The following is a 119828-nucleotide window of genomic DNA, read 5'->3' as shown; positions in this document are numbered from 1 at the left end:
TTCTATGGACGGCACAAATACATATACTTTTTGTTTTTAATGACAGCATAATACATATACTGCAGCCTTCTCTACGTTCAACATATTTGTGCACAGTCACCCTCATAATCAACCACAGGAGAGTGCAAAGGACACCCACCATGTGGTCACATGGCGGGGAGGGTGTTATTTTTCTGTTGAATTTCGAGCAATTCATGGGAGGAACAATAGGATAACACAGGTCCTATGATATTTAAGCTAACTAATACTCTGAAATGCAATAATAGCTCACGCAATGATCGTGGATTATTTGCTGTTTGTATTTTTCTTTTTTTTATTAATTATTATGGATGATAAAACCTAGATGAAGCAAGAGACCTGATAAATTCAGAAAAAATAAAGATAATGTTTCTTAAAAGATCAAACAAAAGAACATTATTAGTCATTAAATAAAAAATAAATGTTTGCTTGATTACAGGCTTTTACCTTTCTAAGAGAATTATTCCCCTTGACGTATATAATAATAATAATAATAATAATAATAATAATGAGGACTTTGTATAGCGCCTAATCTTTAGTAGCTACTAGCTCTTTACAACATTAGACAACACCTATAAGATAAAAAACATATAATGATATTATCACAAAAACAAACACATATGAAATTAGAAAACATTAAAAAAACATGCTGAGAATATTTAAGGTAGGAAACATTATTAAGCCTTTAAGTTTGTTCTTGTAGTCGAAATAAGTGAGTTTTGAGAGCCCTCTTGACGGTGATCACTGTGTCTTTGTGTCTAAGTTCAGCGGGCAATTCATTCACGTTGCTGGGCCCTGGTATGCAAAAGAACGCTGGCCATATGACTTTGTTTTCATACTTGGAATAATGAGTATACGATTGTCAGAAGAGGAGCGTAATTATCTTGATGGTATGTACACATGGGTGAGGTCGGATATGTATGTTGGACTAGAGTCCGACAGTGAAACGTAGCACAGAGAACAAATTTTGTGTTTGATTTTGGATCGAATGGATAGCCAGTGTAGGGTACAGAGCAGCGGGGATGTGTGCTCAGATCGTGGTACTCTAAGTATGATCCGAGCAGCTGTGTTTTGAACTTTTTGAAGTTTCTGGAGCAGATATTGAAATGAAAAAGACAGAATTGAGTTACAATAATCCAGTCTTGAAAGTACTAATGAACACACAAGTGTTTTAGTGGCATCATCTGAAAGATATTTGCGAATTGAGCTGATACGTCTCAGCTCAAGATATGCAGCCTTGCATATGTTCATGACATGCTGGTGCAATGTGAGAGTACTGTCCATAGTAACACCTAGGTTTTGTACTGATTGTGTGAACTTAATGTTGGTGTTGCTGATATTTATTGTTTAATGTAAAGGATGTGAATGAGAAAGTCTTTGTGTTGTGATCAGAATGGCCTCAGTTTTATCATCATTCATCTGCAGCTTGTTACATGTCATCCATGATTTCACATCAGAAATGCACCTCTCTACACCTTGGATGGTAGCATCAACTTCAGTTGGGTGGCTAGATTTGTATATTTGGGTGTCATCAGCATACAATTGGTGAGACACTGGATGATGATCTATGACACTTGAGTGCGGCTGAGTGTACAGAATGAAGAGAACAGGTCCAAGAACAGACCCCTGTGGAACACCACAACATAGATCAACTGGGCTGGATTGTATTCCATTTGCAGATATAATTTATGTCCTGTTGACCAAGTAGGACTTGAACCACAGTAAGGCTGTATCATGAATATCAAATATATGCTGGAGACGGTGAAGTAAAATGTCATGGTCTATTGTGTTAAATGCTGCAGACAAATCAAGGAGGGTGCGAACTGTACTATTTCCGCTATCCAACGCAGAGAAAATGTCATTAACTACTTTTAGAAGAGTAGTTTCAGTACTCTGGCAAGGGCGATATGCAGATTGTACATTGCTTAAAAGACTGGTTGAATTTAGATGAGATACAAGCTGGGATAGAACAACCTTTTCTAAGTTTTTTTTATATGAATGGGAGATTAGAAACTGGGTGGTAGTTCTTTAAATCGTGTTGGTTTCTTCAGCAGAGGCTTTACAATGGCAATTTTGAAAAATGATGGGAATTCCCCGGATGAGAGAGAGGTATTAATAACATCAGTAGTGAAGGAAATACTGGATCTAAGCACTCAAGCAGCAGTGATGTTGGAATTGGATCACGTTTACATTACTTTGGTACACTCGTCATCAGGATTGTACGTACAAAATCCACAGAGACATGTTCAAATGCTGCTAATGGTTGCCGCTCTAATTCTGTATCCCAACTGTATGGTGACGATTGAGTCAACTGAAATTGTGGTGTCAACCTTATCTCTAATGGTTTGTACTTTGTCACTAAAGGAATTTGCAAACATGTCCGAAAGGTCGACTGGAGAGAAGGTAGTGGTAGTTGGAAGTGGTGTAGATTTGTTCCTTGACATTAGCTTGTTAGTAATCTCGAAGCGTTCTTTGCAGCTGGAACTGTTCATGATCTCAGTAGTATAGTGGGCTGATTTCACTGCATGTACTATATTTGTGATATTCTTCTTAGCGGCTTCATAGATTTGCTTATGAATAGTGAGTCTGGTGGAAAGCCAAAGCCTCTCAGCTTTACGGCGGTCTCTTTTAGTAGTGCGAAGCTGGTCCCTAACACTGCTATACCATGGAGAACACTTTTGAATTGATACTCTGCACTTGGTAGCTGGGGAATGTTTGCCAAGCAGTGAACGCAGGCAGTTATCAAGTTGTTCTGCTGCAGGAGGTAAGTAAGTTGCTAGGTTAGCTTGGATGTCGTGCATTAGTTTGGTTCTATTTATCATATGGAGATTTCTCTTAGTAGCAGATAAAGGTGGAGGGTTAGGGACTGATACATAAAGATGGCATATAATGCAGAGATGATCTGATGCAAGGTCATGGAATATCAGGGAGGACCGTAGAATGTTATCATAGGTCTATGAAGAATCCAGTCTAAAATGTGACCATGTTTCTGGGTTGGATGGTTAACTGATTGTTTGGGGTTGAAAACATTAATGGAATCAATGAGTTTTGATGTATTTGGGTTTCCGGGAAAGTCAAAGTGAAAGTTGAAATCTCCAAGAATAATCAGATTGCCACCTATCGACTTTCCATAGTCCAGGAGATTCGGAAACTGCTCCAAAAGGAGAGAGTCAGCCAGCTTGTTTTTTCTACTAGGAGGAGGGCGGAATAGACAGAAAAAAATGGACTGACCTTTGCTCCAGTGTGAGTAGTTCAAACGATGTGTGGTCGAAATTGAATGTTGTGGTGTGGTTAAGACGTGTTATCATGGAGTTCTTTGTGATGACAGAAATTCCACCTCCGCGAGAATTACGGGGGAACGACTTGATGGAGTAACCAGTTAGTGTTAGATCCACACGCTTGGGCTCATCGCCTGATGTTTTTAGCCATGTTTCTGTCAGGAAAAAGATGTCGATATTCTGGTCTTTGATAAAATGAACTATTTCTGTGCGCTTTTCCGGTGGTCCTACTGAATGGGCATTGAATAATGCAATACGCAGAGGTATCTCTTGGATAGTTGACGAAGTAATTGGGATTTGAATTAGGTTATCTAAATTAACGGTCGAACTTTTTCTAAATTGTTGAGCCGAAATAAGGGAGATAACTGGAATTCTTCTTCCTGTTCTACACCGGCCAGCTTTGAAAAAACATTTCTTTATCCGCTTCTGTTCACATTTAGGTAATGATGAATGTAATCCTAGTTAGTTTAGTCTAAAGCACAATGTAGTGTGGAGAGCCAAGGAGTGATTATGTAAAGCAATTAATGAGGGTCCATCGTCGCATAAACGGGTTGACTGGCGAGTATCACGTGATATCGGTTTGTTCAAAAACAGTGGAGTAAGACAGCTGAGAAAAAGTCTAATTGTTCTCATTTCCAAAACAAGGAGATGAAGAAACACATACGAATTAAACAGCCAATACATAATGAACACAATAACGTAGATGAAAATAGGCAATAAGCACATATTGTCAAAACGGCGCTACAAAACTGAACAGCAGCTTCAAGCCGGTTAAGCGATAGCGGCCATCTTGTCATATATATACTTGGACGAAGTTATAAAAACATTAAATTACTCTGTCTTATGATAGATTTGTACCCTAAACTAAGATACTTTTGTTTGCATTTCTTTGAAAATACTGATTTCGTTATAGTATTTGCAACACGATGTGGAAAAAATTATTCTCAACGGAGAAAGAAAGCTACAGAGTTATATCTTTCTTATTTCAGGTCATTGGCATTAAAATGGGAGGTAACTCCTAAGTTACTCTGACATGAAGACAAGAGTTATCTCCCTTAAATAATGCTAAAATCTTTTAGAGGCATCAGAAGAAGAAAACATTTATTCTTTCTCGCATATTTTGTGACTGGGAAAAAAGTGCACTAAATATATATATATTACAGAAATTTGGTACACTTTCAGCACTGACGATAGAAGCTTTAGAATGGATAAAATATATGTTCTATCTTGATAATTTACTCAACATAAAAAATATATTATGTTGTGTGAGTGGGGAAAGTGTCCTAATATTATATTATATAGCAATTTGGACACTTTCAACATCAAACGATAAAAGTCTCAGAATGACAAAATACTTATTCTATCTTAAGTATTTCAACAATGATTATGATGATACAAAAAAAGAAATTAAATAAATAGTAATATAATCGAGATAACTAGCCAATGAATTCTTGCCAAAGAGACAGTCTCCCTTCAACACTATTGAAATATTATTTTTTTGTTTATTTTTCTTTAAAAAGGCTGATTTAGTAATATTATCTGCGACATATTTTACAGAACGTTTTGAAATATTGAAATATTTACCAGCTGCATACATCAATGAATATACCATTTTTTCACCTGTCTCTATTATATATATATATATATATATATATATATATATATATATATATATATATATATATATATATATATATATATATATATATATATATATATATATATAAACAATTTGTCTTAATTATAATATGGATGAATTTGAGAAATTATATAAGTTTAAGCCTTCTAAAGATAAATTTAGTCTTGACAGAGTATCTCCTGTCTTACCGATAAAAGGTCTGGTTGATCCGACGAATAAAACTTTGATTAATAAAATTCATGGCGTCAAGAAAGAATTTAGCAAAGATGGCGCATCTCATGTGTGGTCAACGTTTAAAATCACACGCAACACCAAAGGTGTTGATGCTAAGATGAACGACAAACTAGCGGCAAAGATCATTAATTATCTCGTCAATCGAAAGTATATTTTTAAGGTAACAATTTTTGTATTAGCAAAAACAGACAATACTAAATGGATTAACCGTGACAAACATGATCCAGTCCTTCAAAATGAAAACATTGCCATACTGAGTAAAAATTCCAAACCAGGAATTGGACTGGTATTGACAAACCGTATTATGAACGAGCGTATCCTGTAACCGCGGGTATATACGCGTTATATCTGATAAATGATAAACCCAGCGTTAATAATTTAAAACCAATGAAATTTTCAAGGCTAAATTGCGTAGCTGAACGAGTAAAGGAACATTTTACTGTTTCGACTCGTGGAAACGGTCTAACGGATAAAAGACGTAAATTAATAGACAAATGGGGAGAAATAGTTAAGGATACCGGAGCGTCTGTCAAAGATGTCACTGAACTATGAAAGAAACTAAAATTTCCAATAATTGTAAAAAGGATGACCGGAGAGATTGTGTACGAATCAAAGTATAAATCAAAACGAGCTTCGATTGAAACTATTGATCATAATGCACATGCGTGGAATAATGTAGTAACAATATTTCCACGAGATCGAACTTTTAAATTTTACCAAGGAAATATATTCGATTGTATTAAAGAAATAAGTAAAAACGATCCTGTATCACTATGGTTATTTCAAAGTTCTGATGATGGAAACTATGATCAGTCTGTATGACCTAATGGCGTTATTTATCGCACAAAATCTCTCCACGAATAAATGTAAAAATCTTGCGATAAAATATACCGATGATGCTGAACAATGACTGAGTAATTGTTTTACAGTTCCGTCAGTTGCGCCTCATTTTGCTAGAGAGAAAAATTGGTGGAAACCAACTCAGTTTGATTTTCTCAATGATATAATATCGAGTTGAGTCGAATACAGGCACGGTGGATTGTGGAATAGTAAATACGATCATAAAGATGTTATCTCGGTTGATATGGTTGCATATTATCACAGAAGTTTTCTTAGAATGGGAGAATGTTCTGTATATTTTAAGAGATTTGGACATCCAACACACGAGAGGGCCAGAGTATCGATAAGCGGACAATTACTGGATTTTGACCTGACTGGTTTTGCTTGAATCGAGTCATTTAAGTTTGCCGAAGGTCTTCGTCAAATTTGCTATGTCTGGTTTGTCAAACATTTTTTAGAAAAAACATTGGGCTCCAACAGTATTGTTACGATATGTGCCTGATGTAAAAATAATGATATTTCTGACAGTAAGTGAAGCAATTATATCATATCGTCCGCAGAAAAAAGTTTGGTTACACATCAGTAGAAATATTCTGATGAAGAAAATCTTGATATAAACGATTTTGAGAATAAAATCGCAAAATATCTTGGCAGAAAAATAATCGGTAAATTTACCCAAGGAGGATCATATGATCATAAACGACATTGTACAAGATTGATTGTAGACGATGCTGAGTTAGATTTTATAATTGCTGATTCAACGAAATAAATACGTTTATAAGTCGAAGTAATGTTAACTTATCGGACGGAACTATATTAGATACAATTGTGGGTTATATTGATGGCGAGTCACCGCAGTTTACTCATTTAAGATCTTCAATGCTCGCGTACTTTTCGATAAATCTAGTATCGATGATAAATAGAGTTTCTAAGTTTGCTGTCAGAGTCGCTACGGATTCATTTTATATCAATAAAAAATATTCAGGATTGTTGGAAAAATTGAATATCAGCACTTATACATCATGGGGCGAATAGAGAATAAAACAAGAAACACACTCGATTATTCCGAATCTGCTGACGTTGAAATCAAAGATATTTATTTCAAAAATAATCAAATATCAAAATTGTCATCTGCACCGTCACTGTATGATCCCGTAGCTAGACATAAAACAGTTTATCTCAACGGACCTAGCGGTTCAGGTAAAACAACTCGTGTGATGAATTATTTCGGAATTTTGATTTAGTTGTTTTAACCTCTTCACACAGACTCGCAAGATAAATGAGAGAAAGAAATATTAAATCGTGTACTTATCACAAATTCTTTCGATGGAGAGGAGATAAATGGACTCCTGATCGAATGGGCCAAAAATACATTCCAGGGAGTATCGTTTGGAATGAGATATGCACAGCGTCATTAGAAACATTAAAAACATTTCTCGATTGGTTATTGACACAAAATACTGTTGTACTAATGTGCGGCGATCATGGTCAACCGCCACCTTTTGTTCAATTGTCTCCACACGAATAGTTGAAAAACTTTGTGGATTATTATGAAGAAATAACCGATGATCATAGAGCGCTTGATCCAAAATTAAGAGAGCTTGAGAAATTAATCAGACTATATCCGAATAAAGTTCAGTGTGAAATAATCCGTGATATAATTTCAGAAACTAATTTTAACAATTTTTGGATTTATGGAGACCAAATGAATTAATAGTTGCAAGTAGAAAAATAGTCAGAGATATACTTCAGCAAAACTTATTTCTGTTACATAAAGAAACAATTTCAGATCTACACGTACCATTGTGTTATCGACCAGCCGATACGCGACGACAAAATATTGACGTTGATATACCAGGACCCTTGACAAAGTCAAGGAGGAAACAAAATCTTGTGTTAAATGATATTGTTTTAGTTGATGCCAGTGTTGTTGAGAGTGCGTTAATGGACAAAACTCCATGGACGCTAGGATATGCAATGACGATTCATTCATGTCAAGGATTAACCATCTCTGATACAAATGGTTGGATCGTCAATGATTGTATCGAATGGTCGAATTTATTTTACCTAGAAGTGTCTAGAGTTAGGGAAATATCTCAAACATTCAACATGGCCAACACAGCATCCATCTTGACAATATTGTTCTCACCATTAGATTTCTTGTAATATCTTGTTCCTAAATTGAAATGGTGCTGATCTGATGTTAAGTATGGCCACCATGGTAGGCATCTTGCGAACCGTTTTGCTACCACATAATAGAAAGTTATATAGCCATCAGGTCTTACACGGAAAAATGTATGATGTCTAGTCTGTTCTAAACAAAACTGGTGTTGATCTGATGTCTAATATGGACACAATAGTGTTCCTTTGGTTCTATTCGTTTGATCTTCTTGGAAGAGATATCATGAATTTGTTACGATATGTGATCTGAAACTGTTTTAATGCAATATATTACATGTAAACAATTGAATGTTGATATTGTAGGAATAAAAAATAACTCTATCTGATTGTATGCTCTCCCCCTTATCTATCTCGTACAATTGTTATAGTTGTAAATCTCGTCATCAGTTCCTACCAGAAGTCATCAATTTTGAGGCAGAATATAATAAACACTCATATTATTGTTATTAGGACTTTCAGAATCTACTTGCCTGATGCCAGGAAGAAGTTCATATTAGTCTCTGGCATCATCCCGTGGGCAAGGCAAAAAAATAAGAGAGGTCGTGCACAGTTAGTAATTCTTTACGATTTACAATTTTCATACTTTGCGATCTCCCAAAAGTACATATATCATCACCTTTGTGTATGATTACATATATCGGATCTTCTTTTACATAAGGGTCCACAGTTTCTATAATCAGTCTATCTCTGTTAAAGTGCCTAATTTCCATTTTGTAGTCCGTGACATAACAAGAATATTTGAAGCATGTTTTGACAACAGGTACTATATATTTATATTTTATCCTGTCAGTTACATGCATACATACATACATACATATATATATATATATATATATATATATATATATATATATATATATATATATATATATATATATATATATATATATATATATATATATATATATATATATATGTATATATGTATATATATATAATGTATATATATATATATATATATATATATATATATATATATATATATATATATATATATATATATATATATATATATATATATATATATATATATATTAAAAATAACATGGCTTTTATAGTGTTCGTATAAAGCAATTTGATATACAAATACTGTTGGTATATCAGTAGTGAAGTGGGGCACTATAGGGTCTATGGGAATTAGCATTACAGACCCCCCCCCCCCGGGCCTGTATAGGGTCTATGTAAATTTAACATGGAGAAAAACCCTGGGCCTGTATAGGGTCTTCGGGAATTAGCCTTACAGACCTTCCTGGGCCGGTATAGGGTCTATGTAAATTTAACATTAACACCCTGGGCCTGTATAGGGTCTATGTAAATTTAACATGGAGAAAAATCGTGGGCCTGTTTAGCGTCAAGGGGAATTGAACATGGGGAATAAATCGTGGGTCTGTTTAGCGTCAAGGGGAATTGAACATGGGGAATAAATCGTGGGTCTGTTTAGCGTCAAGGGGAATTGAACATGGGGAAAAAATCGTGGGACTGTCTAGCTTCAAGGGGAATTTAACATATGGAAATTGAACATGGTGGGTCTGTATAGCGTCAAGGGGAATTGAACATGGTGGGATTGTCTAGGGACAATGATGGTAGAGGGTCAAACACAACAGAGACAGAGACATACATACACTATTACAAGCGTGAGATTTATATATAAAGCATTACCAAGACCTGAAATCTTGCTGGGGTGTTCAAAAATTTGCAGAATTGTAATGATGCTATAAATAGCTATAATCAAGGAAATGCTCAACGACAAAATGGATGTGACTAAAGGTAACGCTAAAATAACGAAATTGTCCCAGAATTTAAAGGAAAAAAAAAACATATCCCCGAAAATTAAGTTACAATGGTTTAGACTAAAATAGATAAAATTAGTAACTACTTACAATATCAACTTGTGTGACGATCGTGGATAAACACCCATGTATCTATTTATAGCTATAATCAGCTAAAATTCCTATGAAATCCCACTATCTATTTATACTACAACTTGTGGGTTATTCCTTTGGAAAACCCCACTATCTTTTTATAGCCTCAGCTTGAGTGACGTTCCTGTTTATGAACTCTAGTACATATGTATAGCTACAACCTGTGGAAATCCCCAAGTCCATATTTATAGTCTCGAAATTTCCAGCGTCAGTGACGTCACTGTACTGAACACTAGGGGATAAATGTCAACAGTGTTGCAAGTGGCTGACCTGAATACACGCTACTGCAGGTAGGTAGGTAGAGTGTATCTGATAGGGATAAAGTGAGTTTTATAGGGACAAACAGAGACCAATACACACACACACACACACAACGTACGCGCGCAGACATACGCACACACACACATACACACACACACACACACACACACACAGAGGGAAGAGGAAAAAACAAACCCCAAATATACTATCAACACAGAAGGGAGATAATACAAACCCCAAATAAACTATCCACACAAACGTCCGCGAACGCATACAAACCCCAAATATACTATCCACACAACGTCGCTAACGCATACAAACCCCAAATATACTATCCACACAAACGTACGCGAACGCATACAAACCCCAAATATACTATCCATACAAACGTACGCGAACGCATACAAACCCCAAATATACTATCCACACAGACGTACGTGAACGCATGCAAACCCCAAATATACTATTCATACAAACGTACGTGAACGCATGCAAACCCCAAATATACTATCCATACAAACGTACGCGAACGCAATACAAACCCCAAATATACTATCAACACAGAAGGGAGATAATACAAACCCCAAATATACCATCAACACAAACGTACGCAAACGCATACAAACCCCAAATATACTATCCATACAAACGTACCCGAACGCATACAAACCCCAAATATACTTTCCATACAAACGTACCCGAACGCATACAATTCCCAAATATACTATCCACACAACGTCGCTAACGCATACAAACCCCAAATATACTATCCACACAACGTCGCTAACACGTACAAACCCGAAATATACTATCCACACAAACGTACGCGAACGCATAAAAACCCCAAATATACTATCCACACAACGTCGCTAACGCATACAAACCCCAAATATACTATCCACACAACGTCGCTAACACGTACAAACCCGAAATATACTATCCACACAAACGTACGCGAACGCATAAAAACCCCAAATATACTATCCACACAACGTCGCTAACTCATACAAACCCCAAATATACTATCCACACAACGTCGCTAACTCATACAAACCCCAAATATACTATCCACACAACGTCGCTAACGCATACAAACCCCAAATATACTATCCACGCTCGGGAGGAAGAAGAAAAGAACAACCAAATATACGATCTACACAACGTACGCGAACACACACACACACACACACACACACACACACCACAGAGGGAAGAAGAAGAAAACCATTATACACTATCCACACGGAGTGAAGAAATAACCCTTTATATATATTGTCAACAGAGAGTGAAGAAAATAACCCATTTTTTGCTAATGGACAATAAAAAGTACCAATAATGTGGTAACCACCTGTGTAATTAGTTCAAATCTAACGAGTCTGTTAAATTTCCTACTTCCTAACATATCTGTCTAATATTAGCAACTTAGTGTACATAAAAATAGCCATACTGATTTTATTTAAATTATTATGTCTAAGCGACAGATACCAGTTTGGTCATTGTTAGGTTTAAAAAGTTAAGTTTGTTGCGGTGTTCCAATAGGTCAAGTTTGTTTCGAGAATAGTTTAGTCAAGGAGGGATACCAAGCCAAATATGGTTCCCTATTTAATAATAAGCAATCTTTTGGAGCCCTAAAAAAATCTGTTTTTTCTGTTAGAAGGTAACACGTCTCTCTTTTGCTTTCACGTTCTTTCCCGCACTCCTAGTCTCATGATTCTTGATATCAGGATAAGGTCTGCTTCTTCGGAAAGAGAAGAACTCTTTGGTGTCGATACAACTGTTGACAAAGCCTCTGTCAGGTTCATGCTGCTGCTGCTGCTGCTGTTGCTGCTCTCTCTGCTGTTTATGAAGTCTGCACTTCTCCGTCCATTCTTCTTTCTCCTTTTTGAATTCCTCCTTGAAGAGCTCTTCTTTCAGGTCTTCAGTGACTTTCAACATTATGATATTGTCTATCTCTTCAGGTCTCGGTATCAGACTTGTCATGGCCCTATGCAAATTCACATAGGCTTCGTTCAACTTGGCTAATCTTGAGCACATCTTCGTAGGAAGATGCGTCGACAATGGATGGGCAGACTGGAGACTGCCCCGTTTTTATTTTCAAAGCGCGGACGTGAAGGAAACCATTACTACACGGTTTTCGAGTCGAACCGTTCAAATAGTGTTATGGGAGGGATAGAGAGAAGTCAAAGAGCATGAATCAGGATACCTATAGTTAAACAAACCACAAAGGCATTTTTTTCTTCAAAACACAACATTTTTATTCAAAATTACTTAACACTAACAAACAACTCTAACATTTTTTAACAACAATCCAACAATATAACATCAAACATTTTTTTCTAATCACAAACATTTTTTTTCAACTCACACATTATTTTGGACAGGGCTGACAACGTTGTTAATGAAATTGTGATTTCCACTGTTGTAAATCATTAGGCCATTGATGGACACTACGTTTCCTAGCTTGAGACAAAGGATAAGCATAATGGTCACAAAACCATCGATCTACTTTCACATCGTTTCTAGAAGAATGACGAGGATCAAAATGAGTCACTAAATGTTCTAAAGAATAGTCCAGGCTGCAATGATGCAGAAAATACACACAGTACTGTCCACACACCAAGGAATATGTGCCTTGTTATTTCACATTATTGAATCGTGTGGTCTGAGCATTTCTTCTCATAAAGTCAATGATATCGTCTTCCAAAGGGGGCAATCCATACGAATCAAAATATTCCACACATCCTTCTTGAGGAAAGTAGACGGCTACCCAGTGGGTTCCTGGGAGATGACTGTCGTCCGTGTTGATCACGTAAGCTAGATGGTCTTGAGGTTTGCAATGAGGGAGTTCATCTTTAGCACAGACGACAGGATTCCAAGAAGCAGTGTACGAACTGTGGTTCAAAAGGTAATAAAGTTTCCAGGTATCCATTTTTTGTTTTTTTTTTTTCTTCTTCACGGGTAATGGTAAGTCATCAATTCGATTCTGACTTTTTGCTTGAAAATGTCTGACAAGTAACCGTTTCTTCGCCTTGTCTCCCAACTCTGATCCAAGAGAGCTTCGATGCGATGGATCTCTTGAGTTGTTAATGGAGGACAATAATGTTCACGCAAGCCTTTATATCACTGTTGTAACACGTCTTCTTCCGAGATGAGACTCCAAGCTTCGTCCAGATATTCGTCCAATTTTTCTTCTTGACTCAGCATCAGGCATTTATCGTGTTGAATTTAACTGGGATGATCGTTATGACATCCATAGCAATCTTTCTTGATCTATTCCTTAATTTTTTTCTGTCAAGACTATAGCATAACAGGAAACTAAATGTGATTCTTGTTCTGGCCATCTAGACTTCATCATGATGACTTCTTCGTCTTTATCTTGGGGTCTTCACATTCCATGTCCAAAGAATCCCTACTATATAAACATTGATAAAAGTCTTCCATGACTTCTAATAGTGTAGAATGACTTCTCTCAAACTGTTGGTTTATATCGTATTGTCAAATTCAGCATACAGGATGACGTTCACCGTATTATCTGCGAGTAGATTTTCTGCAAACTGAAATTCCACACGCATCTGGCCGGATTTTATAAGCTGAAAATGTCCCTCCTCGCTGTCTTGACTTACAATTCGTTAGAGAACCGTTTTCGAAAATGGAGTTTCACTGTAACTTTCCCTTTGGAGAATGAAATATTTTGTCCCAGATCTCCTTTTATAGCAATGTTGACAGTGTCTAAATACGACTTACTGACGGCAAATAGTGAGGATGTACAAATTCAGGGTGTACGTGATAGGCGTTTGCACCTTCCTGGTCATTGTTTGTGGTACTATCCACTTTGAAAGGAATGATACGCAGTAACGGCACAGATGTGTGTCCCACCACGTTGTACTCTACCACATCGGAATACACAAAGATCAAATTCAGTCCTTGGTTCAGTTCTACCGGGTTTCCAAAAGCTCTGTAAAAATCCATATTACTGTTGATCTTGGGGCTCAAATTGTTTCCGACCATTTCTGCAGGTCCACCCAAAATTTCAAACAAACTACCATTTAACCTGAGGGACAATGTGTCCGTATCTTGAAATTTGATCATGAGACGATGAGCCACTTTATGGTACTCAATCTTCACACTTTTTTGGGCTCTGTTCAGTGCTTTGCCAAAGGCTAAGTTGAACCTGTCCGCAATAGTGTCCACCAAAAGTTCACCACTAAAATAATAACCTGAAGGAATTTTCAAGGTGTAGATAATGAAGGCTGGATTGCTGGCTGGTCTTGTGTCCCCTAAAAACCCGATTTTATTGATTTCTTCCTCCAATTGGGCATTCAGGATTTCCACCTGGAAAGTGTTTTGCTTTTCGGTGATGTTTTTGATTTGTGTTGGGTGAATGATTTCCACTAAAGCCACTTCCCAATGGGCTTCGTGATCTAACTGGATGGTCTCAGGTAATTTGACCGTGTAACAGCACAACGTGTTCTTGGGAAACACCTCCATGGAACTGTCACTGGGTAAGGTTAAGTAAAATTGGTTGTTATTGCTCATAATTCCAGAGTTCTGTGGCTCTCCGATGTGTTACTGGAAGTCAGAGGAGTGTCTCCGCCCAAAATGGAGTTGTTGTTGGAGTGGTGGCTGGCACTGACACTGGACACAAGGTTCCCGTGGTTCCCGTTCGAGGAGAATTTCAGGGAGGGATTAGGAAGCAGGTAACCGATGCAGCTGCTCAATACAATGGTCCACAATTGTTTGTCTCCTTGTTCCAAACTCAAATTGGCGATGGCTGCACCGATGACACAATAGACCACGAAGGTTTGGCAGAAAAAGACGATTTGCGTTATAGGCACACGTTCTCTATACCTCACCCACAAGGGTTGTTTTTGTCAATCTTGCAGAGAAGAATCGGGTGAAGGAGTGATCGCAGTAGCTGAATCTGTGTGAAAGGGAATGATGGTCACTTCTTTTTATAGTCGATGACGTGCGAAGCGTCGATCCAAGAATGATAACTGGTCGGATATCCCTTCCAACGTACTTTGACTTCTTTGACACGTCGTTTGCCCACTTTACGGTTTCTGTGTTTGACAATGCCTTTGATGTCGTACACGTCGTCTTTTTTGGTGACACGACTTGATTTGAAATAAGTACGGGCTAGCGTTTTGGTGAGTACTTAACATCCATGGCTGTCTTGCTGAGCACCTTTTTCCTCCTTTACCACGCTCGGACAGAAAAATGAGTGTGTGGTGAGACAATTCCCACTCATGTTTAAAGCCTTTCAGTCAGGTTGTTAAGGACTAGTTAGTCCTACACCTGAGTGGCTAAATTTAAAAATAGTCTGTGAGTACATAAAAGCCTGGGGGATGAGGCTCTCTTTCCTTCCCCAGGAGTAATTAAAAATCACGCGGTGCGTTATTAAACCAGTGATACATGCTCCATTAGAGCGAAAATCACTTTAATTCAAGTAAGCAAGCAAGCAAGTTCGGGTACCGTCTCTAGCACTCTTGATAACACCAACTGTCTGGGTTATTTTCTTTCTTGCAAGCCCCTATGTTCCACTTCTGTTTGTGATAATAACTTGTGATACTTCACATTTTCTAAAGTGGAAATCTTTACAAGCCGTACAAAATGCAAAACTTATATGACTTTGGCTTTTGACACTTGCACAGACTCTTCACTTTATACACGCACACACTTGCAGCTTGACCAGAAATATGTACATCTTGTTTTGTGGATAAGTCACAGACAAGTCCAAACATATATAGGTGGTTATGAACGTTAGGAATATCCCCTCATTTTTTCAGAAATATCAAAGCTTGTATGTGCATTTTCCCTTTTCCACTCTATATTAGTGCTTAGATTTGTTCCAAAAAAAGAAAAAAGAAACGAAACAATTTTGAAGAAAAAAAACAACTGAATTTTGAATATAGGTTTCTCTCTGTTTATAATTTTTTTCAAGTTGATGGTGCATGACAGAGTACATTCGCCTACCTTTCCAAAGTGAGAGGCATTTCTTCACATGTCATTGCCTTTGTTAAAAATTCGGTTTCATTGGTTAGTTATCGTTAATCTTTAATTTTTTTGATGCATTTCTTTTTGATAGAAGATTTAAGGCTTTCTAGTGTTGTAACGGTATTTATGTTCTTTAGTCTGTTGATGAAATTATCTATAGCAAAGTGCTTAAGATTTTTCAGTTTTTTTATTATTTCAAGCCCTACAAAAGGAGACCAAGTTTGTCTTCAAAGACGATTGAAACTCTAAATTACACGGGCGTGAAGGAAAACATCGTTGTGTTTGATCTAATCATGCTTGCCGTATCTCTTTGTGTTTTAGAGGTCATATTTCTTCTTAAGTAAATATACGCATCAATAGACAGACAGATTGGGTCATCATCCTTGAGTTTCACTGTACTTTCGGTTCTTTACTTCATACAAACCCCAAATGTACTAGTTTGAAAACGAAAAGATAACATGCCCCTCAATACTGTAACACGTCTGTTCTGACTCTACCGATGTGAGTGTGAGTGTTTATGTTAAAATGTTTAAGTGAGATATAAAAAATGGTCAGCTTGAAAACGCGAACCAATACTGTGACCCTCAGTATTTTGATGTGGTAAGAAGAAATGGTACAACACACACAAAGAGAGCTTGTAAGTTCACATTTCAGTCTGTCTGCACTGTAATGGTAACAACGCAAGAACATAGGGATTATTATGCCACACAGTCCTAGAACAAAACAATGCATCACCCGTTGTAAGCCATTTCATTGGCTATACTTATTTTCTTACCGCGTTCACTTGGAATTGACTTGAGTAGCTATTCAGACAGTGACGAGAATGGCCATGCTTTACTGAGTCTATCCTATAGACGATTTATATAAAAAAATATTTAAAAAAATTAAACTAACGCACGAACAATCGTACTATGGGCGATCCCATGGAAATTGAGTCCGTCTTATTGCAAAGTACGTCAACATTTAATTTAACGGTGCAGATCGCTAGAACAAACCTCTAATAATACACATTTTGAAAAGTGTTGTGTGACACGGATCGCCATTGTCGCTTGGCGTCTGCTTTCTTGTTCGAAAAGAGATCGTTTCGTCTTGACTATAAAAATTTAATTTGACTAAGTTTTACGCACTACTTGAACTCATACATTTACGTTGTAGGTGTAAGTCGTCGTTCTCAGTTTTCTGGAAGTTCGTTTTTGCGTTTCTCAGATGTGATACTATATTTTACGGACTGAACGAAATTTCTTTTGGCGTGAAGCAGGACTCGTGGTTTTGTGGCATGTGTGGTGAACATTGATGAAAGCTCAGTTATGTCGTCTTCGAAATCGCTGACAGGGATTTGAGCTAACACTTCAGCTCTTGTGTGAGGCGACACGGCACGTCATTGCCTTTTACTTTATCAATGAAATCGTTTCATCTTATTGCAAAATTACATTTGACTAGGTTTTATACGCAGCAGGTCCCTGTACATAGGGAAAGTGTCTTAGCGTAAGAGTATTCATTCCACTCTCAAACGATCAAGAAGATGGAAGAGTCAGCACAGATCGACCTGCTGGTCAAATATTTGCTAAAAGTCATACGAAAGCATAATTCACAGGCGAAAGTGGCAACAAAACTTATTGTTTTGGTCGTTGATTTGATGAGAGTCATACGAAAGTGTGTAAGTGCTGATGAAGTTTGCTATATCTGCAAAGGTAAATGGGTATTTGTCTCCAGAATACCTGCTTCGTCTAAGAAAGAGAGACAAAAGTCAATATGCCTAATATCGCTGTCGGGAGAAAGGACACTGGGATTCAGAGTGCCCTACGAGTAAAGAGAAGAAACAGAAACAAAACGAAACAGAGAAGAGGGATTCAGAAGAAGAAGAAATTGAAGATGATGAAGAACTTGTGCCAGTAAAGACATGGAAATGGAAAAATTGACAATATGAGCCAATGCGTTGGCCCTGATGTGAAATTTCACACTACCTTCTAAAAGAGAATAGACCAGAAAGAAAACGTAAGTGTCTCTTAGTCTTGACATTCTATAATAAGGATGACGTGTTTTGTTTTTTACTCACACTTTATGAAATTGTGCACTTTCACCTATCTCTATCCCTCTGGAACATGTTTTAGTTAGAATTGAAATGAAAGGATGTTTTCCTTCACACACGCTCTTTAGGCATGCCAGTCGGTAAACAATAGTCAGTCTATTCATCCATCATTTTGTGTCTTGATGTTTCCTAAATCACACACTGATGCCATAAAATAACGGGTTAAATGGGTTTTGTAGTGTTGGGGGTGGGGGTGGGGTGTAGGTGTTTGGCAGAGTTGGTCATTGCAGGTGAGGGCTTAGGTGCTTTCAAAAAACTTTTTCTTCTTCACTCTGTGTTGATGGAATGTAATGGGTTATTTTCTTCACTCTCTGTTGATAGTATATATAAAGGGTTATTTCTTCACTCCGTGTGGATAGTGTATAATGGTTTTCTTCTTCTTCCCTCTGTGGTGTGCGTGTGTGTGTGTGTGTGTGTGTGTGTTCGCGTACGTTGTGTAGATCGTATATTTGGTTGTTTTTTTTCTTCTTCCTCCTGAGTGTGGATAGTATATTTGGGGTTTGTATGAGTTAGCGACGTTGTGTGGATAGTATATTTGAGGTTTTTATGCGTTCGCGTACGTTTGTGTGGATAGTATATTTCGGGTTTGTACGTGTTAGCGACGTTGTGTGGATAGTATATTTGGGGTTTGTATGCGTTAGCGACGTTGTGTGGATATTATATTTGGGAATTGTATGCGTTCGGGTACGTTTGTATGGAAAGTATATTTGGGGTTTGTATGCGTTCGGGTACGTTTGTATGGAAAGTATATTTGGGGCTTGTATGCGTTCGCGTACTTTTGTGTGGATAGTATATTTGGGGTTTGTATTATCTCCCTTCTATGTTGATAGTATATTTGGGGTTTGTATTGCGTTCGCGTACGTTTGTATGGATAGTATATTTGGGGTTTGAATGCGTTCACGTACGTTTCTGTGGATATTATATTTGGGGTTTGTATGCGTTCGCGTACGTTTGTATGGATAGTATATTTGGGGTTTGTATGCGTTCGCGTACGTTTATGTGGATAGTATATTTGGGGTTTGTATGCGTTAGCGACGTTGTGTGGATAGTATATTTGGGGTTTGTATGCGTTCGCGTACGTTTGTGTGGATAGTTTATTTGGGGTTTGTATTATCTCCCTTCTGTGTTGATAGTATATTTGGGGTTTGTTATTTCCTCTTCCCTGTGTGTGTGTATGTGTGTGTGTGCGTATGTCTGCGTGCGTACGTTGTGTGTGTGTATGTGTGTGTGTGTGTGTGTGTGTGTGTGTGTGTATTGGTCTCTGTTTGTCCCTATAAAACTCACTTTATCCCTATCAGATACACTCTACCTACCTACCTGCAGTAGCGTGTATTCAGGTCAGCCACTTGCAACACTGTTGACATTTATCCCCTAGTGTTCAGTACAGTGACGTCACTGACGCTGGAAATTTCGAGACTATAAATATGGACTTGGGGATTTCCACAGGTTGTAGCTATACATATGTACTAGAGTTCATAAACAGGAACGTCACTCAAGCTGAGGCTATAAAAAGATAGTGGGGTTTTCCAAAGGAATAACCCACAAGTTGTAGTATAAATAGATAGTGGGATTTCATAGGAATTTTAGCTGATTATAGCTATAAATAGATACATGGGTGTTTATCCACGATCGTCACACAAGTTGATATTGTAAGTAGTTACTAATTTTATCCATTTTAGTCTAAACCATTGTAACTTAATTTTCGGGAATATGTTTATTTTCCTTTAAATTCTGGGACAATTTCGTCATTTTAGCGTTACTTTTAGTCACATCCATTTTGTCGTTGAGCATTTCCTTGATTATAGCTATTTATAGCATCATTACAATTCTGCAAATTTTTGAACACCCAGCAAGATTTCAGGTCTTGGTAATGCTTTATATATAAATCTCACGCTTGTAATAGTGTATGTATGTCTCTGTCTCTGTTGTGTTTGACCCTCTACCATCATTGTCCCTAGACAATCCCACCATGTTCAATTCCCTTGACGCTATACAGACCCACCATGTTCAATTTCCATATGTTAAATTCCCCTTGACGCTAGACAGTCCCACGATTTATTCCCCATGTTCAATTCCACTTGACGCTAAACTGACCCACGATTTATTCCCCATGTTCAATTCCCCTTGACGCTAAACAGACCCACGATTTATTCCCCATGTTCAATTCCCCTTGACGCTAAACAGGCCCACGATTTTTCTCCATGTTAAATTTACATAGACCCTATACAGGCCCAGGGTGTTAATGTTAAATTTACATAGACCCTATACCGGCCCAGGAAGGTCTGTAATGCTAATTCCCCTAGACCCTATACGGGCCCAGGGTTTTTCTCCATGTTAAATTTACATAGACCCTATACAGGCCCGGGGGGGTCTGTAATGCTAATTCCCATAGACCCTATAGTGCCCCACTTCACTACTTATATCACTTTGTGATCCGCCCATGAAGCAATAATTACTATTAATCCCCATTTTCTAAATGAATACACAGTTTCATTGCAATCCTTTCTGTTTTCCGTACTCAGAACCCGGGAGTGATGGAGATAAAGAATTTGGGATGCATAAAAACATTGAAACTGAACTTAAGTAACATACACGAATATGGTTCGTTGTAACGGTGTGGGTGCACTTGCCTTGGAATTTATATAATCAAAGATAGAAAGTTACAAACCCTTTCGACATTATACGATAAATTTCCTGGTTACGTGGTACTAATACATGTACTATGATGTGTGTTTGTGATCTGAATTTTTAACGTAGCCTTAGGACGTTTTCCGTCATATTCCTACGATATATGCAGTGTGGCAGTTTATAGTGATGCTTGCACTAGAGAACCATGTTGCAGACATGTGGCAGGATGCACGATGTCCCCCGCCAGTCATATTATCCAGACGCCAAGCACACTAGTCCTAACACTAACCTCGTAATGATGAGCGCCTAGCGAGGCAGTAGTACCATTTTAAAAGTCTTTGGTATGATTCGGCCGGGGTTCGATCCCGCGACCTCCCACATCTGACGCGGACGCACTAAACACTAGTAGACCTGAGCGGTCCATACCGTTGTGTATATAAGGTTTAGTTGTTGTTTCTTAAATCTATTAAAATGTTCTAAAATCGATTATCATTAATTAAATATGAAAATGTCCACCCTCTCTCTCTCAAGGTATGGGCGAAAATCTATGAAAAGACGAGCTAGCAGAATGATTTTCGTTTGTATCATCCCAAGATGCCTCTGGACGTATAAATGATGGTAAAAGTTAATTCAAGCCGACCAGAGAGAGAGAGAGAGAGAGAGAGAGAGAGAGAGAGAGAGAGAGAGAGAGTATGGTCGCTAGTACTGTTATTAAAGCAGAATAACGATTTAGATCAACTGTAAATATATTAAAATATTTTAATTACCTCTTGTTTGTTCATCATTTCCCTTGGTCTCTATTCCACGCTTATTTCCATACCATGATCCGTGAAGGGCTGAGCGTTCATGTCAGTGATTGAGCTAATCATGTGTTTGTAGTACTATACTTTCTTCATTAATACCATCTTTCAATTTTAAATCATAAATGTGTCTTATATTGAATTTATTAATGTAAAAAGTAGAAACTCAAAAAGTAAACAATCAACCTATAAAATTGCGAAGTTGATTTTAAATAGCAACAAAAGGCACATACTGCATTTTGTAGTGGATACACTCGGTAGGGTTGCGAGTAGTGCATTCACTCGATCAAAACACAGCAGCCTGTCGACAAACTTAAACTCCACTCAAAGTGCAAACGCATGTATTTGCATGGAATATAAACACAAAATATGTACAGTATGTACGCTGTATCAGTTATAAACCACTCGTATAATTTTTTCATTTAAAGGATGTTCGACAAGCCTATTTTTCTTCTAATGAAAAATGTATGCATCTCGTGGTACGCGGACCTCAAGCCTTTACACAACCATGGAAAGATTGCGGGCTGCATTATATGCCTAGATTCCAGACCCTAAACAATCGGCTTCTCAAAAATTATTTTGATGCATGTCGCCTATTTTAAAGTAATTAGGTAATAATTGTACATGTTAATAATGTAACTCGTGTGAGATTTATTGTACAGGCATGCTTAATAAAGAACGCATCCATATTTATTATAGCCATTTATATTTCTTTAAATGCCTAATCAATGAACCTAAACACTAGCAACCCAATCGGTGTTTATCATCTATTGTGTGATTGTTTATATGAAAATTACAGAAGGCTGATAAATCTTTATTGTTTGAAAAAGAAGTAAACGAATTTTTAAAAAAACGTGTGCTTAACTCCTTCTCAACAGTCAGCTGGTCAGAGAGATTTTAACTGCATGTCACCGACTTCATGGTGGCTAGATGATTATTTTAAGCAAATGGATAGGTCAGTGTTCTCCAGTCATTTAGTTTTAAGAACAAAATATTATTCCATAAAGTCTAGCTTTCATTACAGTACATGTTGATCTGGTAGCATATCTAGGCGTAGAAAAGTGAATTTAATAACGGTTCCGAAAGCAAATCAGATGAACCCTTTAGAAGAAAAAATATTTAATGTTTCAGTTCAATGTATTTTACCTACCCCCTTCCCTCTTTCTATCTATACTCTCTCAGTTCTAAACATTTCAAAACAATTATATATATATATATATATATATATATATATATATATATATATATATATATATATATATGCATTATAACCCTTTTCCTTCTCGCGTACATATTTATCTTCATTTATTATTTAAACACATCTTTTTGATAACTTTAATTATGGGCATATGATTTTAAGGAATAAACAAAATAAAAATTATCTGTAACACGAATAGAACGCAATTTCCTTAACTTCCCGTTTTATTCTGCCTAATATTTAAACTATAGTTGTGATATATTGTCATATAATGGGTCAAGCGCAGATTTCCCAAAGGCAACTTCAGTTCCAGTGAATTTGCATTGGGCAAACTGACTTATGACATTTGTGTTGATAGTCACATTGAGTGTACAGTCAAAGCAGTGAAGCATCTGATGTTATCTACGCCGACATTCTAAAATCGACTTCTCACTTAGATGTGAATACTGTAATATGTTTATCAGTACAAAAATGACAGTGTCCAACTCAAGACTTATTCAGCATTATATAAATTTGAGCACGTAATTGCATCTAGCCTTCGGGAAAATGAATTTTTTGGGGTTTTTTTTCTTCTTCAACTAATGAATAAATAATATTTAATCTTCGGAAAGGGTGCGTTTTTAAACAAAATAGCATTATCAGTAAATGGTGTCAATGTCATTTGGTCAGGGGCGGCCAGTTTGATAGGCGAACTAGGTGGTTGTCTAGGGCGCCAAATTTTATTGGGCGCCAAAATTTGAGGAGAAATTATCAGGAGGGGGAGGCGATTGCGTGGTTCGTCTTGGGCGGCAATTGCTGGCAGCTATTCTAAGGCTGCCGCTTCATTTCGTAACCTTACATTGAAATTTTCTCTGAAGTCCAAATCACAGCACTTAATCAACAAAACAAAGAAACAACTATTTGATTTTGACTCTGTTATTTGACATCTTTGTATAACTTATACGTCGCACGGTCTAGACTGGAATTTCATACGTACGAACTCCCACGTATTTGCATCATCTGAAATGAAGTTACCTAAAATGACATTTTGAGCAAAAACAAGAGTCGAGAATTTTCGCCCGATAACGTTGAACTGGCCTGGGTGATGCATCTTATTTTTAGACGATGAATTTTATCCGTAGTATTTATACTATAATATTACTTATTGTTTGAAAATACCATAAGCATGTAGTAGAAACATGTAGCAAATGCAAAGCCTGTCTAAACACGATGAATCTGATTGAATTTAATTACTGCTACAAAATGTAGTTCGAAACTCTCGAAGAGTCAAAGCATTTTTATTTCTCTTTACGTCACAATTTTTAATTCATAAGTTGTCTCAAAGCTAGCCTTGTACGATATGCTGTCCAGAAATCTTTGACTTTATCTTCATCAAAATTACATTAACGAAATTCTCGTGAAATGTACTTAACATGCCTTCCTGAAAAGACCATGTTAATTAAAGAAACATAACCGTGACATGTCTTCCTGAAAAGACCGTGTTAAAAAGAGAAACATGACTGTACATGTCTTTCAGAAAAGACCGTGTTAAGAAGAGAAACATGAACGTGATATGTCTTCATGAAAAGACAGTGTTAAAAAGAGAAACATATCTGTGACATGTCCTCAAGTAAACCACTAACATGGAATTAATATATTTTCCGCCATTTTATACCTTTTACAACGATTCTCAATATATAATCGCTGACCTTACGCTTACAGTAGTAAGGAGAACAAATAATGATCCGACAAACGCGTGCTTTGTACAATATGTATTCATACACTATATCAAACGTTTTCTTTCCCCCGACTCAGAAAGAAACACTAATGCTGGTTTGTATTGTTACATGTCTTTCTCTTACGCTTTTAAAATATATCTTTAGCATCATAAGTTGACAATTTCGAAACGAATTGGGATTTGAGTCACTGCTGCTAAAAATATGGAAGTTCCAATATGGGTGCATGGTACGTAAATACGGATTGAACAACTGTATCGAAGGCCAGATCATGCAGGCAAGATAATTTTATACGGTAGATCTGTCGCTTGATACAGATTGTTTATTCCTATTTCCGTATCACATAGTCGGACAGGAAATATTTAGCAGTTTTCTTGATGTCCATCAAACGCATCGACTCGAACTTTTGTACATTCTAGATCTTTTATCCACAAGGCGTATCAGACTCGTACAAGTGCTCATTCCTGATTTGTTCCGAGTTGGGGAAAAGAACTCGTTTGACATGACTTATGAATATTTCTTGGCCTGACGGCCTCGAAGTATCCCTACGATACACCAAACACTTCCTTTCTGCAGACTCCGATAAACAAAAGAAAAACACGTGTGTAGCTTGGTGTACGTATTTTGCCTGTACGAGGTGACCGACATGGCTGTTTGTCAGAAAAGAACTTTCTGAAATTATACACACGCAGGACATCTCCGCTAAATGCAAACAGTTTTTATTACATAGTCAAAACAGTGATAAATCACAATTTAGTGTACATACAAAGTAGTTTTACGGAGAGAAAAAAACGTTCTTTTTCTTAATATAATTAATTATAAATTAATATTTAATCGATCACAAACCGTTGGTGAGGTCAAGGGTCAGATGGACAGGGCTTTTATGCAGAATAAATATCGTATACACTTTACGATGTTTACATTTAAATACAATAAGATTCCCCAAACTCTCACAAATATATATAGTAATGAAAACAATAAAAACTGAGTTCACCATTTCCGAAAATATAAGATGTGATACTGCGTGTCGCGCCTCAACTCCATAGAAACTCCTTAAATAAATGGCCCAGAGATTATACCTTTAAACGTTCGTTTAATTTTTCGGTGTTGTGTCAGCCAATTACTTTTCTTTTTGATACACAGTGTTCTTGATCGGCTGAAGACGGAAACCGAATTTCAAACTCAGAATTGTATAACCTTCAAATCCATTACATAAAATTCCCTCACTTAGTCTCAGTATCAACTCAAAATTCTCTTATGCAATTAATTAGCACGTGATTCGACGTTAACCAATCAGGCGTAAAATTTTCGATTGACTTTGAGTATCTAAAGTTGAGGTAGGGATGATGGGAAATTTTGGGATCTAAATTTTTAATGCAGACAATTAACTTCAATTTTGACTTCGCCATGGAGCTGTAGTACGAGATTCCAGAAATATTAAGAACAAAAATCACTACGGAAGAAAGGCATTGCATGCGTGCATGAAACGAGGAGTCCAATGTTAAAATGTCGACTGTAGTCAAACAATAAATGATCCGAAAAAAATATATATATCAAATTGTGCAGATCAGACTGGCAATATGGATATATTATAGTTTGCTGGTGATGAAAGTCACCTAGTATCGTCTTCCACGCAGAGCCTGAAATATAAAAACACTTGTTAGTTATAATAATAATAATAATAATAATAATAAGAAGAAGAAGAAGAAGAAGAAGAAACATGGTAATAAACATAATAGTAATAAACACAATAATAATAATAATAATAATAATAATAATAATAATAATAACAATAATAATAATAATAATAATAATAAGAAGAAGAAGAAGAAGAAGAAACATGGTAATAAACATAATAGTAATAAACACAATAATAATAATAATAATAATAATAATAGGAAGAAGAAGAAGAAACATGGCAATAAACATTATAGTAATAAACACAATAATAATAATAATAATAATAATAATAATAATGATAATAATAATAATAATAATAATAATAATAATACAAATTTCTGATCTACTCAAAAGGATCAAAGCTATTCATTACCATCATTTGAACGTGTGGGGTGGGTGCAAATAACAAACGGCCAACTGTACAAAGATCCAAAGCTCAAAGTAGAAAGTATGCATGTTTTCAATATGCTAATTTGATGCACTCAATTTAATTTTTAATACTCTGATCTGGAAAAATTTCATTTTGCAGTTCCTGTGGTGCAAGACTTTCCAACTATGCAAGGATTACATACTTCAAACATCCATTCATTTTGCAGTTCATTCATTAAACATTTTTAATTAACACCACATCTAGCGTTTACGTCATTTCCTAAATGCAGTTTTTGTATTTAAGCACTATTTTTACATTCGTCGTGCTTTTCTTTTTCAAACCTTAAGTAAGCAAAGAATATTTCCGCCAGTATTTATTTTATACCTATGTAGTGATGTGAAATCTAATGACTGATTTTTAAGGAATGATTTGATGAGTACAGTGAACAGACATGTCACTACTTGGCCTTTGTTAGAGAATGTTCATCCGATGTTGATATTTTTCTTGATTTTGCTCTTTGAAATATTTTTAGTGCCTCGTGAGATGCTGTATGTAAAAACATCTGTAAAAATATTCTTGTTGACTTGTGATAGAAAATACACATGTTCATCAAACAATATATTCAAACGGTTGGGGAAATGCCCCCGCTTTCTACGTAATCACTGTCTTTAAATGGCCGTCTTCAGGAACAGTCAAGTACAATTTTAGACGAAATACTTCAAACCTACCCCAAGTGAAGGGATGCAATTCCTCAATATGGCGTTGTACGTGAATCCCGTTCGACACCTGAATCCCCTCTTAGCAGGAACCATCAAGAGCTTCTGAAGGGCGGCCATTTCTTCTGGAGTAAAGCTGTTGTTAATGTTGGCCTCTTCTAGATTTTTTCCTAAACCATACATCGGGTCTGAAAGTGATGCCGCTTCGGACAAAGCTGAAAAATGAACGAGGACCATTATATTTATTGGACGGAGTTCCATGATATAATTGACCATCGCATATAGTTTTCTATATATACGATAACTAGATTTCATAAGGTGAATGACCCTGTCTTTATTTCTATTATTCCCTATTTTTAACACAATAAAATAATATACCTCAATAACTTGTTCTGGGAGGGAAAGGTTTGCTTATAATTTTTGTCATGTATCTCAACATAAAACAAACTAACTATTGTTATGTATATATATCTTGTGTCTTTTGCTTTTGGTGCATATCTGGAGATTGCAGATGAGGTTTAAATAGGTGTTTATGTTATGTATAATTGATTTAATTTATATTTGTTTGAATTGTTTGTAAAAAAAACTCAACAACAAAAATAATGTAATTTGTTTACTAAGAATTTGGTATTTTCCAGAAAATTCAGTATGACTTGACTCTAACTGTAAACGCCAAACTTTGTATATTATGCTGACATAGTTACCGACCTTAATTCAGAAATCACTGTGACAAGTAAACAAGTTTTTATTGTTATCTTATTCTTAGAATAAAATGATTGGCTTTTGGCAAGGTCATATTGGCACTACGTGCGTTTAGAGGTAAATACGTCTCGAAAATTCTGTAGAGTTGACCCACATCCGGGAATCTGTTTTGCGTTTCAAGTTACTGTATAACCTTTGTTTTTAGAAATATTTCTTAGTTGGGGCTTTTTTATACACTGGAAAGTGTCTGTTGTGTCATCTTGGAGTAATACATTTTATTCAAATTAATTGGATTCTAAAAGATTAATTCTTTTCCCTGGAAATATTTGAGTGCTCATACAGAATTCTTGGATACAGACATTTAAATTTTATCCTGAAATTCAAATACCGTAATATTATTGACTGTGGAATAAAAAAACTAACTGTAGACTATACAATACCATACTGAAAACACTTTACATTATCGTCTTCCATTTTGGAATCTTCGTCGGGACTCAAACTTAATTGATTAGAACATTTCATTATTAGGACTTCTAAAATTTAATTCGTGAATTAGTCTTGGATTATTTTTGGATTTCATTCTTAAAATCGTCAGGTCTTTTTTTCTCCAAGTCTACAGTGTTTTTCCACAGAAACAAAATTATTTGTTAAATTTTTTAAAGCTTGTTGTTTTCACTCTTTCTTTTGTTTCTGTTTGTTCGAGCCTAAACAAGCAACATAAGATTTACAAGGTTTAATATCAATCTTTATAATAACATTGTTTACAAGTATGTGGTAATTAGCCATTGGTTGAATGAGTTAGATGGGATCCGTTTTGACGTGAGATATTGTAAAATATGTCACGTGAGCGGTATTGCGACACAGATCGAGTAGGACATTATTACGATATGTATAAAAACGAAGAGGTGGACACTCCTACTACTATGTTTTTTTTTTAAAAAAATCAGTGTGTGTGTGTGTGTGTGTGTGTGTGTGTGTGATTCGGATTTTTAACATAGCTTTAAAACAAAATTCAGTCATTTAAAACAAAATTCAGTCATATCACTACAATGTCTGCAGTTTGGCAGTTTACAGTGATATCTAGCAATCGGGCATCATGTCGCAGACATGTAGAATCATGTCCCAACCAGTCATTATCTTGACACCAGACCGACCAGTCCTAACACTAACTCTTAACGCTGAGCGGCTAACGAGGCAGCCGTTAGTACCATTTTTATAAGTCTTTGGTATAATTAAAATCAGTCTATAGATGCATTTATTGTTGTGTTTGAGTTATAATTTGTGAAGACGTTTTTGTGTGGATTATTCGTTGGAATTACAAAGTGTTCATTGACTCTAGACTAAAATAATATTTTGGGATTATTGTGAATTCATTCAAAAGAATTTTGTACAATGCCATAGATACATCAGTACATTCGATGACCTGTAATTTATTCAGAACACTCTATTCTTGTGGACTTGTGATATAAAAATTTTAAGATTATTTCGGATTTAATTAAGAATACTGTAAGTTCCGCTTGAAGTTTCATTTTATAACTTAGAGAATGAAATTATCTGTTAAGTTTTACATAATTTGTGGGCTTAGCTTCTTTCTGTTACTTAGTTTATGACCATAATGTCGTAACAGAATTGTACATTATGAGCTTCATGATAGAATACAAAATATGTACCGAGCTTTCACCTCATTAGTATGACGGATAAAATTCGGTTCAGTCTAATTTCACGAAACAGAACCAGCGTCAAAAAGCTGTTCGATTCATACTTAACGGACGTCATCCTAGTTCTGATATTCTACACTCTCCGTCTATTCAGTTCATACTCACCATTATCATTTGTAACGAACTGAAACGAGATCTTTTTGCAAAAGAGTTCTTATTAAAAACACTGTTTCGGTTAACTAAATATGCCACAGGTTGACGTGAAATATAAAGTGGATTGACGACCCTTTGCTCGCAAAAATCATTCTTGAAAAGAGGTCATATATTTCGTTGATATTTATCCCCATCGTTCATCTGTACTTCAGTAATAAATTAAAAGCTATAACGTTCTGTTTTGTGATAAATTAATGTAATAATAAATATTAGAGTCTATTTCCTCAGTTTTCTCAGCCGTAACTGAGATATTTACGTATTATTTTAGTTGAAATTTGTACTTATAGCTTTGAATACGGTCCTATTAATGCAAATTATTTCCTACCAAAACAAGGTTTTGATAAACAGTTTGTTAAATTCAAGACAATAGTATAGATGAAACGTTTTACAGACACATAACTCTTTTACTGTCTGACAGATAAGGTCAGGAAATAAAAAAATGCTGTTATCTCAGTATTGATCTGTGGATCGTAAAGCTGGAGGTACACATAAACAAAAGATAAAACTAAACTCTTTTGAAAACAGCTGCCTCAGAAAGATAAGATGAACACAAATTGAAAAAAGAGTGAAGTGCCAATAGCAATTTATCTCTACAATCATCAGAAAGAAAAGATTGGCATACCTGGACCGTGTTATGAGAAAACAGCACTTAAAAGGAATTTGCCTGGCAGGAGGACAAGGGAAATAACACACAAATCCCCGAAAGGAACGTTTTTAAGAGAGGGAAATACACCAGCACTTGAGTAGAATGTGATGAGGATTTAGCTCCACTGTCCCTGCCATCCATTTTTGTCTCTAACCCCATGACATAGTTAGCCTATATGTGACCGTTGTATGTTTATAAATTTTATTTTTCCACAAACATGGTGTGCTTCATTCAATCATGGTGGGTACAGCCTCAACCGGATCGAAGTGCACGCAAATTGGGCTAGTGGGACAACCACCAGCCTTTCATATCACTGTGCAGTGATTGTGGAAACAACAACAATTCGGAAGAGAGTGATGTGCTCAAACAGGCAAGTCTATGGTACCGATCAATATAGGCACTGACTGACACTATACTACTCACTAAATTCCTTTCTTATTTGATTTAGACACTATATCGTCATCTGTTCATCTTGCTTTTCCTCCATGCCGTTGTTTAAGATTATATACAAATAGATTCCTGTTAAAATGTGCGACTTCCAGTCAAATTTATATATATAGTGTATGTGTGTGTGACAAATTAGTGTTATACAAATATTGCAGTCTATTGGCTCAGTTTCCTCAGCCATAACTGAGAGCTGGACAGAAGGCTTAGAAAGGCAAACATAAGGAGCTAGAGCAGGAGCTGGACAGAAGGCTTGGAAAGGCAAACAACATCATGGCATGAGTGACGAAGAGGGAGTAGGAAAACAACGCGCTGACAGAGCACACCAAGAACCAAGTCTACCAGGCATCCGTTCTCAGCAACATCCTATATGGAAGTTGGACCGGGACCGTCTACATAAGGCAAGAGCGCCGGCTCAACTCCTTCCATATACTGTGTCTAAAACGTAACCTGAAAATCAGGTGGCAAGACCGCGTCCCGCACAGCGAGATCCTAAAGCGTTCAAGTATCCCCAGCATGTACTCCCTGCTGAGCAAACGCCACCTTCGATGGCTGGGGCACGTCCAACTCATGGAGGATGGTAGGCTGCCAAAGGACATCTTATATGGACAGCTGGCCCATGTCACAAGAAGAGCTGACTGCACCTCACTCCGTTTCAAGGATGCGTGCAAGAGGAGCATCAAGGCATGCGACATTTCACCAGACGGCTGGAAAATTCAAGCCGAGGGCCGAGGCACCTGGAGACTAACAATCCACAAGGGCATAGCAGTCGCTGATGTGAGGAGAGGTCAGCTGGTGGCAGATAAACGTGAGAGAAAGAAGAGCGCAGCAGCCACCCCAGCAATTCATACCTCCCAGTATGTCTGCACCAGCAACAACAGGGACTGTAACTCGCGCATAGGCCTGCACAGCCACAGCAGACGATGCTAAAACCCCAGAGACACACGACACTCCAAGGGCGCTATTCACGTGGACACTTGGCACTGAGTCGCTCATAATAATGATATATATATATATATATATATATATATATATATATATATATATATATATATATATATATATATATATAGATAGATAGATAGATAGATAGATATGAATATAGTTTATTTCGAAAAGAATATTACTCGGCTATGACGTTTTGTAACTGTCGCAACTGTCGTGATTTTCCGTTTCGACAGCGCAGTCTTACTCTCAGCCGCACTGATTATTTAATCCTCGTTTGCCACCGAGTGCAATTTACTGATTTTCTTGAGACTGCTCTGTGTAGCCTCGACTCAGTCGGAATAAAAATGTACTCGGAAATGCAGTTTCATCGAAGTCAATTTCTTCGCACTACAAGATACCCAAGTTACTATCGATTTAGATCCGACAATAATAATGAATAGTGCACCTAGGACAATTGATGTGACCACAAACATAAACTTGGACCAAGCACGTGTGTTTGTATTTTACTATCAACGCGGTTATTTTTGCGATTTCGTCTCAAAGCTGTTCTGATTCGACTATTTTAATTACATTACAGGCGGACCTCATCCAGTCTAATCTTCAATAACAAACGCAATACGTACACTGCCCTTTTTATTGTTACTACTATCATACAGCTATAGAAAATATCAGCATCTGGAATATTTACATATCCTTCGATAGAACGATCTATTTGTTTAGTCCCCTTTTCACCTGCGTCACACAGGCTACGCCAGCACGTTTAAATCTTACGATCACCTTTTCCCAATAATTGTTACCCGAACAAGTGCGTCCTTGTTAAATTTCAGTCGACCAGGTTGATTGTTGTCTCCTAGTCGAAACAATGTTGAATTAACATAGCTAATATGAAATCAGACTGGCGTGGATAAATCAGTGAATGCCACCTCTTCCTTGTAGAAACAATCCCGGAGAGGTTCTGAATCTGCTGCAGAAGATAATCCTTCAATGCCTTTACGTGCAAGTGCTATGATTCCAAGCTGGCCTAGAGTGGGTTGTGGTACATCAGGGTGATTCAAAAGGCACTTTCAAAATGACCCTTAACAAAACTATATTTCAGTATGCACGTCGGTTTGGTAACACAACTTTGAAGAAATTATTCCTTGACAAGTGAAACAAAATTGTTATCGCCATTTACATCTGCTAGCTATCCAGTCGGTAGTAAATCCACAACCTCATTACCGAGGTCAGATAATAACACGTATAAAATAATGATACCATCTAATCTTAAACACAAGCACCAAAGACGGTTAAGTACCCATAAGGATAAACACTGCGTCCTTTGTACTGAATTTCATCTCCGGCAAATAATGAATTTGATACTGCATATCGGCGGAAAAAATTGCATCATGGTCACATATAGCGGCACGCGATTTTAATGTCGAGATGTTGAGGAATATTTATTACTATACATATTTGACCCACGAGATTTTACATCCAATTATGATAGATAAGACTGACCTATTTAGGTCTATCAAGAAAAAGCCATTTTCATCAAGAGGAGTTAAAATAAGTCGACCGCTTGCAACGACTGCGTAAGATTTTTCCTCTCTTTCTTTAATTAATATTCCGGAAATTATGTTACACGAAAGTACTACACATAATGGTGGTGTCGGTTGTCGTCCGTAAGCGATTTATTGATCCACGCGTCGTTTTGTTGCTACATTAGTATCATCAACATACTTTTTTAAATGCTCAACCGACACCCTAGAGTCTCTGATTGCACCACTGTCAGTGAGATCGACGAATTTTTTTTATTATACCACAAAGTCGCCTTTAAGCATGGCAATAATATATTGAATATCTACGTTGGACGTTTTCAGTTTGACAGTGTGGTCTTCAAAAATCATAAGCTCGCCTGTATCGACACCAACAACAACACGAGCTCAAATAAATCCGCTTTAATGGAAAATCATCTCAGATCCAAATCAGTGCCGTGTCGTTGAGCAGAGTTTCAATCATAAATGCTGATATATAATTTGTATAATATTACGCTTACTTTAACGTAAAATCAGTCCACGCTCACGGGGTTGGTGAACGATCCATTGCGCTCAACGCTTCAACAACAAGATGACCGCATATGGGACCATCGAACCGTGCTTGTACTGGCATAGTGGTATGAAGTAACAGTTGTTGTCCACTCTTAGATAAATAATGAACTACCTCAACTGGCGGTACAGACCCATGCACACTATGCTAAGCCTGTTGATGAATCCAGATATACCAAGCCAGTTTCACTTTTGCGTGGCAACATCGATGCAAGATCATCTAGCATAAAAACACTACGAAAATGTTTGATCGATATTACCATTGCGAGTAAATCCAGACTGGTTAAAGGACGCTTGAGAAGCTTTCCTTCCATCGATCTTCTGCGACCTGGTAATCAATACTTCTGCCCGAGAATATTCGACGACACGTGCCTGGCAATCGAAGGCCTCGTAGTTTTGTATGGTATGTGCGAGAAACGACAGTTTTGAAGTGGTTCCCGACTTTATAAATCATAACAAGCGTGATTCTGTGCTCAGTGAAGGACATAACACAGACGTCAAAAACGTTCATTTCTCCAACACAACTTTGCCAGTGGCAGAACATGCATCACGCCACATCGCATCGTTGCAGTTAATTTCAAAAAACTAAATGACGGTATTTGGCTCCAAATAGCATCTTGCGAGCATCTCTACACACACCTAAGATGTGACAGAGGGGAATTGCGCAAGAAAATCTTAATGAAGCACCAATAAGGTTTGACGCTGTGCAAATACAGGATTAAACTCGGTATTAGGAAGCGCTACGTGTTCTGCAGCTGCAACGGCAACACCAGCTGCATTTCGAGGTCATTTGATTACATGTAGTCTATGATCTGTATGATCTGTTTACATCTTTGACAAACATCATTTTTGGGCCAGCAACGTCAACATTGTCCAGAATGCATTCGATTTCCTTTCCATCTACGATTCTAGTAATAAGAAATCCCTCTAGGGTATTGACATTGGATTTGTTTTCGCGTACCAGTTCTCCCTCCACTTCCAAAAACAATTCACACGGAAAGAAAAACAATAAGTGTCTTGGACTTGCAAATCTAACTGGGGTCTCCGGCTAGATATGAGTAATACTAAAATTCTCTTACTTCGATAGACTAACACGGGCGCTCCCGTGTCAAATGATGGATAAAACGCCTCTTTAAACTGAGTCATGGTTTATATATTATTGATTTTCTTTAATACCGTACAAATCTACTCCTCATTGCCAGATTTTCAATCGTTGAATCTGACAATCGCTGTTGAGCTGCTTCATTAATAATTTTATTAACTGCAGGCGGCTTCGATCGACAGTAATGTAAATGGAACCGCTTTTAATAATGATGCCTGTGTTACTAATCGTCGTAATTGATCTTTGAAGCGATTGAAATGCCTGCTAACCCAGTTGTTCTAATTGATCTTCAGCGGAACATTTAACCTTTTGGCGCGCCTTCAAATAATCCACTAACAACATCACCATATCCAGTTCTGTAATAGTTTATATACGCGGATTTTCTCTTGTTAATAATACGAATGGATTTCACACGTCCACGAAGATAAACAACGTACCTGTCTTGATCTACCAGGAAAAAACGAATATGAGTCAGCCAATTAGTATGGCATGGAAGGTGTACAGGATCAGCGGGTGTAATAAATAGTAAATCACCTGGTTTCACAGTTAGTAAAAACCCAAACAAAATGTAGCCCTATACAATTGCGCATGTCTCTTCGGACCTGCTTTCACAAATGCCACTGACGGCATCACATGTTAAATTGAAATGTGTCCTTCAGGTATTTCTCAGAATATCAGGCTCTATGTGATATCCTGTCCGAGATTCAGGTGAAGCATGCAAAACATATTTATTCTTGGGAAAATCGTCTGACCAACCAAGAACTGTTCTCAACGACGATTGTCCAATATTAACCTGATAGTACGAATATTCAATGGCAAGAAACGGAGCTCAGTGTAGTTTCGTGTCCAAGAATTAAAGTATGTAATCCTTACCAGTAAACACAGAAATTCTTCTTCGGATGTCAACATTGATTGAGATAATATCGTACACACCTGTAGGAAGTTCTACCATATACCATTTTGTTCCACAATCTGCTGAAAACACAAATGATTTATTTGCAGGCAGACCAACAAACGTTTGGTCTCCAATATTAGGCCAACAGTAGTGCACTAGTAGCGAACCTAGTGCGGTCTCAAGTGAGCGGGAGTCTCAGGAGTTACATGAGAAAAAAAAAAGAGTCAGATTTTCTGGTTCCGTGGATGAGATGGTGATCATCGAGGTCTTTCTCTGGGCTGTATTTACAACCACCTGTTGCCTTGAAGCATATATTATACACAGAACACGAACCGTCTCAATCGTTTCGGAACCCATAATCGTTGCTATACATATCATGACTATTTTTAACAAGTTCATGCACCAATGCGCAATATGTGTTTCTGTCCAAGTTATGATTGGTGAGCATTCGCTGACACATCGATGTCGCTTCATTCATTACTTCAGGTGCATTATTGACCGTACGAACTGATCCCACTAGCATTTCCAATCGATGTGCAAGGTAGTAATGGTCATACAATCCTCCAAAGCCTTCTCCTTTCCTTGGTGTACATTGATGACGCCGCTTTAGTTCTTCTGCCCTGATCAAACTAGATTGGTCGTCTTTATCTTCCAGTGAATTTTTCGGTGTTACTGATGAAGGTGCAGGTGCATTTTGTTCTTGTTTTCTGTTGTTTTGCATATTTTATTAATAATAATAATGAGGATTTTGTATAGCGCCTAATCCTTAGAAGCTCTAAGCGTTTTACAACATTAGACAACACCTATAAGATAAAATAAAAAACAACATATACTGATATGATTACAAAAACAAACACCATGAAATTAGAAAACATTAAAAAAACATGCTGAGAATATTATGGTAGGAAACATTATTATGTCTTTAAGTTCTTGCAGTCGAAATAACTGAGTTTTGAGAGCCCTCTTGAATGTGATCACTGTACCACTGTGTCTAAGTTCAGCAGGCAATTCATTCCACGTTGTTGTGCCCTGGTATGCAAAAGAATGCTGTCCATATGACTTTGTTTTTATACTTGGAATAATGAGTATACGATTGTCAGAAGAGGAGCGTAAGTATCTTGCTGGTGTGTATACATGGGTGAGGTCGGATAGGTATGTTGGACTAGTGTATGACAGTGAAACGTAGCACAGTGAACAAATTTTGTTTGATTCTGGATCGAATGGATAGCCAGTGTAGGGTACAGAGCAGCGGGGAGGTGTGCTTTGATCGTGGTACTCTAAGTATGATCCGAGCAGCTGTGTTTTGAACTTTTTGAAGTTTCTGGAGCAGATATTGAGATGAACCAGACAGAATTGAGTTTCAATAGGCCAGTCTTGAAAGTACTAATGAACATAGAAGTGTACCTTTTTTCGGTGGAGACTTGTTGCCATTTGGTTGTGGCACGGCTGCGTGACCTGAATATTATTCTGCCTTAATTCAAATAATCTTCTGTGGTAGTATCAATGGGTGGTGGATACCAACGATATTCTTCCGTTGTGCTACTGTTATAGGCTGGCTGACATTCTCCACATTTGTGTAGGAGTTATATAAAATGTCCTATCACTTCCGCTGCTTCATTACCTTTTCCAGCTTTTATCAAATCAAGTATATTATTATGAGAATAAAATACCTTGGATGCCAGAGGGTTTTTTTTGGCCCAGAAAATACTCTTTATACCCACACCCAATCCATTTTTATGTCATTTAATGGTTCTTTGATCACTAAACCTCTCATGGGGGAGGTGGGGTATTTAGAGACTTGTACGGAAGGGGTCTCAGCTGATCCACTGGCGACATCTTCATTAAAGTTTTATTGCGTGGCATCAATGACCGGTACCTGGCTGGTGGTGGAGAAAGTGATTCTTTCGGTTCCTCTGCATTTTTTATGTTAAGCCTCCATCCCTGGCAAACATTTAATAACCTCTGCAGTTGTTCTTGTGACTCTTCTGATATCATTGGTGTGGTTGATTATATTACGAACTGGGTCAGGAGTTTCTATTTCTATAAGCGGTGTCACTTGTTGTAAGATTGTTTTGGTTGCCTAAGCAATCTCTTTTGTGGGCCTAATCATTGGTGCAGATAACTGTTCAAACCCCGCTGTAAGATCTTCTTACGCATTCTGTCGCGAATGTAACATATTTATGACATATTTGCAGCTGTGAGATCGTCTCGTGCAGAGTGTCGCAGCTATAACATATTTTTGACATTTTTGCGGCCTTCGATTACTTTTTGAATACATTCTTGCTCTTCACAATAAGCTTCTCTGCATCTCCTTCCATACTTTTTATGACATGGCTGCCTGACGGTTTGGGTTTTTCATTTGATTTTTAATTGTTAAATTGACATATCTCTGTTAAATTCTGCCGCGTTTAAACCCGCTCGATACTTGTGTGGCCCACCAATCAAATCAATAGTTAGAAAGCCATACGGATTCGAGGTAATCCGCGTAAACATGTCACGAAATTCATTCCACAAATGTTCGGCGGTGTGCCAAGTCCAATGGATGCTTCCAATACCATACGCGTCAATTCCGCGAAATATGATCGTGTTATGGTTGTCACAGATCACTTTTGGCACATGGGCCGATCGTTGAGCCAAATAAATCATGTCCGTGATGATGTGTCGGCCTCGGGGAACATTTTATACAGGATTAACTGTATTTTCATCGTCGTATAACACATCGTCGTATAACACAAGATTATTTTTGCTTGCATCAAAGTTTTCATCAGTAGGAGCTTCGTCAATGCTGCAGGAAAAATCGATTAAATCTCTGCTTCCGTGGACAGCAAAAAGTCGTCTTGGTGTTATTACCTGTTTTCAATTTGTTTTGAATATATTTTGAGCACAAGAAAACAATGTTGTTGTTGTTGTAGGGTTTAACGCCATTTTTCAGCACAGGATAGGCTATACATGGCGGCCAGTATTAATGGTGGAGGAAGAACCCAGGAAAACCCCGGAGAGAACCATCGACCCACGAGAAGCTACTGGCAAGCTTTCTCACATACCCACATTGGCTGAATCCGAGACTCGAACCCATGCAGACAGAGGTGAGATGGCTGTGATCCTTAACGGACAGCGCTTTAGACCACTCGGCAGAAAACAATGTTAATCATCAGCCGGCGGTGTAATCATGTACAACCGATCCCAGGTTTTCCCTCGTAAAACCATATTCAACGACAGTTGAGTTTTTATGGCAGGGCCAATGATGAGTGTCTGAACTGAGTTTGAAAGTACGGTTCCATCTCTATCCTTGGCCGCTTTAGGCGTTGTTTGTGCGGAGAAATCAATGACGGAAAAGTCTTTGACTTTCCCGAAATCAACTGCGATTTTTCTTTTGCGTGACGCCATTGTATAATTGTCTGTCGTTATAGTACAATCGTGTCATATTGTGTGACATGTCGACGAAAACACTTTCCAGAACAATCCAACTCCAGTTCAAACGCGTAATTGACAATCAGAGGTTACTGGAACTTGTGCTAGTTGTAGAGTAAAACGTTTATGTTTATTAGTATGCTGAAAACGGTTTTAACAATTCACCGGCAACGGTGATATTGGGGCTGCATTAAGAAAGTTGCCAGGGACATCATGGAGTAAATATCTAGGCGAAAAGCATCTCATCGGATACAACAACTGTGCACCTGTTACACGACTTGATCTGTGACTCATTTATAATAACCAATTAACATCCGGCGAAGCACCTATCATCCTGTTACCGACATAATCTTGCATTCCAAGAATCAAACGATATATGTGGACGTCAACGTGCTTAATGAGATCTGATCCATGACTTGAACATGATTATTCAAATACTGAGAGAACGAATCGTTCGATGTGTCGTGAAAAGAGGTATAAAACCTACAATTTCATTAGTAGGCTCTTCCTCCAGTGAAACTCGTTAAAAATAAAATTATACCGACACAAGCAAACAATGTACACAAACAGCTGAACGTTATCCAAATATACTACGGGGCCCCGAGTGGCCGAGTGGTCTAAAGCGCTCTCCGTTACGGATCACTGCCATCTCACCTCTGTCTGCGTCGGTTCGAGTCTCGGATTCAGCCAATGTGGGTATGTGAGAAAGCTTGCCAGTAGCTTCTCAAGGGTCGGTGGTTCTTTCCGGGTCTTTCCACCATTAATACTGGCCGCCATGTATAGCCTATAGTGTGCTGAAAAATGGCGTTAAACCATACAACAAAAACAACAACAAATATACTACAGTCCGCTTGGTTATTTGAGACGTGAAGTCCCTGTGGAACAGTTAGCCAGTGCAGAAAATGTTATTCAAGGAATGTCCCGAACAAGGTTGACCATACAAGCGTTGTCGAAAATTTATTTATTAGTACCAAAAATGATTTCACGGAGTTAGACTGATGCCCAGACACTTAATGATGTTCATCTGGCAGATTTGTTATTTCTTCCGCACGATCGTATCCGAGATCGACAAGGCAATTTACGCACCAATAAATAAGCGTTTGAGATTGTCGCTGTGGTCGACAGATACAAACAAGCGGAGCCGTTGACATCAAAAGATTCTGCAGGTCCTACGCAACAATTGTTTATAAACAACCAGTGACAAGTTCTTCAATACGATAAAATTCATGTCTAAATTGTATTTTCCTCTTTTCCCAGTATAAAATTATCAATGTACATTTACCGAGGATTATAGAGACTATAACACACTATGGAAAAAAAATCAATACACAGCAAATGCTGCATTAATTGCCTTCATTCATTCAGTATACTAAATGTGTATATTGATCGCTACCACAGACTTGCCTGTTTAAGTACATCACTCTGTATGATTTTGTGTCGTTTCTACAATCACTGCATATTTGTACGAAAGGTTGGTATTTGTCCCATTAACCAAATTTACGGGATTTTCCATCCGGACGAGACTGCCCACTCTGAATCACTCTCATCACGTGAGTGTGCGTGCACAAATAAAATTGCTACACATAAAGGCTAACTATGACATCGGGTTATAGAGGGGAAAGCTCCATTCACATACTACTTCCTGAAACATTAGACGCGATAATTAATGTGGCCCAGGATAGAGGAAGATGGCGTATGATGCTTACTGCCCTATTCGACGGATAAGGTACAAAATGAATGAATAATGATGGTGCTTAATATAGTGCGAGTAATAATCTAGATTCCTTAGCACATCTAGTACGGAGTACGCGGTTTGTATTGTCGTTGTATCGGGGGTGCGTGGGGGGGGGGGGGGGTGCGGTGAATTAGTCGCTGTGAAACTTTGTACATGCATAATATCATCCATAATATCATCATCTATAGATACACATATTATATAAGCTCCGTTTACCCATGACTTTTACGAGAGTCCCTTTCTATTTATAGCTGGATGCAAATACATAATTTTGTGAACGAAACTATTCTCGACATTTTTAGTTGCTGTTGCTGTTTTCAGTTTATCGCTATTTTTCAACGCATGATAGGTTATACATGGCAACCAATATAGTTGGTGCAGGAACATCCCGGGGAAAAACCCATGTACGAACCACCGACCCACGGGAACCTACTGGGAAGATTTCTCACATACCTACAATTAAAAATCCCGAGACTCGAACTCACAAATACTCAGATGAGATGGAAGTGACGGCAAGCGCTTCAGATCACTCGGTTACAGTGGGCCGCACAATTTTTAGTCGATTGTTGTGAACTTTGTACATATTATGGTCATTACCAGAAGCAACACAAGTTTACATAGCACTGACATTTTTTGTGTCAGACGTTGCGCGTGTTTTGTTTATTTTGTTCTTTTGTTGTTTTTGGGGTGGGGGTTACTTCAATCTTTTCGATCATGGGGTAGGGTTGGAAAAAGGTAGGGACGGTGGTATATTTACGTGAGGAAATTGCTCATAATTCCGTTAGTTTCGTGTCATTTTAGTTTAGAAATTCTCGAGCAAACCTATTTTTTTTCAGGCAGTCTCATTCTTCACTGTTCTTTCTTAGAAGAAAAGTTCCACGGGTGTGAATCATTGAAATGTTCTAGACATAAATGTATTTATACCGTCACTCATTACTGTCAATTCTCATTTCCTTATGTCCACCAAAAGATGTGTGTGTGTATATATATATATAGAGAGAGAGAGAGACAGAGAGAGAGAATGCTTCTTTTTTTTAGTCAAATCAACGTATATAGACTACGAGGGCAGTTTTACGGCCAACTTAACTGTTCTTACATTTTATATGTATTTTGTTTGCATACCACATTCAGAACAATCCGTTTTCGATTGCTTTAAAAAGAGACTAAAAGTAAAAAGTAGCACAGTATGAACTCCTAAAACTAACGCATTCCTTGTCTACATTTCAGTTGCCTAGCTCACCTAAAAGCGAAAAGCTAAAACACATGTATACAGGTTGGATTCCGGTTAAGTAACATGGGCTAGGTGTGCCACTTAATATCTCTATGTATCGTATTTACAACATGTGCTACAAAGTGATAGAAGCTACTGTAGAATTCTATGTTTAAGCCAATCGCAAGCAAGAATTGTATTCAATGGCTTGTATATGCCTCGTTGCTAAGTGTAATTTCTGTCATTCCATTCTCGACTTTGAGAGACCACAGTACAGTTATCTGGGTGGAAAGTCGAATCATACAGTAAGTCAGTAGCTCTAGCTCTCTCTCTCTCTCTCTCTGCCTTCCGGAAAAATGTTTTAAAACTACTTAATTTGCAGTTCACTTCAAGTTTCATATTCATCTGTTTTCGACTGTCTTCAAAATCTTTGGATTCAGTTCCTTTGTGCCTGTTTCATTTCCATGGCAACCATTTATCAAACATTACCCACTTCATAACTGACTGGAAGCTTGTATATATGTTGAATCCACGGGAATTTACATTTGAATAAGTTATGTGTGCTCGATAACCTTTGTCTCAAAAACTCGAGATATTTTTAGTGTCCATGGCAACTTTTGTGAAATAAATGGCATCTTTATTTATTCGTTGGTTTGTTTCGTTGTTATTATATGCACAGTAACCTCATTGCTCTCGTTGGATGGTGTAAAGGCTATTTATTTTAGGGTTTTTTATTAGTTGTCTTTTTTTAAGCCTTTCGTCAGAATCTTCCATTTGGCAAATTGTTATCAACCTTGGTGTAATTTTATCCTGCAGAAAATTTTACCAAGGTTACAAAACACAAATTGATGCTTCTTTATCCTGCAGAAAATTCTACCAGTATTACAAAACGTCCATTGATCTTTCTGTATCCCGCAGAAAATTCTTCCAATATTACGAAACGCCAGTTGATCCTTCTGTTGAGCAGAGTTCGATGGGGAAGGCATGGTTGATGTGTGACGCGCTCAGTGATTCCTCGGCTAAACTTATATCTTGCAGGGCATTTGTTTAAATTTTATTTATGTTGTTTATTTATTCGATCTGTAGCTTAAGAGTGGAAGGAGCAAGTATCTAGCTGTCGTTTTCTTCTCTCTTTTTTTAATAATAAAGACGCACTTCAATTTCCTGCATCTTTTCCACAAGGCAGTTTGCCTAACTTTTATCAACATTTGTTTCGCTAAATAAATTACTATTACATTGTAACATTTTTTTTTTTTTAGAAATGAGCACATGTTCATGTTAATGGAACAGAAAATGCTCGCATCGACCGCTCCGGTGGCCTAGTGGTTAGAGCGTCCACCTTGGATGCGGGTGGTTGTGGGTTCGAACCCCGGCCGAATCATACCAAAGGCTTATAAAATGCTACTTGCAGCTGCATCGCTTGGCGCTCAGCATTAAGAGCTCAGAGTTAGGACTGGTCAGGATAACGTGACTGGGCGGAACATCGTGGTACGTGTCAGCGACATGATGCCCTAGTGCTAGACATCACTAAAAAACTGTTACTCTGCAAACATCGTATTGATATGACTTAAAAATTGTAAATGCTACATTTTAAAAAAAAAAGTGTTAATGCTTCATTAAAAATCCACATCACACTCTCACACACCCAATCCTTTGCTTTATATTATCTCTACGGTATCGTATATTTCATTATCTCTATGGTAATGTACCTGTCTTGGATGCAAAACAAAAGTAACTTTGATTTATTTATTTCTTTTTTCTTTTCTTTTTAGTTAAAATGTCTGAGAGAAAGGCCGTCATCAAGAATGCCGACATGGCTGAAGACATGCAGCAGGATGCTGTAGACTGTGCCACACAAGCTTTAGAGAAATACAACATTGAGAAGGACATTGCTGCCTACATCAAGAAAGAATTTGACAAGAAGTACAACCCAACATGGCACTGCATTGTGGGACGCAACTTTGGAAGCTACGTCACCCACGAGACCAAGCATTTCATCTACTTCTATCTTGGACAAGTTGCCATTTTACTATTCAAGTCTGGATAGACTTCATTTAAAACTGGACTTGTATTTATGATATTAGATCTGAAAAGTAAAATATCAGTGCCATGCAGAATATAAAAATTTTGGTGCAAAATCTCTTGTAAAAGGTCTTTTGAATTCATAAAAATGTCGAAAAACACTGTCTTCTACTGCCTAACATTTTTGGATGTACCAAACCACTATTTAAGATAATGGAGTTTTGTGCCACTTTTAGACGATTATCCGATTAAAATATGCTGATACTTTTTATTCCAGTTCAATGTACATGGTTAAGTTAATTGTGTTTGCATTCCACGTGACTCGTGCAAACCGCATTCAATCGATATGAAGTGCGACGTGCGACGAGGCAACGTAAACCAAGACGTAAGCACTCGATCAAATGACGCAAAAGGAGCCGCTAGCTATCGTATATAAATGTAAACTACCTTCTTTATATATGTATATGGGAAATTGTAAAGGATGAACAAGAATAATGAAAACTATTAAACAGAACAAAAATATGCAGTTTATTTCAGTTTGTACCGAAAGAAAAGTGCAATATCTTTCATCTAGATATTGTGATATTTTTGTAATAAAATTATATTTCAAATTGGTTTATGTCATGTATTTACTGTGGATTATTACAAACAACTTCATTGACCGGTAGTTATTACCGACGTTGTATTTAATGCGATAATCACCGTTACCGACCGCTTCATCTACTGTGATAATCATTATTACCGACTGCTGTATTTAATGTGGCAATCATTATTACAGACCGTTATATTTACTGTGGTAATCATTATTACCAACTGCTGCATTTAATGTGGCAATCATTATTACAGACCGTTACATTTACTGTGGTAATCATTATTACCGACCGCTGCATCCAATGTCATAAGCATTATTACCGACTGTTGCATTTACTGTGGTAATCATTATTAATGATCGCAGCAGCTGCTGTGGTAATCATTATTACCAACTGATGGAGAAATGATGCCTCCTAGTACATTCCAAAAAATGTTAAATAAATACCGTATGTACTCGATTACGTCTAGTCATACTGCCAGCCACAAAGGTACTCGTTTGCCGTAGCATAGTGCGTCAGCAGATCGGGGTCTACGTTGGTTATTCAACTAATTACTCTTGACAAACTGCACGGACCCATATCTGCTGTCCCATTATGTGCAATTTGCAGTTGACTGCTTCGATGTCCCAGTGGTTAAAGCGTCTGCCTGGGATGCGGGAGGTCGCTGGTTCAAACCCGAGTCATACAAGTTACAATAAGATGGTACCAGCAGCTGCCTCGTTTGGCGCTCAGCATTAAGAGGTTAGTATTAGAACTGGTCGGCCTGATGTAAAAATAAGGTGACTGGGTGAAACATGATGCCGCATATTTGAGACACGATACCCCAGTGCTTGACATCACTGTAAATTACCACACTGCAGACTTCATAGCGATATGACCATCACACGCAGTTTGCAGATGGACTCGTAAGTATATACGGCAGGCACAGTCATGAGCATTTTGTTTGATAAAGACTTAGTTTCAAACACTCCAATTCTGTCCAAATATGTTTTGCATCTGTTTAAAGTTGTGTTGTTTTTTTTTTATTCCCACGATAAATGTTGCATTTGTTGTCTGATAAAGAAGTAATTATGGCAAAGTCTGTTCAAGTAGACTCCCGCCAACTTTTCAAAAGGTTCTTTCTTATTAGAACGTCAGCTTAACGTATGGTCAGATAACAAACTTAACATTCCAGAAAGACCGTAAATCCTACTTAATGTGGGATAAAGTAAGGCACAGACAGTTGATATTTATCTGCTGAATTACATTCCTCGTGACAAATTAACTGGAGATAAAATTTTGAACAATAAGGATACGTGACGAGCGTTCACTAGCTTGAATTCCACGTGCCGTTTTGTATTCGTCAGCATCTTTCAAATGCTACAAGTCGAGAACTACAAATTACAAGCATTGAACTTTACTTCTCATCACAATGTTTAAAGACTAAACTGCGTATTTACTAACTACTGAAGGGAAAAAAATTTTGTCGCTTGTGGCAGGCTAAACAAAATACTGTGTTGAAAGGAAAGACATAAAAACGAACGAGTTCACGGGGATCAGATGAATAATTGGGGATGAAATGATTTGCCTACGTATCGATAATGTTACAGTTTTGATACGCATATTGATAACAAACACGGAGAATCTATTTAAAAATAACTCCAGTTACCTTGAACGTCCAACTACCATGGATAATTATTAATCGTTTACCTTTATTTTTTAAAGCGAACTTGAGATTAATCCGTTGCTGTAGCTGTTTTATATTTGCAGGAATGTGTATTAGGGATTTGTTGCTTGCCATATTTGCTGCTCAAGCAATACCCATTCTGGATTTTTTTAAAATTCTTTATTTTCCTTTCTATCTTTATGTTCCCTACAAGTTGATCCGTGTATCGTATATGCAAGTTGTGTATCGCACTACCTAGTATAGGTCTATAGTTTAACCTCTGTAAATAATGTATCAATGGGCACGAGTGTATAGGGAATTATGTGTAATTTGTATTAATTTATTCAAAAGCGTGTAGATCTTTCGCATGGTTAAGAATTTAAGTTTACTGTAAACATGTCAAACAGCGTTGTAAGTTGACGTATTAAAAGAGAACATTTTTAAGAAGTTAGAGGCCATCCACTTAGTACGTACGCACCAATCTGGCAAAGCTTGACACCTCCCCCTGTATACTAACGTATTTTTTTTACAACCACCCCCACTTGTGTAAGTACGCTTGACACACCCTTTCCCCAGAATTCTATAGAACGGCCTATATTTAATCCACGCAGAAACCATAAAGGATTAATAATATTAACGTGTTTAATAAAACATAGTCCACCGACGTTGAATGTCTGGCTACATCAGAGAAATAAGCTGCGTAACTTGAAACAGTTTGGTGTCCGCTAAAATTCAAACGCTGACTGAATATAGTCGAACAGGTTACGTATTGGACAAATTATTATCGAGGTTTCACCACCCCACCCCACCCCGTTTGATATGTGTACGTACATTATCATTAGACCCTCAACCCTATACGCAAGCGTATGCATTTGGGTTACTCCCCCACTCCATGCGTACGTACTAAATGGATGACCTCTTAGCGATGGTCGTCGTGAACCAAATTAATCACTGGTGTGTGTGTGTGTGTGTTGGATTTTTAATGTAGCTTTAAAAAACATTCAGTCATATCACTAAGATGTCTGCATTGTGACAGTTTATAGTGATGTCCAGCACTGGGGCATCATGTCCCGCCTTTCAAATTATACTGACACCAGGCCGGCCAGTCCTAACACAAACTTCGTAATGCTGCCATGGGATGCAGCTGTTTGTACCATTTTAATACGTCTTTGGTTTGACTCGGCCGGGATTCGACCACGCCGCATCCGATGCGGACGCTCTAACCACTAGGCCACAGGAGCGGTCTAAACACTGGTGCCTTTAAGCTCTAAAAAGTTTTTGCTGACAAATTTTTACAAACAATGTAGTTGCACAGAAGTTAGTCATAATGGATGTGGTCTTCAACGTAGATCTGAAGAAAACGGAATAAAATTAACGGCATGTTTACATCCTCAGTTTAAGAGGCTTCTAGAAGGGACATTATACCACAGCTGACTTTTTCTGTCGTTTTTATTTCTTTAAAAAAAAGACCTCAGATTTAGTAGTCTATGTAACAAAGATCTGTCAGAGTTTATTCATTCTAAGACTCAAAATCCGTTTTTCTCTGTGTGTGTGTGTGTGTGTGTGTGTTTGTGATTTGTATTTTTAATGTAGCTTTCACAAGTTTTCAGTCACATCGCTACGATATCTGCAGTGCGGCAGTTTATAGTGATGTCTAGCATTGGGACATCATGTTACAGACATGTAGCATGATGTCTCACCCGGTCGCATTATCCTGACACCAGGCCGACCAGTCCTAACACTAACCTCTTAAAGCTGAGCGCCAAGCGAGCAGCTTCTAGGACCATTTTTTATAAGTATTTGGTATGACTCGGCCGGGGATTAAACCCACGACCTCCCGCATCCGAGGTCGACGCTCTAACCACTAGGCCACCGGAGCGGTCAAGTACTAGCACGTTTTAAGAATAATTTATAAAAAGTGAATCGATTCGGCTTGAGTTTGTTGTTGTTGTTGGGTTGAACGCCATTTTTCAGCACATGATAGGCTATACATTGCGGCCAGTATTAATGGTGGAGGAAGAATCCGGGAAAGAACCACCGTCCCACAAGAAGCTACTGGCAAGCTTTCTCACATACCCACATTGGGAGAATCCGAGACTCGAACCCACGCAGACAGAGGTGTATGGCAGTGATCCGTAACGGAGAGCGCTTTAGACCACTCGGCCATTTGGGGCCCCGGCTCGAGTTTGCAAAACATACTTATTTCAATTAAATTAAACGTCTCCATGTGTGGTTTTTAATTTTGAAATGTTGTGAAATTATAGTCTCGGTGCCTTTATTAACTTTTCAAACTTGTATACGCCCGCCATAAGGCGGAAGTATTATGTTAAGACATTGTCCGTCCGCCTCTCTGGCAATTTATCTGTAACCAACTTCTTTATCACAAACTAACTCGAGTTTTCCACCAAATATAGCAGTGGTTCTTGACTAATGGTCGCGACCCAAAACTGGGTCGCCGTGCTGCTTCAAGTAGGTCGCCGAGATCTACCTCATTAATCTGAAATTTCATAGACAAGTTTTATTTTTTAAGCATTGTTGGGTCGCGAGCCTAACACCACAAATCTAATCTCGGTCGCTGCCCCAAAAACGTTAAGAACTGCTGATCTGTAGTTAACAAACTTTGTGGATGGCATGGAATTGGGGCAAGGATGAAATGCATATATTGCAGGGTCAAAAGTCACTGTGACATGATTACATAAATTCTGTGTCACATACCGAGATCAAATATCTGGGGGTTGGATTTTACCTTTAGTAAGGGATAACCGTATTAATTGGGGCATTTAAAGGGCAAAAATCAAGGTCACTATGTCTGCAACAAGAAAATTTGTTTATGAACAAAAAGTTAAGTTCTCAACCAGGTATCTTCACCAGAGTTTGTAGACGAACTACAAGTAGGGTAAGAAATACACCTACTGATTATGGGTCGAACGGTTAAATGGCAAGGGGACTGTGACTGAAAAAAAGAAAATGGTATCTGCAAACTAACATTAACTACACCCAGACCTGGACAAAACGTTATGGATAGCTTGCAATTATCGTATGGAAGAATCCTATTGATTTCGGGTCGAAGAGCAAAGGTCAAGGTCACTGCGATTAAACCAAGATAATAGAGGAAGGTTTGAGAAGGATAGAGATAATATATAATAGGGTCCAGATTTTAAATTTTTAAGGGATCTGGATTCTGATAGTAGATAACTGAGCTATGGTTAGTAGATAACTGGACTCTCTCTGTTTCACACACACACACACACACACACACACACTTTGTTTTGTAAATAAATAAAATATGCAAGGTGCGCCAAAAGTAGTGAAGTGGGGCACATTAGCGTCAATGGGAATTAGCATTACAGAGACCCCTGGGTCAGATTAGCGTCAAGGGAAAATTAACATGGAGAAAAATCGTGGGTCAGATTAGCGTCAAGGGAAATTAACATGGAGAAAAAATCGTGGGACGGTTTAGCGTCAAAGGAAATTAAACAGGGTGGGACTTTATAGCGTCAAGGGAAATTGAACATGGGATTTTTTTTTAAAAAAAAGTTTTTTTAAATTTAAATTTAAATTAAAATTTTAAAAGGGGTAGGCAATTGAATAAAGTCATTCTCTTTTCGAGAAATATGGCTGGCCCTGAAAAGGGCCTTTGGGTTTTCTTCTTCTTCTGCTTCTAATTTCTTCTTTTCCTCCACCAACTTCTTATTTTCTCTCCTACACTCTTTCTCTTCTTTTCTTTCTTTTTTTACTCCTCCTCTTCTTTCTTCTTGTCTTCCTCCTCTTCTTTCTTCCTCTTCTCATTTTCTTCTTCTTTTTCAATTTTTTCGTTCCATTTGCTTATTCTTATCCTTTCCTCTTCATCCTCCTTCTCCTCCTTTATCTCTTTCATTACACCACTTATCTTATCCTTTACCTTTCTTAAGTTATTAATTTCCATCTTTACACGATGGGGACTATAGGAATAGTGGTCTTCAACGAGTCTTATTAACATCTGCTCCATCATTCCTAAATTGTCCAAAATGGTCTTGCAATGTTTGCATTTTGTCCATTTGGTTAGAAGCCATCTTCTTTGTAGAATGGTTCGAATGACGAACGTGGTGGGTTCTTATAGTGAAAGCGCGGACGTGAAGGAAAACATCCCCCTAAAAACGTGAAATTGATCTTACCTAGATCATGACCGAACAACGCGCGGACGTGAAGGAAAACATCCCCTACTTTCTCATTTCATATAATAAAACCAAAACTATACTCTCCACATACGCTAAGAAACAATAAATAAACCCATAATCTACTATTCACACTAACATACCTGAGCTCTTACAAACACTAACACACAAACACATACCCTCACATTTTTTTAAAAAAAGAGTCATTGTTTATATTCACACTACTCTACCTACTCACATTGGCAAATGGATCGTTATTTCTTTTCTTGAGTATTGGGTAGCCCTGAAAAGGGCTGTTTTTTTTGGAACTTCATGGACACCTGGTTAATGGTGGCACCTTCCAGGCCTGGCGCCACATACACATCTTATCCCCCAGTTACTTTTTACCTTTTGGGGGGAGAGAGCAGAGGCAGGATATGTGGCTTCAGAATCCCAATTTTCGCTCTCTGGGATTCTGAAATTTCTTCTTCTCTCCTTTTCCTCCTCCTCTTCTTTGTATCTTCTCTCTTCCTCTTTGCATCTTCTTTCCTCTTCTTCTTTATATCTTCTCTCCTCCTCTTCTTTGTTTCTTCTTTCCTCCTCCTCTTTTATTCTTCCCTCTTCCACAATGGCTTCCGCGGCCAGTTCATTTAATATGCGCCTGGCATATTCCAGATGCACATGAAGTTCCAACAGTTTCTCCAGTCTCGTGTTCATTTTTGGTGTTGATCAATCAACAAGGGTAGTTAGACTGCAGAACGAGTTTCAATTTATAGTGAAAGCGCGGACGTGATGGAAAACATCCCCCTAAAAACGTAAAATTGATCTTACCTAGATCATGACCGAACAACGCGCGGACGTGAAGGAAAACATTCCCTACTTTCTCATTTCATATAATAAAACCAAAACTATACTCTCCACATACGCTAAGAAACAATAAATAAACCCATAATCTACTCTTCACACTAACATACCTGAGCTCTTACAAACACTAACACACAAACACATACACTCACATTTTTTGAAAAAGAGTTAGTGTTTATTTTCACACTACTCTACCTACTCACATTGGCAAATCGATCGTTATTTCTTTTCTAGAGTATTGGGTAGCCCTGAAAAGGGTTGTTTTTTTTGTTTGCTATGGCATTCTTTTTTTAGTTTCTAAGAATGCGATGTCCTCTGAGAATAGACTTTCTGGCGATAGGTCTGCTTCTTCGGAAAGAGAAGAAGAACTCTTTGGTGTCGATACGACAATCGACAAAGCCTCTGTCAGCTTCAGGTTGCTGCTGCTGCTGTTGCTGTTGTTGCTGCTGTTGCTGCTGTCTCTGAAGTCTGTACTTCTCTGTCCATTCTTCTTTCTCCCTGTTCACTTCTTCTCTGAAGAGCTCTTCTATCAGGTCTTCAGTGACTTTTAGCATTCTCACATTCTCTATTTCTTCTGGCTTCGGTATCAGACTGTGTCTGACCCTATGCAAATTCACGTAGGCTTCGTTGAGCTTAGCTAGTTTGGAACACATCTTCGTAGAAGGATGAGTCGACAATGGATGGTTAGACTGGAAACAACCCGGTTCTTAAAGTCAAAGCGCGGACGTGAAGGAAAACATCCCCCACACGGTTTTCGAGTCGCAACGTTTAGTGAGTGTCATGAGAGGGATAGTAAGAAATGAAAGAGCATCAATCCAACATTCTTATAGCTAAACAAACCACAAAGGCATTTTTTTCAAAACACAACATTTTTTATTCAAAAATCACTTAACACTAAACAACAACTCTAACATTTTTAACAATAATCCAACAATATAACATCAAACAATCTTTTCAAATCACAAACATTTTTTTCTCAATTGACAATCTACTTTAAACAGGGCTGACAACGTTGTGAATGAAATTGTGATTTCCACTTTTGGAAATCATTAGGCCATTGATGGACACTACGTTTCCTAGCTTGAGACAAAAGATAAGCATAATGGTCACAAAACCATCGATCTACTTTCACATCGTTTCTAGAAGAAGAACGAGGATCAAAATGAGTCACTAAATGTTCTAAGGAATAGCCCAGGCTGCGATGATGCAGAAAATACACACAATATTGTCCACACACCAAGGAATCTGTGCCTTGTAATTTCACGTTATTGAATTGGGTAGTCTGAGCATTTCTTCTCATAAAGTCGATGATATCGCCTTCCAAAGGGGGCAATCCGTACGAATCGAAATATTCCACACATCCTTCTTGAGGAAAGTAGACGGCTACCCAGTGGGTTCCTGGGAGATGACTGTCGTCCGTGTTGATCACGTAAGCTTGATGGTCTTTAGGTTTGCGATGAGGAAGTTCATCTTTAGCACAGACGACAGGATTCCAAGAAGCCGTATACGAACTGTGGTTCAAAAGGTAATAAAGTTCCCAGGTATCCATATGTGTGTTTTTTTCTTCACAGGTAATAATAAGTCGTCAATTCGATCCTGACTTTTTGCTTGAAAATGTCTGACGAATAAACGGTTATTCGTTCTGTTTCCTCACTCAGATTCAGGAGAGCTTCGATACGATGGATCTCTTGAGTGGTTAATGGTGGACAAGAATGTTCACGCAAGTCTTTATACCACTGGTGAAACACGTCTTTGTCCGAGATGAGACTCCAAGCTTCGTCCAGATACTCGTCCAATTTTTCTTCTTGACTCAACATTAGGCATTTATCGTGTTGAATTTGACTGGGATGATCGTTTTGACATCCATAACAATTTTTCTTGATCAATTCCGTCATTTTTTCCACCAAGTGTTTGGCAAAACAGGAGACTAAATGGGCTTCTTGTTCTGGCCATCTTGACTTCATCATGATCACTTCTTCTTTTTCCACAGTTTCCTCACATTCTATCTCCAAAGTTTCTCCACTAGGTAAAGAGGGATAACAGTCTTCCATGACTTTTAGTAATCTAGAATGACTTCTCTCAAACTGTTGATTTCTATGGTATTATCGAATTCTGCATACAGGAGGACGTTCACCGTCTCTGGTAGAGCACTCGAAAACTGAATTTCCACACGAATCTGGCCAGATTTTATAGGGTGGAAATGTCCCTCGTCGCTGCCTTGGTCTGGAGTGAAATCAAAAGCCCACAAAGCATAGCCTCCTGCATAATCCTCGTACGTAATACCGTGACTGGTATTGGTTCCTAACTGTCCCGTGGCTTCGTACAGGGACAAGTACGATCTCAAATAATTCTTTGCGGCACCAAAGTTAGGCTCGAAAGGTCGGGTACACAAGGTCTTGCCGTCGCGACTGACTTCGATCTTGGACACATTGTAATGTTGAAACTCAAAAGGATTTTGATCGTGGACTCCATTGAAGGCTGAATTCCTGACGATACCAACAATCAAACGTTTGGGTAACTGTCCTTGGAACAGATGATCTTCGATCATGGATCGCTGTCCAGTGGGAATGGTGAACGTTTTCACTTCCACACGTCGTATCGGATACTTGGCTGTCGTTCTGCTTAACGTCTGACTGACGTCGTTTCCCACTTTAGGTAACACTTCCGCACGACGCACGTAAAGTCGGGCTTCTTGAATGATAGTTTTGTATTCATTGGCATAGGCCATCAAATGGAAAGCGGCACTGCTACGATTCAGTCTCAGACGGATATCCACCCCGTTCAGCAAATACTTTTCTTGTAACCACATGTCCAAATGCAAACGATCCATCAGTTCTAAACTTCGCCCTTCCACAATTTTCTGTCGTCGAGCTATATATCCCGCATTGTGAGGATTGTCGTCTTCTGCTGCAATAGCTAGGTCGTTAAACTTGTTTATACCTGCGGTGTCAGGTTTCCATACTACGCAAGCATCCAGATGAGTGTTCTTGGCTTCTTTTCCATACGTCAAGAGATTTTCCAGCTAGGCGCGATAAGGGTAAGTATCCATGCTGCTGCTGACCAGTTTGTTATTAAAGTACAAGTCCACTTCGCTGAACAAGGAATGCATGAAATTGTTGACAGGAGCTACTCTAGCAACGTCTGCAGGATTAGTGTTGTCCGCCGCTTTGACCACTTTCACTTTCAAATACAGGTAACTGCTATTCAGATCGATGTAATCTTCGGGTTGTCCTTTGATTTCAAACTCGATGGGAGCTGATTCCGTCAATGAGGAGACGGGATGAAATTCCACCCACTGGGATTCTTGCATCGTCATCATCGTGGGGGGCATGGCAAACAGATCCAGTTCCGTCTTGGAACAAGCGCAAGATTCTCGGTGCGTCATTTTTTTTGTTGCTGTGTCTCAATAATCGAAAACGTCTAAGTCTCGAACGGTTCTTCTTTTCTTGGCCTTTCTAGCTTGAAGTCTGGTGAAAGGGTGTTTTCTGCGTCGTCTCTTTCTGCCTTGTCCTTGCTGAATGCCTGACTCGGTAGCGTGCAGGGCATTTATAGGTGTGTCTCGTCGGCCCAAAATGTCTTTACCCGTTTGCAGCAAGACATTTTTGCCTGCCCTCACGAAGGCTTCTTTAGGGTTTTGTTTGTCGATGATGACATTTTGGAGAAATTCTTTGCCTTGCGTCAGTGCCGCATCTTTCAAGGCGTGCAACCCGCGTGTCACCATCGGTTTCAACACCGGGGCCACCGAACGAAAGGCCGATTTCAGCATATCTCCTAAACCGTGACCTCGCTGTCTAGCCAACCCTCGGTACACTGGATACATGACTTACGAGTCGTGAGAGAACCGTTTTCGAAAATGGAGTTTCACCGTGACTTTTCCTTTGGTGAATGGAATATTTTGTCCCAAATCTCCTTTTATAGTAATGTTGACCGTGTCCAAATACGACTTGCTGACGGGCAAACAGTGAGGATGGACAAATTCGCGGTGGATGTGGTAAGTGTTTCTACCTTCCTCGTCAGCGTTTGCGGCAGAATCCACTTTGAAAGGAATGACACGCAGTAACGGCACGGAGGTGTGTCCCACCACGTTGTATTCCACCACATCGGAATACACGAACATCAAATTCAGTCCTTGGTTCAGTTCTACCGGGGTACGAAAATACTTGGCAAAAGAATCGTTGTCGGAAATGACTGATAATTCGGGTTGGTTTTTTTTGTTCTCCTTTCTTCCTCAGCTCTATGTCACCGCCCAACATGTCAAACAATTCAGGACAAAATAAGAAAGATATGAATTTGCTCCCCTCAGAAAATTTCATCAGAAAGCGACGAGCTATTTTGTGGTACTCCAGGGTGACCTTTTTATTGACAAGCTCCAAAGCTCTATGGAACACGCCATTAAACCTGGTGGCTATGGTGCTGACCAAATGTTGACCGCTAAAATAATAGCCTGCGGGAATGAACAAGTTGTAGGTCCACGTTTTAAGTGTGTCATCATAGGTTTTATTGGTATATGTGCCAATCTTATCCAACTCTTGTTGCAATTGTGGGTCATGAATTTCCACCATAAAAAAATTTTGATTGGGAAGGACATTGAGGACTTGGGTCGGGTGAATCATTTCTACTAAAGCCACTTCCCAATGCGCTTCGTGATCTAAGGGGATGGCTTGAGGTAATTTGGCCGTGTAACAGCACAACGTGTTATTGGGAAACACCTCCATGGAACTGTCACTGGGTAAGGTCAAGTGAAATTGGTTTTCGTGACTCATAATTCCAGAATTCTGTGGCTCTCCGAGGGGTTACTGGACGTCAGAGACGTGTCTCCGTCTAAAATGGGGTTCTGATTGTGGTTGGAGTGGTGACTGACACTGGCACTGGACACAAGGTTCCCGTTGGAAGAGAATTTTAGGGAGGGATTAGGAAGCAGGTAACCGATGCAACTGCTCAATAAAATGGTCCACAATTGTTTGTCTCCTTGTTGCAAACTCAAATTGGCAATGGCTGCCCCGATGACACAATACAACACGAAGATTTGGCAGAAAAAGACGATTTGCGTTTTAGGCACACGTTCTCCACACCACACCCACAAGGGTTGTTTTTGTAAATCTTGCACAGAAGAACTGGGTGAAGAAGGAGTGGTCGACGTAGCTGCGTCTGATGTGTGAAAGGGCATGATGGTCACTTCTTTTTATAGTCGATGACTTGCGAAGCGTCGATCCAAGAATCAAAACTGGGTGGATATCCTTTCCAACGTACTTTGACTTCTTTGACACGTCGTTTGCCCACTTTACGGGTTCTGCGTTCGAGAATGCTTTCGATGTCGTACACGTCGTCTTCTTTTTTGGTGACACGTTGTAACTCGGGCAAATAAAACGTTCCTTTGAGCACTTCTCCGTTCATGTCTTCCAATTTATAGACGGCAGGATGACGGCCATGCACTCGTCCAGTGACGCGAAACAGTTCGGTCGTCCAGTTAGGTAAGTAACCTTTGTCGAAAGTGCGTTTGGTTTCGCCAATGCGCACCCAATCTCCTACGGTCAACTCTCCACTTTTCTTGGGGACAGCCCTCGTCGGGGACGTACCGAACAGGCGCTCAAACACCAGCACTTCGTTGTCGGGAGTCACGTCTTGCGGGGCACGTCCGATGCTTCGATGGTAAGATTGGTTGTACGCTTGCACCAGGTGCGGTAAGATGTCGATGTACTTCAGAGTGTGGTGATGCGTAAAATATTTCCACATGCGTTCTTTCAAAGTGCGTTGAAAACGTTCCACGATGCTGGCTTTGGTTTCGGGATTCTCGGTGGTAAAAAAATGAATGTCACGTTTCTTTAATTCTTTTTGGAAAGCTTGGTTCAGAAATTCGGTGCCTTTGTCCGTTTGCCATCGAAGAGGGTGACGACCGCTTTGTTTCAACACCCGTTGCAGGGCTCGCACTAACTCGCTGCTCGATTTGGAAGTCAAGGGCACGATCCAGGCAAATTTCGAAAAGACGTCGATGACACAAAACAAATATTTGTAGCCACGATTGTAGCTGGCCAAATGAGAGACATCGGCTAAATCGGCTTGCCATTGATGATCGATGCCTTCCACTCGGGTGCGACTTCTGGCAAACTTGCGTCGAATGGGTTTGTGTAAAGTGTAGGTAGTTTGTTCTTGTAACCATCGTTGCACTTGAGGTAAACGGAGACTTTTCAGTCGCGTTTTGGCAGCACGATACAATTTTTGAACTTCTGCGTAACCTGCAGGATGCGAGGGATCGTAGTAAATGCTGGCTAAGACTTTTTCCATTTTTTTGTGTTGGTTGGTGTGTTAATAAGGCACCCACTCTTGGAAGAGGCTACTCTTTTTCTCTTGGGGTACCTTCTTGGATTGCAATGCTTTGCGTGTGCGACCGGCAATAGGTGTTGAAGAGGAGGAGGATGTCTGAGCGGGGGATATCGGTTCTTGTTTCACTTCTGTCTTCACTTCTGTCTTCACTTTCTTTTTCTCTTGTGATGAAGAAGGGGTGGCCATCATCTTTTTAATCCATCCAATTCTGGAGGTAGGTGGTGTTGTTAACTTGCGTACTTTTTCTGGTGGAGTTTGAAACCCTTCTTCTTCTTCTTCTTTTCCTTTTTCTGTCTTGGTCACTGGTAGTGGTGGTACTGGTACTGGTACTGGTGATGGTGCTGGACTTTTCATCAAGGTCTTAAAATCTTTCAGAGTGGGTAAAGCTGTTTCGTCTAAAGCTTTCTGGTGAAAGAGTTGCAGTCGTTGCAAGAGTTGACCGTACTTTTGCGATTTTTCTGTTTCGGACAAATCTTGGCGATCCATCAAGGACTGCAATTCATGTTGTAACTGGGACATCTCGCTCAAATTGGGATTGGGAGGTAAATGCGGGGTACGTTGTTCTTGCCACCGATGGTATTCCATCCATCGTTTGTAAGGCACTAAAGCTAGTTTTCGTCCTTCCATGGGGTTGTCAGGGGTCAATTCTGAGATCTTGGGACTTCCGAAGGCCTTTTTATCTTGCTCCCACCAGTCCTCCCAACATGGTTCCCAAGACTCCTTTCAGTATGGGGCCTAACAAGAGAGGCAAAATGCCTCCACGCTGGACCAACATCTTCTTTTTTTGACGAATGGGAATTTTCTTTTGAACCATTTTCCGAAGAACGTGACGATGTTTGCCTAAGCATTGTTTCTGGTGTTTGGACAAAGGGATCGTGCCTTTCAAAACGTTCAAACAACATTCGCACACGGTATCGATGACCTCTTTGGAGGCTGTTTGAATGAGTTTTTTTCGTAGGGGTGGAGAAGCTTTGGACAGGACAGATAACATGTCCCCATGTTTGACTAAACGTGGAGGCAATCCTTTCCTTTTCTTTCCTTGGGGTTTTCTGGAGGGTGACATCTTTGCTTGTGGGTTCCGGGACATTCACCAAACAGACACTAACGTCGATGACTTAACACACACCCTTTTATCTTTTTCTTTTTTTGGGACTATCGCTTTGTCATAAAGGTGACAATGTTTTTCCCAAAATCGTCAAGGAATCCTCCCCTTTGTTGACGCCTCTTTTTCTTGGAACGACTGTGTCTTTTCTTAGGGTAATCTCGATGCTTGGCTAAGCGCTTTGTCGGATGACGCGTCTGCCTTTGTCTCTTTCTTTTTTGGCTTCTTGGAGGTGACATCTTTTACAAGTTCACTGATACCCCTACTTGGTCACAGGCCTTTTTTATACTGGAACGCGTCGCCACTGATTGTCTTTACGTCGTATTAGTTTGAGGACAGGCATGACACGTCGTGCAGGGGTACGCAACGGACTAAATCGAGCCAGTTCTTGCTTGGACAAATCCAGTAAACTTTGTAACATGTCCGATCTTTCATGGACTTTGATTTTGGGAGAAGGTATTTTGTGAGCAGCAGCCACTGCCGCTAAATTGGAGGGCCCTGCCACTGGGGAAGTTCTTTTGGGGGTCATCAACGGAGAAGTTCTTGGTGTGATCAACGTCTCCAAGTACTCTTCAGTTCCTGGTGTCATCAACGGAGAAGTGGACAAACGTGAAGATGCCGGAGACGCAGTCACTGCCGTGGAAGGTCGTGGTTTGCGAGTGTAAGGTTGCGTCCTGGCCGAAGTGCCTCTCTTGCGGCTAGTTTTCTGTGGACTTTTCTTTTTCTGGGGGCTTCTTTTCTTTTTCCGGGGTGGTGGTGTCTGGTCAGAGGAGGGTCCTGCCACTGGAGAAGTTCTCCTTGGGGACCTGGTCTTTTTCTTCTTGGGGCTTCGTTGGACTTTTGTCTTGGGTATAACTATGGGGGCATTAGGATCCCATCTTAAGAGTGAGCGAATGATGACCCCTCCTAGAGTACCGCTCCCTCCAGGTTTCAAAATGATTTGTTTTTTGGTTTGAGTGTCGATGCGGGGATCGGCCAGTTGGACCAAAGCGACTTTGTTTCGATCGAAAAAGCGTTTGGTTTGATGAGGAATCTGAATGATTCCTTGGAGTATTTGACGTGCCGTCACCGTGAACCATCGTAAGACTTCTTTGAGACTAGCTTCTAAGACACGAGCTCGTGTTTGTGGATTTTTTTCTCGACTGATGCCATACAAGGCACGAATCAATTTGACGGGAAGATGCGACTGAAGGGACGTCATGTTCACACTGTGTGAGACAGACGAAAAAGGGTCTGAGGATTTTATAGATTTTTTTTTATGGGGAGTGAAATGAAGTCGAGGACGGAGACGTGTACAGGACAGGCCCTCCGTATTGGCACCAGTGGTGAAACAAGTGGGTACGAAATCGCAAATCCTCGGGGGTCGTAGGTTTCAAATCGACGAGTAAATAGGCGTGTGGCGTTTGAGTGGCATCGTCGTACGCCTGAGTCAGCCAAGGCGTTCCTAACTATTTGGCTAAGACTTGCACTTGCGATTTATCTCGAGGGCTTTTAAACAAGACCACGTAATGCGCATTGAGACTGATGGTGCGATGGGCTTTACTTTGTTGAAACAAATTTTGGGTGATGTAAACGACACTGGCATTACGGTGATGCCCTTTGCGCGTGAACCACAATTTAATTTCTTCTTCGTCTTCTCCTAACATGTCGTCGAAAATGACCAAATGGGTTTGACGGGAGTGAGAGACGATACCGTCGTCTTCTTTAGGAATGCCTTCCACAAACACGATGGAATCGCCTTGACTTTCTCGCAAGAGGTTGTACGCCGATTGCCACTCTTTGTAACACCACACGATCCGTTGAGGTGGCCGATCGATCAAATGATGTTTATGTTCGATCAAACGTTTGACGAATTCGGTTTTGCCTGAACCGCTAGGTCCAGCAATGAGCATGTTAAAGGGATGGCGAAGATACAAAGCCTCCCAACTGGCACGATCTAAGTGTTCGTCGATGACTTTGACAGTAGAGGAAGAGGGAGCAGAGACAGCAGAGGTAGCCATTGTGTGAGAAATGTCACGTATGACACGAAAACAAACAAGACAAGAGTTTATATACTTTTTCAGAACACGTTTATTGAATGTTTTTTTTCAAACATGAATACGAAAGACAAAAATACATAAAAGCCAAAGGCTTAAGTACAAGAATAAGAGGCACATGATAACTATGAACGTGGAATAAAAACAAGTGTCTGTACAACATGTTTTGGGTAATGTTCTAACCAGTTCTATAGTAGGGGGTAAGGTCACACAAGTGTCCTCCCGAAAGGGTCTTTCAGGCCTGTCCACGACAGTCCCGTCCTGGGTGACGGGTTCTTCTGGCACCGTCACTAACACGGGTTGAAAAGTAACTTTTTTCCTTGAACAACTCTCGTGCATACTGGGCCACTTCTTGGGTCCAAGCCTCAAAACCCCATTCTTTCCAGGCACGGACATCTGTCCAATGGGGATGTAAGTCACAAACTACAAACACATCGTCATACACGTCATGGGTAGCTAAAAGTTGACGAATCTTTTTTTCCTGTTGAGGTCGAGAAGTATCCAGATGAAAACGCAAGGCTTTGAGCAAAAGGAGTTTTTCGTGACCATTTAAGGCCATTAAGGTGGTAAGTACTGATCGTAAAGAGTCCACAAAGAATCGGCTGGTAAACGAAATCCCAGAAAACAAGTCACTAAGACACACACCACTTGTCGTCCCAAATTGAATGGATACAGTTCTTGTAATAATCGATGGTAATGATCCACGGTTTGAATACGGTCATTGAGTTTCTTCCACGGAATCTGTTGAATGATATGTGACATAATCCGTGGCATGACAACTTGATTTTATAGTGTCTTTGTTTCGGAAGCAATAAAGGTAATTTCTAACCAAACATGTTCGTTCTCCAGTAGGGAATTTAAATGTTACATACTGTAACTGAAACGTCAGAGTTTGTCTAGATGTTTCGTCTTTCTCTAAGCAGATTCCATGTAACAAATGTTGGTAATCCTTTAACTTGTCTTCCTCAATACGTTGCAGTAAGTGAATCTCGAAGTAACCAAAATTACGAACGTCTAGTCCATCATCATCATCATCATCATTCATACACTGAAAGTCTTCCACAAGGTCTGACCACTGAAAAAATTTCTGACGAATCAGTCCTCTTATACCATTCAGGTACCAGTGGTTAAAGATCTGGTGACGTAACGGATGCAATTGTTCTTTACGTTTCACTTGTATTTTCACCAGCTCTCGGTAAATCCTTTCTCTCAACTCCTCAGGCAAGCCCAAAATGTTCTCTTGTAAAGTATCCATAAGTATATACACTGTTTTTGGAATCGTTGGGTGGTGGCCAATAGCCTCGTTTAACTTTGTGCCTAATGTAATATCCACTCATAATCAGTCTTCTTGTACTTTGGAACATAGCATAATTTAAAAACGGACGAATCACTTTGAGTTTGCGTTTCACTTGTATTTTGATCAGTTCTCGGTAAATGCGTTCTCTCAACTCCACAGGCAAAGCACGAATGTTCTCTAGCAAAGTATCCATGAATAGGTCATACTAAATCCTCTTTGGTCTGACACAAGCAATGTACTGTTTGCACAAACATGGTTTTACTTCAGTGTCGAATTTAAATCGTTCAGTCACTAATCTACACATTACAATTCGTTCAGAAGTTTCCTCTTTCACCAAGTTGACATTGTGTTCAAGATGTTGGTAATTCGTTAACTCTTCCTCTGGAATTCGATGCAGTACGTTTACAATGATGTACCTACAATCGTCCATACCAAACCAATCCTTTTTAAAACTAGAGGATCGTTCATCAATGTCTGTCCGACGGAACACTTTCAATTGAATCAATCCTTGTATAGCCTTCAGGTACCAGTGGTTCAAACACAGGTGACGTAACGGATGCAATTGTTCTTTACGTTTCACTTGTATTTTGACCAGCTCTCGGTAAATGCGTTCTCTCAACTCCACAGGCAAAGCACGAATGTTCTCTTGTAAAGTATCCATGAACAGATGATGGTAAGAAGTTACTTCAATGTCTCGGTCCCACTAAGGGTAAGTAATGACAATTCGGTGACCATCGAGCATGTTCTACGTAGGCCGAATCTTGCGGTTCCCAGTGGTGAAGTGACACACCGCAACTGAAGCACTTGACTTTATCTCCTTCGCCCAAGTAGAAAAATCCGGCTCTGGCTAATTCTTCGGGGGTCGGTCCTCCCAGATACTTTGGCCATTTTCCTTTGAACGATTGAAGACGATTTTCAAAGTCGCAGTATTCCGACAAACGCACAGGAAACGAATATTCGTCTTTCACAGGTTCGTTTCGATGAGGGTTGGGTGACATGAACAGGAGTTTGCTCAGGGCTGGATGACATCCGTAGGGAGGTAAACGTGAAGGTGAACATTCCCCTTTAAAACGAAGCCCAGTAAAATGTCCAAGAGGACGAGCGGCATCACTTTCGCATCCCACAGGTTTCACACGCACAGCATCACTTTCCATGATAGGGGTAGGGACACTAAAGTTCCCATGATGCTTTACGGCATCGCTCAGGTCACAAGGTACAGCATCGTACACATCGCAAGGCTCACAATCGCACTCGTCTGCAAACTCCGTTACGCAATTACAATGGTAACCACATGGACAATCGCAGTTTCCTTCCGGACATTTTCCGTCGCAATGCCTGGGTCTTATCCATCCAGTATTAGTCACACTAGAGGAAGATACAACTTTTTTACAACCCCCAAACTGGAACGATGTCTCTTTCAAAGTATTCATCTTGTTCGCTCGGTCTTGGTAGTCACAATGAACTATCGATCTTGCCTAGGGTTCCTTTTTATATACAGACCAATACCGACGTGACCGTACGGTAAGGTGAAATGATTGGGAAGTCGAACTCGCTTCTGGTACACGATTTGATAGACTTTTTCCAAGGGCCGACTGACGATGTGATGAGTGGGTAAACGTACAATCTTGTTCGGTTGATAGGTGGTCACTTTAAAGTTTCCATCCTCTCCCGATTGCAAGGCTTCTTTCAATACCCCAAAATTGACCACTCGACTGGTACGATAATTCAGAGTCAGTCCTTTCACTTTGCACATCGTGTGCACTTCTCCTTGTTTGTCACGGTATTCGTAGCCGTAATTTTTGGGACCGCCACTGACGAAACTTAGAATCTTGTCGTCGGGATGCTCGTCTGTCCAGGCTCCTAAACGGTCTCCTTCGATGTTAGGGTGATGTTGAATCGGGTGATGGATGTAAATGCAACTGTCCGTGTCAAAGTACAGGATGCGTTCCCCTAACAGTTCTAAAGCTTCGTACAATTTTAAGCGAGCATGAGCTGTCACGTAAGCCGCAATGATGACATTTCCAAAAGGGTCGTCTTGTACAAAGTCCAGATCTTCTTCGTAATTGACCAAGATCAAAACCTCTCGAACGACGTCCACGTGTTTCATGTACTTGGTTTTGTCGTGAATCATCTGAAAGTAGCGGGAAGGTTCTGTCAAATATTCCGTCTTGGGTAAACACGGTCGTTGTGCCATTTTACCCCACAAGCAATTTAACATCACTTGGCAAACGATCGCCTGCCTTCGTTTTTCTCGATGTGGTCTAAAGTGATGCCTTCTTGTTCGTAGTATTTATCTTTGAATTGTATTTGGTCTTCGGGAGTGTGACACCAGGAAGGATAGCCGCTGGCTTCTTGTTTCAGTTTCAAAAAGGCATCCACGTAGTCGGCGAAAATGCCTTTCTGACTGGGATCACCCTTGTGGTATTGTTGTGTCTTGGGAAAGTGGCAAATTTCGTACACTTCTAACAGTTGGTATCCCATGTCCAGAGCTTTGAACAATTCTACGCTGACCCAGGTTCCCGTCAAGGCACGTTCTTCCTGGCTGTGCTGACAAGGTTGGTCTTGGTTGCACGTTTCGGCACAAGTACGGCACAAGGGAAACATCAGTTTGCCTTGACAATGGTGAGGTAAGACGGGATGGTATAGGTTCGTGGGAGGCAAAACTTTGCACTTGATCAAGCCTTCGTATTGTCGAATGTTTTTCAGGTCGATGTGTTCCGTCAGCAATTGTGGGTGCCCTACAGGAAAGCGACAATATTTGCACACGTAGGGATACAGCGAACACACGTCCAAGTATTTGATTTCTTCTGCTTTCTCTTCGTCGGCTTGGTACAGCAAACAGGTGGCATTGGTCCTTCCTCCGTACAAACTATCCCTCGGGTTTAGCGGGTCCATGAACTGGTAACTTTCCACGAGGCGTTTAAACTCGGGATCGGTTTTCATACGGTGATCGTACTCGTGTTCCCACATTTCCACCACTTGGTATCCTTCCTGTTCTAACTTTAGGCGCCTCTGACAAGTGTCCTGGTACAAGTCTTCCATGGTTCGTTGCAAAAACTGATTTTTAGTGCCACGGTCAGGGTAACAGACGGGACATCCGTGAAATAAGCAACCGTTAAACTCGTACACGATCTTGGGGTTTTCTAAGTCCCAGCCATCGACCGAATACGTTCCGATGGTCTTTTCGCCCCCTCCGTTGCGGGCATGCTGAATCCACTTGTCTTCCTTGTCGCACAAGTAATGTAACCAGCGTAGGGCTTTGACCGAGTATTGACGTTTGACATAGTGGGTCGTTTGAGGACTGATGACAGCCACGGTGTTTTCAGGCATGAATCGTTGTCGAAACACTAAGGAACACGCTTTGGCAATGGTGCAAGCTTCTTTCAAAGGATCGACCCCTCCGTGTTCCATGAACAGTTCTCGAAATTTTCCACAGCAACGCCGTAAAATGTCCACGTCGGAACGAAAATACTTTAGCATTTCTTCCTGAAAGTCGAAAGGGTCCGAGGCGTGAGCCTGGTACCAAGCGTAGAAAGCTTCTCGTTGTTCGGTACGCATGTTGTCGGGGTCGTAATAGTGAGCCTCAGGCAAATGGGGTAGAACGGCGTGTTGATTGGCTTCCGTATTGAAAAAGTGTGGAAAGTACCCTTTAGCCATTTCTGTCATTCCAAACGTTTTAGGCATTCGACTCAAAGGCATGGCCAGATAGCTCATCGAATCTTTAAACTGCACTTGTCCCACTTGCATGAAAATGATTTTGGCTCCGTTCAAAGTCACTTTAGGACGTTAGGTGCCATGTTCCGTATAGTACCTCAAAAGAAACTGTCCATCGTATCCGGAGAAATTGTGAGCCATCACCGTGGCATGACGATGACAATCTCCGTAACGTTCGATGTCCTCTTGGCTCCACGTCTTGTCGATGGGATCTAAGACCCATTGGGCAAAATCGGCTAACGTGTTCGGTCCTCGAAAGATTTTTTCACGCCCTCCAGGAATTTTGCTGCAGTGAGGGCAATGACTGAAGATAGGTTCCTGAATGCACTTCTCGCACGCTCGATGAGCCACGCAGAAATTAGGAATGTGAATGCCGGTCTCTTGCATGCATTCGAAATCGAAAAAGATGAAATTGCTTTTCTTCTTGTGACCGTCCTCTTTCTCTGGTGGGGGTTGGTATTTCTGCACGTAGCATTGGTGTTCCAAATCCACGATGTGGTGACAAATGTGACATTTTTTCTTTCCTCGACATAGGTGTGCCTTGGCATTGTTGGTAAGTATGCCTTGTCCACACGTAGGGCACAATCTCAGGAGTTGACAAGCACATTTCTTCTGTGAACCTTGTGTTTTCAAATGTTGTTGGTAACAGGTAGGGCTGACAAACGTGCGCAGACAAGTCGAACAAGGCACTGGTTCTTCGCTCAGACAGGGTGGAGAGGCCAAACATCCAGGGCATTTCCATCCACAATGCTTGTGTTGCTCTCGATTGTTATAACCATAATCACATTTCTCACAATAATAAGCATATCCCAGGAATCCGGTGATAGTGGCAATGGTATCGAAATGTTCATCGTGATAATAAACATGAATGTATTTTCCGTTCTTAAAGTTTTTCCCTCGAAACAACAGAGGTCCGCGCATTTCTTGAGGGTGCATTTTCAAGGTGTAGAGTGGAGCTAGGACATCTTGCAATTTCTGCATCTCAGGAATGCCACAGGGTGTGTCTTTGGACAGGCCAGCTTGTTGCAACAGGAGTTCTGCTTCGTTTCGTTGTTTGGCTCGGTCCGATAGTTGAATAGTTTTCCAGGTTCTTTTCCATTCTGCCGTGTCGTTCTTGTTGGCATAGGTTCGTCCCACCACGATGGCTCGGGCTAAACACATCTGGTCATGAGGGTTGTGAATTCGGACGAGACTCTTTTTGGTGTTGCGAAGGTCGTCCACCAATAACATCTTTTTGCGTCCAGTCCCTTGAGGAGGAGAGACGTGGGTCATGTCCAGTGTGGCTTTACCATCGGTGATGTCAAACTGGTCATTAGATTGTTGTACGTGTTGAATCTTGTCCATGACTTTGGAAGCGGTCAATTCTGCAGGGGTGCTAAACTCGATCCAAACAGGGGATTTCAAACCGTCGTGTTGTATGGAAAGTCTCAAGCGATCGTCTTCTTTGGGTTGACATTGTCGCTTGAGTGCAGTGAGCAAAGAATGCCACACCCCAGTGATGAACACTTCTGCTTTCTCTAACGGCACTTCAGCCTTGAAATCTTTAAACTTCACCGTGTATTTGTAAGCAGTGGTTCTAAATTTTCTAGAGGAGCGCTTTTCCGTCTCTCGAATGGAATAGTATTTTTCAGGGTTGACTAAAGGTGGTGAACTTGGTTTAGAGGGTTCTGATTCTGGTTCACTCATGTCCTCTTCAAAATCACTGGCATGAATTTGTGCCAAGATTTCAGCCCTGGTTCGAGGCGATAGATCACGTTTCTGCCTCTTACTTTCTTCTTCTTTCTTCTCGAATGAATAGGATCTTTTCATCTTGAGTGAAAAACGTCAAATGACTCAAGTTTAAACACCATAGATTAATTTATAGTCATGGCAGACTAGCGTATATAAAAGGGTGTGTGTCTTGTTCTTTCACTATTCATTTCACTCTCAAGCCGAGCACAACGATGGAAGAGACTACCCAGATGGAACGTTTCGTCAGAGCTTTGCGAGGGGTCATTAGAAAATTCTCTTCAGACCAGCCTACGGACTACTCTCCTTCCTTTCGAGATAAAAGTCAAGATACTTGCTATATCTGTCAGAAGAAAGGGCATTGGTCTTCAGAGTGTCCAGACCGTCAAAAAAGAACAAAACCAGGGACTAAAAAAGACAAAAGTCAAGATACCTGTTATTATTGTCAAGAAAAAGGACATTGGTCTCCAGATTGCCCAAAAAAGAAACAAGAGGAGTCAGAAGAAAAGAGGGATTCTTCAGAAGAAGAGAGGGATTCTTCAGAGGAAGAAGAGGAAGAAAGAAGACAATTCTATTTACAAGAGGCAAAGAAACAGGAGAAGAAGAAAAGAAGAAGGGAAGAAAATGAGGAAAAGACGGTGAAGAAATTTAAAAAACAGAGAGACTAAACAGTGAGACAGAAGAAGTCGATGAACTTTTTTAAAATGTGTTGTGTTGTGAATTGTGAATTGGATTGTAAAAAATGGAGAAAAGAATAAATTAATGATACAAGGTAAGTGTCTTTGAGTTGTGATTTTAAAATAAGAAGCTACACTCACGCATTCATACAAAAAGACACGTACTATAAGGGTAAAATGGGTTGTTTTTTGTTTTTGTTTTTTTTTTTTGGTTTTTTTTTAGTTATTGGCAAATTGAAATTGTATTTCTTTTCGAGAAATGTGGGTGGCCCTGAAAAGGGCCTTTTTTCTTTATGGTGTAGGGGTGAGTTTAAGCAATCAACTTTAACTGCCTTAAGCCTTTGCCACGGCCAAGGCCTACTTCTGGACTGCGTAATGTTGATGATGATGATTGGGTTGAAATCACTAAGGGTGGTACGGTAGGCTTAGTCACAGGGTTGACGTGTTTAGCTCGGGAAGGTCGTATTCTCTTCGGTCGTAATAAAGAAGTCTGATACATTTGTTTCAGAATTCTTAACTCCGCTAAAATGTCCAACAGTACCGTGATCGTTTGATTTTCACCCTCTTGTTTCTTTGCTGCTACTTCTTCTTGCTGTTGTTTTTTTCTTACCTCTTCTTCTTGCTGCTGTTGCTGTAGGAGAAAAGCTTGTTCCGCTTCCTTTTGTCGTTGTATAAATTTCTCCAATTCTTCTTTCTGTCTCTGTCTAAAATTCTCCACTTGCGGTAATGAAGAAGGTAACGAAGGTTCCGGAACAAATTCTTGCGAGGAGAGAAAATCCACAAAATCCCAATTCACCTCTTCTGAAAGTAAGTCCGGGTTCCCTTGGGCGGTCTCCCCTGTTGGTGCACCCCAATGGATCGTTTTCTGAGTTTCCGTCATGTTGAATCACTGTCGCATAGATTGACTGCACACAAGCGCTAGCGAATCTATATAGACCACATGACGTCACAGACTGCTCTCTTCGGATTGGATGCGAGCTGACTGAATTTTGTAACGCGTGTTCGGATTGGTGAATGAACTCAATCCGTTTCAATCCTTCCTCTACCTATAAATAAGCGCAGTTCACTGCATTGATTCACCTGTTCTCGTCGCTTCAAGATGTGGACTACAGTTGAGTCATCCACCCTTGTGTCTTCCATGATGTTCAGGAGGGACATGCTCATGTATGTCCGATCCAAGTGGACCGTTGTCCACAGGACAAACACCAGCCTGTGGATACGTAGGATCTACGTTGAAAGACAAGGATGCCTGAAAAGAGTGCTGATGTACGGACCAACAGTAAGACGCAGCCTAAGGACAAGAAGAAGACCAATGCGGTGCCCTTTATGTTAATGAATACATTAACATAAACCCAAAGGCCCTTTTCAGGGCCAGCCATATTTCTCGAAAAGAGAATGACTTTATTCAATTGCCTACCCTTTTTAAATTTAAATTTAAATTTAAATTTAAAAAAACTTTTTTTTTAAAAAAAAAAAATCCCATGTTCAATTTCCCTTGACGCTATAAAGTTCCACCCTGTTTAATTTCCTTTGACGCTAAACCGTCCCACGATTTTTTCTCCATGTTAATTTCCCTTGACGCTAATCTGACCCACGATTTTTCTCCATGTTAATTTTCCCTTGACGCTAATCTGACCCAGGGGTCTCTGTAATGCTAATTCCCATTGACGCTAATGTGCCCCACTTCACTACTGCCAAATCTATTTTTTTAAAATTGATCCATATGATACGATTCCTGTTCGCATAAATTATACTTCGTGCAAAACAGATATAAAACACAATATGCCCTAAATACTGTATGTAAAAGCTACATTAAGTGACATGTCCTAAGTGTATGTATGTATGTATGTATGTATGCATGCATGTATGTATGTATGTGTGTGTACGCACACTCGCAAGAACGTACGTACGCATGTACCTTCGTATGTATGTATGTGTCGACTTTTCCGGTGGCATAAGTGGTTAGATTGTCCGCCTCAGTATCAGAAGATTATAGGTTCGAACCACGTCCAAGTCATACCCCAAAGGCTCATAAAAATGTTACTAGCAGCTGCCTGACTTGGCGTTCGGCATTAAGAGGTTACTTTTAGGGCTGTTCGGCCTGGTTTCAGGTGGTACATGATGCCCCAGTGCTGAACATCAGTAGGAGCTGCAACAATGCAGACGAGTCAAAAATTGTTAAAGCTACGTTACAAGTCTAAGCCACCTTCCCCCCAGCCGCACACACACACACACACACACACACACACACACACACACATATATGCTTTAGTGTGATTTTTTTAACAACGGGAAACCAATTATTACTTCAGCATGAGGATCGGAACATCATAGATTGAAACAGAGATTACGGTGAGAATTACGGTGAGAATTGTAATCTTTTATATGTCGGGACCTCTCGGACTGTTACCTATTAGACTTTGAGAAATCCCTCCATAGTGTAACGAATTCTGAGTCGTATGTCCTCATTTCCTAATTAAGTCACGCAAATACATCCTTCCCTCGCGAGGTGTCGTGATGGAGAGAAGAACGAAGATTTCCTCACGTAACCGAAGGCTGTCACGCTATGGTAGCTTCCCACGCTTGAGGTACGTTTGGTGCATACTCTGTTAAATAATAATGTATCCCTCATGATTCTTTGTTTAACATGCTTAATTCTTTTAAACTCAGCTGCATGACAACCAGTGTGGAAGTATTGAAATTACGTCACGAGGCGGGATGCGTTACGCGTTTTCATTGATTAACTGAGTTTCCATTAGCTACCTTATTGTATATAAATACGCCTGCATCGACAGATGAAAGCTGTTTTCACCCATTGAAACACCGACTTAAGCGGTTGTAATACAGTAAAAGAAACATTAGCTACCTTATTGTATATAAATACGCCTGCATCGACAGATGAAAGCTGTTTTCACCCATTGAAACACCGACTTAAGCGGTTGTAATACAGTAAAAGAAACAAAACCCTAAGCTATGGCAATGCTTCAGGTATCACTGAAGTTAGATTAAAACCACCCATAACAATATTAGATGAACTATAACCTGTTTGGAAATACATTCCAAATTACCATATTTCTCCATTTATGGAGAAATACTTTTAAAATCCTCTCTCCAATCCTGGATAACAGTCCCAAAGAAAATATAACATATGTAATAATATATGTATGTGCAAAGAAGTGTGTGTGTCTGTGTGTGATTTGGATTTTTAACGTAGCTTTAACAATTTTTCAGTCATATCGCTACGATGTCTGCAATGTGGCAGTTTATAGTGATGTTTAGCACTGGGGCATCATGCCGCAGACATGTAGCATGATGTCCCACCCAGTCACATTATCCTGACACCGGGCCGACCAGTCCTAACACTAACCTCTTAATGCTGAGCGCCAAGCGAGGCAGCTGTTAGTACCGTTTTTGTAAGTCTTTGGTATGACTCGGCCGGGGATCGAACTCACGACCTCCCGCATCCGAGGCGGACGCTCTAACCACTAGGCCATCGGAGCGGTTGTGCAAAGAAGTAAAGTAAGGATAGTATTAACCATACAAGCCACCAATATGAGATGTTTTGTATTGTATAAATTGTGGAGTAATATAAAGACATTGTAAACTTATATATGATTGTCTGTACTGTGTGATTCCAATGTTTGTATAAAATAAATCTACTATATTTACTTATCCTGACTTAGATTTCTTTTGGTCAAGTGCTAGGCTGGGACGAACAATTTTTCTATGGAAACGTTGACCATATTATGTGGATCAAGAAAACGCTACATTAGGTCTGACATTTTTATAAACGATTTGTATATGTTCGTGTTTTTCACAAGGTCTGTAGTTGCGGGTACATGGAGAGAAAAAAGGTTTGGTTACAAAATTTATTTAGGTATTTTTGTTTGGAGTTTCACATTTTTAATATATATATATATATATATATATATATATATATATATATATATATATATATATATATATATATATATATATATATATTAGGTTTGCACTTGTAACGGTCTCTGTTTCCAGGCCCATAAACTTTCCTCATCCTTGTAAAACAGATTGATATCTATGTGGTTTATACTTCATTCCACAGGTAGTTGTGGTCCCCCTTCCCACCTAGTAGCTTCCGAGCTAGACTTAGAAAAAAACAACAGACGTGAATGAAATGTTACTCTTCTTTAAAATATGAGGTTATGTTAGTTATAGATGGAAGTATAGATTATGATTTTGGTCAATTTTTTAAATTATTAAATTAAATTATTATTTAGAAGTAATTTAAATTCTATACCCCTTCTTTTGCATCCTACCCTGGGGTTCAGTACATAACTGAATGTTATTCATTACAACAGGCGTGTATTTGGATATTTTTAAATATTACGTATCTCGTTATAGGCACACAAAAAGAGAACCCTACATGTGATAAACCCGAGACGTTTGAGCTTATATAATCAATACTGACGACATTCATCTTTCAGGAACTCTGCCAAGATACTATGCTTCGCTGTACTATTGTATACGTATCTTTATCAAGCATCTGTGTTTTTGTTTGTTTTTTAAATTCACATTTTCGTCCAAACACAGTTAACATTGTTACAAACCGGACAGACCTGACGTCATATAACAATTCTGTTCGAGCTCAGGCTGTATATCATGCTACACTGTTACAAAACATATCGTTCAAGATGGCGTGCATGTTAAATCTCCTTTATGTTTTTTAAATTACATTTTTTAAACTTTATTTAACACGGAATCCTCTGTTGGAGCCTAATGTGGCGTCATCTACTACCAATGCAGATATTATTATTATTATTATTATTATGAAAGATAACATAAAGATTGGGAATCCCACCCAATTTGACTTGTCTAGTGTCGCAATGTGCAACTGTATTCTAGTCCATTACGCCGCTTATCTAATATTTATGCACAGCTATATACATCTAGCTTGCCCACAGTGCCCACATAGTCGCTGTTGGCGGTTTTTCTTGTGAGAGAATGGAATTTCTTTCCTTTTATAACTTATGAGACTTGTTGATATATATAATGAGGGGGGAGGGGCGTTGTTAGAAGCTACTGTAGGAAGATGCCAAATTTGACAAATCAAATGGAAATAACGAACCACTCGATGCAAGATTACCGCGCTAAATTTGTTGCATACTTTTACTTAATTGGGAGCGCAGAATTTATCATCCTCTGTAAAGGTTTTGCGAACAAGAAACAGAAGACTTTACATGTAATTTTTTACCATTTCAGAAGTGATTTTCTGCTGATACTGTAACGTCTACATCGATATATAGGTAATCTCTCTCTCTCTCTCCCCTTGTTCGACGTTTAATTATGAAGCACACGAAATCACCTAATCTGTACATGTACTATATAAATAGTACAGATAAGGTCTTATCCTGTTCTAGCGCACACACGCACGCACACACATTGAAATGTAGTGCAAAGCTATCGACTGAGCCATTAATATGTAAATGCGCACTGTTGTTTCGACAATACTTTTAATTTTGTATATAACAAAATTTTATTTAAAAAATATCGTTCAACATCGGAACACCTCGGATAATGTAAGGGACATTTTTTGGTTCATTTAAATGACTTTAGCTAGTTGCTGCTATAATGATAACACGCTGGCCCAGAAAGAAAATGCTGAACATGTAAATTTATATACTATAGCAGTTACAATTTATTAATAATAAAATCTTGATGATGAAATTATACTTGCATACATGTGAATGAAATAATCAGGAAATGAAGTTAACACTAAAATAGGATTCAGTTCCTGATTCGATGTCCCATTTATCAAATACTACATCATAACGCAAATTGAAAATAAGAACAACCATTTATTGGAGTTGGCGTGCCCTTGGGTTTTCTTAGGAACCAAACTATCTTTTTTACTTTTTCTTACCTGTAGTAATTATTTCTACTGTTAGGCAAAATAAATGTGTTTGCACTGGTTTTAAAATTAGGATATGTAGGGTTTTCGTTCTTTTTCTTTTATTTTATATTAAAAAAAAAGGTATAAATATTATAATGATAGTATATATAATGTACTAAGCGCTTCAGGCAGTGGGCTGAACTGACTTGATTAGATACACAAATCATTTTAGGGCTAAACTGGCTCATCAATTAGATGCACTGTACAATTTAGGGAATTTTTTGTGGGGTTTTTTGTGTAAATTTTATTTATTTTACAAGGCAGCGGTTTAGGTGGGGTGGAATTGCTGGGATCTGAACAACGATAAATAGGCCTTGTCGATCAAACAAGCGTTATGGATGGTCTTGCATTTCATTTACATACAATCCATGGTCTAGTTAGTCATGAATGAAAATGGTGGTGCTCACATATCCTATAGGGCCACCACAATGGCCATTTTGAAAATCCTATTGCTATAGTATAGGATGGTCTATTGTCTGTCATTCAACATCTGTCTGTCAGCAAGTTTGTTGCTGCTAATCCTCCTAAAATACTTTTTGTAGAAAATTGACCAGGTGTTGTTTATGTACACTACAGCATGGAGTATGGTGCTTAGGGACTGTATTGATAAATTTATCGTATCGCTGTAACAAGAAGAATAACTATGTAAATGATGCATAATAATTCACAGCAAAGAACACATAACAATCGTTAATAGTTCATCCATATTGATACAAGAGGTGAAAAATATAAACAAAACAATAGTTGTACAAGTTAATCTAGTCCTCGCATGTCGTGAATAACTTTTATTTGCCTTTTCATTCTTCAAACTGAGAATTCATTTGAGAAGGCTGTTGCAGGAAAATCCACTTATGGCGATAAAAAAGAAAAACTATGGATAACACCTGCTTGCCTTCCACAAATGAGCAAACAGTAACTAACTTGGATAGTTTGAAATATGCCCCAACCCTGAGAATTTCATGCTCATTATGTTGTCGCGTTGGTTTGTTCAACCAGCAAAAACATGTTGACGTAAAAGAGACATTCCAGATTTGTTCGCTATGTAGGATTATGTACTTTTAATTTGAGAACCATATTACGCAAAGTTTTCTGTTGCTTCATTCCTAGTAGATCTACTTGCATCAGGTTTGAGGACTACACTTCCACTGTGTCTCCGAGAAATATGGTGCATTTAATTTTGATTGTTGGTTCTTGCTTATTCAAAGTAATAACCACCAATCAGAACTAACTAGGGAGTATAATGTTTCTTCAGTTTTGAAAATAGTACCATAACTAGACTTCCAGATGTAGGGGCCCCCGAGTGGTCTAAAGCGCTTTCCGTTATAGATCATTGCCATCTCACCTCTGTCTGCTTGGGTTCGAGTTTCGGATTCAGCCAATGTGGGTATGTGAGAAAGCTTGCCTTGTAGCTTCTCGTGGGTCGGTGGTTCTTTCTGGTGTTTTCCCGCGTTCTTCCAACACCATTAATACTGGCTGCCATGTATAGCCTATCGTGTGCTGAAAAATGGCGTTAAACCCCACAATAACAACTTTCAGATGTAAGTGAAGACATGAAATTGGTAATGAGATGTTTAAAAACATTAAGGAAGTACAAAATAATGGACTTGGTGACAGGCAAGTCCAGCTGATAGCCTAAAATGTAGAATACAAATCGCTGACACCTAACAGGTAGTCTATTTTGAAGTAGTTTTTATATCTTGTAAAAGGATGAAAATTGCATATAAACAGATCACAAGTCCATGTCTATCAGTAATTTGCTTACTAGAAATACGACCAGTATTGTAACTGGTAACAAACTGGCACTACCCAAACACTGAATGACCTATTGTTATTGATATAGTGAATAAACTAGTGGAAGTATAACATTGCACCAGTCTTATTCACAATGTGGTGCAGAAAATTCGCCCACATCACTTGCAAAATTTTCATTTGGTACATGAATTTCTATGTAGTCAGTGATTATCTATTTTACTTCTAAATGAAACGAAAATTGAATTACCAGCTCAAAATATTTGAGATATTGTATTGTCAGGGTTTATATTTTTGATTTTAATTTGGTGAAGTTTAATTTTTAGAAAACTTTAATGTTCTGCATTCTTATTCGACTTTAATATTAATAAATATTCTTCACATAGCATGAATTGAAGATAATTTTCCAGAAGAAAAAACTGAATCTATTTTGGGGATGAAGGAGAAATAAAAGATAAGAATTTACTGAATACTAATTGACAATACCGTTGCACATGAATTGCAAGAATGTTTGTTTTTTTTTCCCCAGAAAAAATGACTGACAGAAAGGCCGTCATCAAGAATGCCGACATGGCTGAAGACATGCAGCAGGATGCTGTAGACTGTGCTACACAAGCTTTAGAGAAATACAACATTGAGAAGGACATTGCTGCCTACATCAAGAAAGAGTTTGACAAGAAGTACAACCCAACATGGCACTGCATTGTGGGACGCAACTTTGGAAGCTACGTCACCCATGAGACCAAGCATTTCATTTACTTCTACCTCGGACAAGTTGCCATATTATTGTTCAAGTCTGGATAAAGTGATCAGAGTCTTTGTCCCTAAAACTGTTAAAGTTTTGACTTGTTAATCTCTGTGATGAGGAAAGAAGGGAGAAAACTAGCCTGGAGCTATGTTCAGAATCTTACTGGTCATATCTTTATAGATAACGTGGACTCAACTGTAAAATGAAAATGCAAGTTATGTACTGATGTAATATTGTGATACAGAATATGAGGTTAAAAAGGTTATGTTACATTTTGGACTTCTTGTTTTGTTATATTATTAGGTGTGTATGAAGTGTATTAGTACATTATATTGTGCTACAGACCTTTTAAGTACCTTTAACCATGGTATGGTTTAAATGAGCTGCATTTTCTGTGTTTTTATAAATACTATGTGGCTAAAAATTTCTACTTCTGATTCATTTGGGTATTTTTTTTGAAGTTGCGACTCGTTCATTGTCTAAAACCTCGAAAATATTTCTAAATGTAGTATTTGCTGAGAAAATGGTAGAACTGCACATCCTGTCTGGATGACATGGAGCCTGAAATATTGTACAAACTGATACAGTATAATAAAGGAGAACTCGCTCATCTGACTGCATTTTTTAAAAGAAAATCCTCCAATAAAGACAAAATCTGTTGATCACCTTGCAGTTTATCAGTAATGTTGAGGTGACGTTCCCGGGTATTAGGACAAATGTGACAACCCATACTTGCCAACATTATCTCTAACCCTAGTACACTTAAATTGGCCGATACTCATGTTCTTCCAAAAAAATTATGTATGGACTTTATGTTAGTAATACACACAACATGGCTGATTGACATCAACTATTCAATTTCGCATATCAGTAACTTGGAAAAGCTAGACTTGTTAGGACTACATCACACTTTTGTTACGGTTTGTGAAAAAAATTGATCATGGGATTGCCTACATTTTGGATTGCAGTTGGTGCTCACATTACACTGCACATGCTAGGGACATCGTTTGGTGTCACTACCTCATAGCTGCCAACCCTCACGAATATGGTGTAAATTTCAAGACTTTTTCAGCGATTCACGGATTCACGCCGCAAGCCAAAAATTCACAAATTCTCCTATCCTCAATTATTTAAAATCTTTAATAAAATAACCGATTTCCCTTTACCTACAGACGCTACCCCTGCAACTCTGAATTGGGTGCCATAATTTTGTTCTGGAATTCATTGTACATCTTCGTACACCCTAAACCTTGACCAGATTCGGTCTTGTTCTAATTACAGCAGCAATTGTATTGAAAGATGCTGGTATTTAAAGGTTTGTACAATTTGTTTCAAAACAAATTAAGGTTTTTGATAAATTTTTCTTAAAACGTCATTTTTAGCTCATCTCTAGCTGCTACGTTTTTTGTTTTTTCTCTTACCAGTTGAAAATTTAACTCTGCTCCATTCTACTTGGTCAGTTTGGATTGCCTTTACCTCTTCACGGTTGGTAACGTTATGGTTCGTTAATGAATTTAGTATGTTGCCCAATGGCACAGTATAGCTCAAATCTCATCTGAACCAAAATTTAACTACATGTATGTAGTGAGGTTTCCTAAGTTGATACTACATTAGTTGTAAATGGTCAGTACATATATAAGCACAATTTTTATATGTAGTTTCTTGAAGTAATGACATTTTGTAATAGACTTGATACCTATTTCATTAGATCGAATTCTGTATATTGTGTTTTGTCATATTTGTAACGTATACATATATGTGTGATGTTTTCAAATGCATCACTTGCACTAGTGCATTGTAGACTTCCAAAGTCAATATTGTAATATTTAATCAAATCTAGGAAAGCTGTCCAAAAGCATTTATTTTGCTGAACCTTAAGTTCATGTAACTGGTCAGTGATGGGCATTATATGCTTCCAGAGTAGGTCCAAATGTTGACCACTGTTTTTATGAAAAGCTTAATTTTGTCATTAAAATATCTTTGCTTCCATCCTTTTTATTTATACTCTTCTATTTTACTTTTATACATTTTCATTTTTATCCAAAAATAAATTCTATTTGGTAAATTTGTTTTCTGTTTTCATTAATTGCTCACTGGTTTTATTGTAATTCCAGTTACTGTAGCCATATGGTGAGATTTGCCATATAGGCAAAGAGCTAGAAGTCTTGATAATTTCACATCGGCTTTAAAGCAACATTTCTTTTAAAACAAATTCTTTGCAAAACTGGCTGCAAGTCCAAGTATAGAATTGTCCTCCATCTTGCTGTCATATTTGCTTGTGACCACTGTCAGACATGTTTCTGATCAAACTTTGATGAAACTTGGAATGTGGGCTTAAATCATCAAGTTATCTGATGAGTATGTTTGATAATGAGTAAGATCCACTCATACTGGACCACTCTGGTTTAACTGGTTTGAGTGCCTGCCTCAGATGCAGGATGTTTTGGGTTCCAACCCAGGCAGAGTCCTACCAAAATGGTATTATCAGCTGCTTAAATTTATTTTTTGCTTGGCGATCAACATTAAGAGGTTAGTGTTAGGACTGGTCAACCTGGTGTCAGGATAATGTGACACAGTGAAATATGATGCTATGTCTGCGGCATGCTTATGCAGTAATAGACCTCACTATAAACTTTAAGCTATATCAAAAACATCTAAATCACACACACAAACATACACCAATGTTATTAATGAAGTGTTGGTTGGTTTCTAACACTACTTTCTAACATTACCTTTAGCATGATGGCCATATCAGGCTTGAGAAACGGGTGACATGCCTTTCTCAAGGACATACAGAGGCAGCTGATCCAGGTTGACCTGGGGCAGTATCAGACCCAAAGTACTATGATTAACAGTCCAAGACTCTACCAACTGAACCAGCACAGCTTCCAAACTAATTCGCGGATTTTGGTTATACCATGCCGAACTTCATACTGCTACATGTATATATGATGCATTTTTTTATCAGACTTTGAATATACTGTCGGCTTATGTAACAAAGTTTTCTTGAGTTTATTAACGAGGGAGGTCTATACATGTTAATGAGGTGACCTTGCATTTGATTGGCTAAGCATGTTGCCATTATAGTGACATTTATGATCCAAGTTTGATCAAACTTGGTATATTGACTGAAATTTTCAAGCTCTTGTATGAATACAGCCATGAGTGAGAACCATGCATATTAGTGATGTCTTGTATCTGATTGGCTGAGCTAGACATCATTTTATCGTCTCCATTCCTCATTAAGTTTGGTCAGAAGGCTTATATCTTCAAGATACCCATGTAGTTTATTATGAGTGAGATCTAATAATGAGGTAAACATCTTGCGGGATGAGCTTTATACAATTCGAGAGATAGTGTTTCCGATATGATTTTAATAAATGTAAATAGATTAACATTATCAAGACAATGAAAGAATTTATGAGTGAGATGTTTGAATATTTATGAGGTAATCAACTTTGCCAAATTTTATTACCATTTGAGAGACTATTTTTGACTCGGCTGGTCATAAACTACTTTAAAGACTGCCATGCAAACACATTCATATCAATGCCTAGTTGGTCCTAAATGAAAATGTTGCCCCTAAGATGTACAGTATGACCACCAGCCATTGTCAGAATCTTGTTATTAGTACTAACCCTGAATGGATGGTCAACATGGGGTTCACACTGGAAGACTTTTATCACATCTAGGTTCGAAATGAAAATGGAAATCCTCAGACATCTAGTATGACACCACAACAGCCATCTCAAAAATCCTGTCACCATACCTCCAAAATGGGTGATCTTATCATCGTGGGGTTTTAACACAATACTTCTTCTCATGATGTCTAGCTGTCTAATCTGACATCCACTTTACCTTGAAAATCATATTATGTCTGGTGGCTGAGCATGTTACTGCTCAGTATAATGAATTGAATTATATTTTGCTTCAACTTGTTAGATAATTAAACTTGTATCATCATTGTTATAAACAAGTTCTGTATTAAATGAGAGCTTTGCAAATAATTTATGCGATGATCTTCCACTTGATTGGCTTTGCTTGTTTCCTGTAGCTCACTAGATTTAGAGGTTACATTTCTGATCTAATTTTGAAGAAAAACAAAATTTGAATACATTTACATCATCATGATCTTGGATGAATTTAGTTATGAGCAAGATATCATTCATATTAATTAAACCTTTATCTACGGAACGAATTGCTATCGGACTTAAGTTAAATATGTTACAAAATACAAAGTTTAGATAGTGCTTTGTTATTACAATATGATATGCCTGCTTTGTGAAATGGTCAACTCGAAAGTTATGTAAGTCAGGCGAGTGATCACAGGCCAACTCGTCACTCTTGTTAGCTGGTAAATGAACAATATGAACACGGGATGATAGGAACAAATGCTTTACACTAAGCAAATCTTCAGGTTGATCAATTGTGTTCTGTTCATAGTTGCACGTGTCATTCCGACCTTACTGTCCCTTTCTTTCCACCGTTGATTTCTTTTCCACAATCAGTGAAGCTCTAGTTGTTGATTGACCTTAATCGGAGCAGAGATAATAACTGTCATGTATGATGATGATGTGATGCTTGAACACTAAGACAACACAACTAGAATATTTTCCTGAGGCGATCACAAAAACATAGACGAGATCTGTTTTGCACAAGGATACTCACACATACCTATAGTGATTCGCGACCAGGGCCATGGACAGGATATGTGTATGTGGGCAGTATGCCAGTAAGAAGAATTTCTCCAGTAGGCCCATATGAATTACCAAACATTCTTATTCTCTTCGGTTCTGGGAGCTCGGATTGTTCTTGTTTTCCCACCATGTCTGTTCGGGACAATGGTAATAACATTTCGTGGCATTGACGATCACGGCCTAACAAATATTCATTGAACCTTGAGTGCCATTGATTACTTGTGGGATGAGGTTCAGAATATGTTCACAAAGGTCACCCAGGACCCACAGAGTTTCCTCAAGATTGACTTGTCTGGTTTGCTGCACAAGCAGTATTGTGCTGGGTGGAGTAAGTAAATTTAAAATCAACACAATGAATATGCTGACAATAGAGAAATCCTCCAGTGATGTCAGTCAACTGTATGCTGATGGATGCCAGAAAATTCCACAGGATCGACTGAAACTTCGTTTCGGTTACAGAGATATCAGTGAAAGCATCATGAAATATGTTTGTGCAACAGACCGAACGGGAAGACCTCACAGCGGGTTTTGAAGAAAGGTTTGCATGGCTGATCACTGATCAAACTTACATACGAAACTGGAACAAGTGGCAGTCATGATGGCAACTGAATAAAAGCCTGGTTCAATTGTCAGGACAGCCCCAACTTCGCTAGCCATGGTTCCGAAATATTAACCATATCTACGCGTTGGCGGATGAAACATATATTTTAGTGCTTTATACTAGCCACATATATTGGATCTCATGAATTGCCTCTCTTAGTATGTAAAGTCAACTAACCAATAGCGTGTAACAGCAGTGCATTGTACATCGGCCGAAAATGATGGAGGCAATTGACTTCAAAACGATACTTTGTGAGTTTAATATATAAATATTACTTTGTTCCGGAGATAAGCTATTACATGTTGTTTTTTTTTTGTTTGTTTTTTTTTTTTGTTTTGAGTGAAAAGCATTTGAACAATCACAGACCGGCAATGAAAACTTGCTTATTTGTGAGTCCATTCAAGTTGTATGCTCCCCTTGTCTCGATCATGTAGGAACAGTGTTCAAATTTGAACAATATAACTTTGATTGGATGCTGTGGCTTGCCAATGAAATTCACAAACCCGAAACACAGAAATATATGTTCGATCCACGAAGGTGTAGTGTTGACATATCAGAACCATGACTAGCGAAGATGGGACAGCCCTAACATTTGAACAGTTACCAAAGTGACCAGAGATAACTGTGGGCTCATGAGCAGGCAACGACACCACAAGAGAGTAAGTCAAAGAAAACACCTTATGAAATATTTACTGATCTAGCCCAAAAAGAGTTGGATAAGGATGTCATAAAATTTTCTGGTTCTTTTTCTATTTGCAAACTGTTAATTGCATACCAGCATGCTATGAACTCGTTGACAGGTTGGGAACAATTGTGGGTTCAGTTGGCGCTGGCAACAATTCACCATAATTCGTCAATGAGGCTGCATTGATTTGTCAGCAGCTGCTTGCTAACAATATCATGCACGTTAATGCGTGAGCATATTGAAGACATCAATGAGTTATATAACACCGTTGATGAGTTTCGAAGCATTTTATGTGTTAAGCGAAATCAATGCCGTAATTGTGATTAGGATCTCATAAAAAATCAGAATTCCATGTGGATTATTCTATGCCAAGCACGACTACTCCGCACACTCAAAACCGTATTTGGCGTCTTTGCTCATTTTTGGCAGTAAGCCTAATTTTTGGTCGTGGCCGTTTGCAGGACTCCCACGAATAACTCGCTTTCATCAGAAGGCAATAAAAGGTACCTGGAACGTTGTCTGGCTTCCAATGTGAGAGTATGAGACCGAGTCAATAAATAAAAAGATGCGACGGAGGATTACCTTAGTTACAAAGCATGATCCTAAACATTTAGATAAGTAAACATGGACTCACACATGGCTTTGCTGTCTCAGTTGAATATCCACATTGTGTAGTTGATATTTCACAGCCATCACTGACACTAGTTACTGGTTTGCCTAAAGAAACAAAGCTAGAGGATGGTTGAAATCTGCATGCAGAACCCAACGGTACCAGTTTCAATATTTCGCCATACATTGTCCGGATTATCTTCACTCAGGCTAATCTGGCTTGTGACGCTATCAGTGGCAGTTATGAAGCATCAGACTCGACAACGCAAGTGTTGTGCGGTTATGTATTGTTTGGTATTTCCAAACACGAGGCCCCGGGTGATCTGATACTGAATATTCAAACATCTTGGTATATTCCATGCAACAATCACCAATTAACATACCTTCGTTTTACCTTTGTGGATCAGGACCTGGCACACGTTTGGACCTGCACGGTGTGAAATCGACCTATTTAATACAACGAGCAGTCGTATTTGAAGATATTAAACTTGTGCATATTGCCAATGTGAGAAAGCACGACCTATTACAGAAATTGTTTTGATGATGATGCCCGTAGATTTATCACCGGAGCCCCACATATTCTTGCAGGCCTGGCCTCGCGCGCTGCAGCGATCGCTAAAGAAGTTGCATTCCGAGGAACTTGTATCATCAAAGGAATCTCTACGGATCGGTTACATTATCTAAGATAGCATGTGGTTCAATCAATTTGAGATCAACTAGGGCGATTACTGACCAGAGCACCACCGAAAATGGCTACATTACTATTATCAGCAACAATTAGTAAATTTACCAATGAAGCTGTTCAGCGATGTATAACCCATTAGACGAATGCAAATATATTAATGGGATGTAGATAAAAAGTTCAAGATTATCAATATTACGCGTACGATGCTAGAGAGCCAAACCAAGAGGGGCCAATATAATTTCTGGTTCAGGATATCATGGTATTTTTTCCCGTGCAAGATCTTCTTGGTATTCTAATGAAAGCTCGTACGCAGAGACAACAATGTAGCATACGGTGAGAACGATGAGGTCGGATTTGTCATGATGGCATCATTGCATTGTTCAACATCTTTGATGGAAAATAAACCGAAGCCTGCTTAGAAAATGTTGACATTGCTAAAGTAATTGTGATACTCGCCAGATACATCAACGATTATGCAAGATATGTTGGTCCGTTGGTGATGCTTATCAACGACGCAAACCACAATGCTTAATATATATTATGCAACATATAAAATAGGATACTGTGAGCCGTGCAGGTCACCCTCACAGACCCTCCTGTCCCTTTAGATATTGTAAAAGATCTACCGTTTCCTAACGACACTTTGTACTTTGGCTTTGCAAGGCGATGAAAACAGCTTAATGAGCGCAGGGGGTTTTCCTGCACTATTCCACTCACACATATCTGGATTCTGCAGAAATGTTCGCAACGCGATTGATGGGGCCAAACGCATAGTCACGTTAACTTGTAAGCTCCACATCAATAATGATGAAGTTTGGCGCGAGCCTCTCCCGGACGATAAATTCGAGTTATCAAAAATAACGTTTTTGACACCTTCAGTAAGCCGCTTAATAGGTATAAGCTAATGTTTGACATTGTTCATCTGGCTTGGCGTAACATCTACAATTATATTTCTCTTGAAGACAAAGACTCTCACCAAAGGACTGCTCAAGGAGGATTTTCATGGCAAATAAGTGCTCAACAAGGTGTCAGCTCATCGCATCATGTGTTGCAACTCCTGGTTAATAGCAGCACCCAAACGGCAAGTTCAGTGATATTTTAATAACTGGCAGTTTATGAGGTCTCGCTGAGATGAAATGGTCACAAAGAACCAACCCAAAACATTTTGCTCGACCTTCACCAAAATCAAGTGGTGTGTTTCTATCAGCGGCTTTTGAAATACCTGGACCGAGACCCAAACAGTGATAACTGTTTGCAGATTTCTTAACAGTACTTTACTGTTCCGGATTCATTCTTTTTCTCATGAATGAGCATGCTATAGACCATATTAAGCATATCTTATATATATATATATATATATATATATATATATATATATATATATATATATATATATATATATATATATATATATATATATATATATATATATATATATATATATATATATCTGTGATTCTCTCCGAATGAAGTGATTGACGCACCTGGTGACACTTCATAGATTGCGTAGTTGAAAATGTAAGGTTTAAATAAAATGTTTCATCTGCGTAAACTTGTCACGTTGAATCGATGTCAACTTGAAAAGATTTCAGCCGTGATATAAAAAAAATATGGGGTTCATTTCAAACCTTTGCAGGACAAGTTATTCGTGACTACCTCACATATATTAATACCAACGCAGGCGCAATTTGAGTTTGAAGAAGCCAAAACGTAAACACCGCGGGATACTTCTAAATTTTTCAGCGGTCAGTGTTGCCACATGAACTAATGCGGTTGAATATTAAGTTCATCGTAGCAATTGCAGCGTTATTGACGGCTGCGGCTCCCTACATTGCAAAAGCAGCTGCATTAGAGGCTGTACTTTATTCGCGATGACTCTGGAAAAGTCGGTTGGAGTTTGAAAGTAGGAACAGATCCTGTACAATCCTGGCTGTAAAGAGGAAGCGGTCTTCGCTTGCGCCCTCGCGGTCGATTGATTTAATTTTTGGGCTATGACAAAATCAGCCAACAATTTCCGATTTGTCTTTATGCAGGATGAAGTTTGAGCCAAAGGCTCTTCCTACAAGTGGTAAACCGGAATAGTTAGGCTGCATTTAACAACAAAATCCGGTCACAGAAATGGTAACACTTCTACATCTTTTTTTGTTTGTTTGGGGGTGGGTGGGTTTCCGCGGAACCATATGAATTAGTTGATTACTGAACGCTGTTTTATTCAACGTTGCAAAGTTGGCTGAACTGTGGGTATCTTGTATGTAAAGCACTGACGCATTTGAGCTTTCACTATTAATTTTTATTCATCGTTTTGAAACTACACTTAATATTATATGAAATGCCTATTGACATTTACGGACGCTCAACCAACCGACGATGCGCTGATGTGTAGTTAGCCAGGTTTCCTACCAAAGCAGATTTAACCATCTCTGTTGTTGCATATGTCTACCCAGGCGAGCTTTTAATTTTCCTAGACCAAACTGGTAAACTTAGAACATCCAAGATGGATCTTAAATGTGTTGTTTTGAAGATGCGAGCAAGGCGCCGTCGCAAAGAACATAGCCAAAAGCAATGAAATCGAGTGGACCCGCTGCCCCTTTCAAAGATTACGTCAACACAAATGCGGCAAAAATCTTGCAATGAAATGAGCAGACACCTTATTATAAAAGAAATCGAATGTCGCTGATATAAGAGCCTAGTGATAATGGTGATGCTGCAACAATGCAATTCTCAAATATGAAAATCAGTACAATATTAAGGTTGTGGTTGATAAATATGTTTGTCGGATTACTCGCGAGGGCTTGGATACACTCACTGGCGAAGTGAGGAAAAAGTGTGGGAGGGGAAAGAAGGCTTTGACCTAGTTTAGTAATGAAAATTTAAAATTGCTATGATTCTTTCAACTTATTTCAAATGCAAGAATTTTTCCTGCTTTTTTGTGGCATAGACCTACTAAGTAAAGTACCGGGAAGATTCTATTTTCGGATGCTTGAAGAGCCTGTTACTGAAACTTTTGTTAATTTGTTTTATAACTTTAGTCGTTCTTATTGAAAATTTTTCTTTTAATTTCCTTTTATCCTTTACAAGGCTATTTTGGCCTAAGAATTTCAAAGTTTCATTATTAAAGGCTTTTGTATTCCTGTGGATCCTGGTGCTCTGGATGGCAAGTATGTTTCTCTGATCCATATTATTACTTGTTGATTCTTTAAAACTAACTGAGCCAAAAACCTGCTTACTAAATGGAGAGAGATACGTCTCAAATCTTGCCAATATCGTCACGAAAGAGACCAGCCCTGTTGGAGAAGATTACCTGATAACCTCCATTTATGTGACCACAAACATCGTGCACTGCTAGTATCTCCAACTTTGTTAAAGCTAGTTATTTTGTAGGTATTCTCATGTCTTCCGCGAAATATTGATCTTGTTCCAAATCATTTGCGAGTGCTTATTTCTTAATCTACTTTGGTATGCATATATTTTTGCTGTTTGTTGACGTTTATTCATTTCCTTTGAATAAATCTGAGCAAGAGAGCTCACGTGTTTGCACGCACGACGGGAGGTTGGTCTGTGTATGGTGCCTCGGTCACCATGTGTTTGTATGAGTTTGCACGAGCGTGCGTGCGTGCATATGTGTGTGTGTGTGTGTGCTTTGTACATATTTTCACGATGCATGCATTGCGACTATCTCAGAATCTTACCCAAAATAACTGTCAACGCTGATTAACGTAAAAGAAAACAAACAATGGGCATGAAAGAAATAAACGAAGTCGAGATCACTGTATCATGCTAAAGGAGACACAAACCATTTCTTCGATTATGTAGATTAAAAAAAATTGCAAACATTTAATTAGAATCAAACTCCAATGTAATATGTTTAATTAATGATATTGGATGGTATTGTTATATCCATACTTGCAATATCCAAATGCCAACTGAAACTTTGCCAGCAGCACGTTTATTTTGATTCCCAAAGCATCCTATTTATTAGCTGTCGTGTCCTTATCCATTGATGAAAATTCCCATCTGAAATCTTAGATTGACTAATCCTCTGCATCAAATCCATATTTAATGTGTATATTAATTATGGTCTCGAAGTGTTGCATGCGAGAATGCGGGTGTCAGAAATGTTAATCACATTAATACATCTTTGGAGGGTTATAATTAATCTTGTGCCAAATAATCATTAAGGTCATGAAAATAGTTTTGTTTTATTTGTACCAGTTTCATCAAAGTTGAAGATGCTATTGATATTTTTAATTACGGGCTACAACAGGCTTGACTCCCGTATCCGTTAGGTGAAAACATTTGGTTTACGCAGGACTCGTCCTGCCTTCTTTCGTCATCGTAGAATTTCTCAAAATTAATAATAATAATAATAATAATAATAATAATAATGAGGACTATGTATAGCGCCTAATCTTTAGAAGCTCTAAGCGCTTTACAACATTAGACAACACCTGTAAGATAAAAATCATATAATGATATGATTACTAAAACAAACACCATGATATTAGAAAACATTTTAAAAAAACACATGCTGAGAATATTTAAGGTAGGAAACATTATTAGGTCTTTAATTTTTTTCTTGCAGTGGAAATAAGTGAGTTTTGAGAGCCGTCTTGAATGTGATCACTGTGTCTTTGTGTCTAAGTTCAGTGGGCAATCTGGCAAATGTTCGGCAAAATATTTCAACGTGTTATTAGTTATAAATATTTAGTTTTAAAATAAAAAATAAGAGGCTAAAATATTTTCTTCGCTATCAAAGTCAAAGGTCTATTAGGATAAAAACAGAGTCAGTCGCCGACTCGAATGAGTCAGATAGCGGCGTTTGATAGGTTGCATGCCATGATAATGTCAGTTCGAAATTATCAAATGCCACTCTTGTTTGCGACTAAGACGAGTACATTTATTCTTCGCTTCACAATTCCACTTTTAGTCCCTACATAAACAAGGTACAATTAAGGCGTTTTATTTATCACACTTTATAATTAACGTACGTTCACTTTGACGAGTACTGTAATTTGTCCAAGTCCATTACAAAGCTATGGGATCAAAAAGGTCTAAATATACTTCATCTCGCGGCGAAGGTGTGGAAAAATCCTTTGACAGAAAAGCCGTGTAGTTGTGACTAACGCTAGCGTATGACTTCGAAAAGCTGGAGTAAATTACATTCGAAAGCTTCTTTCATTATTTACACAGTTGAAAGAAGATGATTTTAAGTCGATTCTCTATCGGCCATGTAAGCATAACTAAATATGTAATTTTATTAATCATAATAATTGGCCATGAAATTGTTTTGATTGACATCATATTCGGACAGAGAAAGACACTCAAATTAAGAACTAAATTCATTATGTTTGAGATTTAATTCACTGTACATATTTGCTACGAATTCTGTTAGTATATAAAAAAAAAAAAAAAAAAGTTGAAAGGATTCTAGATAGGACAGTTGTGCCTTAGATGCTTAAACATGCCAATTAGTTGAATTAGACATCACTTCCAGGATACCACTACGTACGGTGTTTGGACAAAATTAGTGAACTTTCACCACAGATGTCAGGAGCACTGCTAGATAGACTGAAATAATCTCATTAATGAATGTGCTGGGATCGGTTCAATATCCACAAGACATTGCAATTTGAATGCACCATTCAAACACAGTTTTATGCGATTTTACAGCAAACAATTTAAATTAAATTGCTAAAGTTAGAAACTTACATAATACATTAAAATGAAGAATGCGACTAGATAAAAGTTGAGGAATTAATGAAAGATTTTAAGTTTCAGAAATGTTTGCACTTTAGGGTGATCTCTCATACATTTATCCGTATCCTCAAGATATGATGAATCTTATCGAACAAAATAATTGCCCTAATACGACCCTGTTATTATTATTATTATTATTAATGAGGAATACAGTGATATTTTGATTATCAATTATTCGCTTAATACAAACGCATTGCACAAAACGATAGGAAAAGACCCTCCAACCCCCAACCCCCACGGTATTCACCTTTTTAAAAGAGAAAGCTTCGTCTTTCTGAAACATTACAATCACACTGTGAACTGTTAATTCCTCTTTGTTTCCATTTGTTTTGTTACAAAAAAGCGTTCAAAGCATTACCTGTCGTTAGTGCTAGATTAAAGTACCCATCCCATCCCCTTCCTACAAAATGTTAAACTAAAAAAAAAATATTTAAAGCTAAAAAGATGGGAAAATACCAGTGTTTCCGTCATTCCATATCAAAATACTCGTACATGTTGCACGTAGATCGAAATGGTCATATATAATACATTCAATTTTATCATCAACAATTAATTTGATTTTTTTTTTCTGCGCCCCTTTTGGGTTGGTGCCCTAAGCACGTGCTTAGTGTGCTTAATGGGTAGTCCGACTCTGCCTGTAGTCTTCCTATTTTTTTCTATGCAGTCCAGTTTAATTAAACTTTAATACAGATCTTTACGTTTTGTGATGGAAAAAACATAGTCAGACCATGCACGTAATTATTTCAAAGAGATGAGACATCAAAATTGTTGGTTGTCAAAATGCTCTATCTAATAGGTATGTAAACAGTGCGAGTTAATCCGATTCAGAATCCTAATATGATTATACAAATAAATATTTGTTATAACACGTCAAGTATAATGGTTTTAAAATTGATTAGTAAGTGCGCCGTTGGCGATATAGACACATTTGCGTCCTCGGTATAATAAACGTAAGGCGTCATGAAGCTGAGGGAGACACACAGAGCATTGTCCCATGACAACTGCAGAAAAGATCAAACAACATCTAAATTCAAACAGCCTAAAGTTACCATCAATGCAGTTATAATCCACAAATATCACAAAAGCCAGCAGAATCAATTATCTGAGTACTGGTTCATTTTCCATCAGAATTTTTTAATTTTTATCTTTGAAATTTGTGTTGTTGTCACTTTTAGCGTTTACCTGAGCGGAAATGGGAAGGGCTTTAAAGCGTCTTATAATATGGGTGTGTTAAAATCAACATAATGCAATTTGCGTAACATAAGTCGAAATTGATTTTTATATGAATTTCAATCAAAATAAAGCCTATATAAACAAAACGATTATTTTGGGCTTTGGAGTTGTTGTTTTGTTGTTTGTTTGTCATTCTATCTGAGACGGCAAAAACGACCCAGAGAAGATTGGTATTTTACAATCTTGCAAACCTCATTTGAACTCACTGTCAATAATTTCTCTAAATAAATCAAATGCATTTTCACCCGATATGATAAATATGAATCCGATATGCGCCTTTTCAGAGCATGACATGTAAAAAGACCATTTGCATAATTGATTTAATTAATTGAGATATCAGGTCTGATATAGTTTTATTTATGTTACAATTAAGGAAACCATCAACTTGAATATCAACCGGGGGGGGGGGGGAGCCAATGTGGAATAATACCGTTCGAAACTCAACAACAAAGGCAGTCCCCTTGCTTAAATTACACTGAAATGTCTTTAATATATAAAGATTGTAAGTAAATTTTAGAATACGGATACAGTCTTTGTAAAAACTGTTTCAAATAAGGAACATGCTATACAGTTTTAAACGAAAAGGATCTGTGCATTAAGTAGTTGGAAAAAAAAGTCAAGCCTACACGTAAAATAAAGCGTATTTAATTTTTTGCTTTTGTACTTTAGAATGAGTAGAATATTAATGACCATTAATTAGATATCTCTTTGATGACTAATCGCTAATGAAAGATACCCGAGATCAATTATGATTTTAACTCTGAGCGGAACATACTATATTTGCAGCATTTTCAATTAATAACCTGCAATTTTAGTTCAATAATTACCAACATCGAATAGCCAATCAACGATAATTACAGATTGTCACGCGAAATATAGCTTCTCAATTGCAGGAAATGGATCAAAATATATTATGCACGTGTCTTGTAAATTATGTTCATTTGATTATATTAAAATATCCTATCAACATATCGGAAGACGAATAATTTATTAATTATAAATCTGGTGCTCACTGATATGTACACGAACTCCCGAAGAGGAAAGAAAGGAAAAAAATATTAAAGTCAGTCTGCAGAGAGTGTGCTTGTGTCCAGCTGCTATATCGTCATTTGCAGTACTCGACATGAAAACACCGGCATCTATCTACAGATGTATGTGTCCATCTGGTATTTCTTTCACTTCATTATATCTCAGAAAAGACAGACGTACCTTGAATAGTTAATAGTAAAGAAATATCAAATTCATTTTGATCATTCAGCTTCTAATAAACACAGATTTTGGCATGAGACGAGTCATCGTGCCACTCGAGCACTTCTCGCAATTTCCGTGCCTGTTTTATTATATGTGATCAATAGAGCACCTGTTAGCTGAATAATTATTGAAAAAGATCTCGTAAAAATGTCGTTCGTAAATTGGAAACGTGTCCTCAGTAGAGGCAGGTCATATAAGCAAAAAAATCACCGCAGGTAATTTTCAGATATGCCTCAAACCAGTTTTGATAATAAAAAAAAAGTTTATTCACATATGTTTGTGTAGTCATGTGAATAAATGAACACTGGAGCCTGGAACTTTAACCTAATAAATCCTGCACTGAAAATTACTTGACTGTATAACAAGTTCTCCAACGTGAGTAACAGTGACATAATTTTCAATGGGGCCGCTGTAGCGGCCACGGGTGTATGGGGGTGGGGTGGAGGAACTGCTTCACATTGATCTAGTGTGTAGGTGATTTGGTTTATTGATGTAGCTTTAACAATTTTTCAGTCATATCGCTACGATGTCTGCAGTGTGACAGTTTATAGTGATGTCTAGCACTGGGGCATCAGGCCGCAGACATGTAGCATGATGTCCCACCCAGTCACATTATCCTGCCACCAGGCTGACCAGTCCTAAAACTAACCTCTTCATGCTGAGCGCCAAACGAGGCAGGGCAGCTGTTAGTACCATTTTTGTAAATCTTTGGTATGATTCGACCGGGGATCGAACCCACCACTTACCGCATCCGAGGCTGACGCTCTAACGAATAGGCACCGGACCTGTCCATTTTGATCTAGGACTAGCTACATATCGCAACAAAGTGTTGAACGAAAACACGAGGTCAATTCTGGATTTTTAAAATTGGCCATCACAGCCGCCATGTTAGAGATCGGATCGTCGTCATTCTGATTTAGATCCTCAGCCCAAATTAGAATTGATTTAGGGCAAACAACAATACAACAATTCGTTCAATAAAAGTATGCTAGTGTTTCTGGAAAATTTGTACACTGCACCCCTAAAGTGTAACCAAATTTGTCGAACACTACCGAACCGATCGTCATCACACAGGTACTCAAGGTATCCATGACAACTCACCTGCGTATGAATCCGCCATCATAAACTTTGCTATATTCTCCACACAGCCCCAAGTGTATTATGGCTGAGTCCCGTTATGAAAATTTAGCTGAGAGTCGGACGATTCGAAACCCGCCATGCGGGTGGAAGTGAGGTTTTCTAGAGCATGAACAACATGTCAGAAAGTGAATACAAAATTGTTGTTGTTGTCGTAGGGTTTAACGCCATTTTTCAGCACACGATAGGCTATACATTGCGGCCAGTATTAATGGTGGAAAAGAACCCGGGAAAACCGCGCAAAGAACCACCGACCCACGAAAAGCTACTGGCAAACTTTCTCACAACCTACATTGGTCGAATCTGAGACTCGAACCCACGCAGACAGATGTAAGATGGCAGTGATTCGTAACGGAGAGCGCTTTAGACCACTCGGCCACTCGGGGCGAATACAAAATTGCATTTGATAGTTGGATGATCCGACTTAGAGTGTGGTGGTGCATGGATAATACTTGGAAGAGCTGCACCGCTGTCCTGTCCGCTAACAAAGAACGTTTCGTACAGCGCCCTAATATTCAAATCGTTTTAGATACCCCATCGTATATGGCGTGGCTGTCCTATCTACACATAAATCTTTAACAATAATTATTTGAAATGACTATATAGTTGTATTTTTGCAAAGTGGCATCCAGTTTCAGTGATATTTAAGATTCGGTCATTTTGAATACCTCAGTTTTGAAACCCCATTCGTAAAACAGGTTTTGTTTTCAATCTCTTAATTTTGTTTACCCATCTGCAATCAATAATTATTTTAGTAATGAGCATGAAAATATTTTACGTCATTCAGTGTACTGAAGATTTTATTCGAACATATGACAACATCCACTTAAAACAAACAGCTTATGAAAGTCATAAAATGATGTATGCAATGTTTGTTAATTAAATATGCCTTGGAAACCATAGACGTTGAAGTACGGAAGAAATAAAACTTTGTTCACCACCAGATATAATTCAAAGACTTTATATACTTCGGTTAAGATCAATAGTGTTAACACCTGCATTAATAATTATATATGACATCGCAATACAATAACTTTTATTTGAAATTAACTTAATTCTGTATAATAAATGACCGTGTGAGATTCGTTTAGTACGAAAAAGATGGTTTATTACCTGCGAACAGAAATAAAAATCTATACCATTTAACGGAAATATTTGCCTATGAGACAGAAAGTACTAAATGGAAAACAAGAATGTTGTGTTCCTTAGGCACAATCAGACTGCACTGACACGTACATCTAAACACCAAGAGATCTGCCAGTATAAAGTGACACCTAGAAATACATCCCACTAATCAGTACAGGTGTATATTTGTATAGACAACATGCCGTTCAGTCTTGACACGTATTGAAAATCAGAGGCTGACAACGAGTAGCACGAAGCCGATACTAGTATTTACTAGAAAATAAACAGGTACGTGCTACTTGGCAAAACAATTATTTCTATGGAGAATTACCTGTTAACTGGTAGTATTTTCCAATTTGTTCGTTCGCTTGTTTATATGTATTTTTTTTATTATGTTTTGTTCTTTATTTTAATAATATTGTATATTATTCTTCTTAATTGCGGTATAATTTTACAAATACATTCAAACAGCAAACAAAATATTTTAAAAACAACACAAAAACAAACAGAAAACAAAACAAAAACAAAGGGAAAAATTTGAATGCCGAAACTATTTTCAGTTATGCAGCATTTTATACAAAGTTGCATTGCTAAATTAAGGTACTAAAATTTCTTAATATTTTAATATAAGTTTAAACATGTGATATCTTAAAATAGTAAAGGATCTTTTTTAAAATCTCCAGAATTGCTAATGTGCTTATCCAGATTAAATTCAGCATTGGTAAGAAAATATTAAAGTCAGTATAATGTAATTTGCGTAACGTAAGCCGAAATTGATTTTATATGAATTTTAATCAAAATAAAGCCCATATAAACAAAACGAATTTTGGGGCTTTGGAGTCGTTGTTTTGTTGTTTGTTTGTTTTTGCTTTTGTTATTTATTGTGCTATTTTATTAAATCAAGTCTGAGATTAGCAAAAGAAACAGGGTCTTACATCTTCTTCATTACACATGATTGCAAATTTGCAAGTATTACGAATTAATACTTGAAGTTCGATTCACAAGACTAGAAAAAGAAAACGTCACGTCACTTACCATACAAAACCACCGTCAACATCAGCACCACATAGCAGATCTGAATTTCGGTTCTCATCTTTTAATCCGGTTTTGAATCAAATTCCTTGCTTTTGCCAGGACCAAAGTTCTGAACGCGAATCCTGCTTGTCTTGAAATGTCAGTAACTTTTGTATAACAAGCAAATTTAGCTCAAACATAGTCACATATGTTAGCACGTGGCATGCCAGTTAGCCAATCAATTTGCAGAATATCCATCGATACCAAAAAAGCGTCTATGCATGGTCTGCCAGGCATTGTCGTTGCTGTATCCGCCGATCGGCGAGTAAGGAAATAGACTCGCATATAGCACATCACAAAATGTGAGCAAACGTGCGCGAGGCAAGAATATAAGCAATTAATTATTGATGGACAATGAAATAATTATGGGGTTGATTTGATAGCAATCGACGTAAATTCCCAAATTAGTGTGACATTGCCCTAATAATTGATTTGTGTTTCATATGGCTTCCATATCACATATATTGATAGGGAGGTATTGTCCAGGAAATAATGGGAAATACGATCTTGGGATTCATGGAAATATGTTCCAAGAACTTTGCTCTTGTAAGACTTTGTTTTAATAATATTCATTAAAGCATGTTATGTATTTCTTTCTAAACTTGTGTGCAATAAAATCCAGAGAATCGTGTTTGGAATAATTCCTGAGAATTTAAATTGCAAATGACCTCGAATTAAACAATCTCGTGGGGGACAATAGCACACATACTTTCGACTATTTTGATGCGCACTAAACAACCAAGACTGTTTCGTTGAGAACGACGAGGAGATAAAGATATTGCTTGCAGAAACACACCATCTACACAAAGCCCTTCTGCACCACCTCCTTCAGCTTCCTAGAGGACAGCCTTCACCAGTATGCACATGACAATTCAGTCGAAGCTTCGCAAGATTCATAACGGCTGGCTCAGCTGTAAAGCAGATGAGATTCAGGCCTATGCAGACAGCAATGACTCAATCGCTTCTCCGAGCCCTGGAAACCGTATATGACCCCAGTCATCTAGGTTCTCCCCCTCCTCAGCGTAGTTGTACACACCGTACTGACAGAGCTCATATCCTGAACAATGGGCCGAGCACCTCAGTGATGTCCTCAACCATCCATCAGCTATCAACAATGAACCCATATAACGCTTATCTCAAATGGAAACTAATGCTGAGCTGAACAATTCACCCACTGTGCAAAAGGTTCAGAAAGTCATCAGTCAGTTGTCCTGTGGAAAGGTCCGTGATCGTATGTTATACTTGCCGAAGTGTACAAAGTTGGAGGACCCGTACGACTGCACAACAAGATGACATATAGCGCCAGCGTTGAAGAACATCAGAAAATCCCTGAGGTTCAGAGAAAATATGCCAGTCGTAAATCCAGAGTTGTCCACACCTCTACTTTTACACCAACTCTTGTGTGCTCGACACGACATACGGGATATCATTTCGTGTCCGGATTGACCTCAACAGTCATCTTCGATCACACAGCCTGACAACAGAGATCTGTAGCTGTGGTCATGGTTGACACCGATGGATGAACATCATTTTGATATCCATGTTTTGATCAATATATATATATATATATATATATATATATATATATATATATATATATATATATATATATATATATATATATATATATAAAATGCATTTTATAGAATATCGAATATCATTTTTGGAAATAATTTTATATGCAATTACAGTGGTAGCTACCAACAAGATTCCAGGAAATGAAACATCACCAATACTAGCGGTTTTGAAAACGATGATCAGAATGACCATGGAAAATAGTGATATATACTCAAGTATAGTTAAACATTGACGGCTCAGTTAAGCTGTAAGCATGGCATTCACAGACCAGTAACTGACGTCTTGAAAGGGTTGAACGCCATCATGGTATTCATGTGGTCCATCTAGTTGATGAAGTCTTCTGGTAGACATAACTTTTCCGGGAACTATAATTTACTTTGTGCCCAATAGTCTTCTTTAAAAATAGACTATGGACTATTAAGATTATAATGTTCCATGAACTTCTTTGAATTTATTTTAACTTAAGCAGATTATTATTATTATTATTATTATTATTATTATTATTATTATCATTATTATTATTATTATAAAGCGAGAAGCAGCTTGGAAGCTAATCCTCGAATAAGCACGAGCCCAGTTATAGGGGAAGCACAACTATTTGCCACAGAATAAGTTACTTTCTGTCCGCGTATAAGGAATTTAAATGAACAGAAATAGGGAAATTAGCAGGAAAACCCATAGAGATCAAAACTCTAGACACCGTTCACAATTTCAAGCTCAAACAGTCACTTAGCCAGCCCATTCATAAACATGGTCACAATTTAGAGCTCAACTAATGCATGACATCCAAGCAATTCTAACAACTTCGTTACTTTCTACAACAGTATAACTCGATAAACGAATACGTTTATTGTTTAATAACGAAGTGCAGACTATCAATTCAAAAGTGTTCTTTATGGCATAATAGTGGTATGAACCATCTTCGCACTGATAAAACAGAAGACTTTAAAGATGAGAGGATTTGTCTTTCCACCAGTCTCACTATTTATCAGCTGATCAATGAAGCTGCAAAGAAGATTGTCACAAATATAGTTCATGCAGGAAACTCAGCCTACTGCAGCACTAATATCACATAAAATTTCAGCTGCAAAGAGCTGGTTTGTTGGGAAGTCGTACGAGGGCCGTGGAACCTGAAATGCTTCTGGGATTTTAGCATGATGCCATGACATGCAAATGTTTCATATTTGAATCAATATTATTTAATATTACTATTTGAGTAAAATCAACGCTCTAGATGAGTGAAAATCTAATACATACATCTTGATCGCGGACAAAACATGCATTATTCATTTTTCTTTTATCAATCCTATAATTTGATAATCTTTGTTGATATAATAATATATTGTTTATATTTGTGCGTGGGGGCCGCGAGTGGCCGAGTGGTCTAAAGCGCTCTCCGTTACGGATCACTGCCATCTCACCTCTGTCTGCGTGTGTTCGAGTCTCAGATTTGGTCAATGTGGGTATGTGAGAAAGCTTGCCAGTAGCTTCACGTGGGTCGGTGGTTCTTTCTGGGGTTTTTCTTGGGTTCTTCCTCCACCATTAATACTGGCCGCCACGTATAGCCTATCGTGTGCTGAAAAATGGCGTAAAACACTACAACAACAACAATATTTGTGCATGAATTGTAACATTTATAATCCGTTGTGAAAGAACCAAATATCAATCATATTTGTTTACAAACTCCATCCTTGAATTCTCGTTTAATTGAAGATACATGTTCAATTTGCTCCATTCACAAAAATGTTTTCAGTGTTTTCGCTAAATCTAATACAAACCTGGTTACACCTTTTACATTAGTGTTACAGCATGTCCTCTAGCAGAATGACAACAGTCATAGCAGTAACCCGGGGTGTTTGCAGCCAAAGGTCCTTCATAGCTTTGGGCATGTCTTTTTGGATTATGCGAAACTAAGTTGGCTGTAGAAGCCCTCTATTGGCGAAGACTGTGTTTCTTTAATCGCTTCGAGTTGCTCTTGGATTCGTAATAGTAGACGCTTATGCAAAGCATAAGGTTAATGGTATGCTCATTGTATTACACTGTAGTACGAAACTCATCCTTGGACATGTAAGAGCCAGCTTTGCGAGTATACTGTTCATAAATTGGAGGCTTTCAGCGAATGTAAACTATCCTAGCGGAAATATCAAAATAGTTTCCCACGTTGTTTGGTATGACGCTGATGATCTCCGACAAGGCTGTTACAGCAGCCTCTACAATGCGTTGGCCGTCGTAGCAATGCAGGTTAGAGCAGCTTGAGTTTGCATACTTCACGTGCGACTCCGCGGTATTTTCTTGTAATATGACAGTGGTCTGGCACGCGTAAGTTGTTCACATTCCTTAATGAAAACGGAGAAGTTGATTGCGTTATTAGAACCCTTTTGGTCGTCTTCTCTTAACACTACCCACCCGCCACCCCCAGAATTTCGGAGCACCTCTCCGATCTTCCCAACTCGTGTTCGATCTTCTTGATTAAAGTGGTGAAAACCTCATAGCCTCGGTATAACACTGGCTTCTTGGATACTCCATCATGGCGGACGATTTCATAGCAAGAGCTACAAGGTAACTGCCAAGCAATTTTCTGCGTTCTGCTTTTATCTGTATTGTTGGCAAGGCTTTCAAACAGAAGGCTGAAAACTCCAAAGTTTGCATACATGATGTATAGAAAATGCATCTGGTGAACTACATGCTTTTTCTTAACCTGGCTCTGGTGAAGTTTCCTGCAGTGGCTTTTCGCCATTACGGCGACCGCTTTTAGCGCGACCTTCAAGTAGGTCGGCCTGGCGGAAGACGTTGCTTTTATTTTATTTATTTTTGGTTTGCCTTTGTGCCAGACGGACAAAGTCTTTTGTTCAGACACAGTGATTCCTTTCATTCGCTCCAAAATATCTTGGCTTCTCTTTAAGAGCGCGCTGTGTTGACAAGCAGCAATAGACCCACAGTGTGCGGCCTGACTTCCTAACTAATACACGTTGCTGAGCTCAAACTTGGCAATATCTCTAACCTTGATGGGAAACTCAATGCCTGTCCTGTCAACAAAATCTTTGGTATTCAATTTAGTAAGTGATCCATTAACAAGCATTAATATATCAATAATATGGTCTTACGATTTCCCGTTTAAGTAGTACCTGTTGAAACTCACAGTCTTCCAAAATATTTACATTTGGAAGTTATGTTTGCATAGCAAAATAGATTTTGGTTAGGGCCATTGTTATAGATACGTGCATTATGCACCTGTTTGATCAAACCAAGTGGCTTAATATGAACTTAATGGGGTTGCATCAATATAGTATTTAAATGTCTCCCAGCACCTAGGGGCAAGAGGGGTTTGTAGCGATGTCCAAGCCACTGAGTCTCGTGTCTGTTGATCTATTTTGCAATATATACACACACACACACACACACACACATATATATATATATATATATATATATATATATATATATATATATATATATATATATATATATATATATATATATATATCTTGGCATCCGTCCGTCTACGAGAGACGATGGCATAGCTCCAAAGTACGCTTTTGCTTATCCTTCTTTTTAGCTCTCTTTTCAGCTTGCTTTATTCTTCTCTTTTCCTCTGCGTTTTGAACTCCATGCCTGACAGCTAGACGCCAGCTGGAACGGTTGTTTGCACAGCTCTCCCAGTCGTTGACATTGATGTTTGCTGTCTTCATATCCTTCTTGCAAACATCTTTGTAGCGCAGATGTGGTCGTCCAGTTGGTCGTGCACCTTCTGCTAACTCCCCATATAACAGGTCCTTGGGAGTGCGACCTGGGTCCATTCTCTTGACATGGCCGAGCCAGCGAAGGCGCCTCTCGCTGATGGAGAACATGCTGTTCATGTTCTAGAACCTCTGTGTTGGGTACTTTGTCCTGCCACTAGATGTGCAGAATGCGCCGCAGACATCTCAGGTGGAAGCTGTTGAGTTTCCTCTCGTGTCCTGCATAGGTGGTCCATGTTTCGCTGCTGTAGAGAAGTGAGCTGAGCACGCACGCTTGGTAGACACGCAGTTTGGTCTTCTCTGTGAGGTTGGGGTTGTTCCAGACCCTCTGGTTAAGTCTAGCCATCACTGCTGCTGTCTTGGCAATCCTGCCGCCCATTTCAGAATCAATGGAGAGTGAGCTGGAGATGTTAGACCCGAGGTATGTAAAGTTTTCGACAACTTCCAAATTGTACCCATCGATGGAGACAGAGGGAGGGGAGTCTGTGTCCTGTGCCATGCCATTCGTTTTCTTCAAACTGATGGTCAGTCCAAATTCCTTACATGCATGGGAGAGGCAGCATACCAGCTGCTGAAGTCCATCTTCCGTGTGTGATGTCAAGGCTGTATCGTCGGCAAAGAGCAATTCACGGATGAGTACCTCTGTGACTTTAGTCTTAGCACGGAGACGGGCGATGTTGAGCAGCTTGCCGTCAGCCCTGGTATGGATGTACACTCCCTCGCTGCAGTCCTTGAATGCGTACTGGAGAAGCATGGAGAAGAAGATGGCAAAGAGCGTCGGTGCAAGGACACAGCCTTGTTTGACTCCGCTAACGACTGGGAATGCTTCAGATGTTGCGCCATTGAAGCACACTGTGCTGTGCATGTTCTCGTGGAATGACATAATGACAGCAAGCAGACGTGGGGGGCAGCCGATCTTCTGCAGGAGTCTGAAGAGTCCACTCCGACTAACCATGTCAAACGCCTTCGTCAGGTCTATGAAGGCAATGTAGAGGGGCATCCGCTGCTCGCGACACTTCTCCTGCAGCTGACGTAGTGAGAAGATCATGTCTACAGTTGACCTGCCGGCTCGAAATCCACACTGGGATTCTGGGTAGACGCGGGAGGCTAGGATCTGCAAGCGCGCCAAGGCAACACGGGCAAAGGCCTTTCCGACGATGCTGAGAAGGGAGATGCCCCGATAGTTGTTGCAGTCGCTACGGTCTCCTTTGTTTTTGTACAAAGTGACGATGTTGGCGTCACGCATGTCCTGTGGGATGTATCCATGTTCCCAGCAAAGGCAGAGGAGTGTGTGTAGGGGCTGGAGCAGTGCTGGTTTTCCGCTCTTGAGGACTTCAGGCGGAATGCCGTCGCTTCCAGGAGCCTTCCCACAGGCAAGGCAATCGATGGCTTTTCCGAGCTCTTCCAGGGTGGGCTGTGTGTCTAGCTCCTCCATGACAGGCAGGTCTGGAATGGCGTCCAGGGCAGTTCCAGTGACATTGTTTTGGGTTGCATATAGCTCGAGATAGTGCTCAACCCATCGCTGCAGTTGTTTCCCCTGGTCTGTGATGACTTCGCCCGTCTTGGACTTGAGGGGGGCGGTCTTGTAGCTGGGGGGGCCTGTCGCCTTTTTGATACCCTCATACATTCCTCTTGTATCCCCGGTGTCAGCAGCTGTCTGTATACTGTTGCAAAGGTTCAGCCAGTAGGTGTTGGCACAGCGACGGGCGGTCTTCTGGGCGTTATTCCTTGCAATCCTTAGGGCTTGTAGTGTTCTGGGGCTAGGTGCAGCCTTGTATGCCAGGAGGGCTTTCCTCTTTGTCTCAGTCACGGGCTCCATCTCCTCCCAGTTTGCCTCATACCAGTCAACATTCTTTCGCTCCCTCTTCCCGTAAGCTGTGATGGCTGAATTGTACACAGAGTCACGGATATGGGACCACTTGGAATCAATGGTGTCATCAGGTGTCACTTTGGTGAGGGCTTCCTTCAGTTTGCTGATGAACTGCTGTGTTTTCTCTGGGTTGCTTGCACAGCAGATGTTGATACGTGGGTGACCCTTCTTCTTGGCGTGGTGCAGCTTCTTGGGTAATATTCGCACCTTGCTGGCCACGAGGGAATGGTCCGTGTCACAATCGGCACTGTGGTAGCTGCGGGTAAGGAGGACACTGGCCAGTTCTGCACGCCTGGTGATGACGAGGTCTAGCTGGTGCCAGTGGCGTGAACGTGGGTGTCTCCACGACACCTGGTGGATCTCCTTGCATTTGAAGAAAGTGTTGGTCACACATAGGCTGTGGGAGCAGCACATCTCCAGCAGTCGCTGACCATTCTCGTTGATCTTGCCCCTTCCGTAAAAGCCGAGACAGGTGGACCAGGCCTCATGGTCAGCTCCCACTCTAGCATTGAAGTCTCCTAGTAAGTAAAGGCTTTCATTGTTGGGGATACTGGATATTGCCTGATCCAGAGCCTCATAAAACTTGTCTTTCTCCTCGTAGGTGGAGTAGAGGATTGGGGCGTACACACTGAAGATGTTGACCGGGCCTAAGGATGTTGACAGCCGGAGGGCAAGGATTCTCTCAGTACCTGATGATGGATGTTCAATGAAGGCGATTGGCATGTTCTTGACAGCAAAGCCTACACCATGCTGCCTAGGTTCATCCAAGGGCTTCCCCTGCCAAAAGAATGTGTAATTGGCTTCCCTGATGGTGCCGCTGTCAGCCAGTCGGGTCTCCTGGAGGCAGGCAATGTCGATGTTCAGTCGGGAGAGTTCTCTGTCAATGACGGCAGTCTTCCGTGCATCGTCGATCTGCTGTAGGTCAGTGGTCAATCCAGGACACATGGTCCTGATGTTCCAGGTTGCAAAACGAAGAGTTGGAGTCTTTTTATTTCTTCTTTTAGTCTTTCCTGGTGCAGAGTTTTGTGGCCCACTTGTCGAGATGGTTCTCTAAGCTCCACGCCCAGTGAAGCAGGCAGGCCATGGCGGGCAGCACCTTACTGACTGGGGGCTGCCCAGCTTGAGGCGGGCGGTAGCTGTCCAGTGAGACCTGATGATCTCTCCCACCGTCAGAAGTAACCCCTGGCGCCAAGCTCTACGCCAATCGAGCTTTGACTTAGAACCGGTAAACTGCTACTTCTCGTGTTGTGCCGACGCCGTACGACGACGCTGGAGTGTCCTCTCCAGTGGAGCTATGAAGCCTGGGCAGGGTGGTATGGAGAATCAGCTGTTGCCCATGCAGCAGATCCCCCCCTCTCCACGCAGCTGGTGTGCCCAAGGGAACGACGAATGCCGATACAGCTTGGCACCAACGGCGTCGCAGGAGTTGCCGCAATGACGTTGAAGTCAATGTCATACCGCCTTAGGGACTCCATCTCCGGCTTTTCTGTCGGGGTTTACTCCCTTAGCCTTTCCCATGAGTGGGTATAGCCACAAGGCAGCAGAGGTTTGGAATCGGAGTTTTCCTTCTCCTAGATGAGCTACCATCCAAGGTTTACGAGTCCCATCTACCCGAAGCAACTGGTTTTAAGGCGCCAGTAGACCGCCTTCACCCCTTCTCCTGTTAGTAGAAAACATGGTCTGCCGGGCTTCAAATCTAAGCCACTCGCGAAGGCCAGGAGCTGGATTTTAGTTGACAGAGGCAGTAAGAGACGCAGGCCGTATGGGGCATTTTGGAGGATTGGGGCGCTTGTCTCCCACTCCCACCCCGGGCAATGTCAACCTTAGACCATATATATATATATATATATATATATATATATATATATATATATATATATTGGAAAAAATCCAGTTATCTGCATATGCAGACATTATGCTTGCACAATTTAATTTGACTTGGTGTTCAAAACCTTAACAACTAACCGACGTATGAAGTACCGGACTGACGGGACGAAATAAAGATTATGAACTCCTACAAGCTGCGTGGATATCAACAGGTTTAAAGGAGGTGTTTGCCCAATGATTAAATTGGGTGAGCTTCTCATTTTGACGGTATTTTACTTAATGGTTCGTGCAGACATCACTTTTAGTGTACCTCTACATAACATTTTATTATTTTTGGACAACCTTTATACGAAAGATCCCAAACACTCACAGATAGACTGAAATAGTCGCATCAACATACGCGTTGCTTGAGTTCAGTATTCACAAACTTTTGTAACTTTAGTGCACCATTCAAACTCAATTGTATGCGACTGTACAGCAAACAGTGCTTTAAAAATCACTAAACGTTGGGAAGTTACAATGTACTAAGATGTATAGTACCGCTAGATAAGAAGTAAAAAAGGAATGGATGTGACTTAGAAGTGTATCATCTCTCAAAGTGTACTTTGTCAAAGGTTCCAAGCGAATTCCATGGCAAACAAAGAAAGATCAGCACAGAAAAGTGACGATTGTTATAGGGAACAGCAAGCGCATACTTTGAGCATAATTCTTTTGATGAATAAACACTTTCAAGGATTTTATCCTCTTAGGAATCTTTTGGCTCACATTGACTGTATGAATTTATTGGTAATATCACGATGTGACGAGTCTGATAAGACGAAATAACTGCCCTACTACAGTCCTAATGTCATTGCAGATGGCGATAATGTCATTTGAAATCAGTTTCTCGGCTTTCTAGCAATACCTTTGACATAATGAACTAGGAAGTAATAAAACAAATCGATATTTACGTTTCGAAAGAAAACGTATCGACTTATCAGATTAATTCCTGTTTATTTTAATTCTTTTTGTCACCAAGAAGCCTACAAAGCATACTACATGTAGTCATCCTCCTCTTTTGCTGGCAATTTAACTTAATAAAATGTAAGTAAAGAACTTTACACCGATTCATTTTGTAATGAAAGACTTATTCAGTCCATATAGATAATTATTTCAAACGAGTTCAGACATCACAATTTTAGATTGTCATCAAGCTAGATTTAATCAGTTAGCACCAGTATCAGTTACACAATCAGATTCAAATTGCTACAATGCTTATACCACAACAAATTGTTATAACACGTCAAGTATGGTTATACAAACAAATATGGTTATAACACGACAACTATAATGGTTTTTAACCTTATTAATCAGTGCGCCCGTGGTGACATAGATAATAGATGTAAGGTGTTACGAAGCTGATAAACAGAACATTGATGCATGCTGGAAAGATCAAACAACATCAAAATTCAACTAGCCTAAGGTAAGTATCAATGCATGTATAATCTGCAAAACTCTCTAATAGCAATCAGCATCAATTTAAATATTGGTCTCTTTTCTCTTTCATATTTTTTATATTGGTTTTATTTTTAACATTTATCGCAACACAAATGGGTGGTGATTTAAACTGTGTTCTGATTTGCCACCATATCTGCGTTGTCTATGTTTAACTATGAAATTGAGAGAGAGAGGAAAGGCGATTTACACTCTTGCAAAGCCGTTTTCAATAGAAGAGAGGCGTTTTATAGTCTTTCAAACCCATTATGAATATAATTTATCAATATTTTGCCTGAATAAACCAAGTGCATTTTCACCAGACATGATTAATATATTCCCGATATGCGCCTCTTCATGGCTTGAAGTGTAAAAAGACAAATTGCATAATTGATGGAATTAATTTAGATTTAAGGTCTGATTACTCCATCTTGAATTTTGTTATAATGAAAGAAACCAATAACTAGAATTCAGAAGGAGGGGAAGCCTTATGAGAACAGACACAAAGGCAATGTTCTGTGAACTCAGACACAAAGGCAATGTTCTGTGAACTCAGACACAACGGCAATGTTCTGTGAACTCAGACACAACAGCAATGTTCTGTGAACTCAGACACAAAGGCAATGTTCTGTGAACTCAGACACAAAGTCAATGTTCTGTGAGCTCAGACACAAAGGCAATGTTCTGTGAACTCAGACACAAAGGCAATGTTTTGTGAACTCAGACACAAAGGCAATGTTCTGTGAACTCAGACACAAAGGCAATGTTCGTGCCTGAAGTAGATCAAAGTGTCTTTACTAGACAAGAAATTTAACAACTTATAGAAATATCCATGCAATTTTTGGTGCAAACTGCTTCCTACAAGAAACGTTCTACAGAAATATAAATAGAGATCTCATCATAACTTCATGGAAGATGAAACATAAGGCATTTAACTGAAAACGAACGCTATCAAGTTTTTTTGTGTGCTTTAGAATGTAACAATTAATAACCATTGATTGACCCTCTTTATCAAGAGTAATCGCTAATGATATAAGAGGAACATACAATATGTTAACAGTGTGCTTTAATTTACAGAGGTTGATGACATCACGCAAAATGCAGCTTCGCAATTCAAGGAAATGCATCAAAATACAAAGTTCGAAGATCCTATGAATCATATTCATCTAGCTATGTTAAATATCTTATGAAAACATGTGAAACTCAAAAACAAAGAAAGAAATTTAATCCCCACTATCTCCAATGTATTACAATATTCTGAGAAAGAAACACGCATATTTTATTAATATTAATTTAGATGCTCTACGATATGTACACGAACGTTTGACGAAGGAGGAAAGGCATCAATTATTTAAGTCATAATGCGGATGAGTCCAGCTGTCATATCGTCCTTGCAATGCTAGAAATGAAGACGCCGGCATCCATCTACATATGTATGTGTCCATCTGCTATTTCTTTCATTTCGTTAGATTCCAGAAAAGACAAAGGCAACTTTAATAGTTGAATGTTAAAAATATCATATTAGTTCAGATCACTGGAGCTTGACTTTCTATTATTATCGATACTATCATTCAGTGTCAATTGATTTCACACATCGACAGGAGACGAATCAACTTTGCAATCAATAACTTCTCAAAACAATAACAAACACAATTACCGTGCATGTTTTATTATAGGTCATTAATGTCGCATTTGTCAGCGACATAATTGCTAAACAAATGTTTCAAAATAATGAAAATCGATAACAGGAAACAATAGAGACACATCATAAAATAACATTATTTATTGAAGATATTTTTCAGATACATTCCTAACCGGGTTCTATATAAGTCGATTCATATTTGTTTGCGTTGTCATCTACACGAATTGTAACTGGGGTCACGACCTTTGACCTTGAATTCGATATGATAGTGCTGTTCCTTGGCATGCTTTCCGAACATATCCAAATACACAATATTTTCCCAATCAATGTTTTTCATGGCCAGATCTTTATTGTTTTCACTTTGGATCAACTTCATATTTTAAGAAGTCCTTCTTTGAAAATTAATTGACTCCATGGCAATATCTCTAACATGATTATCAAAGACACGATTTTTAAAAAGGCTGTTATAACGGCCATGTTGGAAGTCAGATCTGTATGATTCTCATCTTGAACTAACTTACTGAAAACGCGAAGTCGGTTCAGGATTTTCAAGCTGGCTTTCACAGTCGCCATGTTAGGGATTAGATTGTTTTCCGGTGTATGAACAACATGTCAAAAGTGAAAACGAAATGAAATTTAATATTTTGGATAATCAGACTGAGAAATCGTGTCGAGGTGCATGGGATGTACTCTGAGTGTATGCTCTTTAGTACTGATTGCTAAAAATAACTAGTTGTAAGCAGACTAATATTCAGTATGCTTGAAATACCCCTCGTTTATGAAATAGCTCTAATATCTACACAAAGACCTTTACCAAAAAGTTAAGATAAACATATTATTAATCTTTACAAAAGTGGCAAGCAGTTTTCGTGATTTAGTCACTCTTAATATTCCAATTTAACTAGTATCATATGAAATAAGTTTTGTTTCTACTTGTGTTGACCCACTCAAAATCAATAGTTCTTTTAGTAATAAACAATGAAAGCATCAATACGATTAATGCTGTAAAGATTATATTAAATAACAGACAAGAACCGAATGAACCAAACCAATTAGATATGCCTTTTTGAAACATTAGACTTTGAGATGTTCACCACCAGATCTAATTAAAAGAATTTTTTATACTTTAATTGGGATCAACATCAGTATTAACACTGCATTGACAATTGTATTTGATCTTTGAATACGATACATTGTAATGTAGATTTACTTTATTTTATACGCAATTAATGACCATGTGAAATCTTTTAGCAATGAAAATATGCTTTATAACCTCTGAACAGAAATTAAAAGCTACGACATTTAAAGGAAATATTTGCCTTTGTACTCAGTGGAAAACAAGAATATCGAGTGCCACAGAATCAATCAGGTTACATCGACATGTAAACACCAAGACATCGGCCAGTGTAAAACGTGCACGTGCCTTCCATAACTACTGTACAATCTAGTGTGTGTTTGAGTCGACAACATGCATTCCACATATTGCGCATATTTAAACCAAAGGCTGAACACTACCTCGATACTAGTATATGCAGGTAATCATGTGCTACTTATAGAAATAAATATTTCAGTGGAGAATCACATTATAACTAGTAACATTTGCGGGGATTTGCTTCTTGTTGCTTTATTTGTATGACAAACTGTTTGGTAATATATGCAATTTTATGATAGTTCTTTTCAAACCTTAGTAATATTAGAACTTATTCTTTATTATATTCTGAGATTTTAACTTACCGGATCCATTCAAACAACTGACAAAAATGAAGTTTAGACTACCGAAAGTATTATCGTTTATACGACATTTAACATAATGCAACATAGATGAATTGAGGTGGAGACAATTACTAAAAGTTTAGTATACGTTTGTTGTTAGACATTTGCTCTTTTAAGTTGGAGAAGTGGTTATTTTGAATGTCCGAAATTGGTATAGCATAATTATTTCGAAATTGCTAAGATAACACTGAGATCAAATGAATGCAATCTGAGTGACAGAATTCGAAAATTGATTTTATAGAGATATCAACCAACTCATTGCCCATGTGAATATTAAGCTTTTGTATACTTTGAGACGTTAAACCATATCTGAGATTATCAAATTGACAAGTTTCTAAATCTTTATTATAAAACGTGAAGTCACTTACCATATAACATCATCGTCAGCATCAGTATCACAAAACATATCTGAATTTCGGTTCTCATCTTTTAATCCTGTTTTAAAAAAAAATCCTTGTTATTACCAGGACCAAATTACTGAATACCAATCCTAGTTGTGCTAAATTTCGATCACTTTTTTAAAGAAGTCAAAGCAAGCCAAAGACAGTCACATACATTAGCACTTAACAAAATTAACAAAAGAAATTCTCAGAATATCCACCGATGTGTCGATTAAGCCAATATACTCTCATATTACACAGTCTCGTGATGCGAGCAAACGAGAGGCAGGAATATAGGCAATTAATAATTGATGGATAATTAAATAATTATTTTGTTTATTTGATAGCAATCGGGGCAAATTACCAAACTGATGTGACATTTACCCTTCTAAATGAATTTGTAGTATAGCTTTCATGGCATTTATTGTGACAGTTATGCATTTCCCAAGAAATAATGGGAGGCAAGACCTTTAGAAATATATGCCATAGACTTTGTTCCAATGTGAATTTTAAAAACCTTTCATCGGAATTTGCTATTCATTTTTTTTTGTAAACCTGTATGCAATAAAAGCCAGAGCAAGGTTTTGTTTAATAGCGTATGAGAAGATAAATTAATTGATGCACCATCTACAACAGGCAGCACCAACTGTTTATTATTATTATTATTATTATTGGTTGTGTTGCTGCTGCTGCTGCTGCTGTAGTGGTAGTATCGGTACTGTATTATTTCTCTTTTTTCTTCTAGCTACTTGTTTAAATGGTTTAGGATCTGTTCAAGTTTGTAATATTTTTGTCTCGTTTCCTTTATTGCCATTCTCGTGGTGGTCTGTATGATTATATAGATTACATGCATTAAATACGGTGGATGTGTCTATATATGTACACTTTATATACTCATACCTTTGGGTATTGAGTAGTACGTACAGTTGTGCTAAAAGACGTTGCAGGATGCAGATTGAACATTCTACTCGTTACTATGTTCACCTCGTGTGTTGACCAGCACATGGGACGGCCATTTCACGTCTCCACGAAATGGACCATATACTGTTTTAGCTTCAAAACTGCTAACGAGTCTAGTGAAAGACAGTTCGTACTAAAATAAGATCCGAACTTGTGACCTTTGGCAACAGAGAACAATGCTTTTATTTCTGGACCAACACGTTCCTCTTTTAAAGTTTAACATCAAAACTTTAAACTTTCATTCTAAAACGACGAGAAATTAAATACAGAACTATAAGTAAATGTATTTCTTTTTAATGAAATTCTTGAGGAAAGTCTAGACTATTTCTCATTTTTAAACATTCTGTGGAGGCTAAGTATTATTATTATCATTATTATTATTATTATTATTATTATTATTATTATTTATAGAAGATAACTCAATTACCTCTTCATTTTGAATAAAATATAAACAATACTTCATAGACTGCTGTCGTTGCTGTTTATTTCCAGTGCCAAAAATCTTCTGACTGCATATGAGTATCACAGATTTAAAACAAATTCTGAACAGATTTATATTCCACACGATGAAGTGCAAGCGTAGGATTATTGACACAAGGACTTTCATACAAGACAAGATCGTCAACATTATTGTCACAACGTTTCTGATAAACTGACAGAAGTCATCTGCTCTTTAACTGGAATAGAACATATTTATCTGAAGAAGAAGTTCTACAACAAAGCAATTATATAAAATTTCAACCAAGCAAAGAAAATATTTTACGATATTCCGTTCTACCTGCTTCAATCGATAGCATTTGTACACATTGATGAAAATTACCACTGAAAAACCCTCACTAACATTTTGCTTGTAACTGACACAAGAATTTGGTTTATTGTATTCTTGTGTGTTGAAGTATAAGGACATTTTTATATGCATTCATTCGTGGCAAGAAGAGGAACGGACTCTTAAACGAACAGTAGCTCTGATGACCTCGTGCAAGGCCAAACCAATCAGGCAAGTCAAAGATTCAGAGAGTTATCGTACAGCCCAGTTTACTTAAATCGGCAAATGGCTATATTGCCCCTATAAATTGCTTCTAGCATGGCGTTAATAAAACTTTATATTAACAATTTTGTTCATAAATTGTTAGCAGTCGATCAAACCCCATACATTACAGCATCTATTGCAAAAGCACTTAAGGGGAATATTGTGGGTAAATACGTGAACAATTTGCCTGTGAAATTCAAAGTTTTCGAAAGTGTGAGCAGAACTTGGAAAGGATGATGAAATAATGAGGAAAAGGCAGACACAAAAGCTAAGATCACCAAACAAGCAACAATTTTGAAAATGGATTAGTAAATGAAAGATGCATGAGCGTTGAATGGGGAGATCTACATAACAGGAAGGGTGAATTGGTCACTCGTGTCACGACTTGGACAGCAGTAGTGACATTGGTGGACAACTTCAGCCTTGAATTTTACATTAGCACACGACCTACAGCAGCATCACTATTGACAAGACCGCCTGATGTTACTCATATCCTGCTTCTTCATCTGACGAAGAACAATCTCCAGTGCTGTTCTAAATGGTCTACAGTTCCTTGAAGAAACACAAGAAGTAATCCGGTGCTTGAACTCCGAATAAAATTTGTAAGAAATGTCTTTGTTCAAGAATTCTGTATAGGCACAAAAGCATTTCCAGAGCAACGAATCAATCTTTAAGAATCCAACTAATCTGTAGAAAAATTAACATATAACTCAAAAACTTGCTACAACAGAAGGAAACGACATGATATCAAGCGTTTTTAAGCCTAGAATGTGAGATCTCCCTCTAAGCATTACTATTAAAAATAAGCAATGAGCAATTTTGGAAATGCCTAATTGCGAAATAGAGGATCACGTGATCATGTTTACATATAAACAAATGACGTAGCCCCAGTATGACCTTGATAAAAACCAATCATTTTACTCCGAGAAAAAAATGTTGTTTACTTCATTAAAACTATTTACAAGCCTAGGGTCACGTATTCAATATAGCCTCGATCCCACTCTTCTTATTATCACAATAAAAAATAAATATAAAAAAGAACTTGTTCGCGTGGCTGTTATTAATTTTGAATTAAGGTCGGGAACAAGGTCAGCCTTATCTTTACAAAAATGAACAGTCAAGGTCAAACTATTTTCTGGAATAGGTACGAGTACCTAGTAAACGAACAAAATTATTTTGACATATAATTAAATTAAAAAATATAAAGATTTTAAGCTTGAAAACAATTAAATCAGATATAAATTAAATCAATATACATATCAGCAGACATGTAGCATGATGTCCCACCCAGTCACATTATCCTAACACCAGGCCCAGCAGTCTTAACATTAATATCGTATTGCTGAGCGCCTAGCGAGGCAACTGCCAGTACCATTTTTATAAGTCTTTGGTATGACTCGGCCGGGGTTCGAACCCTCAACGGTCTAAGTACTCAGGCCACCAGAGCGGTCGTAATATCGAAATTAATGAGTTCTTTTCCCATATCGTTCAAAAGGGCTTCAACGATGCGGTATTTTTATTACTTCTTATCTTCTATTCTCTCTGCCTTGAATGTTTATCAAGGACTCGATTACATTATGTTTTTAATTTTGCAGCACAAATGGTCAAGTTTATATTTCTAGCATAATCCAAGTTTACTTGCAGCAAGCAGGTTGTGAGTGACAGATAAGTTTATATATGGTGGCGTAATTATTAATGTACAATAAACATACTGAGACAATTGTAAGGTCAGGCTGGAACCTTCCTGACCGATACTCTGAGTAGAAACAAACATTAACAGAAAGAAATTATTAGTCACAGGAATATACAGACCGCCCAGTTGCGACGAGCTGTAGGGGAGAGTCTTGATATCAGCATAGAGATAGTCCATACCAATAATGCTGACATATTTAATTTTAATGGAAGATATTACTGATAATTTCCTCCTTCCAATTATCAATATTTCACTGTTTTATCAATTACGTAATCTTGAGCAGTTAATAACAAACACAATAAATTTTACGGAGGATTCTAAAAACCCTTACTAAGCTTATCCTAGTATAAAAATGGGATTTTGTGCATTCAGCTGTTATTCTGTATCCGTTCGTTATCACTCTCCGATATATGACACGTTTAAATGTATTATCCCTAATGCTAAGAAAAAGAACGCTGGTTGTGCGACCAAAGGAATTATACATCATTGAACTCCTTACTCTCTCTCTCTCTCTCTCTCTCTCTCTCTCTCTCTCTCTCTCTCTGAACAGAGAAATTAATGCAAATAATGGCTTTGATGAGAATTTTAAACAAGTAATACAAGATGGTGTAAACAAATGTATACAACACAACAGTTTTACAATTCGCAATAACGGTCAACCATGGATGCATGATGAAATTAAGGCAGAAAACACGAATGCACGAGCAAATAAAAGATACATATGGTTGTTAATGAGATTAGATGATCTAAGTGCAATCAATATAGCAGCATGATGTCGTGAATCAGATCATCTCACTTTAACCAGAAATAATGGAAGATATTAATCAGAGAAGTTCAAGGAAGGTAAGAAAATATATTACTGATTGTAAATGGTATGGTTATAAGTGAGGACGAATATAAGGAAAAAGCTTTATATTATTTATTTTGTGAACAGTCAAAATAAAAACCAAACGTTTGCCTCAAATTCCTGACCTTGTCCTATGAGATTTATCTAATCCTGCTCTTGATAGCATTATTGTAACAAAGGGTAATGTTTATAATCCATCTCGTAATACGTCTCAATCAATCAAGAGCATGAGACCAGAACTTACTGAATCCTAAATGTCTGAAAACAATTTGCACGATCAATTTGCTGTTTATTTGATCTCTTCTTGCAATCTCAAGTGTTTCCACATCAGTTGGAATTAGCAAAAGCAGTGTCTGTGCATAATATAGATTCCTATACAAGATTGTGCAAAATATCGGCCTCTATCTTTCCTTAGTACTTTATCGAAAGTTTTCGAGAGGTGTGTATATAATATCTAAATAACTACATCGTGCAATATGATTTAATTTCATATAATCAATCCGGTCATAATGAGGTGTTTCGGCAACATATCAGTGAATAGACGTTTGCTATAAAATTTGTTTTGCGCTAGACCATAGAAAAGTAGTTGTCAAGAAAACAACTAGCTATTATAAATTCTGAATTTTCAGATGTTCGATCGATCAACGCTGGTATCCTCCAGGTTCCAATTTTTGGGACATTTATTATATACATTTTTCATAAAAGATGTTGTTGACATTATAGAATCATTTATTAGACTCTTTGTTGATAATACACCATTAAATATAATAGTCGATCTTACTTGGTGAAAGCTTAAAACTCTGGTATGGAAACGATACATGAATTGTCCAAATGTTGTCAAGTTACGTTTAATCCGGATAAGACTGAATCGATGCTAATATCAGATAAACGGAACTATAACCACCATCATATATTATAAATGGCAGAATAAACGTGCAACAAGTTACACATGCAGAAACATATGGACATTATATGAAGCAATGGTGCCACGTTACACGCGCATATTAAATATATTTCTGAATGAACTTGGGAGAAATAACATTTACATTCTTATTTGAAACTGTATTGATATTCTTTGGAAAATAAATAAAGATATTAAATTATACTAAGTTGTGACTACGTAGATCACAACTGGAGCTCATGTACAATGGGGGAAATAAAAGATCTCTTAAAACAGACGTTGAGGCGATGAGCATAATAACTGGCACGACCAAAAGTGCATCTTGTACGCTACGTACCATGGAATTATTTCGGAATGCCTAAGCTCTAGCCATTACAAGCATACAGTGATTCATTTATTTAAACTTTATCACGGATTTGCTCAAGTATATTGTCAAGTTGTAAATGGACCTTTATTATGGAACATGATGTTTACTCCACTCAATCAGTAAACGTTAATCGACCTCCAGTGTGTAGAAAAAAAACATTCTTCCATAAGCACCTTCACCTTCTATGATTTGAATGCGGAAATTGGTACCCGTAGAAACAAGAAACAATATTTAATATTTCATTGCATAATTTCAAAGAATACTTGAATTGAATAAAGAAATAATACTCCAAAGTATCTTTATGGAACGATAGAAGGTCACGTGTTATACGTACTACTCTAAGAAGGAAGTGATGTATTTTACATTGCGAGCTATATACGAATCATATATCAAACTAGAAGTATTGCTTTTAAGAAGAAATATAGAATGCAAAACACATTTTATAAAATGTTCAAAATATTCTGATCTTATCCAGACTTTCTCTTCCGCTCATCATTGAAATATTATTATTTGGCAACCCTACATTGTCAATTGAATATAACGAGCAAATAATTTTGACTGTGTGAAGGTTCATTAGAATGACTAAAAGATTTCAGAAATACACATTTACATTTTCTAACTTTAACAATTGAAAAGGTTTCAGTGACATTGAATCATACTTTAAAAAATGATTATTTGTCACAAAATTGATTCGGTAAAAGTTCAGGTAAACGTATTAACCGATCAGATGAAACTCATTTAGCATTTCCCCTGAAAGCTTATATAAATGTAAAAATAAACACGACATTTAAGAAAGCTTATACAAATATAAAATTAAGGCGAAATGTGTTTTTGATTTACTAAAAAAATTGCTCTCACTAATCGTATCACAGTGACCATCAAACTATACTTCGTATAGATACACCGAGTGGTTTAATAAACGAGCGATTAAAATAGAACATACCTAATTTTTTAATTCGATAATTCCGTTATATGTATATGAAATATCTGGACCCGGATGAGGTTGATAGGAACTATATCAAACCCGTTGAAGTAACTAAGACTGAGAAAGTAAAACACGTTGGCAGGTTGAATCTTGTTCGCCTTAAGCAATGACCATGCCAGGTATAAATATGAAACGTACCATTGCGTTGGAATAGATAACGTGTCCAGATTGGTCTCATCACAAATTAACAAACAGCATTGAAAGAAAGAAATCTGCACAATATGCTTTCATTTTTACAATACACCAGAAACGTTATTAAAGCACAAAGGAGTGTCACAATCATTGGCAGCTCTATAAATATAATGCCTGCTTTGAATTTGCAGTAAGATTTACACAAATGGACCGCATGAATTAAACGTTCGTTATGTTGTTTGTTGTCCATTCAAAGTGTCATCGTCCCTCAAAATTATAAAAAGAGCTATGCAGCAATCACATAATGTAAAATCTCAATACATTCAGCAAACAGATGTCACATTAGCGATAAAAACGTTGAAGATATTAAAGTAAGCAACAACGATGATCATGATCACTTAACTGGAATGTAGAGAGTTCCTGCTGATATCAAATGTACCTTAAAATACAAATATCAAGCCTTCGTCCCTTTTCTGGTAGTTTTTTTTATTTTTTTAATAGAGATATCCAAATTATTATTGCATTCTAATACAACACTTTAATATCAAAACATGTCTATAGAAACATTGTGTCTGATGGGGATTCATAAAAACGATGATATTAAGTTTGACTTATTACAAACGAATACAATGCTGCCGAAGTTTTCCCTGATGAGCCAGCCGGTGCATCAATTAGTGAATTTTAAGCGATATTCTATTTATTTATGAGGACCTAAACGAATGAACGTTTGTAAAAGAATAAAGCAATGTGTGATCAAAATAAACTCCAAGATATATATAATTTGTATTTTTAAAAGGAAAGAAAATTAGGAAATGAATTTCTTGAGACCTTATGATCTTGAGATGTTGAACATCAAAATGAGCAAAGAAACAACGAATTCTTGCGATGATGAATTTTATTTAGTAGAAAAGGTACAACAATTTTACCTATTAAGACATTAGTGCCTTGCACGGGAAAGGAAATTAAAACGTCATTAAAGGTGCGTTTCTGTTTTTCTGTTTTAAAGTATATAAAATCTCTCATAGTTGATGATATCATTGTTAGTAAAGATATTTTTCGTTGCTTTTATTACATTGATATAGAAGACGAAAAATAGCGTGCATTTTCTGTGAATGTCACAATATGTGCATTCCTGTGATGAGGCAAAAATATACTTATCGATTTTCAAACTGTCTACCACTGCAATCCAGTCTAGTTAGGTTAGTTGTTTCATTTTTTAAGTCATCAATATTCACATGCCATCAATAAGAAGCAAAGCAATGGATCTTGGTTAGTAAGTACATATCAAGCATCAAGTCTAACCATACGTCTAATTTGACTTTGGTGACTATTTTAAACACCAAATTCTATCATAAGTCTTCTTGCAAAGAAAGACTGAACAGATGATAATACTATGATTGGAAAAAAAGAATTATCAGATATTTAATACAAATAACATTATCCAACAATTACATACCCAATTATCACGTTTTAATTATCTAGTAAACATATGTATACATGCTTAAAACATAATTGTTTAATCTAATTCTTTTGAATTAATTTGAATGTTCCCCCTGGCTATCATACACAGTTTTTTGAGTTTTATAAATTTCATTTCCTTGTACTGATTTGAAAGGTGAGATCTTGTTGTACTTAGTCTAATTTAAGATCACAGCTTCTTAATTTATTATCGTGAGCAGTTCTAACATGAAGCTATCTGCAACGATTCTCAAATTCTTTTATCACTTGCATTAATAATTTATGTTTGATTTTTATTTTTCATCAAAGAAATATGTAGTAGATTCTTTAACCTGTTGCATAAGTTGAAATTCCTACGAATAAAACGCATTTGGCTGACTTTCTATGGTGACAGATTTTGTCATGTTAATGAATTCTGAAACTTTACAGGTGTACTTTCCCTGCTCGTTTTGCACAGTATAAAAACAGCTCTTCAAATTAATCATAGGAGAATTAAGAACAATGTTGATTAAAGCTGTATTACCTGCCATGATATCATAACGATGTAGCTACAGAATAATTTCCTTCTCTGTATTTATCACTTACAGATTCCAGAGCACAAGGATTCAGATGACAAAAAACTGCTAGCATCTGATGCACACTGCTAGTCTGAACTTATTTCGACGTATCACAATCTGTACAGCTTCAGAACCAGGGTTTTGCGCAATCTTTGTCACTTACCTCTACATTCTCAATTCATTAATTTAATATCTGTGTTTTTTAACCAAGATCTTTGTTTCTCAATTTTTGCTTTACCATCAACTTCGTTTTAACCATTTATGTCATCAGGACTGGATATAAAGAAAAAGCATTATTCAGTTGGTTTCAATACCATGTCATCAATTCCTTTTCTCTCAATTTGTCATGTATCACTGATCTGCCAAATTTGAGTTTATGTGACACATTTTGCTACTTTTTGTAGGTTCTTGGGAGGCAGAATATATTCCGTGTCGTACTTAGCTCTGCTGACCATTACCAGATGCTGTTCTACCTTTATTGTTTGCTTGTCTTTTTTATGTGTTTTTTATTTTAATTTCAGTTCATAAGTCGCTACCAACTTGGCTGCTTATAGGTATCTGAACAATTCTCAGCTAACTGCTTTGATTGTGCTGA

The 119828-nt window shown here is 38.4% G+C and overlaps 2 protein-coding genes and 1 pseudogene across 5 annotated transcripts; 2 read left to right on the top strand and 1 right to left on the bottom strand.

Annotated features, from left to right (window-relative positions):
* Nucleotides 1-24343: 24343 nt before the first annotated feature.
* On the bottom strand, nucleotides 24344-110486 carry LOC149776361 (uncharacterized). Of its 2 annotated transcripts, none has more exons than XM_089942902.1 (3): nucleotides 110292-110486; nucleotides 27576-27778; nucleotides 24344-26437 (listed from the first exon to the last, which is right to left on the bottom strand). In XM_089942902.1, the coding sequence occupies exons 1-3, from the start codon at nucleotides 110347-110349 to the stop codon at nucleotides 26414-26416; spliced, it is 285 nt and encodes a 94-aa protein (XP_089799028.1). In that variant the 5' UTR covers nucleotides 110350-110486; the 3' UTR covers nucleotides 24344-26413. The 2 variants fall into 2 exon arrangements, with proteins under 2 accessions (XP_089799028.1, XP_089799027.1); XM_089942901.1 differs by lacking the exon at nucleotides 110292-110486 and adding an exon at nucleotides 95985-96142.
* On the top strand, nucleotides 42778-45247 carry LOC149776363 (dynein light chain 2, cytoplasmic-like). Of its 2 annotated transcripts, none has more exons than XM_089942899.1 (2): nucleotides 42778-42916; nucleotides 44384-45247. In XM_089942899.1, exon 2 carries the CDS (start codon nucleotides 44389-44391, stop codon nucleotides 44656-44658), a length of 270 nt encoding a protein of 89 aa, XP_089799025.1. In that variant the 5' UTR covers nucleotides 42778-42916; nucleotides 44384-44388; the 3' UTR covers nucleotides 44659-45247. The 2 variants fall into 2 exon arrangements, with proteins under 2 accessions (XP_089799025.1, XP_089799024.1); XM_089942898.1 differs by having other exon boundaries at nucleotides 42812-42920.
* On the top strand, nucleotides 73864-79234 carry LOC149776362 (dynein light chain 2, cytoplasmic pseudogene; annotated as a pseudogene). The gene is made up of 2 exons (XR_016416306.1): nucleotides 73864-74025; nucleotides 76951-79234. The product of XR_016416306.1 is annotated as a dynein light chain 2, cytoplasmic pseudogene (transcript).
* Nucleotides 110487-119828: the final 9342 nt, after the last annotated feature.

The sequence above is a fragment of the Sinohyriopsis cumingii genome, chromosome 18 (genome assembly GCF_028554795.1).
Source record: "Sinohyriopsis cumingii isolate HCF-2022 chromosome 18, ASM2855479v2, whole genome shotgun sequence".
NCBI lineage: Eukaryota > Metazoa > Mollusca > Bivalvia > Unionida > Unionidae > Sinohyriopsis > Sinohyriopsis cumingii.
Note: the sequence above shows the minus strand (reverse complement) of the source record. Positions and strands in the feature narration are given on the sequence as shown.

Coding starts and splice junctions, on each gene's coding strand:
- LOC149776363 (XM_089942898.1), top strand. CDS start 42,815: ATGGCTTGTATATGCCTCGTTGCTAAGTGTAATTTCTGTCATTCCATT. Junction 42,921..44,383: donor AAAGTCGAATCATACAGTAA/GTCAGTAGCTCT, acceptor TTTTCTTTTTAG/TTAAAATGTCTGAGAGAAAG.
- LOC149776361 (XM_089942902.1), bottom strand. CDS start 110,349: ATGAGAACCGAAATTCAGATATGTTTTGTGATACTGATGCTGACGATG. Junction 27,779..110,291: donor GCTGACGATGATGTTATATG/GTAAGTGACTTC, acceptor TTCATTTTTCAG/CTTTGTCCGAAGCGGCATCA. Junction 26,438..27,575: donor ATTGCATCCCTTCACTTGGG/GTAGGTTTGAAG, acceptor TTTATATTTCAG/GCTCTGCGTGGAAGACGATA.